The sequence below is a fragment of the Heptranchias perlo genome, unplaced genomic scaffold (genome assembly GCF_035084215.1).
Source record: "Heptranchias perlo isolate sHepPer1 unplaced genomic scaffold, sHepPer1.hap1 HAP1_SCAFFOLD_209, whole genome shotgun sequence".
NCBI lineage: Eukaryota > Metazoa > Chordata > Chondrichthyes > Hexanchiformes > Hexanchidae > Heptranchias > Heptranchias perlo.
In genome coordinates, this window is record NW_027139223.1 from 1,632 (window position 1) to 145,810 (window position 144,179).

At 51.0% G+C, this 144,179-nt stretch overlaps 2 protein-coding genes across 3 annotated transcripts; both read right to left on the reverse strand.

The window, feature by feature from the left end:
* Nucleotides 1–19,175: 19,175 nt before the first annotated feature.
* On the reverse strand, nt 19,176–45,794 carry LOC137310064 (E3 ubiquitin/ISG15 ligase TRIM25-like). 2 transcript variants are annotated; one of them, XM_067978029.1, is made up of 6 exons: nt 45,162–45,794; nt 43,566–43,661; nt 42,646–42,876; nt 34,091–34,113; nt 33,002–33,135; nt 19,176–22,540 (listed from the first exon to the last, which is right to left on the reverse strand). In XM_067978029.1, exons 1-6 carry the CDS (start codon nt 45,720–45,722, stop codon nt 22,011–22,013), a joined length of 1,575 nt encoding a protein of 524 aa, XP_067834130.1. In that variant the 5' UTR covers nt 45,723–45,794; the 3' UTR covers nt 19,176–22,010. The 2 variants fall into 2 exon arrangements, with proteins under 2 accessions (XP_067834130.1, XP_067834129.1); XM_067978028.1 differs by having other exon boundaries at nt 32,927–33,135.
* A 7,965-nt stretch (nt 45,795–53,759) lies between these two features.
* On the reverse strand, nt 53,760–82,855 carry LOC137310067 (netrin-G1-like). Its single transcript, XM_067978033.1, has 6 exons — nt 82,222–82,855; nt 78,937–79,109; nt 74,801–74,827; nt 66,459–66,626; nt 55,487–55,621; nt 53,760–54,126 (listed from the first exon to the last, which is right to left on the reverse strand). Exons 1-6 carry the CDS (start codon nt 82,851–82,853, stop codon nt 53,897–53,899), a joined length of 1,365 nt encoding a protein of 454 aa, XP_067834134.1. The 5' UTR covers nt 82,854–82,855; the 3' UTR covers nt 53,760–53,896.
* Nucleotides 82,856–144,179: the final 61,324 nt, after the last annotated feature.

Here is a 144,179-nt window from a genome sequence, read left to right on the forward strand (position 1 = left end):
TCCAGAAAGTCCTCTGCGTGTTGGGAGCGATGCGATTCCTCCCTCTTCTGCTCCAAACAGGAGAGAAATAACAATCCCATTAAACGCTGATATTCCCATCTCTCAGGGACAGAAACACCGGCAGAGATGTCGGTCCCCGATGGGCCTCAGTTTCTGCTCCAGGTTCTGTTCCGTTTGTCAGTCGGTGAGAACTCGTTCACCAACAGTGAGCCGCTTGATATCAATCAGCGCGTCTGATTGACCGGTTATTGGTCCCAATTGTGTCATTAGTATCCCGGCCGGCCCTGGGTTTAATCACATTGATTGATCACCAGAAATATCAGGCAGAAGGAGAGTGCCAGAAGGAGGCAGTAATAAGGGGTTAAATGTGTGTGGAGTTTCCTGTTGTCTCAGATGTTCCTGTTCACACACTGAGCTGTGTTTGAGGATCTGAGATATCAGCGGGGGTTGCACTAAATCCCATGGTTTGTGGGACCCGGGTTCACACAATTAGAAATTAATTACTCCGATCAACAGATCGCAATTAGACAAATGTGGCCGAGAGACAGAACTGAGCATCAAAGGGAGAGAGTGGAGCCCACGGATTATGGGATGTCCCGGAGTTCAGGTTTTAATTCGCTGCCAGAGGGAGAAATCTTTTTGAAGGAACAAACTTACAGAAAATGTGAACATGTTCCCTGTTGTTGAGTTTAACCAGAAACTTTAAACAGATTATTGAGGGTCAGCGGGGCACCAGATTATAATACAAGTCAGAATATGTTAAATGTCTCGGAGCTGTGGTATTTCAGCTGGTGAAAAGGTAGGGGTTTTGTTATTGGTTGGTAGGTTATTAGGGTGATTATGTGAGGGAGCAACAGTTTAGTGGTTAGTGGTGAAACGTGAGAGCGATGAAGTGATTAAGAGGAGGATAGGGAGGGTGGAGAATAGCATGATAGGGAATTGGTGATGGATAATGGATAAAATTTATAAAAGATAAAAGGATAATGTAAAACACTTAAATAGAAAGGATTACCATTAAAAAATTAAAGCAAAACCTTCCCACTTCAGAACCCCACACCACATCCCCCATACCCCCCTAACTAAGACCCCCAACCCTCCACTTCACCTGACCCCCATACCCGCCCCCCCTACACCAGGACCCCCAAACCCCCCCCCCTTCACCAGGACCCCCAAACCCCCTCCCCCCTTCACCAGGACCCCCAAACCCGCTCCCCCTTCACCAGGACCCCCCAAACCCGCTCCCCCTTCACCAGGACCCCCCAAACCCGCTCCCCCCTTCACCAGGACCCCCCAAACCCGCCCCCCTTCACCAGGACCCCACAAACCCACCCCCCCCCTTCACCAGGACCCCCCAAACCCGCTCCCCCCTTCACCAGGACTCCCCAAACCCCCTCCCCCTTCACCAGGACCCCCCAAACCCCCCAACACCCCCCTTCACCAGGACCCCCCAAACCCGCTCCCCTTCACCAGGACCCCCCAAACCCGCTCCCCCTTCAACAGGACCTCCCAAACCCGCTCCCCCCCCTTTCAACAGGACCTCCCAAATCCGCTTCCCCTCTTCACCAGGACCCCCCAAACCCGCTCCCCCTTCACCAGGACCCCCCAAACCCGCTCCCCCTTCACCAGGACCCCCCAAACCCCCTTCACCAGGACCCCCCAAACCCGCTCCCCCTTCACCAGGACCTCCCAAACCCCACCCCCTTCACCAGGACCCCCCAAGACCGCCCCCCCACACCTTCAACGGGACCTCCCAAACCCGCTCCCCCCTTAAACACCTGCTCCCCCACCTAAAACACACCGTCCCTCCATCCGCCCCTTAAACACCCCCACCCTCTCTCTCCCCCACCTTAAACACCCCCTCCCACCTTAAACACCCCTCCCTCCATCCCTCCCTCCCCCACCTTAAACACCCCCTCCCTCCGTCCCCTCCCTCCCCACGTTAAACACCCCCTCCCTCCGTCCCCACCTCCCCACCTTAAACACCCCCTCCCTCCGTCCCTCCCTCCCCCACCTTAAACACCCCCTCCCTCCGACCCCACCTCCCCACCTTAAACACCCCCTCCCTCCCCACCTGAAACACCCCCTCCCTCCGTCCCTCCCTCCCCACCTTAAACACCCCCTCCCTCCGTCCCTCCCTCCCCTCACCTTAAACACCCCCTCCCTCCCCTCACGTTAAACACCCCCGTCCCTCCCTCCCCTCACCTTAAACACCCCCCTCCCTCCCCCACCTTAAAGGTGGGAGATGAAGAGACCGAGTTTGCTGACGATACAAAGCTCGATGGAAAGGTAAGCTGTGAGGAGGACACAAAGATTCTGCAAAGGGATATAGACAGATTAAATGAGTGGGCAAGCAGGTGACAGATGGAATATAATGTGGGGAAATGTGAGGTTATTCACTTTGGTGGAAAGAATCGAAAAACAGAATATTTTTTAAATGGTGAGAAACTATTAAATGTTGGTGTCCAGAGAGACTTGGGTGTCCTGATACAAGAAACACAAAAAGTTAGCGTGCAGGTACAGCAAGCAATTAGGAAGGCAAATAGCATTTTGGCCTTTATTGCAAGGGAGTTGGAGTACAAGAGTAAGGAAGTCTTACTACAGTTGTACAGGGCTTTGGTGAGACCTCACCGGAATACTGCATACAGTTTTGGTCTCTTTATCTAAGGAAGGATATACTTGCCTTGGAGGTGGTGCAACGAAGGTTCACTAGATTGATTCCTGGGATGAGAGGATTGTCCTATGAGGAGAGGTTGAGTAGAGTGGGCCTATTCTCTCTGGAGTTTAGAAGAATGAGAGATGATCTCATTGAAATATATAAGATTATGAGGGTGCTTGTCAGGGTCGATGCTGAGAGATTGTTTCCCCTGGCTGGAGAGTCTAGAACGAGGGAGCATAGTCTCAGGATAAGGGATCGGCCATTTCAGACTGAGATGAGGAGGAATTTCTTCACACACAGGGTTGTGAATCTTTGGAATTCTCCACCCCAGAGGGCTGTGGATGCTGAGTCATTGAATATATTCAAGACTGAGATCGATAGATTTTTTGACTCTCGGGGAATCAAGGGATATGGGGATCGGGCGGGAAAGTGGAGTTGAGGTCGAAGATCAGCCATGATCTGATTGAATGGTGGAGCAGGCTCGAGGGGCCTCATGGCCCACTCCTGTTCCTATTTCTTATGTCCTTATGTTCTTACAGACTGTCACATTGCGGACTGTCACATTGCGGACTGTCACATTGCGGACTGTCACATTGCGGACTGTCATATTACAGACAAACAGCAGTGAGTCTGCAGATATTTCCCTTTATGGTCTTTAGGATCGTGGGGCAAAATTCAGTGTAATACAATTTCACTTTGATATCACATCAGATTCCCTTCCCATCTTTGTTCTCAGTGTAATCCACTGTAATCCCCACCCCCTCCCCTGAACTCTCCCACCCCCTCTGCCCAGACTCGACTGTAATCACCACCCCTCCCCCTGAACCCCTCCCCCCTGTGTCCAGACTCGGCTGTAATCCCCACCCCCTCCCCCTGAACCCCTCCCCCTGAACCCCTCCCCCGTGTCGACATTTGATTGTAATCGTTTTTTCATTTTCTAAATAAGATAATCTGTGTATTTATAATAATCCACAGATACATTGGGAGAGAGAATTGAGGCAAACTTCCATCTTCTTACAAACACAAATAATCTCATCGAAACGTTTGCTCCATTATTGCCCCTTATTATCCTGGACCATTATATTAATGTGTGTATTATATTAAAATGGGGGTTGAGATTGGGGTTGGGGTTATTGCCCCTTATTATCCTGGACCAGCCTTGTCCTGTATTATATTAATATTGGGGGTGAGATTGGGGTTGGAGTTATTGCCCCTTATTATCCTGGACCAGCCTTGTCCTGTATTATATTAATATTGGGGGTGAGATTGGGGTTGGGGTTATTGCCCCTTATTATCCTGGACCAGCCTTGTCCTGTATTATATTAATATTGGGGGTGAGATTGGGGTTGGGGTTATTGCCCCTTATTATCCTGGACCAGCCTTGTCCTGTATTATATTAATATTGGGGGTGAGATTGGGGTTGGGGTTATTGCTCCTTATTATCCTGGACCAGCCTTGTCCTGTATTATATTAATATTGGGGGTGAGATTGGGGTTGGGGTCATTGCCCCTTATTATCCTGGACCAGCCTTGTCCTGTATTATATTAATATTGGGGTTGAGATTGGGGTTGGGGTTATTGCCCCTTATTATCCTGGACCAGCCTTGTCCTGTATTATAACTTTACTCGCAGTGACCCTGGATACTGAACCCACGATTAGAATCTGATTTCTTTCCACATTTAACGAGAGGTGGAATCCTGAACTCTGCTCCCTGCAGTTCCACAAATCAATGTGGCCATTTTCCAATGACGGGGAGATTGGTCGGAAGGAGTTCCCGAGCTGTAAAACCCAAGGAGTAAAGTGAGAAAGTGTGGGAGCCGCTTTGATCTGAGGTTTCTATCGGGGAAAGGGGGCTGGTTTGGAATGCTGGAGCTCTCTGATCTCAGGCCCATCATTAGATTAGTGAGGGGGAGAAATCTTTCATTCAAAAACACCAGGAGAAATTAAACAGAAAACACATTCCGGCCTCTGAGACCAAACAGGGGACAGAAGGAGCAAAGATTGGGGCCATCGAGACCCAACTTATTACTGAGATTTAATATTTGGGGAAAGAGGATCAGGTTTTTATAATCCTGTGATATCGGAAAGGATTAGATATTGGAGGGGGATTAGATCAGTAATTTTGATAAGGAATAAAATTAATTGTGAAGAAGTGATGGATATTTATTGGGGGTGAAGAGGATTTAATTATTTTTCGAGGATTAATTTTCTGGGCCTGTGTCCCTTGTGTTGATGATCCACAGACAGTTTTAGATATCGTTTCCTGCCCAGCTCATTGCCCTTTTACACTGCAGTTATGCTGTGATGCTGATTAAATTTACCTTCTGTCGATGTAATGTAAAACTAGTGTGATTCTAATATTACAATCGAGCTGTACGATGTCTTTAACAGACAGGGGACGTTTGGAAACAATCTTTCACAGAATTTTCCCATAACATTCAGTGATTTTAAATCCAATCTTCTGACGTCATGAAGAAATATCAGATGAGAGATTAATATTTTGGAAAGCTTGTTTCTAAACATTGCCCGAGGATTAAACATATATCTGTGTAAAAGGGAAGGGCTTTTGATCGAGGTAACCTTGTCTCTTCACAAAGTGGAGTCAGTGCTGATTGTAAATCTTCCAAAACTCTCCTCTGATTTTGTGCTCAAGTCTCTGGAGTGGGACTTGAACCCATGACCTTCTGACCCAGAGGTGGAGAGAACGACCCACTGAACCACACTGACACCTCAGGGGATTTCCCCTCTGAATTGTCCTCTAATGTTGAGTGTGAATCTGTCACTGGCCATTCTCAGAGGGGTCAGGACCTTCACTGGTCAAAGGTTTCCCGTCCTCTTCTCTGAGGCTCTGACAGCGAGACTCCAGGATAAAAAGGTACTTTGTCTCTCAGGCCCCAAGTCCTGGGTTCATAGAATCATAGAGTGGGTCCAGGACTGGTGTGTGTAGTCTGAGCTCCCTCTTCATTAAACCTCCCCCAGTGTGTCCCCGGGGACAGAGATACTGAATCATAGAGCGGGTCCAGGACTGGTGTGTGTAGTCTGAGCTCCCTCTTCATTAAACCTCCCCCAGTGTGTCCCCGGGGACAGAGATACTGAATCATAGAGTGGGTCCAGGACTGGTGTGTGTCGTCTGAGCTCCCCCTTCATTAAACCTCCCCCAGTGTGTCCCCGGGGACAGAGATACTGAATCATAGAGTGGGTCCAGGACTGGTGTGTGTCGTCTGAGCTCCCCCTTCATTAAACCTCCCCCAGTGTGTCCCCGGGGACAGAGATACTGAATCATAGAGCGGGTCCAGGAATGGTGTGTGTAGTCTGAGCTCCCTCTTCATTAAACCTCCCCCAGTGTGTCCCCGGGGACAGAGATACTGAATCATAGAGTGGGTCCAGGACTGGTGTGTGTAGTCTGAGCTCCCCCTTCATTAAACCTCCCCCAGTGTGTCCCCGGGGACAGAGATACTGAATCATAGAGTGGGTCCAGGACTGGTGTGTGTAGTCTGAGCTCCCTCTTCATTAAACCTCCCCCAGTGTGTCCCCGGGGACAGAGATACTGAATCATAGAGTGGGTCCAGGACTGGGGCTGAGGACACAGAGTGAGGGACCCAGGACCCTGGCCTTTTATAACACTCGACATGGAACGATATAATGGCTGAATTTAAAGTAAGGAGATGGTCCACATTCGATACAAACAGTTCCCAAAGCTGGGCTGTGTCTCCCGAGAGTGACTGTGAGATTCCCACTTATCATCTCCTCGATTAAAAGGCACATTGTTTTCATTAAATGGATAGTTTCTAGAAAATGGATTTTGATCCTCGAGGGATTCCTGGATTTTAATTTGTTTTTGTCACTTGCAGGAGATCGAGAGAACAGGGAGTGACCCTGTTAGTGTCGGGGAGGGCAGATTCTGGTCTGACAGTGTGAGTGTGAACAGGGAGTGACCCTGTTAGTGTCGGGGAGGGCAGATTCTGGTCTGACAGTGTGAGTGTGAACAGGAACACCAGGAATAACTATTCTGAAATACACTTTCCTCATTGCTGCAACCTTTGAATCCGATCGTTACAGAAACCATTCTCCCCTCGACACACCAACCTCCCGACAGTTACTGTAATTCCTGGCCCAGAATTAGTGTCAATTCATTAATAAAGAATATTCGAGCTGGGTTTGTTACATTACAGTTATTGGATTAAAAGAAGGCAGGAATTCACAGAGTAACACTGGGAGTGGCAGTGGTTAGGGGAGGAGTGGCGGTGGTTCGGGGAGGAGTGGCGGTGGTCCGGGGAGGAGTGGCGGTGGTCGGGGGAGGAGTGGCGGTGGTCGGGGGAGGAGTGGCGGTGGTCGGGGGAGGAGTGGCGGTGGTCGGGGGAGGAGTGGCGGTGGTCGGGGGAGGAGTGGCGGTGGTCCGGGGAGGAGTGGCGGTGGTCGGGGGAGGAGTGGCGGTGGTTCGGGGGAGGAGTGGCGGTGGTCGGGGGAGGAGTGGCGGTGGTCGGGGGAGGAGTGGCGGTGGTCGGGGGAGGAGTGGCGGTGGTTCGGGGAGGAGTGGCGGTGGTTCGGGGAGGAGTGGCGGTGGTTGGGGGAGGAGTGGCGGTGGTTGGGGGAGGAGTGGCGGTGGTCGGGGGAGGAGTGGCGGTGGTCGGGGGAGGAGTGGCGGTGGTCGGGGGAGGAGTGGCAGTAGTAACAGCGGTTCTAATGTAATGAGTGCAGCTGAAATCAACTAATAAGGACAGGTTTTAATTGTGAATGAAGAGCTGTGAATATAATTTCCTCCATTAATAATTCACCAGCTGGATACGATCGATGCCAATCACTCGCGCTCATTACTGGAGATTATTTGATGAGATTTTAATTGATTGGAATTGAAGCCCTAATTCTCGTATTAATCAGATTATTTTATCCTGACTCCACCAGACAACTGATCCAATGAATCTCCCCTCTGCTCACTGCAAAAAGTGCGATTAACATTTGTACATTATTCGAACTCTGACAGAGGACATGGTTTAAGATTTCCAGCAGATCTCCCATGGCATCACTCGATACGTTGCTTTATAAATTCAGGAGTGTTGTACCAAGTGTTACAAATTTCACATCCACCTTAGACATTCCCCAGGGTTCTGGGTTCAAGGTTTATGGGTTCAGAGTTCAGGGCTTCACCAGGTCTGGTCACTCCCATTAGTGGTCCCTATTTCTTATGTTCAGGAGTGTGCCCATAGTATTATTGAGGACAGAATCATAGAATGATAGAATCATCCATCGGAGAAGGAGGCCATTCAGCCCATCGTGTCTGTGCCGGCTCTTTGAAAGAGCTATCCAATTAGTCCCACTCCCCCGCTCTTTCCCCATAACACTGCAAATTTCTCCTTTTCAAGTACTTATCCAATTCCCTTTTGAAAGTTACGATTGAATCTGCTTCCACCACTCTGTCAGGCAGCACATTCCAGATCATAACAACTCGCTGTGTCAAAAAAATTCTCCTCATTTCCCCCCAAACCTTTTGCCAATTACCTTAAATCTGTGACCTCTGGTTACCGACCCTCCTGCCACTGGAAACAGTTTCTCCCTCTCTGCTCTATCAAAGCCACTCATCATTTTGAACACCTCTATTAAATCTCCCCTTAACCTTCTCTGCTCTCAGGAGAACAATCCCAGCTTCTCCAGTCTCTCCCCATAACTGAAGTCCCTCATCCCTGGTCCCATTCTGGTAAATCTCCTCTGCATTGTGTTTGAATCACATTCTCCCCTCACCCTCAGTGAGAAGCGTAATAATCAGCCCGGGTTTAACATTGGTGGTTGTGGTCAGTGAGTCTGGAGATCTGGAACTGGTTCCTGGACTTTGACTGATTTTACCCCACAAGATTCTACTGGAATATGAAGAATAATGTTGGGAACAGGAGAAATTACAAAGTGATGAACCTGCGGCCGGTATTAACTCGAGTGTGTGATTTATATTCACATATTTCAGCAGGAAATCCGAAACTCCCTCAGGTCGGAGTTGATTCTCTTGGGCTTTGCCTCCTCCGCAGTTTTAACCCTTCGATGACAGCGGGATTTCCAGAAAATTCCAGAGATAAATCCAAGCTGCTGTCGGTGCCTGATTTTATTCTGAAGATTTTCTGAACATAGAAATATTACAAAACGGACGGACAGGAGAAGACCCTCTGGTCCATCCAGCCTGTCCCATATAGTCACGGTGCCCAATGCTTCACAATACAGACACTCCCCACCCACCCGGAATCCATGGGATCTCCTGGGAGAGGCGAGAAAACAGATAAAAACCCAGGACAATTAGGGGAAAAATCTGGGAAATTCCTCTCCGACCCCCCTAGGTGATTGAAACTATTTCAGGAGGTCACTCTGACCCTGATTAATGTCACCAGGTACCGACCTTTTGTACCAGGAGATCTCCGCCCCAGACAGAAACAGGTCCAGCTCTCGCTCGAAGGAATTCAGTGAATCGGTGTCCACCGCACGAGCCGGCAGCCTGTTCCAGAGGCCCACGATTCCCCGGGGAAAGAACCACCTCCTGACATCTAACCTCCACCTGGCCTCACATAACCTGTAGGCCTGACCCCTGGTCACCCCTGACCCATCACACTCAGCTAGAACCACAGTACGGGCAGCACATTTGGCCTCAGTGCCCTTGGGGAGGGGGAGGGACAGTGATTGTTTTATAGAAAGTGTTTTTCACGGTGCAGAGGATTTGATCCACAAATTAACTCCCAACCGTGACCTTATTGGACCCTGAACACGAGGCAGCTCCTGGGCTCATTGGGTCTTCCAGCACCGCACTGAATCTATAACTGAAGCGTCTGTTTATTCACAAACTCATCGCCTCCCCTCATTTCTCACTGATTGCTCCATTTTATTTGGAGCTGATTGGTTTTATTATTGACATCAATCAGGGAATGAGCTTGTGGTGAGAGGGCGAATCTCATCAGTTGTACTTTGAAGATCAGGAGATAAGAACATAAGAAATAGGAGCAGGAGTCGGCCATTCGGCCCCTCGAGCCTGCTCCGCCATTCAATCAGATCATGGCTGATCTTCCACATCAACTCCACTTTCCCGCCCGATCCCCATATCCCTTGATTTCCCGACAGTCCAAATATCCATCGATCTCAGTCTTGAATATACTCAATGACTCAGCATCCACAGCCCTCTGGGGTAGAGAATTCCAAAGATTCACAACCCTCTGAGTGAAGAAATTCCTCCTCATCTCAGTCTTAAATGGCTGACCCCTTTATCCTGAGACTGTGCCCCCTAGTTCTAGACTCTCCAACCAGGGGAAACAGCCTCTGAGCATCTACCCTGTCAAGCCCCCTCAGAATCTTATATGTTTCAATGAGATCACCTCTCATTCTCCTAAACCCCAGAGAGTTTGGGCCCATTCTACCCAATGGTGACAATTAGTGAAGTGGAGGCTGAGAACAGAGTCTGGTCTCAATGGACTGGTGTCTGAATGATGCTCGATAACAAGCTCAGTCTCCAATCAATGAATCCCCACTTCAAACCAACAAAGAGAGAAAAGAAACACTTTGGGACGTCCTGAGGTTGTGAAAAGAGCAATAAAAATGCAAGTTGTTCCTTTGTTGAAAGGGATGTCCTTGTTTGAGTCGAAGGCCCTTCCCCTGTCCCTGTCCCCTGATGTTCCAGCAGCTGTGACAGAGGTCTGGGAGTGAGTTACATGCCCACCCTCCCATCCAGTGAATGGTGGGCAGTGAGAGGGAGTGAAAGGGAAGATGAAATGGTTGTAACAATGAAGGAGGAAGAAGGGAGAAGTTTACAAATACATCGACAATGATAAACAGGTGACTGGAAACTTAATGCACAGAAACACAAATACTTTCCCACAGACCCTCCCTGACCCTTGGGCTCAGGGATAAGATTTATATTTTAACTGACTGCAGTCAGAATAAAGAAACACATCTTTGAATTATTGATCTTTACGACCTATTTATTTCAATATGATTTAACCCTCACTGGACATCTTGTCACCAGAGGCAGTAAATATTTCCCTTGTGACGTCTGTTGATGTGATTGTTTGCGCACAGCAAGATCCCACAATAGCAATGAGATAATGATCAGAAAATCTATTTTAGTGATGTTGGTTGAAGGATTAATATTGGCGAGAACTCTCCTGCTGATCTTTGAATAGTTTACATCCACCTGAGAGGGCTTCAGTTTAACATCTCACCCTTAAGACAGCACCTCCAACAGTGCAGCACTCCCTCGATACTGACCCTCCGACAGTGCAGCGCTCCCTCGATACTGACCCTCCGACAGTGCAGCACTCCCTCAGTACTGACCCTCCGACAGTGTCAACGCTCCCTCAGTACCGCCCCTTTGACAGTGCAGCGCTCCCTCAGTACTGACCCTCCGACAGTGCAGCGCTCCCTCAGTACTGACCCTCCGACAGTGCCGCGCTCCCTCAGTACTGACCCTCCGACAGTGCAGCGCTCCCTCAGTACTGACCCTCCGACAGTGCTGCACTGGGAGTGTCAGCCTGGATTTTATGCTCAAGTCTCTGGAGTGGGACTTGAACCCATGACCTTCTGACTCCGGGGCGAGAGAGCCACCCACTGAGCCACGACTGACTCCTGAATTCTCGAACTGTTGGAAATCGCACCGAGTGAGATCTCCAATTGTGAAATGATGAGTGAGGAAAGGCCAGAGAGACAGGCGGGAGATTTCAAATCTGGTCATGAAATGAGTGGAGACACTGAAACACTGGGGGCAGTTCCACAACTCGGCACCATTGATGTGAGAGATTGATCCTGAGATGGATTCCCATTCCCTCCGTGCCCAGGGCTGAGATGTGATCACATCACTCGGCACCTTCCCATTGATTTCTCCGGCCTGATTTGATATTCCGACTCTGCCATTCGGTGAATCCATTTCCCATTTAGTGCAGTGACATCCTGACAAAACAACACAAACCTCCGTCCTTTCCACAGCTTTTAGTTTTATCATCTTTCCTTTTAAAGTTACGCTGAATTTTTAGGGTTTTTTTACACAAAAGGGCAGATTGTTCACAATCAGCCGGGAAAATTCTCTCTTTTTTGCAGATTTTTCCCTCATTTCATGAAACTCCTGAGTTTAATCTGACGATTCAGTCTGTAACTCAACGCTGGTTAATTCTGTCACCACTTCCATCAGAATTCCCCAAGGGATTTGCCCCAAACACAAAGTGGAGGAGGAGGAGGAGGGGACAGAACGAGTGTGATACAGAAGGAGTGTGACACAGGAGTGTGAGATCGAGTAACTGCACATTTACTCCCCGATGTCGGGATCTCTCGGGGAGACTCTCTGATCCGGGAGATTCCCTTTAGGGAGCGACGCTCACTGGGAAACGGATCCCAGGATGTCACAGGGGCTTTTTGATCCCAGAATCACCCCTGGTCCTGACCAAGGGACGTGTAAAATTACTGAACATACAACGGCCGCCGGTCAATAAACTCCCGCAGCCCCTCAGAGTGAAGAGAAAGAAATCAAAGCCGAGAATACTGGAAACACTCAGCAGGTCAGGCAGCGTCTGTGGGGAGAGAGACAGATTGTTCTGATGAAAGGTCATCGACCTGAAACATTCACTCTGTTTCTCTCCCCACAGATGCTGCCTGACCTGCTGAGTGTTTCCAGCATTCTCGGGTTTGAGTTCTGATTTGCAGCGTCCGCAGTATTTTGCTTTAGTTTGAGTGAAGAGAAAGGTGGTGTCATCTTTTCCCTGATTGGAGATCTGTCCCCAGTAAGCTGCCATTTAAGGAGAAAGTGCTCAGTGAGTGAAATGACAGGAAGATATTGCCAACGGGCTCTGACCTCAGTGATAGGGAAAGGCTTCAGTTTGAAATATGAAAAGCTCACTTCACGAGAGGCCTTTAAACCAGTGAATGGAGATCGAGCTTTGAGTCCAAGTCGTCAACATCGAAACTGTTAAAGATCAACGGAGAAAGTTGGTGTTTGATGTCATGACGAGGGATTAATACCAAAAACAAGCTCTTAATTCTGTAGTTAATCTCCATAATATTCACTCCATCCTTCCCTTGTACAAAGGGTCCAGGTTATTAATTGTTATTGGCCCTAATATCACCGCCATCAATCAGCTGGGGTCAAAGTGTAAAGTTGTGTGAAGTGTTTCTGAATAATGTGAGCTGTGATGGGGAGATGGATTCCTCTCACATTCAGCACCAACACAATAATCACACCAAGTAACTCGCCAAGGCTTCTTCAACAACACCTCCCAAACCCACCACCTCCACCACCGAGAAGGACAAGGGCAGCAGGTGCATGGGAACACCGTCACCTCCAAGTTCCCCTCCGAGTCACACACCATCCCGACTTGGACATATATCGGCCGTTCCTTCATCGTCACTGGGTCCAAATCCTGGAACTCCCGACCGAACAGCACTGTGGGAGAACCTTCACCACACGGACTGCAGCGGTTCAAGAAGAAGGCCCATCACCACCTTCTCAAGGGGCAACTCGGGATGGGCAATAAATGCCGGCCTTGCCAACGACACCCACATCCCAAAGAATTGATGATAAAAATATTTTGTCAGAGTTTCCCCCGGTCACAGGAGAAACGAGCGATGGGTTTCGAGTGGGAGTGAGATTCCTCTGTGTGTTGTAGGATCCTGAAGCAATGTCCAGATTCCAATGGGCCCCAGGGTTACTGGACGGAGAGAGGCTGAAACCTGATCCTCAGAGGGAGCAGTGGGGGGAGACCCCAAACCTCCAATGGACGACCAGTCCCACTCCTCTCTGTGGGGCCCACAGAAACCTCCCCCCTCCCCCGCTCACTCAGTGCCTTAAATATTCAACCAGCCCCAGTTCAGGCAAAGGACATCACAAAACCTGCAGGGTCACCCTGGGTTCAGACTGTAACTCATCCCAGCTTTTATTAATATCACGTGTCAGAGGAATCCAATAATACAGAAATCATAAGAGAAACTTTACTCTTTGAATCACTTCCCAGCTGAAATATAATGTGCAGTAAAAATATATTCTGAGAGTGAAGGAAAGGCAACTCCCAGTGTAAGGCCAGTGATTCTCTCCCCATATTACACACCTTGTAACCCTGTCTGCAGATCGAGCACTTTCCCAGTAACAGGACTCACAGTTCAATGGCTCCATTAACCAGGGAAGGTTCCACATCCAGAAACAATCAGTAGAGTTCAGGTACCCGATGATATGAAGCTTATAGAGCAGAGTGGGAGAGAAGGGAGACAGCAGACACACTGTCCACCTCAGCCCCTTCACATCAACTCATTCCCACAGGTTCCTCACTCAGGCCCAGAGCTCAGCTCCATCCGAGGGGACAGAAATATTCAGAGTTACAAAACTTTCACCCAAACCGTGTCTGACTGACAGTTTCTGTCCCTGAGGGAGGAAACATTCCTCGGCCCACAGAACCTAACAGACAGTTGATCTTCACATGGCCTCGCCCCTCCCGATCTCTGTAATCTCCTAAATGTCTCTCAGACGCCCTGACTGACTGTTCAGGGAGCTGGTGAGAAGGTCCTTGTGAGGGTTTGATGGAAACACAAAGTGCTGTGAAAGAGCTGGACTGGAAATGACATTTCGACACTTCCTCACTCACAGCCAGAGCCTTGTTTACAAACTGCACTCAATGGCACATCAGTTCAGGCAAATCAGCTCCCCGCAGACTCCCATTCTGGTTTAACACACAAGGTACAGAGATTACCTGCCCAGAGTCTGAGGCTAAACACCATCTCCAAAGGTCACCCATTCTCTGACCTTCCGAAGGTCACTCTCTGGGACTTATCTCTAATGTTCCTGAGCTCACTCTCACAGCCGAGCTCTGACTCCCCCTTTGTGAATTCCATCAGCCCATTGAGAGAAACATTGATTCCCAAACTCGTCTGTGACCATCTTTGAGCCGCAGAGATTACAGGAAGAAACCTTTGATCTTCCCGGGAACGCTGGAGAATGGTGGAGAGGTTTGGGCCCTTCGTGTGATATGGAGTGTCAGCCTGGATTATGGGCTCGAGTCTCTGGAGTGGGACTTGAACCCACGACCTTCTGACTCCGAGGCGAGTCACGATTCTGGCCGTGACAGAGCACTGACCTGAGGTTTGGAAATGTCTGTATGGGGAGTTTTCTGACTGTTCTCCATCAGTCACTGGTCCAGGGACCCTTTACAATTCGACCAATCCCCAGCAGGACTCGGTGAATGTGATGGAGTTTGTTGCAGGTGCCAACCATGACAAGCCTCTCATCTCCATTCAGATAAAGCCCAACAGGAGATTATTTGTACAACATGATTCGGTTGAATTACAATGAAATCGAAGATGGAATTAAATCAGCCCTCGTCAGTTCCCCCGAGCTCAGGGGACGGGCTGTTGAATCTGTCTCAGGGAGAATTTGTGCTGGGAAATCCTGATTTAACTTTCAATCACTAGTGGACCTCCTGTGAGGGGTTTAATGGTCAGTTGGTTGAACCTTGGCTTTATAAACAGAGGCAGAGAGTACAAGAGCAAGGAAGTTATGCTAAACCTTTATAAATCACTGGTTAGGCCTCAGCTGGAGGATTGTGTCCAATTCTGGGCACCGCACTTTAGGAATGATCTCAAGGCCTTGGAGAGGGTGCAGAGGAGATTTACTAGAATGGTACCAGGGATGAGGGACTTCAGTTATGTGGAGAGACTGGAGAAGCTGGGATTGTTCTCCTCAGAACAGAGAAGGTTAAGGGGAGATTGAACAGAGGTGTTCAAATCATGAAGTGTTTTGATAGAGTAAATAAGGAGAAACTGTTTCCGTTTTGATAGAGTAAATAAGGAGAAACTGTTTCCAGTGGCAGGAGGGTCGATAACCAGAGGACACAGATTTAAGGTAATTGGCAAAAGAACCAGAGGGGAGATGAGGAGAATGTTTTTACGCAGCGAGTTGTTCTGATCTGGAATGTGCTGCCTGAAAGGGCGGGGGAAGCAGATTCAATAGAAAATCTCAAAAGGGAATTGAATAAATACTTGAAGGGGAAAAATTTACAGAGTTATGGGAAAGAGCAGGGGAGTGGGACTAATTGGATAGCTCTTTCAAAGAGCCGGCACAGGCACGATGGACCGAATGGCCTCTGAATCAGAAGGTCGTGGGATCAATCTCCACTCGAGAGACGTGAGCTCATAATCCAGACTGAAACTTCAATGCAGTACTGAGGGAGCGCGGCACTGTCGGAGGGTCAGTACTGAGGGAGTGCTGCACTGTCGGAGGGGCAGTACTGAGGGAGCGCTGCACTGTCGGAGGGTCAGTACTGAGGGAGCGCTGCACTGTCGGAGGGTCAGTACTGAAGGAGCGCCGCACTGTCGGAGGGGCAGTACTGAGGGAGCGCCGCACTGTCGGAGGGGCAGTACTGAGGGAGCGCCGCACTGTCGGAGGGGCAGTACTGAGGGAGTGTGGCACTGTTGGAGGGTCAGTGCTGAGGGAGTGCGGCACTGTCGGTGGGACAGTGCTGAGGGAGTGTTGCACTCTTGGAGGGGCAGTACTGAGGGAGTGCTGCACTATCGGAGGGGCAGTACTGAGGGAGTGCTGCACTATCGGAGGGGCAGTACTGAGGGAGTGCTGCACTATCGGAGGGGCAGTACTGAGGGAGTGCTGCACTATCGGAGGGGCAGTACTGAGGAAGTGTCGTTTTTCGAATGAGACTTGCCACTTATCAGCACAAGCCTGGATGTTGTCCAGGTCTTGCTGCATGCGGGCACAGACTGCTTCATTATCTGAGGGGTTGCAAATGGAACTGAGCACTGTGCAATCATCAGCGAACATCCCCATTTCTGACCTTATGGAGGGAAGGTCATTGATGAAGCAGCTGAAGATGGTTGGGCCTAGGACACTGCCCTGAGGAACTCATGCAGCAATGCCCTGGGGCTGAGATGATTGGCCTCCAACAACCACGACCATCTTCCTTTGTGCTCGGTATGACTCCAGCCACTGGAGAGTTTTCCCCCTGATTCCCATTGACTTCAATTTTACTAGGGCTCCTTGATGCCACACTCGGTCAAATGCTGCCTTGATGTCAAGGGCAGTCACTCTCACCTCACCTCTGGAATTGAGCTCTTTTATCCATGTTTGGACCAAGGCTGTAATGAGGTCTGGAGCCGAGTGGTCCTGGCGGAACCCAAACTGAGCATCGGTGAGCAGGTTATTGGTGAGTAAGTGCCGCTTGATAGCACTGTCGATGATACCTTCCATCACTTTGCTGATGATTGAGAGTAGACTGATGGGGCGGTAATTGGCCGGATTGGATTTGTCCTGCTTTTTGTGGACAGGACATACCTGGGCAATTTTCCACATTGTCGGGTAGATGCCAGTGTTGTAGCTGTACTGGAACAGCTTGGCTCGAGGCGCAGCTAGTTCTGGAGCACAAGTCTTCAGCACTACAGCTGGGATGTTGTCAGGGCCCATCGCCTTTGCTGTATCCAGTGCACTCAGCTGTTTCTTGATATCACGTGGAGTGAATCGAATTGGCTGAAGACTAGATTCTGTGATGGTGGGGATATCGGGAGGAGGCGGAGATGAATCATCCACTCGGCACTTCTGGCTGAAGATGGTTGCAAATGCTTCAGCCTGACTCATTAAACACTCCCAGGGCAGGTACAGCACGGGTTAGATACAGAGTAAATCTCCCGTACCGTTAACTCTGGAGTTCCCCATGGATCTGTGCTTGGTCTCCTCCTATTTCTCATTTACATGCTACCTCTCGGTGACATCATCCGAAAACACAGTGTCGGGTTCCACATGTACACTGACGACACCCAGCTCGACCTCACCCCCACCTCTCTCGACCCCTCCACTCTCTCTGATTTGTCACGCTGCTTGTCCGACATCCAGTACTGGAGGAGCAGAAATTCCCTCCAACTAAATATTGGGAAGACCGAAGCCATTGTCTTCAGTCCCCGCCACAAACTCCGTTCCCGAGCCACCGACTCCATCCCTCTCCCTGACCACTGTCTGATGCTGAACCAGACTGTTTGCAACCTTAGCGTCCTATTGGACCCTGAGCTGAGCTTCCGACCCCATATTCTCAACATCACCGGGACCGCCTACTTCCACCTCAACATTACCCGTCTCCACCCCTGCCTCAACTCATCTGCTGCTGAAACCCTCATCCATGCATTTGTGACCTCCAGACTTGACTATTCCAATGCTCTCCTGGCCGGCCTCCCATTTCCACCCTCCTTAAACTTCAGCCCATCCAAGACTCTGCTGCCCGTATCCTAACTTGTACCAAGTCCCATTCACCCATCACCCCTGTGCTCACTGACCTACATTGGTTCCCGGTCCAGCAACACCTTAAATTCAAAATTCTCATCGTTGTATTCAAATCCCTCCCTGGCCTCGCCCCTCCCTATCTCTGTAACCTCTTCCAGCCCTACAATCCTCCGGGATCTCTGCGCTCCTTCAATTCTGGCCTGTTGTGCATCCCCGATTTTCATCGCTCCACCATTGGCGGCCGTGCCTTCAGCTGCCTCGGCCCTAAGCTCTGGAATTCCCTCCCTGAACCTCTCCCCCTCTCTCTCCTCCTTTAAGACTCTCCTTAAAACCGACCTCTTTGACCAAGCTTTTGGTCACCTGACCTAATGTCTTTTTCTTTGCCTTGGTGTCAGTTTTGGTTTGATTGCTCCTGTGAAGCACATTGTGATGTTTTACTACGTTAAAGGTGCTTTATAAATACAAGTTTCTGTTGTTCTTGTAACACTGCAGCTAATGGGACAAGGCCCATCTCACGGGAATCTCATTGCAGCTGAAATTTCCTCCTCTGATTTATGTGTCAGTGACAAAGAATGAAAATATATTAAAACAACTCGTAAAAGGTGGAGGGAAGCAGGGCATTTATTGAGAGATGTATTGTGGTGAATTCTTTGATGAATCTTTGCTCACTTGGAATGTTTTCGATCGGTTAATTTGAACTTCACAATCTTCTCTTTTCAATTTGGACCTGGGTGTCGAGGGCACAATTTCAAAATTTGCAGATGATACAAAACTTGGCCGACGAGGAGTGTGGGAACCAGGCCTCACGTCCCCCTCCCCGCATCCCCCCCCTCCCCACTCCCCCTCTCTTCCTCCCTCCCCGACCCCCAATCTCCTCCCCTTCTTCCCTCTTCTCCCCCACTCCCTCCTCACTTCTCCCCACTCTTGCTGGCAAAACTCACTGTTGTTACTTTTCCCTCTCTCTCTTTCCCATGGTTTGAACAAGTTGATATTACAGCATCTGATGTTTACAACAGCTTCTCACAGACTTTCAAGGCCTTGTATCTGTCTTACCTTTAACCTTCGAGACAATCTGCTGAATGAAACTTTTCCAATTTGGCCAACCTTCCCAGCATGCTGCCTTGAACAGTCAGTTTAACCGTTCCTTTGTTGAAATAATATTTTTAACCAAACTCAGCTCCTTTAGCAGGTAATTAATAACTGGTGTTGAAAGTCCAAAATCCTTCAGTCGCCCCTCAATTGAGTGTGAGATCGAACAACTCACTTTAACCCATTCATTGAATCTGAATTGCACTCACCACAGATAAGTTTAAACATTGTTACAAGAAGTTTAATCAGCGTCACATTTACAAAAAAGTTCTTTCAAATACGACAAATGAGAAAGAAAAGTGTTACAATCATAACAAGCTGTATAATAACAAAAAGCAGAGACATGATTTTCACCCAAGGATGCTGTCCCACATTATAGACGACCTCCCTCCATTCATGATCCCCAGGGGTAGAGGTCCCCTTTTCAATGTCAGCATTACGTTGTTTTGAATGCACTGTCAGTCTATCAATATTAGGGGTTTTAAACTACAGAAGTAATCTAAGAAAGTGGTTTCCCTCATTACTTCTCAGTCTTAATCTTCTACAATCTCCCCCCACCCTCCTTTGTGGGATCCTGGGGCCTTATCTAAGGTCCTCATCCTGTGAGCATCACAGACCGATCTCCAGCCATTTGCTCTTCTAATCTAAGTTTCATTTGGTTAATATCACACATCATGATACAGACAAAGAAAATCATAATACATTGTACAGAAAACTACAGAAACTAGGCTCCCCCCAAATACTACCATATCATCAAGAAATCTTGGACTTCAAAGATCCTCCAGCTCTCCTTTTTACCATTATCCATCTTGTGGATAATTCTGGCTCAGTATTATTTCTCCCCGGCCCTCAGTTGTCCCAATTTCATCGTTAACTCGAAGGAATCCAAACCTGAATTTTGGAAATCCAAATTCTATGTCCGTCTTTACTTTAATTTCAATCCCTCTGATAGGTACCAGTGTGTTTAACACTATCCTGATTGTTTCATTAACTGGTCGGTTTCTCTATGGAGCATGTGTCAGTGCCTTGATTACCAAGTGTAAATCAGTAGTGATCCAGTATCTGTCCTCACTCTCCTGAGCACATTAACCATTTCATGTCGTGGTGTTGTCAACATGACTGAGCATGTCTGAGACCCGTCCTTCAGGGCATCTCCATCATGCGTTCCACAGACTGGTTGCCTCACGTGCAAAATATCACATTTACACACACAGCTGTTTCCCAAAATCACACCGAACGTGACATCAAATACAAGCCATTCCTGTGCTTTCAGGCTATCTGATCAACAGACCGGGGGGTGTCTGGAGGTATTTGCTTATCTCCCCCTGCGTGGTCCCGATCTCTCGGGTAGAGCCCAGGTTATAAAATATTCTTCTCACTGTTCAGTATAAGCAAGGACACAACCGTCTCCAAGAGAAAGCTATCAATTAACGATTGTTAACTCCCCTTTCCTGACTTTCACTGGATTGTGTATTGATTCCTGATTGATGCCCTTTGGGGGTTGTTCCCAGGTGATCTTTGTTTCTCACCGGTCACTCACACATCGTTTTCCTGACCCTTTGGTTTTTGGTTATCACAAAATGTCCCATTATCACCCATGACCACCTGGGACGCTGATTGTAGACTCCAATTGGTGGGGCAATTTTCCTGTTTGTGTCTCACACACTCAGTCACCTCAGTAACATCCCATAATACTCCCATTTCATGTTGGTTGTGAGCCCTGGAGGAACCTTACTGTCCAATAAACTAAAAATCACCACCCCATAAAACACAGATTAAAAGTTCCCAGTCTGGTCCAATGAATCAATACATTTGCTTAGTTGCAGACAGATGTGTTACCCCCCCTGGGCAGTCCCAGAAGCTCTCAGCGATGCCCAGGAGACCCCGGGGGTGAAATTAGTCTCTGGTGTTAGTGCAACACGGGCGATAGTGAATGGACAGCCCATTTTACACCCGCACCATTTTCTTTCCCACTGAAGTCAGTGTAACTCGGGCTGTCGATTCACCATCACTGTTTGGAGCGACCGTCAAAGAACAATTTCAAACCCCAGCCTCAGATTTTCACAGCAGCACTTTAAAGGGACCGTGCCCTGTCACTACCATTCACTACTGAGATTAATACAGTCGTGCCCTGTCACTACCATTCACTACTGAGATTCATACGATCGTGCCCTGTCACTACCATTCACAACTGTGATTCATACAGTCGTGCCCTGTCACTACCATTCACTACTGTGATTAATACAGTCATGCCCTGTCACTACCATTCACTACTGTGATTAATACAGTCGTGCCCTGTCACTACCATTCACTACTGAGATTAATACAGTCATGCCCTGTCACTACCATTCACTCCTGAGATTAATACAGTCATGCCCTGTCACTACCATTCACTACTGAGATTAATACAGTCATGCCCTGTCACTACCATTCACTCCTGAGATTAATACAGTCATGCCCTGTCACTACCATTCACTACTGAGATTAATACAGTCGTGCCTGCCACTATTCTGATTCACTACTGTGATTAATACCACGACAATTCTGCAACTAAAGTGGTAAAATTCTACAACTGAAGGAGACAATTAATTGGAACGCTACGAATTACAAGCAAACTCACCAAAAGCAGCTATTTTTAGCTTTAGTGACAGACCCGAACAAAGAAAATCACAAAGACCCCGGATCCTGACAAAGAGGGGCAGTGCTGGAAGTGACATAATTAGAGGTGCGGACCCGGAAATACCGTCAGCAGAGAGGTGCTCCCGGAAGTGACATCATCAGAGGGGGCGGAGCCAGGAGTGACATCATCAGAGGGACAGAGCGGGGAGTGACATCATCAGAGGGGCACTCCTGGAAGTGACATCATCAGAGACACGCTCCCGGAAGTGACATCATCAGAGGGGCAGACCTGGAAGTGACATCATCATATGGAGCAGACCTGGAACTGACATCATCAGAAGAGCAGTCCTGGAAGTGACATCATCAGAAGGGCAGACCTGGAAGTGACATCAGTCCCGAACAGGAAGTGATGTCACCGAGTCTCCGCTATCAGGATTAATTTAACAGTTTTAGGGATGTTTCTTCCCAACAACAAAATGCCGGAAACACGGGTTCAGTGAATGTGGTTTGAAATGTGTGTAAATGTGTCAGTGAGTCAGTGACCCGGTGAAATGACACAGTCCCGGCCTCGTAGTCCAACTGAACTCGGATCCGGCTCTTAGACGGGATCGGTGGGAGGTCAGTGAACCGGGAATTGTGACCGGCACTGAGAGAAACACCAAACAAACCATAACGTAAACACCAGGATTTACTGTTTTCCCCGAGACCAGACTCTCCCTCCTCTCTCTCTGCGCTCCCACACACAATCCCTATTCTCCAGTCTTCCCCATCAGTCTCCACATCCCAGGAATGGGATTCTGAGGAGAAACTCTGGGAGCAGAGGACTTGGGGCCAGACTGCGAACCTCTCTGGGTGAGGTGGGTAGGGTTGTTCATGTCCAGTCCCTGTTACTGATCTCAGATCATTGGACAGAACCAAGTTCCAGTTTGCTGTCTTTGGATCCAGGCTCATCGCTGACCTTTGCCCTAGAGGGGAGAGAAGAGATTGGTCAGACAGGGTTATTCCACTCCCATCAATGATTGACAGCTGCAGGGTGGGAGTGTCAGTATTTCCCAGACACTGTCAGCCCCATATTACCTCTTAGACTGTGTTCATCCCCTGTTGAATAAATGGCCTTTGATCAGAATCCCTGTTAAATAGCAGTGTGTGGGTCCCAGTGCTGTACACTCAGTGCAAACACTGCAGTGGAGACACACATTAGCAGTCAGTTTAATCACACAAGCCCCTGGCACTGTGCACACGTTCTCCCAGACACAATGGAGGGGATTCACCGGCACACAACACATCCCACAGACTCACAGTTACAGCCCCACAATCTCAGCACTGGCTGTACTGGGAACACACAGCTCACAGGAGTGTGTCCTGGGCTTTCTCCCTCCTGTTACTGTCCCATCCTGAATACAGGAGTGTGCCCTGGGCTCTCTCCCTCCTGTTACTGTCCCATCCTGAATACAGGAGTGTGCCCTGAGCTCTCTCCCTCCTGTTACTGTCCAATCCTGAATACAGGAGTGTGCCCTGAGCTCTCTCCCTCCTGTTACTGTCCCATCCTGAATACAGGAGTGTGCCCTGAGCTCTCTCCCTCCTGTTACTGTTCCATCCTGAATACAGGAGTGCGTCCTGGGCTCTCCCCCTCCTGTTACTGTTCCATCCTGAATACAGGAGTGTGCCCTGGGCCCTCTCCCTCCTGTTACTGTCCCATCCTGAATACAGGAGTGTGCCCTGGGCTCTCTCCCTCCTGTTACTGTTCCATCTTGAATACAGGAGTGTGACCTGGGCTCTCTCCCTCCTGTTAGTGTTCCATCCTGAATACAGGAGTGTGCCCTGGGCTCTCTCCCTCCTGTTACTGTTCCATCCTGAATACAGGAGTGTGCCCTGGGCTCACTCCCTCCTGTTACTGTTCCATCCTGAATACAGGAGTGTGCCCTGAGCTCTCTCCCTCCTGTTACTGTTCCATCCTGAATACAGGAGTGTGCCCTGGGCTCTCTCCCTCCTTTTACTGTCCCATCCTGAATACAGGAGTGTGCCCTGGGCTCTCTCCCTCCAGTTACTGTCCCATCCTGAATACAGGAGTGTGCCCTGGGCTCTCTCCCTCCTGTTACTGTTACATCCTGAATACAGGAGTGTGCCCTGGGCTCTCTCCCTCCTGTTACCGTTCCATCCTGAATACAGGAGTGTGCCCTGGGCTCTCTCCCTCCTGTTACTGTCCCATCCTGAATACAGGAGTGTGCCCTGGGCTCTCTCCCTCCTGTTACTATCCCATCCTGAATACAGGAGTGTGCCCTGGACTCTCTCCCTCCTGTTACTGACCCATCCTGAATACAGGAGTGTGCCCTGGGCTCTCTCCCTCCTGTCACTGTTCCATCCTGAATACAGGAGTGTGCCCTGGTCTCTCTCCCTCCTGTTGCTGTCCCATCGTGAATACAGGAGTGTGTCCTGGGCTCTCTCCCTCCTGTTACTGTTCCATCCTGAATACAGGAGTGTGCCCTGGGCCCTCTCCCTCCTGTTACTGTCCCATCCTGAATGCAGGAGTGTGCCCTGGGCTCTCTCCCTCCTGTGACTGTCCCATCCTGAATACAGGAGTGTGCCCTGGGCCCTCTCCCTCCTGTTACTGTTCCATCCTGAATACAGGAGTGTGCCCTGGGCTCTCTCCCTCCTGTTACTGTCCCATCCTGAATACAGGAGTGTGCCCTGGGCTCTCTCCCTCCTGTTACTGTTCCATCCTGAATACAGGAGTGTGCCCTGGGCTCCCTCCCTCCTGTTACTGTCCCATCCTGAATACAGGAGTGTGTCCTGGGCCCTCTCCCTCCTGTTACTGTTCCATCCTGAATACAGGAGTGTGCCCTGGGCTCTCTCCCTCCTGTTACTGTTCCATCCTGAATACAGGAGTGTGCCCTGAGCTCTCTCCCTCCTGTTACTGTCCCATCCTGAATACAGGAGTGTGCCCTGGGCTCTCTCCCTCCTGTTACTGTCCCATCCTGAATACAGTAGTGAGCCCTGGGCTCTCTCCCTCCTGTTACTGTCCCATCCTGAATACAGGAGTGTGCCCTGGACTCTCTCCCTCCTGTTACTGTCCCATCCTGAATACAGGAGTGTGCCCTGGGCTCTCTCCCTCCTGTTACTGTTCCATCCTGAATACAGGAGTGTGCCCTGGGCTCTCTCCCTCCTGTTACTGTTCCATCCTGAATACAGGAGTGTGCCCTGAGCTCTCTCCCTCCTGTTACTGTCCCATCCTGAATACAGGAGTGTGCCCTGGGCTCTCTCCCTCCTGTTACTGTCCCATCCTGAAGACAGTAGTGAGCCCTGGGCTCTCTCCCTCCTGTTACTGTCCCATCCTGAATACAGGAGTGTGCCCTGGGCTCTCCCCCTCCTGTTACTGTTCCATCCTGCTCACAGCTCTGATTAAAGTCTCCATTAATTTCCACACAGTAGTGAGGATTCTGTTGTCAATTGAGATGAATCTGATGTCCCTTCTGTACATTAAACTGTTGCTCCCTGTTCACTCTGAATTCACCAACACTCCCTCTCGCCCTGGGTCTGAGACTTGGACCAATTCCCAGCTGCGAGGAGGGAACAGGTGCAGGAACTCGACCCTCGAATCCCTCGCACTGAACCCTGACTGAAGAAACGTCACCGAGAAAGAAAGGGTTAACTAGGAACAGAAAGGGTTAAATAGAAACATAAAGGGTTAAATAGAAATTATGAACATTGTGATCCCCTGTGATATAAACACACCTTGGAATATTCCCGCTCTCCCCCCGATCCCTGTCGACTGCTCGATGACAATCCCTGGGACAGGGGCTCCCCCTGTTGAGCTGATTCTGCCCCCTCCCCGGAGCACAGATACTGACAGCCCTGTGAGGGACAGTGTCCCTTTAAGAGACACTCTGATTGACAGTGTGTAACCCCGCCCCTACCTGACCCATGGCGGGTGAAGCTTTGGCCCATTGCAGTGAGGAATGTTTAAAGCAGGTGTCACTGACGACTGAGGATTAATCTCAGGCTCCTGATCCACACACACAGGGACCTGAGATTAAAGTTCGGGGATATTCCCAGCTGTCTGAACACAACTAACCCGACCTGCTAACTGGCCATAACTTTCCAAACATCCGTAGATACGGGGGGCGGTGCCAGAGGACTGGAGAATCACAAATGTTACACCCTTGTTCAAAAGAGGGTGTAAGGATAAACCCAGCAACTATAGGCCAGTCAGTTTAACCTCAGTGGTGGGGAAACTTTTAGAACCGATAATCCGGGACAGAATTAACAGTCACTTGGTCAAGTGTGGATTGAATAGGGAAACCCAGCACGGATTTGTCAAAGGCAAATCGTGTTTAACTGACCTGATAGAGCTTTTTGATGAGGTAACAGAGAGGGTAGATGAGGGTAATGCAGTTGATGTGATGTACATGGACTTCCAAAAGGCATTTGATAAAGTGTCGCATGGTAGGTTTATCATCAAGATTGCGGCCCATGGAATAAAGGGGGCAGTGGAAACATGGATACAGAATTGGCTAAGTGACAGGAAACAGAGAGTAGTGGTGAACGGTTGTTTTTCGGACTGGAGGGAGGTGTGCAGTGGTGTTCCCCAGGGGTTGGTGCTGGGACCACTACTTTTCTTGATAAATCTTCTTCTTTGGCAGTCCCTCAGGGTCGAGGATGACTTGCTTCCACTCCGGGAGGGTGGGTTCTGCGGTGGCTGAATAGTCCAATCCTGGAGCCGCAGACTCTGCCACAGGTGGGGCAGGTAGTGTTTGATAAGGTGGGTGGGTGAGACGCTCTGGATTCTGTGCGCTCTTTTTGCTGCTTACGCTTGGCCTCCGCGTGCTCCACTCGGTGACGCTCGAGGTAATTGGCGCCTTCGTGGATGCTTCTTCTCCAGTTTGGGCGATTTAGGGCAAGCGATTCCCACGTGTCAGTGGGGATGTTGCATTTTTTTAGGGAGGCTTTGAGAGTGTCCGTCTCGCGTTTCCTCTGCCCTCCTAGTGATCGCCTGCCATTGCGGAGCTCGGAGTAGAGCACTTGTTTAGGGAATCTTGTGTCGGGCATGCAGACAATGTGGCCCCGCCCATCGCAGCTGGTTGAGCGTGACCAGTGCCTCGATACTGGGGATATTAGCCTGGGAGAGAATGCTCACGTTGGTACGTCTATCCCGCCAGTGGATTTGCAGGATTTTGCGGAGGCAACGTTGGTGATATCTCTCCAGTGATTTGAGGTGTCTGCTGTACATTGTCCATGTTTCTGATGTGTACAGGAGGGCGGGGACCACGGCTGCTCTGTAGACCATTGGTGCTGGATTTGAGGTCTCGGTCTTCGAACACTCTGTTCCTCAGGTGTCACTGGCGCTTTGGAGTCGATGTTGAATTTCATCGTCGATGTCTGCTCGCACCGAGAGGAGGCTCCCGAGGTATGGGAAATGATCCACACTGTCCAGAGGCTCACCGTGGATCTTGATGGTCGGGGGGCAGTGTTGTGTGGCAGGAGCGGGCTGGGAGAGGACCTTTGTTTTCGGGATGTTTAGCCTGAGGCCCATTCTCTCATACACCTCGGTGAATGTGTCGACGATGGTTTGTAGCTCGGCCTCTGAGTGTGTGCACACGCTGGCATCGTCTGCGTACTGCAGCTCGATGACCGAAGTTGGGGTGGTCTTGGTTCTGGCCTGGAGGCGTCAAAGGTTGAACAGTTTCCCACTTGTCCTGTAGGTTAGCTCCACTCCGGCGGGGAGCTTCATGGTGATGGGGTGGAGTGTTGCAACGAGGAAGATGGAGAAGAGCGTTGGTGTGATGACGCAGCCCTGGTTGATCCCCAGTTTGCACTCGTATTGGGTCTGTGGTGGATCCGTTGGTGAGGATCACGGCTCGCATGTCATCGTGGAGCAGGTGGAGAATGGTGACGAATTTCTGGGGGTAGCCGAATTTGAGGAGGATGCTCCACAATTCCTCACGGTTGACAGAGTCGAAGGCCTTTGCGAGATCGAAGAAGGCCATGTACAGAGGTTGATGCTGCTCCCTGCACTTTTCCTGGATTTGTCGCGCGCTAAAGATCATGTCCATTGTGCCTCTTGATGGGCGGAAGCCGCATTGAGACTCAGGGAGGAGCTCTTCGGCCACTGGAAGGAGGCGGTTGAGGAGGATTCTCGCGATGACCTTTCCCGTGGTGGACATTAGGGAAATCCCTCTGTAATTTCCGCAGTCGGACCTATCTCCTTTCTTGAAGATGGTCACAATTACGGCGTCTCTGAGATCTCCCAGCATGCTCTCTTCCTTCCAGACAAGGGTGATAAGGTCGTGTATTCGTGTCAAGAGTGCCTCTCCGCCATGTTTTCGTACTTCAGCGGGGATTCCATCAGCACCGGGGGCCTTGTTGTTTTTCAGTTGTCGAATGGCTTTTTTGACCTCACGGCGGGCTGGGGTTGAGCTGAGATGGTGACGGGCTGGGGTTGTGCTGAGATGGTGGCGGGCTGGGGTTGTGCTGAGATGGTGGCGGGCTGGGGTTGTGCTGAGATGGTGGCGGGCTGGGGTTGTGCTGAGATGGTGGCGGGCTGGGGTTGTGCTGAGATGGTGGCGGGCTGGGGTTGTGCTGAGATGGTGGCGGGCTGGGGTTGTGCTGAGATGGTGGCGGGCTGGGGTTGTGCTGAGATGGTGGCGGGCTGGGGTTGTGCTGAGATGGTGGCGGGCTGGGGTTGTGCTGAGATGGTGGCGGGCTGGGGTTGTGCTGAGATGGTGGCGGGCTGGGGTTGTGCTGAGATGGTGGCGGGCTGGGGTTGTGCTGAGATGGTGGTGGGCTGGGGTTGTGCTGAGATGGTGGCGGGCTGGGGTTGTGCTGAGATGGTGGCGGGCTGGGGTTGTGCTGAGATGGTGGCGGGCTGGGGTTGTGCTGAGATGGTGGCGGGCTGGGGTTGTGCTGAGATGGTGGCGGGCTGGGGTGGTGCTGAGATGGTGACGGGCTGGGGTTGTGCTGAGATGGTGGCGGGCTGGGGTTGTGCTGAGATGGTGGCGGGTCGCGTGTTGCGGGATAGTGTCGAGGGTACTTGTGTCGAGGACTGGGTCTTGGTTGAGGAGGTCCTCGAAGTGCTCTCTCCAGCGGGCGTTGACTGCCTCTCTGTCTTTGATGAGCGCCTCTCCATGTTTGGCTCTCAGTGGGGTAGGTCCCTGGGTACTCGGACCGTGGATGGCTTTAATTGCGCTGAAGAAGCCGCGCACGTTGTGGTTGTCGGCGAGTTGCTGAGTTTCCTGCGCTCTTTCCACCCACCATCTGTTCTTTAGGTCACGGGTTCTTTGTTGCACCTCGGCCTTCAGTTGCCTGGAGGCTTGTTTCCTCTCACTCGAGTTTTGGTGGAGCTGCCAATTCAGGAACGCCTTGCCTTTGCGGTCTAGGAGATCCTGGATCTCCTGATAGTTCTCGTCGAACCAGTCTTGGTGTTTCCTGGTCGAGAGACCGAGCGTCTCCTCGCAGGTGCTGACTATGGTGGCTTTTAGGGCGGACCAGACGCTGTGGGCACTCTGGGACTCTGGATCATTGGTCGTCACCAGATTGGTTGTAAGGCGACGGCTGAGTTGGTCTTTCTCCTCAGGGTCTTTGAGTCCAGCGACATTAAGTCTCCTGCGGCAGAGTTTTTTCTGCCGCTGCCGGTTTGGGGCTCGGTTGATGGAGATGGTCGAGTGGATTAGTCGGTGGTCAGTCCAGCAGTCGGCGGCTCCAGGTGATGCGGACATCTTTGCGGTCCCTCGCTCGGACCATGATGTGGTCTATTAGGTGCCAGTGCTTGGAGATACTTTCCTTGATATATATTCATGACTTGGGTGTAGAGGGGACAATTTCAAAATTTGCAGTTGACACAAAACTTGGAAGGGTAGTAAACAGTGAGGAGGATAGTGATAGACTTCAAGAGGTATAGACAGGCAGGTGGCATGGGCGGACACGTGGCATGAAATTTAACGCAGAAAAATGCAAAGTGATACATTTTAGTAGGAAGAATGAGGAGAGGCAATATAAACTAGAGGGCACAACTCTAAAAGGGGTACAGGAACAGAGAGATCCTGGGCTTTATACATAGAGGCATAGTGTACAAAGGCAAGGAAGTCATGATGAACCTTTATAAAACACTGGTTCGGCCACAACTGGAGTATTGTGTCCAGTTCTGGGAACCGCACTTAAAAAAGATGTGAAGGCCTTACAGAGGGTGCAGAAAAGATTTACTAGAATGATTCCAGGGATGAGGGACTTTAGTTACGTGGATAGACTGGAGAAGCTGGGGTTGTTCTCCTTGGAACAGAGATGGTTGCAAGGAGATTTGATAGAGGTATTCAAAATCATGAAGGGTCCAGACAGAGTAGATAGAGGGAAACTGTTCCCATTGGCAGAAGGGTCAAGAATGAGAGGACATAGATTTAAGGTGATTGGCAAAAGAACCAATGGTGACATGAGGAAAAACTTTTTTACACAGCGAGTGGTTAGGATCTGGAATGCACGGCCCGAGGTGGTGGTGGAGGCAGATTCAATCATGGCCTTCAAAGGGGAACTGGATAACTACTTGAAAGGAAAAAATCTGCAGTGATACAGGGAAAGGGCGGGGGAACGGGACTAGCAGGATTGCTTTTGCAAAGAGCAGGCGTGAACTCGATGGGCCGAATGGCCTCCTTCCGTGCTGTAACCTTTCTATGATTCTATACTGGCAGTCCCCTATAGAATCCTAGAATCTTACAGCACAGAAGGAGGCCATTCGGCCCATCGTGCCTGTGCCGGCTCTTTGAAAGAGCTATCCAATTAGTCCCACTTCCCCGCTCTTTCCCCATAGCCCTGCAAATTTTTCCTTTTCAAGTATTTATCCAATTCCCTTTTGAAAGTTATTATTGAATCTGCTTCCACCGCCCTTTCAGGCAGCGCATTCCAGATCAGAACAACTCACTGTAAAAAAAATTCTCCAAATCTCCCCTCTGGTTCTTTTGCTGATTACCTTAAATCTGTGTCCTCTGGTTACAGACCCTCCTGCCACTGGAAACAGTTTCTCCCTCTCTACTCTATAAAAATCACTCAAAATTTTGAACTCCTCTATTAAATCTGCCCTTAACCTTCTCTGCACTCAGGATAAATGAGCAGGTAATGGAGAGCAAGTTGGCTACAAAACAGAAAACAGAGAGTCGGGATTAAGGGTAGTTACTCAGACTGGCAAAAGGTGGGAAGTGGTGTTCCCCAGGGATCGGTGCTGGGACCACTGTTGTTCACAATTTACATTCATGATTTGTATTCGGGAATTGGAAGTACAATTTCAAAATTTGCAGACGACAGCACATTGGGGGGTGTGGTTAATACAAAGGAAGAATGTGTCAAAATACAAGGAGACATTAATAAACTTACAGAGTCGGCTGTAATTGGCAAATGAATTGTAATATAGATAAGTGTGAGGTGGTGCATTTTGGTAGGAAGAATAAAGAGGCCACAAACTGCTTGTTCAATAAGAGTCTAAATGGGGTAGAGGAGCAAAGGGATCTGGGGGTACAGACACACAAATCACTAAAAGTAGTGACACAGGTTAATAAGGCCATAAAAAGGCAAATCATCACTGGGGTTCATTTCTGGAGGGATAGAATTGAAAAGTGAAGAAGTTATGTTGAACTTGTATAGAATCTTGGTTAGACCACACTTGGAGTATTGTGAACAGTTCCGGTCTCCATATTATAAATAGTGTATAGAGGCATTGGAGAGGGTGCAAAAAAAGATTCACAAGGATGATATCAGAACTGAGAGGATAAACTTATCAGGAAAGGCTGAACAGGCTGGGACTCTTTACTCTAGAAAAGAGAAGGCTGAGGGGTGACCTGATCGAGGTTTTTAAGATAATGAAAGGGTTTGATAGGGTAGAAGTAGAGAAACATAGAAAATAGGAGCAGGAGTAGGCCATTCGGCCCTTCGAGCCTTCGAGAGAAAATGTTTCCACTTGTGGGGGAGTCCAAAACTCGAGGTCATCAATGGGAAATAGTCACTAATAAATCCAATAGGGAATTCAGGAGAAACTTCTTAACCCAGAGAGTGGTGAGAATGTGGAACTCACCACCACAAGGAGCAGTTCAGGCAAATAGCACAGATGTATTGAAGGGAAAGCTCGATACGCACATGATGGAGAAAGGAATAGAAGGGTATCCTGATAGGGTGAGATGAAGTAGGGAGAGGGGAGGCCCGTGTGGAGCATAAATGCCGGCATGGACCAGTTGGGCCGAATGGCCTGTTTCTGTGCTGTAGACTTGATGTGACTCGATGTAAAGAGAACAATCCCAGTTTCTCTAATCTCTCCACATAACTGAGGTCCCTCATCCCTGTACCATTCTAGTACATCTCCTCTGCACCCTCTCCAAGGCCTCGACATCAATAGAATTACATAGAATGAACAGCAGAGAAACAGGCCATTCGGCCCATCTGGTCCATGCTGGTGTTAATGCTCCACATGAGCCTCTTCCCTCCGACTTGATTTAACCCTTTCAGTGTATCATTCTATTCCTTTCCCCCTCATGTCTTTATCTTGCTTCCCCTTAAATGTATCTGTGTGTTCGCCTCAACTACTCCATGTGGGAGCGAGTTCCACATTCTCACCACTCTCTCAGTAAAGAAGATTCTCCTGAGTTCCCGATTGGATTTATTAGTGACTATCTTATATTTATGACCCTAGTTTTGGTCTCCCCACAAGTGTAAACATCTTCCTTACGTCTACCCCATCAAACCCCTTCATAATCTTAAAGACCTCTATCAGGTCACCCCTCAGCCTTCTCTTTTTGAGAGAAAAGAGCCCCAGTCTGTTCAACCTTTCCTGATATTTATAACCTCTCAGTTCTGTCATCATCGTTGTGAATCTTTTTTGCACGTTATCCAGTGCCTCTAGATTCTTTTTATAATATTGAGACCAGAACTGTGCATCGTACTCCAAGTGAGGTCTAACCAAGGTATACGGAGACCAGAACTGTGCACAGTGCTCCAAGTGTGGTCTAACCAAGGTATATGGAGACCAGAACTGTGCACAGTGCTCCAAGTGTGGTCTAACCAAGGTATATGGAGACCAGAACTGTGCACAGTGCTCCAAGTGTGGTCTAACCAAGGTATATGGAGACCAGAACTGTGCACAGTGCTCCAAGTGTGGTCTAACCAAGGTTTGATACAAGTTTAACATAACTTCCCCGCTTCTCCATTCAGATGTCCTCAGTACACACCGCCTTCCTCCTCTTTCAGTCCAATCAGTATATTGATCGTAATCGCCTTGGAAATCTTATTTTAATGATTTAATAACAGTTTCTTCATGTCTCAGACAAGCCCAGCTAACGGCAATCATCTCTAACCTGAGGGCTTTAATCTAAGTGCCTCCTCACCTCCTGAAATTCTTAACCTTGACATCTCTCCTAAAGTGTGGTGCCCAGAATTGGAGAAAAGCTGCACGTTCTCACTTATCATTCCCAATATGTCTGAGTGGTACTTTTCCGATCCATTCAGCCTCTTCTGGATAAGTTGAGATATTTTGGACAGGTTCAGGGTGAGCGCTGGAACATCTGGGTCTGTGACTCTCTGAGTCTCAGTCACTCTGTAATGAAAGAGGAGAGAATGTTTTTATCAGTGGGGACATTTCAGATCAGAAACCCAAAGGGGAACGAGTGATCAGTGCGACAACCTGCACCCCTTCTAATGCTCGTACTGACACCCCGCAGCAACCCATCCTGAGAATGGCAGAATCCCGGGATTTGCAGTCTCCCTGCATTCACACTGATCTCCACACGTGCAGTGGGATCCTGGTTTGCTGTCACTTCAGCTCAGTTTGTGATTTTCAAAGCCGTCTGTGTTCAGTCCAGTTTCTCTGTACTGGAGCCCTTATCTTTCCATTATTAATAATTATTATTATCCCGAGGGTCTCCAGTCTGTGCTCCCCCCTCTCTGCAGGAACACACTCACTACGATCATGTGAAGTGAGGAGAGGAGAAGGAACAGCCTCCCAGGGACCTGGGATCGGTGGGATTCCCTCACAGAGTGTCCAGTCACACTGACATTACTGGGAAATTTCAGCACACACTCATTTCTCTGTTAGTGGATAGAATGAGCCAATCACAAGACATTTTACTGTCACTCTGACACTGGGACCTGCCCCTCTCCTCATTTCTCCATGGGCTGGTTGATAGAACAAGCCAATCACACAGCACTTACTGACCCAATGGAATAAAGCTGTCACTGACACACATGGAGCCTTTAGGAAGCCTCGGTTAGATACAGGTCACTGCAGGTTTCTCTCACTCTCAATTCCTGTCCAACAGGTTCCTGAGAAGCTCGACACACCGATGGAACAGCCCATCTCACTCCCATTTCCCACAGGCTGCCTGAGCCAAGAACCCCTCAAACCACAGTTAAACATCACTCAATATTCGCCCCATTTGGAAGCCCCTGATCTGGGGAGGTTTCCAAGCGGTGATTCTACTTTCACTCTTCTCCCAGATACAGGTGAAGGTTCCCTATCAGCAGCAGGTACTGTATGACTGAGAGGAACTTACCTGGAAAGGAGCTGCTTCGAGTTCTGTGAATAAAGAGAGGAGATCAAATCAGTCAATAGAATCAAAGAATCATACTGCACAGGAGGAGGCCATTCGGCCCATCGTGCCTGTGCTGGCTCTTTGAAAGAGCTATCCAATTAGTCCACTCCCCCTGTTCTTTCCCCATAGTCCTGCAAATTTTTCCCCTTCAATTCCCTTTTGAAAGTTATTATTGAATCTGCTTCCACCGCCCTTTCAGGCAGCGCATTCCAGATCAGAACAACTCACTGCATAAAAAAATTCTCCTCATCTCCCCTCTGGTTCTTCTACCAATTACCTTAAATCTGTGTCCTCTGGTTACTGGCCTCCCTGCCAGTGGAAACAGTTTCTCCTTATTTACTCTATCAAAACCCTTCATGATTTGAACACCTCGATTAAATCTCCCCTTAACCTTCTCTGCCCTGAGGAGAACAATCCCAGCTTCTCCAGTCTCTCCACATAACTGAAGTCCCTCATCCCTGGTACCATTCTAGTAAATCTCCTCTACACCTTCTCTTAGGCCTTCATATCCTTCCTAAAGAGTGGTGCCCAGACCTGGACACAATACTCCAGCTGGGACCTAACCAGTGATTTATAAAGGTTTAGAATAACTTCCTTGCTTTTGTACTCCAAGCCTGTTTATAAAGCCCAGGATCCCGTATTCTTTTTTAACAGCTTGATCAAATTGTCCTAATCACCTTCAAAGATTTCTGTCGATGACCCTCCAGGTCTCTCTGTTCCTGCACCCCCTTTAAAATTGTACCATTTAGTTTATTTTGCCTCTCCTCATTTTTCCTTCCAAAATGCATCACTTAAATTGCATCTGCCATGTGTCCGCCCATTTCACCAGTCTGTCCATGTCCTCCTGAAGTCTGTTCCTATCCTCCTCACTGTTTACTACATTTCCAAGCTTTGTGTCAGCCGCAAACATTGAAATTATGTTCCATATACCCAAGTCCAGGTCATTAATATATATCAAAAAGAGCAGTGGTCCTAACACTGACCCCTGGGGAACACCACTGTAAACTTCCCTCCAATCTGAAAAACTACTCTCTGCTTTCTGTCCCTTAGCCAATTTTGTATCCACGCTGCCCCTGTCCCTTTATTCCCATGGGCATTAATTTTGCTAACAAGTCTATTGTGTGGGATGCAGAAAAATACTAAATGATATATTTCGGTAGGAAGAATGAGGAGAGGCAATATAAACTAAAGGGCACAACTCTAAAAGGGGTACAGGAACAGAGAGATCTGGGGGTTTATGTGCACAAATCGTTGAAGGTGGCAGGGCAGGTTGAGAAAGTGATTAAAAAAGCATACGGGATCCTGGGCTTTATAAATAGAGGCACAGAGTACAAAAGTAAGGAAGTCATGATGACCCTTTATGAAACACTAGATCGACCACAACTGGAGTATTGTGTCCAGTTCTGGGCACCGCACTTTAGGAAAGATGTGAAGGCCTTAGAGAGGGTGCAGAAGAGATTTACTAGAATGATTCCAGGGATGAAGGAGTTTAGTTACGTGGATAGACTGGAGAAGCTGGGGTTGTTCTCCTTGGAAGAGACGGTTGCGAGGAGATTTGATAGAGATATTCAAAATCATGAAGGGTTCAGGCAGAGTAGATAGAGAGAAACTGTTCCCATTGGCGGAAGGGTCAAGAACCAGAGGACACAGATTTAAGGTGTTTGGCAAAAGAACCAAAGGTGACATGAGGAAAAACTTTTTTACACAGCGAGTGGTTCTGATCTGGAATGCACTGCCCGAGGGGGTGGTGGAGGCAGATTCAATCATGGCCTTCAAAAGGGAACTGGATAAGTACTTGAAAGGAAAAATTTGCAGGGCTGCAGGGAAAGGGTGGGGGAGTGTTACTAGCTGGATTGCTCTTGCATAGAGCCGGCGTGGACTCGATGGGCTGAATGGCCTCCTTCCGTGCTGTAACCTTTCTATGAATCGATGATTCTATGATTTATCATATGTCTTCTGAAAGTCCATATACACAACATCAACTGCACAACCCTCATCAGATCTCTCAATTATTTTTAAATCATAAAATCATAGTATGATTCAGGACAGAAGGAGGCCATTCAGCCCATCGTGTCTGTGCCGGCTCTTGGGTAGAGCTATCAAATTAGCCTGATTCCCCCGCTCTTTCCCCATCGCCCTGTAAATTTTACCCCTCCAAGTATTTATCCAATTCTGTTTTGAAAGTTATTATTGAATCTGCTTCCACCGCCCTTTCAGGCAGCGCATTCCAGATCAGAACAACTCGCTGTGTAAAAAGAATTCTCCTCTTCTCACCTGATTCTTTTGCTGATCATCTTAAATCTGTGTCCAATGTTTACAGAACTTTATAAGCCCATAAGAGATAGGAGCAGGAGTCGGCCATTCGGCCCCTTGAACCTGCTCTGCCATTTAATGAGATCATGGCTGATCTGATTTTTACCTCAACTCCACTTTCCCGCCCTTTCCCCATATCCTTTGACTCCCTTGCTGATCAAAATTTGTCCAACTCAGCCTTGAATGTATTCAGTGACTCAGCCTCCACAGCTTTTTGGGGTAAAGAATTCCAAAGATTCACGACCCTCTGGGAGAAGAAATTCCTCCTCATTTCCATCTTAAACGGGTGACCCCTTATTCTGAGACCATACCCCCTCGTTTTAGATTCCCCCACGAGGGGTAACATCCCCTCAGCATCTACCCTATCGAGTCCCCTCAGAATCTTGTGTGTTCCAATAAGATCTCCTCTCATTCTTCTAAACTCCAATGAGTATAGACCCAACCTGTTCAATCTTTCCTCATAAGACAACCCTTCCATACCCGGAATCAACCGAGTGAACCTTCTCTGAACTGCCTCCAATGCAAGTATGTCCTTCCTTAAATAAGGGCACCAGAACTGTACGCAGTACTCCAGGTGTGGTCTCACCAGCACCCTGTACAGTTGTAGCATGATTCCCCTGCTTTTATACTCCATCCCCCTAGAAATAAAGGCCAACCTTCTGCCACTGGAAACAGTTTCTCCAGATTTACTCTATCAAAACCCTTCATGATTTTGAACACCTCAATTAAATCTCCCGTTAACCTTTTCTGCTCTAAGGAAAACAACCCCAGCTTCTCCAGTCTCTCCACATAACTGAAGTCCCTCATCCCTGGTCCCATTCCAGTAAATCTCCTCTGCACTCTCTCTAAGGCCTTCACATGCTTCCTAAAGTTCAGTGCCCAGAATTGGACACAATACTCCAGCTGGGGCCGAACCAGTCATTTATAAAGGTTTAGAATAACTTCCTTGCTTTTGTAATCTATGCCACTGTTTATAAAGCCAAGGATCCTGGGTACTTTTTAAACAGCCTTCTCACCTTGTCCTGTCACCTTCAAAGATTTGTGTACGTACACCCCCAGGTCTCTCTGTTCCTGCACCCTCTTTAAAATTGTACCATTTAGTTTATTTTGCCTCTCTTCATTCTTCCCACCAAAATACATCACTTCACACTTCTTTGCATTAAATTGCATCTGCCATGTTTCTGCCCATTTCACCAGTCTGTCTCTGTCCTCCTGAAGTCTGTTACTATCCTTCACATCGTTTACTACATTTCCGAGTTTTGTGACATCTGCAAACTTTGAAATTATGCCCTGTATACCCAAGTCGAGGTCATTAATATATATTAAAAAGAGCAATGGTCCGAATACTGACCCCTGGGGGAACACCACTATAAACTTCCCTCCAGTCTGAAAAACAACCGTTCACCACTACTCTCTGCTTTCTGTCTCTGAGCATATTTCGTGTCCATGCTGCCACTGTCCCTTTAATCCCATGGGCTTCAATTTTGCTGACAAGTTTTCATCGAAGAATTCAATCAAGTTAGTCCGACACGATTTGCCTTTAATAAATCTGTGTTGTCTGTCGTTTATTATCCCATTTTCTTCCAAGTGACAATTAATTTTGTCTCAGATTATTGTCTCTCGAAATTTCCCCACCATCGACGTTAGGCTGACTGGCCTGTAGTTGCCGGGTTTATCCCTCTCCCCTTTTTTGAACAGAGGTGTAACATTTGCAATCCTCCAGTCCTCTGGCAACATTCCCATATCCAAGGAGGATTGAAATATTGTGGACAGACTCTCCACTATTTCCACCCTTACTTCCCTCAGCAAACTAGGATGCATCCCACCCGGACCGGGTGACTTTTCTACTTTGAGCGCTGTCAACCCTTTTCGTACTTCCTCTTTATCTATTTTAATCCATTCGGCCCCTCGAGCCTGCTCCACCATTCAATCAGATCATGGCTGATCTTCAACCTCAACTTAACTTCCCGCACAATCCCCATAATCCCTTCATTCCATTAGTTTCCAAAAATCTGTCAATCTCAGTCTTGAATATACTCAATGACTGAGCATCCACAGCACTCAGGGGTAGAGAATTCCAAAGATTCACAATCCTCTAAGTGAAGACATTTCACCTCATCTTGGTCCTAAATGGGCTAATTATCTTGAGACTATGCCCCCTAGTTCTAGACTTCCAGCCAGAGGAAACAACCTCTCAGCACCTACCCTGTCGAGCCCTCTCAGAATCTTATATGTTTCAATGAGATCACCTCTCATTCTTTTGATGAGGGGGCGGACATATGAGGAGAGGTTGAGTAGATTGGGACTCCACTCATTGGAGTTCAGAAGAATGAGAGGCGATCTTATTGAAACATATAAGATTGTGAAGGGGCTTGATTGGGTGGATGCGGTGAGGATGTTCCCAAGGATGGGTGAAACTAGAACGAGGGGGCATAATCTTAGAATAAGGGGCTGCTCTTTCAAAACTGAGATGAGGAGAAACTTCTTCACTCAGAGGGTAGTAGGTCTGTGGAATTTGCTGCCCCAGGAAGCTGTGGAAGCTACATCATTAAATAAATTTAAAACAGAAATAGACAGTTTCCAAGAAGTAAAGGGAATTAGGGGTTACGGGGAGCGGGCAGGAAATTGGACATGAATTTAGATTTGAGGTTAGGATCAGATCAGCCATGATCTGATTGAATGGCGGAGCAGGCTCGAGGGGCTGATTGGCCTACTCCTGCTCCTATTTCTTATGTTCTTATGTTCTAGACTCCAGAGAATATAAACTCATTCCACTCAATCTCTCCTCATAAGACATCCCTCTCACCCCAGGAATCAATCTAATGAACCTTCGTTGCACCCCCTCCAAGGCAAGTATATCCTTCCTTTGGTAAGGAGACCAAAACTGTACATAATGCTCCAGGTATGGTCTCACCAGAGCCCTGTATAATTGCAGCAAGACGTCCTTACTCTTATACTCTTATACTCCAACCCCCTTGCAATAAAAGCTAACATACCATTTGCCTTCCTAATTGCTTGCTGTACCTGCATGTTAACTTTCTGTGATTCTTGTACAAGGACACCCAAATCCCTCTGACTACCAACATTTTTAGTCTCTCACCTTTTAAAAAATATTCTGCTTTTCTATTCTTCCTGCCAAAGTGGATAATTTCACATTTCCCCACATTATACTCCACCTGCCACCGTCTCGCCCATTCACTTAACCTGTCTATATCCATTTGCAGCCTCTTTGCATCCTCCTCACAGCTTACTTTCCCACCTATCTTTATATTGTCAGCAAACTTGTATACATTACACTCGGTCCACTAATCTAATCATTGATATAGATTGTAAACAGCTGAGGCCCAAGCACTGATCCTAGTGGCACCCCACTAGTAATAACCTGTCAACCCGAAAATGACCCGTTTATTCCTACTCTCTGTTTTCTGTCCATTAAGCAATCTTCAATCCATGCTAATATATTACCCCCAATCACATGAGCCCTAATCTTCTGTGGCACCTTATCGAATGCATTTTGAAAATCCAAATATACTACATCCACCAGTTCCCCCTCATCTACCCTGCTAGTTACACCCATAAAAAGCTCTAATAGATTTGTCAAACACAATTTCCCTTTCATAAAACCGTGCTGACTCTGCCTGATCATATTACGATTTTCTAAGTGCCTGTTACTACGTCCTTAATAATAGATTCTAGGATTTTCTCTCCCACTGATGTCAGGCTAACTGGCCTATAGGTCCCTGTTTTCTCTCTCTCTTCTATCTTGAATACGGGTTTACATTTGCTACCTTCCAATCAACAGGTACTGTTCTAGAATCGAGGGAATTCTGGAAGATCAAAACCAATGCATCCACTATCTCTGCAGCCACCTCTTTTAAAACCCCACGATGTAGACCATCAGGTCCAGGGGATTTGTCAGCTTTTAGTCCCATTAATTTCTCCAGTACTTTTTCTTTACTAATCGTCATTACTTTATGTTCCTCACTCTCATTTGCCCCTTGGTTCCCCACTATTTCCGGTATGTTTTTGTCTTTTCAACGGTGAGGACAGATACAAAATATTTGTTTAACATCTCTGCCATTTCCTTAATCCCCATTATAATTTCTCCTGTCTCTGCTTCTAAGTGACCCACGTTTACTTTAACTAATCTCTTCCTTGTTACATTCCTGTAGAAACTCTTACAATCTGTTTTTATATTTCTTGCTAGTTTACTCTCATTCAATTTTGTCTCTCTTTATCAATTTCGTGGTCATCCCTTGCTGATTTCTAAAACCCTCCAAATCCTCAGGCTGACTGCTCTTTTTGGTAACATTGTAAGCCTCTTCTTCTAATCTAATACCATCCTTAACTTCTCTAGATAGCCGCGGTTGGATCACTTTTCCTGTGGAGTTTTATGGTCCTTCATTGGCCCCACCTTTCCTTTAACTACCCTTTTACACTTTGTAAGTTTCTAAAAGACTTTATGTTACCCGCTAATCTTTTCTCATACATTATCTTTGCCCCTTTCATTTCCTTTTTTTCAGTTCTCCTCTGCACTCTCTGTATTCTGTTTGATTCTCTACTGTGATTACTGTCTATTATGAACCTGATGTGGAGATGCCGGTGATGGACTGGGGTTGACAATTGTAAACAATTTTACAACACCAAGTTATAGTCCAGCAATTTTATTTTAAATTCACAAGCTTTCGGAGGCTTCCTCCTTCGTCAGGTGAACGATGTGATCCATTTTCACATCGTTCACCTGACAAAGGAGGAAGCCTCCGAAAGCTTGTGAATTTAAAATAAAATTGCTGGACTATAACTTGGTGTTGTAAAATTGTTTACTATTATGAACCTGACATTTATCATAAGCCTCCTTTTTCTGTTTCATTTTAATCTCTATTTCTTTAATCATCCAGGGAGCTCTAGCTCTGGATGCCCTTCCTTTCCCCCTCACAGGAATGTCTCTAGTCTGTACCCGAACTATCTCCTCTTTGAAGGCCTCCCATTGCTCATTTACTGTTTTACCTTCCAATCTTTGTTTCCAACCCACCTGGGCCAGATCCCTTTTCAACTCACAGAAATTAACCCTCCTCCAGTTGAGTATTTTCACATTTGATTGTTTCTTGTCCTCTTCCATTACTTTCTAAACCTAATTATATTGTGATCACTGTTTCCCAAATGCTCCCCCACTGAAACATGCTCCACTTGCCCCACTTCATTCCCCAGAACTAGATCCAGCACTGCTTCCTTCCTCGTTGGGCTGGAAACATATTGAAGAAAGTTCTCCTGAACACATTTGAGGAATTCCTCCCCCTCTTTGCCCTTTACTCTGTTTTTTCCCCAGTCTATATTCGGATAATTGAACTCCCCCATGATCACTATTCGATTGTTTATACAACAAACAAATCAACACCCAATGAAACCAAACCGTGAATTTGGGATTGAGAGTAAAGAGTTCAATGTATAACAGTAGGTGGGGCCAGTCACAGGAATGGGGAATAATCCAACATTTTACTGCACTCCATCCTGGGGCAGCACCAACACTCCTGGGGCAGGGCTGAGGGGGCAGCACCAACACTCCTGGGGCAGGGCTGAGGGGGCAGCACCAACACTCCTGGGGCAGGGCTGAGGGGGCAGCACCAACACTCCTGGGGCAGGGCTGAGGGGGCAGCACCAACACTCCTGGGGCAGGGCTGAGGGGGCAGCACCAACACTCCTGGGGCAGGGCTGAGGGGGCAACACCAACACTCCTGGGGCAGGGCTGAGGGGGCAGCACCAACACTCCTGGGGCAGGGCTGAGGGGGCAGCACCAACACTCCTGGGGCAGGGCTGAGGGGGCAGCACCAACACTCCTGGGGCAGGGCTGAGGGGGCAGCACCAACACCCCAGGGGCAGGGCTGAGGGGGCAGCACCAACACTCCTGGGGCAGGGCTGAGGGGGCAGCACCAACACTCCTGGGGCAGGGCTGAGGGGGCAACACCAACACTCCTGGGGCAGGGCTGAGGGGGCAGCGCCAACACTCCTGGGGCAGGGCTGAGGGGGCAGCACCAACACTCCTGGGGCAGGGCTGAGGGGGCAGCACCAACACTCCTGGGGCAGGGCTGAGGGGGCAGCACCATTGCTGGGCCCCACCAACAATCTTCAAACAATTCAGCCCTCTCACCAGCCTCACAGAAACGCCCCATTCCCCAGACATGGCCCTGTTTATATTGAAGATGTACCTGAATAAAGGAGAGAGGGTCCCTCTGTAGCAGACCATGGTATTCTCCATCTATTAATGTCATCTGTTCCATCCTCTTGTTTAATGCTTCAGAACAGCTTCTAATCTGTGAGAGAGCTCGGAGCCCCTCCTCATCGATCAGTTTCAGTGCGTATTCTTCATCTTCTTCCAGCTGTCTCCTCCAGTCAGAGTAGCTCTTCGATAGCTTTCCTTTCAGCTCATTGATTCGTGTCTGAAACCCAAACCAACTCTCATTACAAACGGCCCTTCCACACAGCTCTTACCCTGAGCACACGGCACTTTCCAGGGACGGGACAGTTTGTTTCGATCACTACTCGATCACCCGTTAAAGATAGACGAGCAGTGGGGGGTGTCTACTGGGAGAGAAAACAGAGTTTAACGAGTGTTGCCTTGAGCCTTGAGTTTAAAAGAAAGAGCACTGTATTTAGACTGTGTATGGCACTGCCACCTGGTCCATCCACACCTGGAGTGATGGGTCCAGTTTTGGTGCCCACACCTGGTGAAGGAGATCGAGACTCTGGAGAGGACGGTGGCCAGAATGACACGTAGTCTGATGGATTTAATTCTGAGGATCGGCTCCAAGAGGGAGGGCGATTTAGAGAAAGGCCGAGAGGGACATGATTGAGGTTTTTAAAATGATCGAGGGATTATTGGACTCACTGGTTGGGTGAGGTATTGAGATGGATCGGGATGGTAGGACCAGAGGGTCTGTGTATAAAATCCATAGGCACAGAGTTAGGTTGGACACCAGAGTCCTCGATCTCTGGAACAGACTCCCTGAACATGTGGGGGGTTTGGAGTCACTCCCACCCTTTAAAAGGGAGCTGGGGAGGAATTTCCCAGAGTTTGTCCTGAATTGGCTGCAGATTCCAGAGTAAATCCAGTCCCACTTTTCCCTACCTTTATTTCAGCTTCTGATCTCTCCAAGTCTCGCTGTTTGGTGGAACAATTCTGCTGGACTCCCCGAAGCCTCTCGATTTCTCTCTCCAATTCTTCCTGTAAAGGCAATTGGAAAGTTTTCAAAAGGGATTCAAACTGGGATTTAAAGGGGAAATGATTCCGTTCCAGGAGTGACCCCACTGGGTGTGGATAGAAAGTGGTTTGGGGGATTCTCAGTGTCTGGGCCTTGAGCAGAAATATTCCCTTCTGTGGCTCTCAGTAAAGAGGCGCTCCCTGCCCTGTATAAACTGAGTGACCACACACACACCGGCTTCTTTTCACACTGACACACCGTGTGCTGCATTTTCACACGGACTCAGCTCCTCCATTTCCAGGAATCAGCCGAGGGGAAAGGGAGACAGACTCAGTCACACCAGCATTTCTCAAACACCAATTCCCTCTTGTTGTGAGAAACAGTTTCCCCCCCCAGCCCCTGAGTCACCCCCCGTGGGTGTCCCTCACTCCCCCCACCGGTGATGGTCCTCTCCCTGCTGGTCAGATGGCAGAATACCCCAGCGTTACACAGGGCTCCAACATGCTCTGCTCTACAGCCCTATGTCATGGAGTGCCAGTTCTCACAGGTGCCCATGAGAATCCATACGCAGTGCCCCTTTAATGAAAATGCTTACATAGTCAGTAATACTAGAAGCTAGGATTGCTTATGTGGCAAAGTAGAAACAGGAGTTACTTCGAAGCCAGCATACTGTGGGTCAGGACAAGGGGCCCCATCAAGGCTGATAGTTATATGCTGAGTTTGTTAGATATAGAGGTCTGTTGATGCTCATCATGGAAGAGACCTGACAGGACTCGGGAGTCTCTGGTGTGAGTGTCTTGGTACAGCCGGTTAATCAATAAAAGCAATAAGCTGATCAAGGCTGGAAACATTCCAAGCTAGTAGATAAGAGTGGAGAAGGACCACGAAGGCATTCCAAACTGGGAGATAAGAATACATTCATCTGTGTCTGTCAATGTTGCATGTTCAGGCCCCTGTACTACCTGTAATTGGCCGGTAATTATGTAACCTTACATGGCCTACCGATGCCCCGCTGATGATTGGTGTGGACCCTGGCTGTACAGGTGCCCACCTCCTCTGATAAATGTATAAAAGTGTGAACTCCTGTATGTAACTTGTCTTGTTCTGTTAGGATCGACACGGCTCTGTCCGGAGTCAAAATCGATGCTAGAGACCAAGCCCCGCGGTAAATAAAATTGTGTTGAATTTAAAGACGTATTCGATTTCAGTTTTTGCTGAACCAGACTGAGGGGAAAGAATCGAGTTCATCACCCACACAGTGAATTACTGAGCTCCACAATGCCCTCACCCTGGCTCACTCTCACACCCCTCCCAGTGCCCACCCTGTTCTCTCAGACAGACTGTAAGAGAAAGGGGAGGGAGCATCTGACTGACAAAAAATTAACAGCCGTAAACCCAGACCCGGGGCAGAAAGAAAACTCTGGGCTAAATCAGCACTGTCTGCAATCAGTTCGAATTAATGTTCGTCATCAACAGGAAAACTCTCCCTCACTGTATTTAATATCAGGAATTGTGTCGCTCACCTTAATTGCAGCTTGTGCCTGATCGAGGCTCAGCAGTGTGTGGGATTTATGTTTCCCTATTATTGTACAGGAAGCACACACACTCTCTGCATCATCTTTACAGTAGTATTCAAGGACCTTCTTATGGTCAAGGCACTGTCTCTCTGTAAGGTCAGCCGTAGGCTCGATTAGGGTGTGATCCTTGAAGGCCTCTTTCCGTAAATGTGGTTTTAAATGAAGGGAGCAAAAGGAAGCTTCACATTTCAGACACGTCTTCACAGCCGGGGTTGGATTTTCTTCACAGCAATCACACATGACACGGCCTGAATCAGCAGGAGGCTGTGAGCGATTGTATTTCTCCACGATATTACACAGCGTGAAGTTTCTCTCCAGACTGGGCCTGGGGTTGAATTTCCGGCGACACTGAGGGCACTCAAACCCTCCTGGGCCTGCTGTCTGGGCCCAAACTCCCTCAATACATTTCAAACAGAAACTGTGCAGACAGGGTAATATCACCGGGTCCTGGTACACCTGGAGACACACAGCACAGGTTAATTCATCCTCGAAAGCTCCGGGCTCCATTCCTGCAGCACCTGAAAGAGTTTTCACACAGAACAGAGAGAGAGAGAGAGAGAGAGGAACCAGAGCAGGAAGTGAAATTCTAATAAACACTCGGTGCAAGGAGTGACAAAGTTAGTTTCAGTTTCGTGACTCACTTTGTTTGAAGATTAACCCTTTCAGGCCTGCAGTAGCAGCTCAGAAAAACAAGATTGCAATTTTACAATCTGGAGCCAGAATACAGCAAGCTGGACTCAGTAAACACAAACCGAAAACTAATCAGCTCAGACCAGACCCTAAACGGTTTAACAAATGATTTAAAACTGATATAAAGAGGAACAATAACCTTCACAAATCCCCCAGAGAGGAAAGGGAAGGAGCTCTCTGGGAGGAATAGAAAAATATACAGAAAAAGTTAAAAGGTTCATCGTGGGAAAGTGAGCTGTGAGGAGGACACAGAAAATCTGCAAAGGGATATGGACAGGTTAAGTGAGTGGGCAAGAAGGTGGCAGATGGAGTATAATGTGGGGAAATGTGAGGTTATTCACTTTTGTGGGAAGAACAGAAAAACAGAATATTGTTGAAATGGTGAGAAACTATTAAATGTTGGTGTTCAGAGAGATCTGGGTGTCCTCATTCAAGAAACACAAAAGTTAGCACACAGGTACAGCAGGCAATTAGGAAGGCAAATGGAATGTTGGCCTTTATTGCAAGAGGTTGGAGTACAAGAGTAAGGAAGTCTTACTACAATTATACAGGGCTTTGGTGAGACTTCACCGGGAGTACTGCGCACAGTTTTGGTCTCCTTATCTCAGGAAGGATATACTTGCCTTAGAGGCGGTGCAACGAAGATTCACTGGATTGATTCCTGGGATGAGAAGGTTGTCCTTTGAGGAGAGATTGAGTAGAATGGGCCTATACACTCTGGAGTTTAGAAGAATGAGAGGTGATCTCATTGAAACATATAAGATTCTGAGGGGGCTTGAGAGGGTAGATGCTCAGAGGCTGTTTCCCCTGGCTGGAGAGTCTAGAACTCGGGGGCATAGTCTCAGGATAAGGGGTCGGCCATTTAAAACTGAGATGAGGAGGAATTTCTTCACTCAGAGGGTTGTGAATCTATGGAATTCCCTACCCCAGAGGACTGTGGATGCTGAGTCGTTGAGTATATTCAGGGCTGAGATGGACAGATTTTTGGGTTCTAGGGAAATCAACAGATCTGGGGATTGGGCAGGAAAGTGGAGTTGAGGTTGAAGATTAGCCATGATCTTATTGAATTGCGGAGCAGGCTCGAGGGGCCCTGTGGCCTACTCCTGCTCCTATTTCTTATATTCTTATCAGTGGGGCAAAGACCGATGAAGAAAAGCAAAGCAGCAGAGGCTACAAGTCTGAGTAAACTCGACACGAAACATGTCCGACCAACATTGCTGCAGGAGTTCCTCAGGGCAGTGTCCTAGGCCCAACCATCTTCAGCTGCTTCATCAATGACCTTCCCTCCATCATAAGGTCAGAAATGGGGATGTTCGCTGATGACTGCACAGTGTTCAGTTCCATTCGCAACCCCTCACATAATGAAGCAGTCCGAGCCTGCATGCAGCAAGACCTGGACAACATCCAGGCTTGGGCTCATAAGTGGCAAGTAACATTCGCGCCAGATAAGTGCCAGGCAATGACCATCTCCAACAAGAGAGAGTCTAACCACCTCCCCTTGACATTCAACGGCATTACCATCGCCGAATCCCCCACCATCAACATCCTGGGGGTCACCATTGACCAGAAACTTAACTGGACCAGCCATATAAATACTGTGGCTACGAGAGCAGGTCAGAGGCTGGGTATTCTGCGGCGAGTGACTCACCTCCTGACTCCCCAAAGCCTTTCCACCATCTACAAGGCACAAGTCAGGAGTGTGATGGAATACTCTCCACTTGCCTGGATGAGTGCAGCTCCAACAACACTCAAGAAGCTCGACACCATCCAAGATAAAGCAGCCCGCTTGATTGGCACCCCATCCACCACCCTAAACATTCACTCCCTTCACCACCGGCGCACTGTGGCTGCAGTGTGCACCATCCACAGGATGCACTGCAGCAACTCGCCAAGGCTTCTTCGACAGCACCTCCCAAACCCACGACCTCTACCACCTAGAAGGACAAGGGCAGCAGGCACATGGGAACAACACCACCTGCACGTTCCCCTCTAAGTCACACACCATCCCGACTTGGAAATATATCGCCGTTCCTTCATTGTCGCTGGGTCAAAATCCTGGAACTCCCTTCCTAACAGCACTGTGGGAGAACCGTCACCACACGGACTGCAGCGGTTCAAGAAGGCGGCTCACCACCACCTTCTCGAGGGCAATTAGGGATGGGCAATAAATGCCGGCCTTGCCAGCAACGCCCACATCCCGTGAACGAATAAAAAAAAACACAGAGCTGCAAACCAACAAAGACAAAAGAATGTTGGACAACAAATCCAAAACAGGAGAATACAGTCAGAGGAAGTCATGGTCAAACTGTACAGGGCTCTGGTCAGACCCACTCGAGTACTGTGTCCAGTTCTGGTCAGACCCACCCCGAGCACTGTGTCCAGTTCTGGTCAGACCCACCCCGAGCACTGTGTCCAGTTCTGGTCAGACCCACCCCGAGCACTGTGTCCAGTTCTGGTCAGACCCACCCCGAGCACTGTGTCCAGTTCTGGTCAGACCCACCTCGAGTACTGTGTCCAGTTCTGGTCAGACCCACCCCGAGCACTGTGTCCAGTTCTGGTCAGACCCACCTCGAGTACTGTGTCCAGTTCTGGTCAGACCCACCCCGAGCACTGTGTCCAGTTCTGGTCAGACCCACCCCGAGCACTGTGTCCAGTTCTGGTCAGACCCACCTCGAGTACTGTGTCCAGTTCTGGTCAGACCCACCCCGAGTACTGTGTCCAGTTCTGGTCAGACCCACCCCGAGTACTGTGTCCAGTTCTGGTCAGACCCACCCCGAGTACTGTGTCCAGTTCTGGTCAGACCCACCCCGAGTACTGTGTCCAGTTCTGGTCAGACCCACCCCGAGCACTGTGTCCAGTTCTGGTCAGACCCACCTCGAGCACTGTGTCCAGTTCTGGTCAGACCCACTCGAGTACTGTGTCCAGTTCTGGTCAGACCCACCCCGAGTACTGTGTCCAGTTCTGGTTATGGGAACATAGGAGCAGGAGGAGGCCATTCATCCCCTCCAGCCTGTTCCGCCATTCAATTAGATCATGGCAGATCTGTATCTTAACTCCATTTACCCGCCAATGTTCTGTAACCCTTCATCCCCTCACCCAACAGAAATCTATCAATCTCAATTTTCAAATTTTCAATTGACCCCCAGCCTCAACTGCTTTTTGGGGGAGAGAGTTCCAGATTTCCACTCCCCTTTGTGTGAAGAAATGCTTCCTGACATCACCCCTGAATGGCCGAGCTCTAATTTTAAGATTATTCCCCCTTGTTCTGGACTCTCCCACCAGATGAAATAGTTTCTCTCTATCTACCCTATCAAATCCTTTAATCATTTTAAATATTCAATTAGATCACCCCTTAATCTTCGAGACTCAGGGCATATGAGCCTAGTGTGTGCAGCCTGGCCTCGTAATTTAACCATTCCAGCCCCGATATAAGAACATAAGAACTAGGAGCTGGAGTCGGCCATACGGCCCCTCGAGCCTGCTCCGCCATTCAATCAGATCATGGCTGATCTTTTACCTCAACTCCACTTTCCCGCCCTAATAAGAACATTCTGGTGAATCTGCACTGCACCCCCTCCAGGGCCAATATATCCTTCCTGAGGTGCGGTGCCCAGAACTGAACCCAGTCTCCAGATGTGGTCTGACCAGAGCTCTGTACAGCTGGAACATCACTTCCTCCCCTTTGTATTCCAGCCCCCGAGATAAAGGTGAACATTCCATTTGTCTTTTTAATTATTTTTTTGTACCTGTCCACTGGCGTTTAGTGATTTCTGTACTTGGGCCCCTAAATCTCTTGGCTCCTCCACAGTTCCCGGCTTCTCACCATTTAGAAAATACTCTGATCGATCTTTCTTCGGTCCAAAGTGAATGACCTCACACTTCCCCACATTGAACTCCATCTGCCCCAGTTTTGCCCACTCACTGAATCGACCAATGTCCCTTTGCAACTTTCTCCTCCCATCTACACTATTTACTGTGTCACCTAACTTAGTGTCGTCAGCAAACTGAGATACACGGCTCTCTATTCCTTCATCCAAGTCACTGATAAATATAAATTTAACCCTGACTGATTCTTTGTCCTGCCCCAGTTTAATGAGACCGAGACCATGTGGAGCCCACGGTCAACACATCAGACCAGTTACACTTTACCCACTAAACCATGGGCAGGGGGGCTTCAATAACTGATTGCTCGGTCTCTGAAAGGAACCAGGAATGCTCACTAATATTTCACCTTCAATTCCTTTAGTGTGAGCGTGTGTACACTGTTTCTCCGTTTTTAGATTAAAGACATTTCGACAAAATGGCATCTGTACTTTGAATAAAACAAATTGCTGGCAATAAACAGCAGAACTGACTCAGGATCCCACCCAAAACGTTGCCCCTCAGATGCTGCCTGACCGGTGCAGAGCTCAGTTGGTTTCCAAAAAGTTAGTATGCAGGTGCAGCAGGTGATCAAGAAGGCCAACGGAATGTTGGCTTTTATTGCTCATGGGATAGAATATAAAAACAGGGAGGTATTGCTGCAGTTATATAAGGTATTGGTGAGACTGCATCTGGAATACTGCATACAGTTTTGGTGTCCATACTTAAGAAAAGACATACTTGCTCTCGAGGCAGTACAAAGAAGCTTCACTTGGTTAATCCCGGGGATGAGGGGGCGGACATATGAGGAGAGGTTGAGTAAATTGGGACTCTACTCATTGGAGTTCAGAAGAATGAGAGGCGATCTTATTGAAACATATAAGATTGTGAAGGGGCTTGATCGGGTGGATGCAGTAAGGATGTTCCCAAGGATGGGTGAAACTAGAACTAGGGGGCATTATCTTAGAATAAGGGGCTGCTCTTTCAAAACTGAGATGAGGAGAAACTTCTTCACTCAGAGGGTCGTAGGTCTGTGGAATTTGCTGCCCCAGGAAGCTGTGGAAGCTACATCATTAAATAAATTTAAAACAGAAATCGACAGTTTCCTGGAAGTAAAGGGAATTAGGGGTTACGGGGAGCGGGCAGGAAATTGGACATGAATTTAGATTTGAGGTTAGGATCAGATCAGCCATGATCTTATTGAATGGCGGAGCAGGCTCGAGGGGCCGATTGGCCTCCTCCTGCTCCTATTTCTTATGTTCTTATGTTCTATTCTGGGACTAGAGAGTTGTGCGACTTGCTGGGGCTCGGGAGTTTGAGCTCATGATCCAAGCTGCCACTCCAGGGCAGTGCGGAGGGAGTGCTGCTTTGTCTGGATTCCCGGGCCTTCTCCTTCACGCCTCGTGAGAGGAGGTGAGAAGGCCCCAAACAGCAGGTGAGTGCCTTTATTGCACGGCTTGTGGGCCCGGAGGAGCAGGAGTGCTTCCCCCAGGCCCAACAAGCTTCCCTGGGGCAACCCCACCGCCCTACGATCTCCGACCCTCCTACACACAATCTCCAACCTGCCCCTACAATCTCCGACCCCCCCCCACGATCTCCGACGCCCCCCCACGATCTCCGACGCCCCCCCACGATCTCCGACCCCACCACGATCTCCGACGCCCCCCCACGATCTCCGACGCCCCCCCACGATCTCCGACCCCACCACGATCTCCGACCCCACCACGATCTCCGACCCCCACCATGATCTCCGACCGCCCCCACGATCTCCGACCCCACCATGATCTCCGACCCCCCATGAACCCCCCCCCCAACGATGACACCCGAACACCCAGATGACTCCGGAACCCCGATGACAGCCAACCCTCCCCCCACCCCGATGACCCCACATCGCTCCCCTGCCCCAACCCCCGCGCTCCCTGTCTAACACTTACCTGCTCACATCATCTTCCTTGCTCTTCTCCCGTCCGACTGAGACCAGCCTGTCAATCCGGACGGCCTCTCGGGCGCAAAACTGTCAAAAAAAACCTAAAAGACGTCCTGGCATCAAAATCCTAAGGACGTCCAGGAAACCCGGACTCAGGGAATTCGGCCCCGCCGACTTCCGGGCTCGGAGTTAAAATTTCGGCCATCGTCTTCGATCCCCGCCACAAACTCTGTTCCCTCGCTGCTGATTCCACCCCCTCCCCCCCTCCCTGGCCACTGTCTCCGGCCGAAACAGACGCAGCCCTCCCCCTCCCCCTCTGCTGCCTGCCCGGGGTCACGGGGTCAGGTCACTCAATCTCCCAGAGTGCAATGCGGCCCGAGCTGTCGATGGCTCTCGTTCAACCGGCTCCTGGAATCGGGGAACCCAGGACCGGAACTGGCCCGGGACACTCCCCCCGAACCCCCTTCATAACCCCCTCAACCCCTTCCCCTCCCCATCAACACCTTCCGCTCCTGCTCAACCCCTTCCCCTCAACACCTTCCGCTCCTGCTCAACCCCTTCCCCTCAACACCTTCCGCTCCTGCTCAACCCCTTCCCCTCAACCCACTCCCCCTCCCCTGAACCTCTCACCCTCTGAACCCCTCCCTCTCCCCCTCAACCCACTCCCCCTCCCCTGAACCTCTCACCCTCTGAACCCCTCCCTCTCCCCCTGAACCCCTCCCCCTCTCCCTCCCCCCTCCCCCTCCCCCTGAACCCCTTCCCCCAGACACACAGTCAGGACCCAGATCAGGAGACCAGGACACTTTCTGCAGCAGCTTTTATTGTTGTCCAGAGTAAAGCATCAAATCCTTTCCTGGATCTTGTGACACTTTCCAGAGCTGTAAACTCAGATTCTTTGATGTCAGCACGTTGCAGTTACAGAGAAATCTGTGCACAGGAAAATCATACAAATAAAATAAAACCGTCTCATTCCCCCCGTCGCTGGGAATTACACAGTGAGAGATATATTCATCAACACAAACCGCGATTCATACAAAAACTACATGGAACATTGTGGGATTGCAAGAAAATAACTTCATCTTAATACAAAAGAATCGATAAACGCACTAACACTCTCCACTCACTGCTCAGGATTATTCCCCCATCGCTCTGATGTGCTCCAGGATTACACACAACGGGCACTAAAGCCCAGGTTGTAGGCCGCTCGAAGCCGGCCCACAGATTTCCTCAGGTCACGATGTACCGACAGCAATCCCTCGCAGTGAGTGAGTGAGGGAGTGAGGAGTGAGTGAGGGAGGGAGTGAGGGAGTGGAATGAGTGAGGGAGTGAGGGAAGGAAGGAGTGAGGGAGTGGAGTGAAGGGAGGGAGTGAGGGAGGAGTGAGTCACTAAGTGAGTGAGGGAGGGAGTGAGGGATGGAAGGAGTGAGGGAGGGAACGAGGGAAGGAGTGAGTGAAGGAGTGAGTGTGACAGTGAGTGTGACGAAGTGAGTGTGGAGTGAGTGAGGAGTGAGTGTGACAGTGAGTGTTGGGAGTGAGGATTGAGTGAATGAGTGAGGAGTGAGTGAGGGATGGAGGGAGTGAGTGAGGGGCAAGTGATTGATGAGTGAGCGTGAGTGGAGTGACTGAGAGAGTGACGGAGTGAATGAATGTAGTGAGGGGCGAGCGAGCGAGGGAGAGTGAGGAAGGGAGGGAGGGCGTGAGTGAGTGAGCATCGAGCGAGCGAGGGCTGCACCAGAGCGGGGAACGGCCTCCTCTGAGCTCCACAAATTTTCTGCCGTGTTTCCTACATTCCAACAGTGACGACACTTCAAAAGTACTTCATTGTCTGTAAAGCTCTTTGGGACGTCCTGAGGTGGTGAAAGGCGCTATATAAATGCAAGTCTTTCTTTCTTTCTTCTTTCCCAAAGCTGGCCATCCGAGGCCAGGCTGGCGATTGGAGAATGAATATTAGCAGCTCCCTCCCTCCCTCCCTCCCTCCGGCGGGGGGTCTGAAAGTACAGTCCCCACTGACTGCCCATTCCTTCAGGGCTCGGAGATACAGTCGGGCTCGGTGGGTGGGTGGGTGGGTGGGCTCAGGCCTGGGTTACAGTTTGCCTTTCCCGGGCCGGAGGGCGGGGACCGTGTTTAACGGGGACGCAGTAAACGCTGGATTCTCCTCCGCTCTTTGCACCTTCCCGTGAGCGTCCGTGGCGCTGGAAGCGGGTCAGAGCGCCGGGCGTCCGTTAGCGGTGGTTAGCAGCGCAGTGAGTGACAGCAGCACCCGGTGTAAGGTGGGGTCCCGGGGGGATTGGGAGACACACCCTCCTGCTTCCTTCCCACACTGGCCTTTCTCACACAGGAGCCCGGTGTAGGGAGCGGGACAGCGACACCTCCCATTGTCCTCGCACACTCCTCCGTTCTGACACCGCGTCAGCAAGTTATCGCACACGCCGGCTGCAAGAGGTCAGAGAAAAGAAACGTCAGGTCACTGAAAATCTCCTGACCTCAGAGATTGTTTGAACTGTCGCCGCTCCCAGTGTTTCACTGTTACACCAACAACTACTTGCATTTATATAGCGCCTTTAACGTAGTAAAACGGCCCAAGGTGCTTCACAGGAGCGTAAATCAGACCAAAATTAACACTGAACCACATAAGCAGACATTAGGACAGGAGACCAAAAGCTTGGTCAAAGAGGTAGATTTTAAGGAGGGTCTTAAAGGAGGAGAGAGAGGGGGAGAGGTTTGGGGGGGAATTCCAGAGTTTAGGGTCCAGACAGCTGAAGGCACGGCCGCCAATGGTGGGGTGAAGGAAATGGGGGAAGTGCAAGAGGCCAGAATTGGGGGAGTGCAGAGATCTCGGAGGGGTGCAGGGCTGAAGGAGGTTACAGAGATTGGGAGGGGCGAGGCAACGGAGGGATTTGAATGTGAGGATGTGAATCTTAAAATTGAGACGTTGCTGGACCGGGAGCCAATGTAGGTCAGAGATCACAGGGGTGATGGGTGAACGGGACTAAATCGATGGTTAAATACTGAAGGAGAGACTGAGGGTTAAATTCTGTGTCAAATAATTGTGTCCAATTCTGGGCACCGCACTTTAGGAAGGATGTCAAGGCCTTGGAGAGGGTGCAGAGGAGATTTACCAGAATGGTACCAGAGATGAGGGACTTGAGTTATGTGGAGAGACTGGAGAAGCTGGGATTGTTCTCCTCAGAGCAGAGAAGGTTAAGGGGAGATTTAATGGAGGGGTTAAAAATTATGAAGGGTTTTGAAAGAGTAAATAAGGAGAAACTGTTTCCAGTGGCAGGAGGGTCGGTAACCAGAGGACACAGATTTAAGGGAATTGGCAAAATAACCAGAGGGGAGATGTGGAGAAAACTTTCACACAGCAAGTTGTTCTGATCTGGAATGCGCTGCCTGAAAGGGCGGTGGAAGCAGATTCAATAATAACTTTCAAAAGGTAATTGAATAAATACTTGAAGGGCAAAAATTTGCAGGGCCATGGGGAAAGAGCAGGGGGAGTGAGACTAATTGGATCGCTCTTTCAAAGAGCCAGCACTGCCTCGATGGGCTGAACGGCCTCCTTGTGTGCTGTCTGATTCTATGAAATGCTCCTCACTGAACTCCAGTCCCTCCCTTTGCGAGGAGCTGTGCCACTAATTGTTTCTCAGGGTGATGGGGGAACCCAGGAGGGCTCCTTGTCTAAAAGCCTTTGTGTTTCCCCCCCTGGTATCTCTGCTATCGGATCCACTGCTGACCCTGACACACAGGAGCCAGGCGGAGTGAGGGAGGGTCTGGTGCTGGAACGGTTACTTACCTCGGCAGCCCCTGTGCCAGTAATATCCGGGCAGGCACTTGTCACACTTGGGCCCTGCTGTCCCCTCCTTACAGTCACAATATCCCGTCTCATTACAGCGATCATGGAGTGAGCCATAGGGGTGACACTGACAGTCTGCAGAAACAAGACAACACACACACTGCACATGGCTGTTCCCAATAAAACCCATCGACACAACCTCAGGGACACAAATGACTCGGGCCCAGGACAGGGGACGAGCCGACTCTGGGGGGAAACAAGTCTCCAACAGTTTACAAACAGCGTCAATCGTCCACACACTGATTGGACACGGCCCGTGTTCCACTCCTTGGGGCGACTGCACACAATTAACGCAGGTTAACAAGACCATAAAAAGCAAACCAACCTCCGGGGTTCATTATCAGAGAGAGAGAATTCACAATCAGAGAGGTTATGTTAAACTTGTACAGAACCTTGGTTAGACCACACTTGGAGAACTGTGCACAGTTCTGGTCTCCATATTATAAAAGGATAGAGAGACACTGGAGAGGGTGCAAAAAATCATAAGGATGATACCAGAACTGAGAGGTTATAAATATCAGGAAAGATTGAACAGGCTGGGGCTCTTTTCTCAAGAAAAGAGAAGACTGAGGGGTGACCTGATAGAGGTCTTCAAAATTATGACAGGGTTTGATAAGATAGACGGAGAGAAGATGTTTCCACTTGTGGGGGAGACCGAAACTAGGGGCCATAAATATAAGATAGTCACTAATAAATCCAATAGGGAATTCAGGAGAAACTTCTTGACCCAGAGAGTGGTGAGAATGTGGAACTCGCTCCCACAAGGAGTAGTTGAGGCGAATAGCATCAAGGGGAAGCTCGATAAACACATGAGGGAGAAAGGAATAGAAGGATCTGCTGATAGGATGAGATGAAGTAAGGTGGGAGGAGGCTCGTGTGGAGCATAAACACCGGTACAGTCCAGTTGGGCCGAATGGCCTGTTTCTGTGCTGTCCATTCTCTGTAATTCTGTGTGTGGAGAATGGGAAGGAGATGAGGAAATGGAGAGAGAACAGTGATGGCAGACAATGGGGGGAGGGTAACATTGAGCAGAGGCGAGTGATGCTGCTACGATGAAGGATGTTCGTTTGCCGAGAGTACAAACAACATACAAATTCCAGAAAAACAATGGAGACAGGGAAGCAATGATTATATCGTCACAACACAGGGCTTTCAATTTACCTCAGGGCCAGGCCGCATCGCTAGGGAAAGGTCGGACCGGGTCTGATCTCTGGGGAAAGGTCGGACCGGGTCTGATCTCCGGGGAAAGGTCGGACCGGGTCTGATCCCCGGGGAAAGGTCGGACCGGGTCTGATCTCCGGGGATAGGTCGGACCGGGTCTGATCTCCGGGGAAAGGTCGGACCGGGTCTGATCTCCGGGGAAAGGTCGGACCGGGTCTGATCTCCGGGGAAAGGTCGGACCGGGTCTGATCTCCGGGGAAAGGTCGGACCGGGTCTGATCTCCGGGGAAAGGTCGGACCGGGTCTGATCTCCGGGGAAAGGTCGGACCGGGTCTGATCTCCGGGGAAAGGTCGGACCGGGTCTGATCTCCGGGGAAAGGTCGGACCGGGTCTGATCTCCGGGGAAAGGTCGGACCGGGTCTGATCTCCGGGGAAAGGTCGGACCGGGTCTGATCTCCGGGGAAAGGTCGGACCGGGTCTGATCTCCGGGGAAAGGTCGGACCGGGTCTGATCTCCGGGGAAAGGTCGGACCGGGTCTGATCTCCGGGGAAAGGTCGGACCGGGTCTGATCTCCGGGGAAAGGTCGGACCGGGTCTGATCTCCGGGGAAAGGTCGGACCGGGTCTGATCTCCGGGGAAAGGTCGGACCGGGTCTGATCTCCGGGGAAAGGTCGGACCGGGTCTGATCTCCGGGGAAAGGTCGGACCGGGTCTGATCTCCGGGGAAAGGTCGGACCGGGTCTGATCTCCGGGGAAAGGTCGGACCGGGTCTGATCTCCGGGGAAAGGTCGGACCGGGTCTGATCTCCGGGGAAAGGTCGGACCGGGTCTGATCTCCGGGGAAAGGTCGGACCCGGTCTGATCTCCGGGGAAAGGTCGGACCGGGTCTGATCTCCGGGGAAAGGTCGGACCGGGTCTGATCCCCGGGGAAAGGTCGGACCGGGTCTGATCTCTGGGGAAAGGTCGGACCGGGTCTGATCTCCGGGGAAAGGTCGGACCGGGTCTGATCTCCGGGGAAAGGTCGGACCGGGTCTGATCTCTGGGGAAAGGTCGGACCGGGTCTGATCTCCGGGGAAAGGTGGGACCGGGTCTGATCTCCGGGGAAAGGTCGGACCGGGTCTGATCGCTAGGGAAAGGTCGGACCGGGTCTGATCTCCGGGGAAAGGTCGGACCGGGTCTGATCTCCGGGGAAAGGTCGGACCGGGTCTGATCTCCGGGGAAAGGTCGGACCGGGTCTGATCTCCGGGGAAAGGTCGGACCGGGTCTGATCTCCGGGGAAAGGTCGGACCGGGTCTGATCTCCGGGGAAAGGTCGGACCGGGTCTGATCTCCGGGGAAAGGTCGGACCGGGTCTGATCTCCGGGGAAAGGTCGGACCGGGTCTGATCTCCGGGGAAAGGTCGGACCGGGTCTGATCTCCGGGGAAAGGTCGGACCGGGTCTGATCTCCGGGGAAAGGTCGGACCGGGTCTGATCTCCGGGGAAAGGTCGGACCGGGTCTGATCTCTGGGGAAAGGTCGGACCGGGTCTGATCTCCGGGGAAAGGTCGGACCGGGTCTGATCTCTGGGGAAAGGTCGGACCGGGTCTGATCGCCGGGGAAAGGTCGGACCGGGTCTGATCTCCGGGGAAAGGTCGGACCGGGTCTGATCTCTGGGGAAAGGTCGGACCGGGTCTGATCTCTGGGGAAAGGTCGGACCGGGTCTGATCTCCGGGGAAAGGTCGGACCGGGTCTGATCTCCGGGGAAAGGTCGGACCGGGTCTGATCTCCGGGGAAAGGTCGGACCGGGTCTGATCTCCGGGGAAAGGTCGGACCGGGTCTGATCTCCGGGGAAAGGTCGGACCGGGTCTGATCTCCGGGGAAAGGTCGGACCGGGTCTGATCTCTGGGGAAAGGTCGGACCGGGTCTGATCTCCGGGGAAAGGTCGGACCGGGTCTGATCTCTGGGGAAAGGTGGGACCGGGTCTGATCTCCGGGGAAAGGTCGGACCGGGTCTGATCTCAGGGGAAAGGTCGGACCGGGTCTGATCCCCGGGGAAAGGTCGGACCGGGTCTGATCTCCGGGGAAAGGTCGGACCGGGTCTGATCGCCAGGGAAAGGTCGGACCGGGTCTGATCCCCGGGGAAAGGTCGGACCGGGTCTGATCTCCGGGGAAAGGTCGGACCGGGTCTGATCTCCGGGGAAAGGTCGGACCGGGTCTGATCACCGGGGAAAGATCGGACCGGGTCTGATCTCCGGGGAAAGGTCGGACCGGGTCTGATCTCCGGGGAAAGGTCGGACCGGGTCTGATCTCCGGGGAAAGGTCGGACCGGGTCTGATCTCCGGGGAAAGGTCGGACCGGGTCTGAACTCCGGGGAAAGGTCGGACCGGGTCTGATCTCCGGGGAAAGGTCGGACCGGGTCTGATCTCCGGGGAAAGGTCGGACCGGGTCTGATCCCCGGGGAAAGGTCGGACCGGGTCTGATCTCCGGGGAAAGGTCGGACCCGGTCTGATCTCCGGGGAAAGGTCGGACCGGGTCTGATCTCCGGGGAAAGGTCGGACCGGGTCTGATCCCCGGGGAAAGGTCGGACCGGGTCTGATCTCTGGGGAAAGGTCGGACCGGGTCTGATCTCCGGGGAAAGGTCGGACCGGGTCTGAACTCTGGGGAAAGGTCGGACCGGGTCTGATCTCTGGGGAAAGGTCGGACCGGGTCTGATCTCTGGGGAAAGGTCGGACCGGGTCTGATCTCCGGGGAAAGGTCGGACCGGGTCTGATCTCCGGGGAAAGGTCGGACCGGGTCTGATCTCTGGGGAAAGGTCGGACCGGGTCTGATCTCCGGGGAAAGGTCGGACCGGGTCTGATCTCTGGGGAAAGGTCGGACCGGGTCTGATCCCCGGGGAAAGGTCGGACCGGGTCTGATCTCCGGGGAAAGGTCGGACCGGGTCTGATCTCTGGGGAAAGGTCGGACCGGGTCTGATCCCCGGGGAAAGGTCGGACCGGGTCTGATCTCCGGGGAAAGGTCGGACCGGGTCTGATCTCCGGGGAAAGGTCGGACCGGGTCTGATCTCTGGGGAAAGGTCGGACCGGGTCTGATCTCCGGGGAAAGGTCGGACCGGGTCTGATCTCTGGGGAAAGGTGGGACCGGGTCTGATCTCCGGGGAAAGGTCGGACCGGGTCTGATCTCAGGGGAAAGGTCGGACCGGGTCTGATCCCCGGGGAAAGGTCGGACCGGGTCTGATCTCCGGGGAAAGGTCGGACCGGGTCTGATCGCTAGGGAAAGGTCGGACCGGGTCTGATCTCCGGGGAAAGGTCGGACCGGGTCTGATCTCCGGGGAAAGGTCGGACCGGGTCTGATCCCCGGGGAAAGGTCGGACCGGGTCTGATCTCCGGGGAAAGGTCGGACCGGGTCTGATCACCGGGGAAAGATCGGACCGGGTCTGATCTCCGGGGAAAGGTCGGACCGGGTCTGATCTCCGGGGAAAGGTCGGACCGGGTCTGATCTCCGGGGAAAGGTCGGACCGGGTCTGATCTCCGGGGAAAGGTCGGACCGGGTCTGAACTCCGGGGAAAGGTCGGACCGGGTCTGATCTCCGGGGAAAGGTCGGACCGGGTCTGATCTCCGGGGAAAGGTCGGACCGGGTCTGATCCCCGGGGAAAGGTCGGACCGGGTCTGATCTCCGGGGAAAGGTCGGACCCGGTCTGATCTCCGGGGAAAGGTCGGACCGGGTCTGATCTCCGGGGAAAGGTCGGACCGGGTCTGATCCCCGGGGAAAGGTCGGACCGGGTCTGATCTCTGGGGAAAGGTCGGACCGGGTCTGATCTCCGGGGAAAGGTCGGACCGGGTCTGATCTCTGGGGAAAGGTCGGACCGGGTCTGATCTCTGGGGAAAGGTCGGACCGGGTCTGATCTCTGGGGAAAGGTCGGACCGGGTCTGATCTCCGGGGAAAGGTCGGACCGGGTCTGATCTCCGGGGAAAGGTCGGACCGGGTCTGATCTCTGGGGAAAGGTCGGACCGGGTCTGATCTCCGGGGAAAGGTCGGACCGGGTCTGATCTCTGGGGAAAGGTCGGACCGGGTCTGATCCCCGGGGAAAGGTCGGACCGGGTCTGATCTCCGGGGAAAGGTCGGACCGGGTCTGATCTCTGGGGAAAGGTCGGACCGGGTCTGATCCCCGGGGAAAGGTCGGACCGGGTCTGATCTCTGGGGAAAGGTGGGACCGGGTCTGATCCCCGGGGAAAGGTCGGACCGGGTCTGATCTCTGGGGAAAGGTGGGACCGGGTCTGATCCCCGGGGAAAGGTCGGACCGGGTCTGATCTCCGGGGAAAGGTCGGACCGGGTCTGATCTCTGGGGAAAGGTGGGACCGGGTCTGATCCCCGGGGAAAGGTCGGACCGGGTCTGATCTCCGGGGAAAGGTCGGACCGGGTCTGATCCCCGGGGAAAGGTCGGACCGGGTTTGATCTCTGGGGAAAGGTCGGACCGGGTCTGATCCCCGGGGAAAGGTCGGACCGGGTCTGATCTCTGGGGAAAGGTCGGACCGGGTCTGATCTCTGGGGAAAGGTCGGACCGGGACTGATCTCTGGGGAAAGGTCGGACCGGGTCTGATCCCCGGGGAAAGGTCGGACCGGGTCTGATCTCCGGTGAAAGGTCGGACCGGGTCTGATCCCCGGGGAAAGGTCGGACCGGGTCTGATCTCCGGGGAAAGGTCGGACCGGGTCTGATCTCCGGGGAAAGATCGGACCGGGTCTGATCTCCGGGGAAAGGTCGGACCGGGTCTGATCTCCGGGGAAAGGTCGGACCGGGTCTGATCTCCGGGGAAAGGTCGGACCGGGTCTGATCTCCGGGGAAAGGTCGGACCGGGTCTGAACTCCGGGGAAAGGTCGGACCGGGTCTGATCCCCGGGGAAAGGTCGGACCGGGTCTGATCCCCGGGGAAAGGTCGGACCGGGTCTGATCTCTGGGGAAAGGTCGGACCGGGTCTGATCTCCGGGGAAAGGTCGGACCGGGTCTGATCTCCGGGGAAAGGTCGGACCGGGTCTGATCTCTGGGGAAAGGTCGGACCGGGTCTGATCCCCGGGGAAAGGTCGGACCGGGTCTGATCTCCGGGGAAAGGTCGGACCGGGTCTGATCTCCGGGGAAAGGTCGGACCGGGTCTGATCTCTGGGGAAAGGTCGGACCGGGTCTGATCTCTGGGGAAAGGTCGGACCGGGTCTGATCTCTGGGGAAAGGTCGGACCGGGTCTGATCTCCGGGGAAAGGTCGGACCGGGTCTGATCTCTGGGGAAAGGTCGGACCGGGTCTGATCTCTGGGGAAAGGTCGGACCGGGTCTGATCTCTGGGGAAAGGTCGGACCGGGTCTGATCTCCGGGGAAAGGTCGGACCGGGTCTGATCTCCGGGGAAAGGTCGGACCGGGTCTGATCTCCGGGGAAAGGTCGGACCGGGTCTGATCTCCGGGGAAAGGTCGGACCGGGTCTGATCTCCGGGGAAAGGTCGGACCGGGTCTGATCTCCGGGGAAAGGTCGGACCGGGTCTGATCTCCGGGGAAAGGTCGGACCGGGTCTGATCTCTGGGGAAAGGTCGGACCGGGTCTGATCTCCGGGGAAAGGTCGGACCGGGTCTGATCTCCGGGGAAAGGTCGGACCGGGTCTGATCTCTGGGGAAAGGTCGGACCGGGTCTGATCTCTGGGGAAAGGTCGGACCGGGTCTGATCTCTGGGGAAAGGTCGGACCGGGTCTGATCTCTGGGGAAAGGTCGGACCGGGTCTGATCCCCGGGGAAAGGTCGGACCGGGTCTGATCTCTGGGGAAAGGTCGGACCGGGTCTGATCCCCGGGGAAAGGTCGGACCGGGTCTGATCTCTGGGGAAAGGTCGGACCGGGTCTGATCTCCGGGGAAAGGTCGGACCGGGTCTGATCTCTGGGGAAAGGTCGGACCGGGTCTGATCTCCGGGGAAAGGTCGGACCGGGTCTGATCTCCGGGGAAAGGTCGGACCGGGTCTGATCTCTGGGGAAAGGTCGGACCGGGTCTGATCTCCGGGGAAAGGTCGGACCGGGTCTGATCTCTGGGGAAAGGTCGGACCGGGTCTGATCCCCGGGGAAAGGTCGGACCGGGTCTGATCTCCGGGGAAAGGTCGGACCGGGTCTGATCTCTGGGGAAAGGTCGGACCGGGTCTGATCCCCGGGGAAAGGTCGGACCGGGTCTGATCTCCGGGGAAAGGTCGGACCGGGTCTGATCTCCGGGGAAAGGTCGGACCGGGTCTGATCTCTGGGGAAAGGTCGGACCGGGTCTGATCTCCGGGGAAAGGTCGGACCGGGTCTGATCTCTGGGGAAAGGTGGGACCGGGTCTGATCTCCGGGGAAAGGTCGGACCCGGTCTGATCTCCGGGGAAAGGTCGGACCGGGTCTGATCTCCGGGGAAAGGTCGGACCGGGTCTGATCCCCGGGGAAAGGTCGGACCGGGTCTGATCTCTGGGGAAAGGTCGGACCGGGTCTGATCTCCGGGGAAAGGTCGGACCGGGTCTGATCTCTGGGGAAAGGTCGGACCGGGTCTGATCTCTGGGGAAAGGTCGGACCGGGTCTGATCTCCGGGGAAAGGTCGGACCGGGTCTGATCTCCGGGGAAAGGTCGGACCGGGTCTGATCTCCGGGGAAAGGTCGGACCGGGTCTGATCTCTGGGGAAAGGTCGGACCGGGTCTGATCTCCGGGGAAAGGTCGGACCGGGTCTGATCTCTGGGGAAAGGTCGGACCGGGTCTGATCCCCGGGGAAAGGTCGGACCGGGTCTGATCTCCGGGGAAAGGTCGGACCGGGTCTGATCTCTGGGGAAAGGTCGGACCGGGTCTGATCCCCGGGGAAAGGTCGGACCGGGTCTGATCTCTGGGGAAAGGTGGGACCGGGTCTGATCCCCGGGGAAAGGTCGGACCGGGTCTGATCTCTGGGGAAAGGTGGGACCGGGTCTGATCCCCGGGGAAAGGTCGGACCGGGTCTGATCTCCGGGGAAAGGTCGGACCGGGTCTGATCTCTGGGGAAAGGTGGGACCGGGTCTGATCCCCGGGGAAAGGTCGGACCGGGTCTGATCTCCGGGGAAAGGTCGGACCGGGTCTGATCCCCGGGGAAAGGTCGGACCGGGTTTGATCTCTGGGGAAAGGTCGGACCGGGTCTGATCCCCGGGGAAAGGTCGGACCGGGTCTGATCTCTGGGGAAAGGTCGGACCGGGTCTGATCTCTGGGGAAAGGTCGGACCGGGACTGATCTCTGGGGAAAGGTCGGACCGGGTCTGATCCCCGGGGAAAGGTCGGACCGGGTCTGATCTCCGGGGAAAGGTCGGACCGGGTCTGATCCCCGGGGAAAGGTCGGACCGGGTCTGATCTCCGGGGAAAGGTCGGACCGGGTCTGATCTCCGGGGAAAGATCGGACCGGGTCTGATCTCCGGGGAAAGGTCGGACCGGGTCTGATCTCCGGGGAAAGGTCGGACCGGGTCTGATCTCCGGGGAAAGGTCGGACCGGGTCTGATCTCCGGGGAAAGGTCGGACCGGGTCTGATCTCCGGGGAAAGGTCGGACCGGGTCTGATCTCTGGGGAAAGGTCGGACCGGGTCTGATCTCTGGGGAAAGGTCGGACCGGGTCTGATCTCTGGGGAAAGGTCGGACCGGGTCTGATCTCTGGGGAAAGGTCGGACCGGGTCTGATCCCCGGGGAAAGGTCGGACCGGGTCTGATCTCTGGGGAAAGGTCGGACCGGGTCTGATCCCCGGGGAAAGGTCGGACCGGGTCTGATCTCTGGGGAAAGGTCGGACCGGGTCTGATCTCTGGGGAAAGGTCGGACCGGGTCTGATCTCCGGGGAAAGGTCGGACCGGGTCTGATCTCTGGGGAAAGGTCGGACCGGGTCTGATCTCCGGGGAAAGGTCGGACCGGGTCTGATCTCCGGGGAAAGGTCGGACCGGGTCTGATCCCCGGGGAAAGGTCGGACCGGGTCTGATCTCTGGGGAAAGGTCGGACCGGGTCTGATCTCCGGGGAAAGGTCGGACCGGGTCTGATCTCCGGGGAAAGGTCGGACCGGGTCTGATCTCCGGGGAAAGGTCGGACCGGGTCTGATCTCTGGGGAAAGGTCGGACCGGGTCTGATCTCCGGGGAAAGGTCGGACCGGGTCTGATCTCCGGGGAAAGGTCGGACCGGGTCTGATCCCCGGGGAAAGGTCGGACCGGGTCTGATCTCTGGGGAAAGGTCGGACCGGGTCTGATCTCCGGGGAAAGGTCGGACCGGGTCTGATCTCCGGGGAAAGGTCGGACCGGGTCTGATCTCTGGGGAAAGGTCGGACCGGGTCTGATCTCCGGGGAAAGGTCGGACCGGGTCTGATCTCCGGGGAAAGGTCGGACCGGGTCTGATCTCTGGGGAAAGGTCGGACCGGGTCTGATCTCTGGGGAAAGGTCGGACCGGGTCTGATCTCTGGGGAAAGGTCGGACCGGGTCTGATCTCCGGGGAAAGGTCGGACCGGGTCTGATCTCTGGGGAAAGGTCGGACCGGGTCTGATCTCTGGGGAAAGGTCGGACCGGGTCTGATCCCCGGGGAAAGGTCGGACCGGGTCTGATCTCTGGGGAAAGGTCGGACCGGGTCTGATCCCCGGGGAAAGGTCGGACCGGGTCTGATCTCTGGGGAAAGGTCGGACCGGGTCTGATCTCTGGGGAAAGGTCGGACCGGGTCTGATCTCTGGGGAAAGGTCGGACCGGGTCTGATCTCCGGGGAAAGGTCGGACCGGGTCTGATCTCTGGGGAAAGGTCGGACCGGGTCTGATCTCCGGGGAAAGGTCGGACCGGGTCTGATCTCCGGGGAAAGGTCGGACCGGGTCTGATCCCCGGGGAAAGGTCGGACCGGGTCTGATCTCTGGGGAAAGGTCGGACCGGGTCTGATCTCCGGGGAAAGGTCGGACCGGGTCTGATCTCCGGGGAAAGGTCGGACCGGGTCTGATCTCCGGGGAAAGGTCGGACCGGGTCTGATCTCTGGGGAAAGGTCGGACCGGGTCTGATCTCTGGGGAAAGGTCGGACCGGGTCTGATCTCGGGGGAAAGGTCGGACCGGGTCTGATCCCCGGGGAAAGGTCGGACCGGGTCTGATCTCTGGGGAAAGGTCGGACCGGGTCTGATCTCCGGGGAAAGGTCGGACCGGGTCTGATCTCTGGGGAAAGGTCGGACCGGGTCTGATCTCCGGGGAAAGGTCGGACCGGGTCTGATCTCTGGGGAAAGGTCGGACCGGGTCTGATCTCTGGGGAAAGGTCGGACCGGGTCTGATCCCCGGGGAAAGGTCGGACCGGGTCTGATCTCTGGGGAAAGGTCGGACCGGGTCTGATCCCCGGGGAAAGGTCGGACCGGGTCTGATCTCTGGGGAAAGGTCGGACCGGGTCTGATCTCTGGGGAAAGGTCGGACCGGGTCTGATCTCTGGGGAAAGGTCGGACCGGGTCTGATCTCTGGGGAAAGGTCGGACCGGGTCTGATCTCTGGGGAAAGGTCGGACCGGGTCTGATCTCTGGGGAAAGGTCGGACCGGGTCTGATCTCTGGGGAAAGGTCGGACCGGGTCTGATCTCTGGGGAAAGGTCGGACCGGGTCTGATCTCCGGGGAAAGGTCGGACCGGGTCTGATCTCTGGGGAAAGGTCGGACCGGGTCTGATCTCTGGGGAAAGGGGAGCTGATTCCTTTTGCTCAGCCCTATCGCAGGTTCCTTTTTGTTTCTTTATCTTGTTTTGGGCTGAAATCTGAAGGGTGAAGGAAGGAGGCGAGAGCGGAGATTGTAACAGGAACTGACCGAGGCAAACGTTGTGATGGTCCAGCTCTGCTGACGGGTTTCGGTGATAGCCCAGTCGGCACAACTGGCAGTGTCGGCCTCTCGTGTTGTGCTTACAGCTCACGCAAATGGTGGTGGTGAGCAGCTCGATGTAACTGCACCGGTTCGAGTGGCCGAAACATTCGCAGTCTTGCAAGGAAAAGACAGAAAGTGTAGACGGGACGTAGACAGGACGTAGTCGGGTCGTAAACTGCGAGTGGGTCACATGCTGCAGGAATGAGAGGCGGAGAGGAAATGTCTGCAATGGGAGGGAGGGGAAACTCTGAGACTTTTAGCAGTGAGGGGAGAACATCAGACTCCTGGCTCGATACGGTCACATTGAATCAGGCAGATGGCGATGGATGGGAACGTTCCAGGGTTTATAGAGTCGGGTGGTGTGGCTCAGTGGGCAGCACTCTCACCGCGGAGTCAGAAGGTCATTGGTTCAAGCCCCACTCCAGAGACTTGAGCCCAAAATCCAGGCCAACACTCGGAGTGCTGTACTGAGGGAGTGCTATCCTGTCGGAGGGGCAGTATGAGGGAGTGCTGCACTGTCGGAGGGTCAGTACAGAGGGAGTGCTGCATTGTCGGAAGTCCTGTCTTTCGAATGAAACATTAAACTGAGGCCCTGTCTACCCTCTCAGGTGGATGTAAAAGATCTCATGGACGTATTTCGAAGAGCAAGGTGGTTCTCCCCGTTGTCCTGGCCAATATTTATCCCTCAACTCAACGTCATTTAAAATAAATTATCTGCTCTTTATTCATTGCTGTTTGTGGGATCTTGCTGTGCGCAAATTTTCTGCCGCGTTTCCTACATTACAACAGTGACCACACTTCAAAAGTACTTCTTTGGCTGTAAAGGACATTGGGATGTCTTGAGATTGTGAAAGGCGCTATATAAATGCAAGTCTTTCTTTCTTCATCTTTCTGCTGTAAGCCAGTAGCATTGTTTGAGAGCTCCTCCCTTACTTTGTGTTGGTAACCTCGAGTGATGAGATACTTGGCCGTGTCTGACCTTGCTTTGTGTTAGTGACCTCTGGTGATGAGATACTTGGCCGTGTCTGACCTTGCTTTGTGTTAGTGACCTCTGGTGATGAGATACTTGGCCGTGTCTGACCTTGCTTTGTGTTCGTGACCCCTAGTGATGAGATACTTGGCCGTGTCTGACCTTGCTTTGTGTTAGTGACCCCTAGTGATGAGATACTTGGCCGTGTCTGACCTTGCTTTGTGTTAGTAACCTCTCGTGATGAGATACTTGGCCGTGTCTGACCTTGCTTTGTGTTAGTGACCCCTAGTGATGAGATACTTGGCCATGTCTGACCTTGCTTTGTGTTAGTGACCTCGAGTGATGAGATACTTGGCCGTGTCTGACCTTGCTTTGTGTTAGTGACCCCTAGTGATGAGATACTTGGCCGTGTCTGACCTTGCTTTGTGTTACTGATCTCAAGTGATGAGATACTTGGCCGTGTCTGACCTTGCTTTGTGTTAGTGACCTCTAGTGATGAGATACTTGGCCGTGTCTGACCTTGCTTTGTGTTAGTGACCTCTAGTGATGAGATACTTGGCCGTGTCTGACCTTGCTTTGTGTTAGTGACCCCTAGTGATGAGATACTTGGCCGTGTCTGACCTTGCTTTGTGTTAGTGACCCCTAGTGATGAGATACTTGGCCGTGTCTGACCTTGCTTTGGATGAGCTGCGTCAGGAGAAATCAGCAACGAATAATCCCAGATGGAGAACAACGCGCGGTCTGAACAGAACATCTGTACTGTGCGCACAAACACATCGACTCGAGACTGCACGGGACAGTAAGTGGGTCCGAGAGACAAGCAACCAGACACTTCCATCAAAACCCAACAAATATTTCTGAAAATTGTCACAGATTTCAATCTGCTGGGGTCAGACAGATGTAATGATTTCAATCTGCTGGGGTCAGACAGATGTTGTAATGATTTCAATCTGCTGGGGTCAGACAGATGATTGTAATTATTTCAGTCTGCTGTGTTCAACAGATGTTTGCAATGATTTCAATCTGCTGGGTTCAGCAGATGTTTGTAATGATTTCAATCTGCTGGGATCAGACAGATGTTTGTAATGATTTCAATCTGCTGGGGTCAGACAGATGTTTGTAATGATTTCAATCTGCTGGGGTCAGACAGATGTTTGTCATGATTTCAATCTGCTGGGTTCAGATAGATGTTTCTAATGATTTCAATCTGCTGGGTTCAGACAGATGTTTCTAATGATTTCAATCTGCTGGGTTCAGACAGATGTTTGTAATGATTTCAATCTGCTGGGGTCAGACAGATATTTGTAATGATTTCAATCTGCTGGGGTCAGACAGATGTTTGTAATGATTTCCTGCCAGAAGTAACTTTTCAGCTGATAGATTTTTTTAAAGATGATGTCAGCAGTGAAACCTCACTATCCACAGGATATTGGGACAGGAGGAGGCCATTCAGCCCCTCGAGCCTGTTACACAGGAACAGGAGGAGGCCATTCAGCCCCTCGAGCCTGTTACACAGGAACAGGAGGAGGCCATTCAGCCCCTCGAGCCTGTTACACAGGAACAGGAGGAGGCCATTCAGCCCCTCGAGCCTGTTACACAGGAACAGGAGGAGGCCATTCAGCCCCTCGAGCCTGTTACATAGGGACAGGAGGAGGCCATTCAGCCCCTCGAGCCTGTTACATAGGGACAGGAGGAGGCCTTTTAACCCCTCGAGCCTGTTCTGCTGTTCATATAAGATCACGTCTGATCTGTACCTCAACCCCATTTACCCTGCTTTGCTCCGTATCCCTCGATACCCTCACCCAACAAAAATCTATCGATCTCAGTCTTGAAAGCTCCAATTGACCCCCAGCATCCACAGCCTTTTGGGGGAGAGAGTTCCAGATTTCCACTCCCCTTTGTGTGAAGAAATGTTTCCTGACATCACCCCTGAACGGCCGAGCTCTAATTTTAAGATTATTCCCCCTTGTTCTGGACTCTCCCACCAGAGGAATTAGTTTCTCTCTATCGACCCTATCAAATCGTTCAATCATTTTAAACACCTTGATCAGATCAACCCTCAATTCACACTCTCTCCCGGTCAGTACGGGGAGTTATGGACACTCTGTCCCGGTCAGTACGGGGAGTTATGGACACTCTCTCCCGGTCAGTACGAGGAGTTATGGACACTCTCTCCCGGTCAGTACGGGGAGTTATGGACACTCTGCTCCCGGTCAGTACGGGGAGTTATGGACACTCTGCTCCCGGTCAGTACGGGGAGTTATGGACACTCTGTCCCGGTCAGTACGGGGAGTTATGGACACTCTCTCCCGGTCAGTACGGGGAGTTATGGACACTCTGCTCCCGGTCAGTACGGGGAGTTATGGACACTCTCTCCCGGTCAGTACGGGGAGTTATGGACACTCTGTCCCGGTCAGTACGGGGAGTTATGGACACTCTGCTCCGGTCAGTACGGGGAGTTATGGACACTCTGCTCCCGGTCAGTACGGGGAGTTATGGACACTCTGCTCCCGGTCAGTACGGGGAGTTATGGACACTCTGTCCCCGGTCAGCACAGAGAGTTATGGACACTCTGTCCCGGTCAGTACGGGGAGTTATGGACACTCTCTCCCGGTCAGTACGGGGAGTTATGGACACTCTGCTCCCGGTCAGTACGGGGAGTTATGGACATCCTGCTCCCGGTCAGTACGGGGAGTTATGGACACTGCTCCCGGTCAGTACGGGGAGTTATGGACACTCTGCTCCCGGTCAGTACGGGGAGTTATGGACACTCTGCTCCCGGTCAGTACGGGGAGTTATGGACACTCTGCTCCCGGTCAGTACGGGGATTTATGGACACTCTGTCCCGGTCAGTACGGGGAGTTATGGACACTCTGTCCCGGTCAGTACGGGGAGTTCTGGACACTCTGCTCCCAGTCAGTACGGGGAGTTATGGACACTCTGCTCCCGGTCAGTACGGGGAGTTATGGACACTCTGTCCCCGGTCAGCACAGAGAGTTATGGACACTCTGTCCCCGGTCAGCACAGAGAGTTATGGACACTCTGTCCCGGTCAGTACGGGGAGTTATGGACACTCTGCTCCCGGTCAGTACGGGGAGTTATGGACATCCTGCTCCCGGTCAGTACGGGGAGTTATGGACACTGCTCCCGGTCAGTACGGGGAGTTATGGACACTCTGCTCCCGGTCAGTACGGGGAGTTATGGACACTCTGCTCCCGGTCAGTACGGGGAGTTATGGACACTCTGCTCCCGGTCAGTACGGGGATTTATGGACACTCTGTCCCGGTCAGTACGGGGAGTTATGGACACTCTGCTCCGGTCAGTACGGGGAGTTATGGACACTCTGTCCCGGTCAGTACGGGGAGTTATGGACACTCTGCTCCCGGTCAGTACGGGGAGTTATGGACACTCTGCTCCCGGTCAGTACGGGGAGTTATGGACACTCTGTCCCGGTCAGTACGGGGAGTTATGGACACTCTGCTCCCGGTCAGTACGGGGAGTTATGGACATCCTGCTCCCGGTCAGTACGGGGAGTTATGGACACTGCTCCCGGTCAGTACGGGGAGTTATGGACACTCTGCTCCCGGTCAGTACGGGGAGTTATGGACACTCTGCTCCCGGTCAGTACGGGGAGTTATGGACACTCTGCTCCCGGTCAGTACGGGGAGTTATGGACACTCTGCTCCGGTCAGTATGGGGAGTTATGGACACTCTGTCCCGGTCAGTACGGGGAGTTATGGACACTCTGCTCCGGTCAGTACGGGGAGTTATGGACACTCTGCTCCCGGTCAGTACGGGGAGTTATGGACACTCTGCTCCCGGTCAGTACGGGGAGTTATGGACACTCTGTCCCCGGTCAGCACAGAGAGTTATGGACACTCTGTCCCGGTCAGTACGGGGAGTTATGGACACTCTCTCCCGGTCAGTACGGGGAGTTATGGACACTCTGCTCCCGGTTAGTACGGGGAGTTATGGACATCCTGCTCCCGGTCAGTACGGGGAGTTATGGACACTGCTCCCGGTCAGTACGGGGAGTTATGGACACTCTGCTCCCGGTCAGTACGGGGAGTTATGGACACTCTGCTCCCGGTCAGTACGGGGAGTTATGGACACTCTGCTCCCGGTCAGTACGGGGATTTATGGACACTCTGTCCCGGTCAGTACGGGGAGTTATGGACACTCTGTCCCGGTCAGTACGGGGAGTTCTGGACACTCTGCTCCCGGTCAGTACGGGGAGTTATGGACACTCTGTCCCGGTCAGTACGGGGAGTTATGGACACTCTGTCCCGGTCAGTACGGGGAGTTATGGACACTCTGCTCCCGGTCAGTACGGGGAGTTATGGACACTCTGTCCCGGTCAGTACGGCGAGTTATGGACACTCTGTCCCGGTCAGTACGGGGAGTTATGGACACTCTGTCCCGGTCAGTACGGGGAGTTCTGGACACTCTGCTCCCGGTCAGTACGGGGAGTTATGGACACTCTGTCCCGGTCAGTACGGGGAGTTATGGACACTCTGTCCCGGTCAGTACGGGGAGTTATGGACACTCTGCTCCCGGTCAGTACGGGGAGTTATGGACACTCTGCTCCGGTCAGTACGGGGAGTTATGGACACTCTGTCCCCGGTCAGTACGGGGAGTTATGGACACTCTGCTCCCGGTCAGTACGGGGAGTTATGGACACTCTGCTCCCGGTCAGTACGGGGAGTTATGGACACTCTCTCCCGGTCAGTACGGGGAGTTATGGACACTCTGTCCCGGTCAGTACGGGGAGTTATGGACACTCTCTCCCGGTCAGTACGGGGAGTTATGGACACTCTGCTCCCGGTCAGTACGGGGAGTTATGGACATTCTGCTCCCGGTCAGTACGGGGAGTTATGGACACTCTGCTCCCGGTCAGTACGGGGAGTTATGGACACTCTGCTCCCGGTCAGTACGGGGAGTTATGGACACTCTGCTCCGGTCAGTATGGGGAGTTATGGACACTCTGTCCCGGTCAGTACGGGGAGTTATGGACACTCTGCTCCGGTCAGTACGGGGAGTTATGGACACTCTGCTCCCGGTCAGTACGGGGAGTTATGGACACTCTGCTCCCGGTCAGTACGGGGAGTTATGGACACTCTGTCCCCGGTCAGCACAGAGAGTTATGGACACTCTGTCCCGGTCAGTACGGGGAGTTATGGACACTCTCTCCCGGTCAGTACGGGGAGTTATGGACACTCTGCTCCCGGTCAGTACGGGGAGTTATGGACATCCTGCTCCCGGTCAGTACGGGGAGTTATGGACACTGCTCCCGGTCAGTACGGGGAGTTATGGACACTCTGCTCCCGGTCAGTACGGGGAGTTATGGACACTCTGCTCCCGGTCAGTACGGGGAGTTATGGACACTCTGCTCCCGGTCAGTACGGGGAGTTATGGACACTCTGTCCCGGTCAGTACGGGGAGTTATGGACACTCTGTCCCGGTCAGTACGGGGAGTTCTGGACACTCTGCTCCCGGTCAGTACGGGGAGTTATGGACACTCTGTCCCGGTCAGTACGGGGAGTTATGGACACTCTGTCCCGGTCAGTACGGGGAGTTATGGACACTCTGCTCCCGGTCAGTACGGGGAGTTATGGACACTCTGTCACGGTCAGTACGGCGAGTTATGGACACTCTGTCCCGGTCAGTACGGGGAGTTATGGACACTCTCTCCCGGTCAGTACGGGGAGTTCTGGACACTCTGCTCCCGGTCAGTACGGGGAGTTATGGACACTCTGTCCCGGTCAGTACGGGGAGTTATGGACACTCTGTCCCGGTCAGTACGGGGAGTTATGGACACTCTGCTCCCGGTCAGTACGGGGAGTTATGGACACTCTGCTCCGGTCAGTACGGGGAGTTATGGACACTCTGTCCCCGGTCAGTACGGGGAGTTATGGACACTCTGCTCCCGGTCAGTACGGGGAGTTATGGACACTCTGCTCCCGGTCAGTACGGGGAGTTATGGACACTCTGTCCCGGTCAGTACGGGGAGTTATGGACACTCTGTCCCGGTCAGTACGGGGAGTTATGGACACTCTGTCCCCGGTCAGTACGGGGAGTTATGGACACTCTGCTCCCGGTCAGTACGGGGAGTTATGGACACTCTGCTCCTGGTCAGTACGGGGAGTTATGGACACTCTGTCCCGGTCAGTACGGGGAGTTATGGACACTCTGCTCCCGGTCAGTACGGGGAGTTATGGACACTCTGCTCCCGGTCAGTACGGGGAGTTATGGACACTCTGTCCCGGTCAGTACGGGGAGTTATGGACACTCTGTCCCGGTCAGTACGGGGAGTTATGGACACTCTGTCCCGGTCAGTACGGGGAGTTATGGACACTCTGCTCCCGGTCAGTACAGGGAGTTATGGACACTCTGCTCCTGGTCAATACGGGGAGTTATGGACACTCTGTCCCGGTCAGTACGGGGAGTTATGGACACTCTGCTCCCGGTCAGTACGGGGAGTTATGGACAATCTGCTCCCGGTCAGTACGGGGAGTTATGGACACTCTGTCCCGGTCAGTACGGGGAGTTATGGACACTCTGTCCCGGTCAGTACGGGGAGTTATGGACACTCTGCTCCCGGTCAGTATGGGGAGTTATGGACACTCTGTCCCGGTCAGTACGGGGAGTTATGGACACTCTGTCCCGGTCAGTACGGGGAGTTATGGACACTCTGCTCCCGGTCAGTACGGGGAGTTATGGACACTCTGCTCCCGGTCAGTACGGGGAGTTATGGACACTCTGCTCCCCGTCAGTATGGGTGTTGATTTAGGTGCTCAATGTAGCCGATGGTTTGGAATGACATGGACAGCATGCGAAGGGTTAAATAAACGAGACCGAGTTCATGCAAAATACGGGAAACGAAGGTGAAGAGATTGAGGCCGAGAGACACTCGTCCAGTTCCCATTTCTGTATCTGGGAGATCGGGATTACAACAGGTCCCGATTGATCTCGGTATCAGGAACCAGACAGCTTTCCACAAATACACTCAGTCCCTGTTCACACCTACACCTGTTCCACACTCACTCCCTGTTCACACCTACACCTGTTCCACACTCAGTCCCTGTTCCCACCGACACCTGTTCCACACTCAGTCCCTGTTCCACACTCAGTCCCTGTTCCACACTCAGTCCCTGTTCACACCTACACCTGTTCCACACTCAGTCCCTGTTCACACCTACACCTGTTCCACGGTCAGTGAGACACGAGGGGGGGTCGAGGGGAAGGTTCGTTTGCTCCAGATACAGAAATGGGCTCAGGGTCAGCAGGTCGCAGGTCAGAGAGCGTAGGTCCTACTTACGGTCACTGGTGACGGTGTTCGGGAGGCCTGGAGAGGGAAACGGAAACAAAAATCAGGGCCTGAGTTCAGGTGTTTGTGTCGAACACGGATTATGAAGTATTTTAGTGGAACAATGTGTCAGAACGCAACGTAAACACATTACAGTGAAAGGAGATTTCTTCAGAGTGAAGGGAGGGGGAGGGGGAGGGGGAGGGGAGAGGAGGGAGTGGAGGGGGAGAGGGGAGAGGATGGGGCGAGATGGGGGAGAGGGGAGAGGATGGGGCGAAATGGTGGGGAGTGGAGTGGGGGGGAGAGCAGGGAGGAGGGGGAGAGGAGGTGGATTGGACGGGGGAGGGAGATGGGGAAAGGGGAGGGGGGATGTGGTAGGTTGGGGAGGTGGGGGGAGGGGGAGCATTTGGGGAGGGGGAGCGGAATGGTGGGAGAGTGAAGGAGGAGGGCAAGGAGAGGGGGAGTGAGAGGGGTTGGGGGTGGGGGGGAGGAGGGTTGGGGAGGGGGAGAGGGAGGGGTTGGGGAGGGGAAGGGGTTGAGGGTTGGGGATAATACAGGAGGTGGTAATTCCAGAGTGAGCCCCACCTTGAGGGAATGGAGGCTTCGCCTGAGGAGGGTCAGACAGCTCCGCCCCTCCCCATCCGGACAGTGACAACCAGTGGCCAACATCCGGCCCCCGGGGTCACGGGGTCAGGGGACTCAATCTCCCAGAGTGCAGCGGGGCCCGGGCTCTCGATGGGGCCTTTTCTCCGCCGCGCTGCATTGTGGGAAGGCAGGGCCGCCATCGCCGCCTCCGTTCAACCGGCTCCTGGAATCAGGGAATCGACAGAAAAAGGGGCCACGGGGGGAAATTCACACCCCGGGGATCGACCATCACCCCCCTCCGGAACCCCTTCTCCCCACTCCGGAACCCCTTCTCCCCCCTCCGGAACCCCTTCTCCCCCCTCCGGAACCCCTTCTCCCCACTCCGGAACCCCTTCTCCCCACTCCGCAACCCCTTCTCCCCACTCCGCAACCCCTTCTCCCCACTCCGCAACCCCTTCTCCCCACTCCTGAACCCCTTCTCCTCCCTCCTGAACCCCTTCTCCCCTCTCCTGAACCCCTTCTCCCCACTCCTGAACCCCTTCACCTCCCTCCTGAACCCCTTCTCCCCTCTCCTGAACCCCTTCTCCTCCCTCCGGAACCCCTTCTCCCCACTCCTGAACCCCTTCTCCCCTCTCCTGAACCCCTTCTCCCCACTCTTGAACCCCTTCTCCTCCCTCCTGAACCCCTTCTCCCCTCTCCTGAACCCCTTCTCCCCTCTCCTGAACCCCTTCTCCCCTATCCTGAACCCCTTCTCCCCACTCCTGAACCCCTTCTCCCCACTCCTGAACCCCTTCTCCCCACTCCTGAACCCCTTCTCTTCCCCTCCTGAGCCCATTCTCCTCCCTCCTGAACCCCTTCTCCCCCCTCCTGAACCCCTTCTCCCCCCTCCTGAACCCCTTCTCCCCTCTCCTGAACCCCTTCTCCCCACTCCTGAACCCCTTCTCCCCACTCCTGAACCCCTTCTCCTCCCCTCCTGAGCCCATTCTCCTCCCTCCTGAACCCCTTCTCCTCCCTCCTGAACCCCTTCTCCTCCCCTCCTGAGCCCATTCTCCTCCCTCCTGAACCCCCTTCTCCCCCCTCCTGAACCCCTTCTCCCCACTCCTGAACCCCTTCTCCCCCCTCCTGAACCCCTTCTCCCCCCTCCGGAACCCCTTCTCCCCCCTCCGGAAACCCTTCTCCCCACTCCTGAACCCCTTCTCCTCCCTCCTGAACCCCTTCTCCCCTCTCCTGAACCCCTTCTCCCCACTCCTGAACCCCTTCTCCCCTCTCCTGAACCCCTTCTCCCCACTCCTGAACCCCTTCTCCCCACTCCTGAACCCCTTCTCCCCTCTCCTGAACCCCTTCTCCTCCCCTCCTGAGCCCATTCTCCTCCCTCCTGAACCCCTTCTCCCCCCTCCTGAACCCCTTCTCCCCTCTCCTGAACCCCTTCTCCCCACTCCTGAACCCCTTCTCCCCTCTCCTGAACCCCTTCTCCCCCCTCCTGAACCCCTTCTCCCGCCTCCTGAACCCCTTCTCCCCTCTCCTGAACCCCTTCTCCCCACTCCTGAACCCCCTTCTCCCCCCTCCTGAACCCCTTCTCCCCCCTCCTGAACCCCTTCTCCCCTCTCCTGAACCCCTTCTCCCCCCTCCTGAACCCCTTCTCCCCACTCCTGAACCCCTTCTCCCCTCTCCTGAACCCCTTCTCCTCCCCTCCTGAACCCCTTCTCCCCTCTCCTGAACCCCTTCTCCCCCCTCCTGAACCCCTTCTCCTGCCTCCTGAACCCCTTCTCCCCTCTCCTGAACCCCTTCTCCCCACTCCTGAACCCCCTTCTCCCCCCTCCTGAACCCCTTCTCCCCCCTCCTGAACCCCTTCTCCCCTCTCCTGAACCCCTTGTCCCCACTCCTGAACCCCTTCTCCCCACTCCTGAACCCCTTCTCCCCTCTCCTGAACACCTTCTCCTCCCCTCCTGAGCCCATTCTCCTCCCTCCTGAACCCCTTCTCCCCCTCCTGAACCCCTTCTCCCCCCCTCCTGAACCCCTTCTCCCCTCTCCTGAACCCCTTCTCCCCACTCCTGAACCCCTTCTCCCCTCTCCTGAACCCCTTCTCCCCCTCCTGAACCCCTTCTCCCCACTCCTGAACCCCCTTCTCCCCTCTCCTGAACCCCTTCTCCCCACTCCTGAACCCCTTCTCCCCCCTCCTGAACCCCTTCTCCCCCCTCCTGAACCCCTTCTCCCCACTCCTGAACCCCTTCTCCCCCCTCCTGAACCCCTTCTCCCCCCTCCTGAACCCCTTCTCCCCCCTCCTGAACCCCTTCTCCACCCTCCTGAACCCCTTCTCCCCACTCCTGAACCCATTCTCCCCCCTCCTGAACCCCTTCTCCCCCTCCTGAACCCCTTCTCCCCACTCCTGAACCCATTCTCGCCCCTCCTGAACCCCTTCTCGCCCCTCCTGAACCCCTTCTCCACCCTCCTGAACCACTTCTCCACCCTCCTGAACCCCTTCTCCCCCCTCCTGAACCCCTTCTCCCCCCTCCTGAACCCCTTCTCCCCCCTCCTGAACCCCTTCTCCCCCCTCCTGAACCCCTTCTCCCCCCTCCTGAACCCCTTCTCCTCCCCTCCTGAGCCCATTCTCCTCCCTCCTGAACCCCTTCTCCCCCTCCTGAACCCCTTCTCCCCTCTCCTGAACCTCTTCTCCCCTCTCCTGAACCCCTTCTCCCCACTCCTGAACCCCCTTCTCCCCTCTCCTGAACCCCTTCTCCCCACTCCTGAACCCCTTCTCCCCTCTCCTGAACCCCTTCTCCTCCCCTCCTGAGCCCATTCTCCTCACTCCTGAACCCCTTCTCCCCCCTCCTGAACCCCTTCTCCCCTCTCCTGAACCCCTTCTCCCCCCTCCTGAACCCCTTCTCCCCTCTCCTGAACCCCTTCTCCCCCCTCCTGAACCCCTTCTCCCCCCTCCTGAACCCCTTCTCCCCTCTCCTGAACCCCTTCTCCCCTCTCCTGAACCCCTTCTCCCCACTCCTGAACCCCCTTCTCCTGAACCCCCTTCTCCTGAACCCCTTCTCCCCCTCCTGAACCCCTTCTCCCCACTCCTGAACCCATTCTCCCCCCTCCTGAACCCCTTCTCCCCCCTCCTGAACCCCTTCTCCCCCCTCCTGAACCCCTTCTCCCCCCTCCTGAACCCCTTCTCCCCCCTCCTGAACCCCTTCTCCCCACTCCTGAACCCATTCTCCCCCCTCCTGAACCCCTTCTCCCCCCTCCTGAACCCCTTCTCCCCCCTCCTGAACTCCTTCTCCCCCCTCCTGAACTCCTTCTCCCCCCTCCTGAACCCCTTCGCCCCCCTCCTGACCCCCTTCCCCTCCCCCTCGTGGTTCCCTCCCCCTGGAGTCAGTCCTTATTCCTGTTCTCTGTCTCTGTCCAATCTCCCGCTCTGAGTCTCTGTTTACACATTAATTCATTCACAAACATCCATTTGCTTCTATTTTGGAATCGGTGCATTGCCGGGAGTTGGAATTAGAATGAAATCTGAACCGAAACCCAAGGTGCCGCCGGTATCAGGCGGGGCCGGAGAAGCCCTCGTTACTCACAGATATTGGCCGTCCCTTTGGGGATCGGGAGGTACGAGCCGGCTCTCCACGGCCGGCCTTGAAAGCCTTTCTTGCATCTCCCGCAGTCCGGCCCCGTCGTGTTGTGCTCACACTCGCAACTCAGCTTCCCCTTCTCCAGGACACAGTTGTTGGCGTGAAGATTGCACTTACACCTGGCAAAAAAACAAGGGGACAAGCTGGTTTAAAATGACCCCGAGCAGCTCCGTTACACACCGGACTCTCTGCTCCGGGGCTCAGCTCTCCCTTTACCAGCTTAGGTTCCTGGTGTCTCCATCACAGGAAGGTCCTGGATCCCAGTTCAAGGTCATTGCAGAATTTTAAACTGATGCAAACCCCTTCCTGCAGAACATGGGCAGCCTGTGATCCCCTCACACAGTCTCCCCTTTCCCCAAACTGGACCCAGTGACAAGATCTCAGGCCCGAACTGCACAGGACGACAAACCCAGTACACAGCGATTCCCAGCACGGGGCGATTCCCAGCACAGGACAATTCCCAGCATATCAATTCCCAGCACGGGGCAATTCCCACTCATGGGCAATTCCCACTCATGGGCAATTCCCACTGACTGGAGCAGCAGAGACCAGGAACATGGGTCAACCCTAAAAAGAGAAAGAACTCCCATTTCCACAGCGCCTTTCACCACCTCAGGACGTCCCAAAGTGCTTTACAGCCAATGAAGTAAATTTGAAATGTAGTCACTGTTGTAATGTGGGGAACACAGCAGCCAATTTACGCACAGCAAGATCCCACAAACAGCAATGAGATATTGAGATCTCGCCTCTGAGACAGAAGGTCATAAGTTCAAGCCCCGCTCCAGAGACTTGAGCAAATAATCCAGGCCGGCACTCCCCGGTGTCAGTACTGAGGGAGTGCTGCACTGTCGGAGGGTCAGTACTGAGGGAGTGCTGCACTGTCGGAGGGTCAGTACTGAGGGAGTGCTGCACTGTCGGAGGGTCAGTACTGAGGGAGTGCTGCACTGTCGGAGGGTCAGTACTGAGGGAGTGCTGCACTGTCAGAGGGTCAGTACTGAGGGAGTGCTGCACTGTCGGAGGGTCAGTACTGAGGGAGTGCTGCACTGTCGGAGGGTCAGTACTGAGGGAGAGCTGCACTGTCGGAGGGGCAGTACTGAGGATGTGCTGCACTGTCGGAGGGTCAGTACTGAGGGAGTGCCGCACTGTCGGAGGGTCAGTATTGAGGGAGTGCGGCACTGTCGGAGGGTCAGTACTGAGGGAGTGCTGCACTGTCGGATGGTCAGTACTGAGGGAGTGCTGCACTGTCGGAGGGTCAGTACTGAGGGAGTGCTACACTGTCAGAGGGTCAGTACTGAGGGAGTGCTGCACTGTCGGAGGGTCAGTACTGAGGGAGTGCTGCACTGTCGGAGGGTCAGTACTGAGGGAGTGCTGCACTGTCGGAGGGTCAGTACTGAGGGAGTGCTGCACTGTCGGAGGGTCAGTACTGAGGGAGTGCTGCACTGTCGGAGGGTCAGTACTGAGGGAGTGCTGCACTGTCGGAGGGTCAGTACTGAGGGAGTGCTGCACTGTCGGAGGGTCAGTACTGAGGGAGTGCTGCACTATTGGTGTTGGTGTCTTTTGAATGAGACTTTAAACCGAGGCCCTGTCTGCCCTCTCAGGTGGCCGTAAAAGATCCCACAGCCATTATTTCAAAGAAGAGCGGGGGAGTTCTCCCCGGTGTCCTGACCAATGTTTATCCACCAACCAACATCATAAAACAGATTCTTTGGTCATTATCACATTGAAGAGGGTTTAGTTGCTGTGATGGGAGTTTACAGTTTCTGGGGAAGGTCGGTCTGGGATCACCTCCTTGTGAAATATATTTTTTAATGTTCTAAAGGACACAATCGCATCGCTGACATTAACAGTGACTGTGATGAAGATTTCCCTTTAGTAAATACGATGTGGAAAGGCCCAGTGTGTTGTGAGGGTTTCTGTGTTGTAAAGTGTGAGATCGCTGGTCTCGGGGATTCTGTGCTAACAGCATCGGGCCGCTGTTTAACTCACTGGGAAGGTGAAGCTTCAAAATCTGCAGATTGGTCCTCACACATTCAGCACATTTGCTGTTCTCGGCACTTTTTGCTGAACTAAGCAGAAACCCAGACAGTTCCTTGGAGGCAAATTAACCTCAGCGTAAACATTTTCCTGTTCCTGTTCTCGAATTAGTGTCTGAAGATTCTCCTGGACTAAAAGCTCGAGTGAGTCTCCCAGATGCTGAGTGTAGAATTTCTCATCTACAGGCTGCCCCCCGGTGACATCATCTGAAAACACAACGTCAGGTTCCACATGTACACTGACGACACCCAGCTCTACCTCACCCCCACCTCTCTCCACCCCTCCACTCTCTCTGATTTGTCACGCTGCTTTTCCAACAGCCAGTACTGGAGGAGCAGAAATTTCCTCCAACTAAATATTGGGAAGACCGAAGCCATTGTCTTCAGTCCCCGCCTCAAACTCCGTTCCCCAGACACCGACTCCATCCCTCTCCCCGGCCACAGTCTGAGGCTAACTCTGCTGCCCGTATCCTAACTCGCACCAAGTCCCGTTCTCCCATCACCCCCGTGCTCACTGACCAACATCGGCAACGCCTCGATTTTAAAATTCTCATCCTTGTTTTCAAATCCCTCCATGGCCTCGCCCCTCCCTATCTCTGTAACCTCCTCCAGCCCGACAACCCTCCGAGATCTCTTCAATTCTGGCCTCTTGCGCTTCCCCAATTTTAATCACTCCACCATTGGCAGCCGTGCCTTCAGCTGCCTGGGAGCTAAGCTCTGGAATTCCCTCCCTAAACCTCTCCCCCTCTCCACCTCTCTCTCCTCCTTTGAGACGCTCCTTAAAACCTACCTCTTCGAACAAGCTTTTAGTCTCCTGTCCGAATATCTCATGTGGCTCGGTATCAAATTTTTGTTTGATAGTCGCTCCTGTGAAGCACCTTGGGACGTTTTACTCTGTTAAAGGGGCTATATAATTGCAAGTTGTTATTGTTGATGGAGTTCCCTCCAGATGTTGGCCCTGATAGACCGTCCCCCAGATGTTTGCCCTGGGAGATTATCCCCCAGATGTTTGCCCTGGTAGACCTTTCCCCCAGATGTTGGCCCTGATAGACCGTCCCCCAGATGTTTGCCCTGATGGACTGTCCCCCAGATGTTTGCCCTAATGGACCGTACCCCAGATGTTTGCCCTGATACAGCGCCCCCTGGATGTGAAGTGTGGGATCAGTGACCCTGAGCAGAGGTGACGAGGAGCTCTCACCGTCCGTGAATCTCCACGTTGGAGATGGCGTAGAAGTATTTGGAGAGGTTGAGCTGGTCGACGCTGGTGGCCCCGGTGGCCGGCCGGAGCAGCCTGACCCGCAGGTCGGTCAGGGTGAAGAAGTCCCTCAGGTCCTTGGTGGTGTCCAGCTGGCCGTAGAGCGAGGCCATGTTGCGGAGAAGGGGCCCCCCGAACAGGGCGAACCGCTCCCTGATCTCGAAGCGGACCGTCTTGTCCACCTTCCACACGTAGCCCCTGGAGTACTCCTCCGTGCAGATGATGTCCAGCACCGAGGCTGGGCTCAGATCCCGGACCGTTCTCCGCTCCATCCCGAAGGAGTTGAGGCAGTCGGCAGCGTAGAACTGGTAGGGCTGCCACGTCCGGCCGTGGTCCAGAGATTTCTCCAGGACCATCTGCTCCGGCCGGCCCGACTCGAAGGTGATGACGATATCCTCGGTCAGCTCGATGGTCTTGCCCCAGGACAGGGTGATATTGACCAGGAGGGGCTCGGGGAAACTCCTCCAGGAGACGCTTTGCCAAAAGGTGTTTGGGATCCGGCCCTCGTGATCCAGCATCAGCTCGGGGGGGTGTGCGAGCTCGGGCGTGCGAGCGTCACACTCGTTGTTGCACATGTAGGGGTTCTCCTGGAATTGGGCACAGAGCAACACGGGTTAGATACAGAGTTAGGCCCCATCTACACTGTCCCATCAAACACTCCCAGGGCAGGTACAGCACGGGTTAGATACAGAGTAAAGCTCCCTCTACACTGTCCCATCAAACACTCCCAGGGCAGGTACAGCACGGGTTAGATACAGAGTAAAGCTCCCTCTACACTGTCCCATCAAACACTCCCAGGGCAGGTACAGCACGGGTTAGATACAGAGTAAAGCTCCCTCTGCACTGTCTTGGAATCCAGGAATATCCATCCACTCTAATTTTCTCAGGGATAAGTTTTGATTAAACTGTACGCGCTCCATCTCACTGCACTCTGTGCTGGACAGTGAGACAGCTGGTTAATTATATCGCTGTAGTGTCGAGGAATGATTCTCGCTCTGTCTAACTAAAAATAGCTTCACACCTCTAAAATATTTAGAGACCTGAATTGTAAAACTACACAGGAATTGGAAACACAACTGTAAGATCCCACCTTATCCTCACTGGGAGTGATTCCCCGTCACTGGGGGTGATTCCCCGTCACTGGGGGTGATTCCCCGTCACTGGGGGTGATTCCCCGTCACTGGGGGTGATTCCCCGTCACTGGGGGTGATTCCCTGTCACTGGGGGTGATTCCCTGTCCACTGGGGGTGATTCCCTGTCCACTGGGAGTGATTCCCCGTCACTGGGGGTGATTCCCCGTCACTGGGGGTGATTCCCCGTCACTGGGGGTGATTCCCCGTCACTGGGGGTGATTCCCCGTCACTCGGAGTGATTCCCCGTCACTGGGGGTGATTCCCCGTCACTGGGGGTGATTCCCCGTCACTGGGGGTGATTCCCCGTCACTGGGGGTGATTCCCTGTCACCGGGAGTGATTCCCCGTCACCGGGGGTGATTCCCCGTCTCTGGGAGTGATTCCCCGTCACCGGGAGTGATCCCCCGTCACCGGGAGTGATCCCCCGTCACCGGGAGTGATTCCCCGTCACCGGGAGTGATTCCCTGTCACTGTGCAGTTTGTTGTATCAGAATTCGGAATATCTGGATCACAGAATTTATCATCAGCCAATTTCTCAGGAATGTTGTTCTGAAAGAATCATTTGTGTTTATTAATTCTCGGGATGTGGGCGTCGCTGGTGAGGCCGGCATTTATTGCCCAAAAGGAGAGAGAGAGAGAAAGGAGGAGAGTTTTCCGGGCGGAATGATCGAGGGGCAGTTGTCTTTTTACAGTCCGTTGTTAAAACAATCCCTTATTTCCGACCAGGCCATAATCCTGGGCTCTGGGTGTCAGACCACAGCCCAGCCTGTGGTCCTAATGATGCTTTATCTGCGGCTGGTTTGCGAGGAAGCAGTAGGAGATGGCAGGGCTCCCTCGGGCTCACTTCAGGTCAGGGTCCTTCCGCAGTGAAGCAGCGACAGAGACAGCGGCAGCTCCACATATTTCACACAAGGTGCGTTTCGGGAATGAGTCGACGGCCCGCAGACAATCAGAGGTCACACATCAGCTTTTATGTGGGTCGTATTCTCCCATCACAATGTTCCCAGATTCTCTGATGATTCCGACAGTCGGGTGAAGGACAGACGAGGCCTCGGAGAGGGTGCAGAGGAGATTTACCAGAATGGGACCAGGGATGAGGGACTTCAGTTATGTGGAGAGACTGGAGAAGCTGGGGTTGTTCTCCTCAGAGTAGAGAAGGTTGAGGGGAGATTTAATAGAGGTGTTCAAAATTATGAAGGGTTTTTGACAGAGTAAATAATGAGAAACTGTTTCCAGTGGCAGGAGGGTCGGTAACCAGAGGGGAGATGTGGAGAATTTTTTTACGCAGCGAGTTGTTCTGATCTGGAATGCGCTGCCTGAAAGGGCGGTGGAAGCAGATTCAATAATAACTTTCAAAAGGGAATTGGATAAATACTTGAAAAGGAAAAATTTGCAGGACGATGGGGAAAGAGCAGGGGAGTGGGATTAATTGGATAGATCTTTCAAAGAGCCGGCACAGGCACGATGGGCTGAATGGCCTCCTTCAGTGCTGTATGATTCTACGATTCTCTGATTATAAGTCGGGATGGTGTGTGACTCGGAGGGGAACTTGGAGGTGACGGTGTTCCCATGCACCTGCTGCCCTTGTCCTTCTCGGTGGGGGAGGTGGTGGGTTTGGGAGGTGCTGTCGAAGAAGCCTTGGCGAGTTGCTGCAGTGCATCCTGTGGATGGGACACACTGATACTCTCCCCAACATCGGCAACATGGAATCAGACCAACATCCTTTTCCAAATGATCACACAGCTCGCCTGTTAGACCGCAATCTTCAGAAAGTGGCTGTTGCAGCAATCAATAAAACTAATGTGTGAGAAAGATGGAGAGGGGGCCGTATACAGAGAGAATCGAGATTAATGAATCTACAATTCTCACAGCATCTTTCTAAAGGCACTGACTAAAGCTGGATATTGGAATCGATTATTTTGATGTCTGTATTTAGAATGAAACGAGTGTCCATTAGTAACAGAATCCTAAAGCTGTCAAAAGTATGAATGAATAATCACACTGTCCAGATGTTCAGTGCTCCTGAATTGCCGTGTCCTCGGTACATAATTAACAGCCCCTTGTCCCAGTGCTACAACTCACCATTCTATGGAATGACAGTGTGTAAACGGTGAGGAAACTCGAGGGGCAATCAGTGGTGGGAGTTCAGTGTGAAACCACAGCGGGAGTGAAGAGAGAGACTGAGCGACTGTCTCTCTCCACCACTCGCTCGAGCTCTCTCTGATTCTCACATTTCTGGACCAGGTTTCTTGTTTACTGTTCCACTGCACCATCCATGCCTTTCTCACCCCCAGGCTCGACTATTCCAATACTCTCCTGCCCGGCCTCCCACCGTCCACCCTCCGTAAACTTCAGCTCATCCAAAACTCTGCCTCCCGTATCCTAACTCGCACCAAGTCCCATTCTCCCATCATCAGGGAGCGCTGCACTGTCGGAGAGTCAGTACTGAGGGAGCGCTGCACTGTCGGAGGGTCAGTACTGAGGGAGTGCTGCACTGTCGGAGGGTCAGTACTGAGGGAGTGCTGCACTGTCAGAGGATCAGTACTGAGGGAGCGCTGCACTGTCGGAGGGGCAGTACTGAGGGTGTGCGGCACTGTCGGAGGGTCAGTACTGAGGGAGTGCTGCACTGTCGGAGGGTCAGTACTGAGGGAGTGCTGCACTGTCGGAGGGTCAGTACTGAGGGAGTGCTGCACTGTCGGAGGGTCAGTACTGAGGGAGTGCTGCACTGTCGGAGGGTCAGTACTGAGGGAGTGCTGCACTGTCGGAGGGTCAGTACTGAGGGAGTGCTGCACTGTCGGAGGGTCAGTACTGAGGGAGCGCTGCACTGTCGGAGGGTCAGTACTGAGGGAGTGCTGCACTGTCGGAGGGTCAGTACTGAGGGAGTGCTGCACTGTCAGAGGATCAGTACTGAGGGAGCGCTGCACTGTCGGAGGGGCAGTACTGAGGGTGTGCGGCACTGTCGGAGGGTCAGTACTGAGGGAGTGCTGCACTGTCGGAGGGTCAGTACTGAGGGAGTGCTGCACTGTCGGAGGGTCAGTACTGAGGGAGTGCTGCACTGTCGGAGGGTCAGTACTGAGGGAGTGCTGCACTGTCGGAGGGTCAGTACTGAGGGAGTGCTGCACTGTCGGAGGGTCAGTACTGAGGGAGTGCTGCACTGTCGGAGGGTCAGTACTGAGGGAGTGCTGCACTGTCGGAGGTGCCGTCTTTCAGATGAGACGTTAAACCGAGGCCCCGTCTGTCCTCTCAGGTAGATGTAAATGATCCCATGGCACTATTCGAAGCAGACCAGGGGAGTTCTCCCTGGTGTCCTGGTCAATATTTATCCCTCAACCACCATCAGGAAAACGGATTATCTGGTCATTATCAGATTGCTCTTTGTGGGATCTTTCTGTGTGCACATTGGCCGCCATTTTTCCCCCATTGGCTGTGAAGCGCTTTGGGATGTCCTGAGGTTGTGCAAGGCGCTATATAAATGCAAATTCTTTCTCTCTAACCCTGTGTGACGTTTAAGGAGGTTTTTTACCAACACTCGTCCATTGTAGTAAAGGAGCAGCCTCGTCACGAGAGACTTCCTACTTCTGAAAGCTGCACTGTGTTGGGTTCATGTCAGTGTGAACCAGTCGGATACAGCAGAATAAGATACGGTCGTGTAGCGGGTGTGTTACTGGACAAATAATCCAGAGAACGGGAGTAAAAATCCCACCAGGGCAGTTTGAGAATTGGAACTCAGTTTAAACCAGGAAATAAAAATCTGGTCTCAGTAAAAGTGACCATGAAACTGTCGGATTGTCGTAAAAACCCAACTGGTTCATTAATGTCCTTGAGGGAAGGAAACCTGCCGTCCTTACCCGGTCTGGGCCTATATGTGACTCCAGTCCCACACCAACGTGATTGACCCTTAACCTCCCTCTGAAGTGGCCGAGCAAAACACTCAGTTTGTATCAAACCCGCTCCCAGTGGTTCAAGAAGAAGGCCCAGCACCACCTTCTCAGGGCAACTGGGGATGGGCAATAAATCATAGAATCATAGAATCATAGAAGTTTACAACATGGAAACAGGCCCTTCGGCCCAACATGTCCATGTCGCCCAGTTTATACCACTAAGCTAGTCCCAATTGCCTGCACTTGGCCCATATCCCTCTATACCCATCTTACCCATGTAACTGTCCAAATGCCTGTTACATAGGAACAGGAGGAGGCCATTCAGCCCCTCGAACCTGTTACACAGGAACAGGAGGAGGCCATTCAGCACCTCGAGCCTGCTCCGCAATTCAATTCGATCATGTCTGATCTGTACCTCAACTCCATTTACCCTCCTTTGCTCCGTATCCCTCGATACCCTCACCCAACAAAAATCTATCGATCTCAGTCTTGAAAGCTCCAATTGACCCCCAGCATCCACAGCCTTTTGGGGGAGAGAGTTCCAGATTTCCACTCCCCTTTGTGTGAAGAAATGTTTCCTGACATCACCCCTGAACGGCCGAGCTCTAATTTTAAGATTATTCCCCCTTGTTCTGGACTCTCCCACCAGAGGAAATAGTTTCTCTCCATCTACCCTATCAAATCCTTTTATCACTTTAAACACCTCAATTAGATCACCCCTTAATCTTCGAAAATAAAAGCCATATTTATGCAATCTGTCCTCATAATTTAACCCTTTAATCCCCAGTATCATTCTGGTGAATCTGCACCGCACCCTCTCCAGGGCCAATATATCCTTCCTGAGGTGCGGTGCCCAGAACTGAACCCAGTCTCCAGATGTGGTCTGACCAGAGCTCTGAACAGCTGGAACATAACTTCCACCCCTTTGTATTCCAGCCCCCGAGATAAAGGCCAACATCCCATTAACCTTCTACTTTCGATGGTTTTCAGTCTCCCAGGTAACAGGCTGATCCTTTGATCTGAAGTTCTCTCTGATTTGACTCCCAGTGATGGGCATGTGGTGTAATCCCACATTACTGACAGGGCCCTGTGTCGATCGCTCCTTATAGAAACACAATCAGGTTTCATTCAACACCGAGCTTCCAACCTTAAAACCACCTTGTCCAAAAGACCACCTCCTTCTAATTAAAGGCCTCCAATAAAGGGCCTTCTCCCCAAACTAACGTCCCCCAGTGTGGGCCTCAGTCAGACTCAGGGCTGTGAGCAGGTGATCAGGTCACCTGGGGCCTGTCTGGGAAACCAGTTTTAAACAACGACCTGAGAGGGCAGGCGGAGCCTCGGTTTAACATCTCATCCAAAAGACGGCACCTCTGACAGTGCAGCACTCCCTCAGTACTGACCCTCCGATTATGCAGCACTGCCCCTCCGACAATGCAATGATCCTTCAGTACTGACCCTCCGACAGTGCAGCTCTCCCACAGTACTGATCCTCCAACAGTGCAGCACTCCCTCAGTACTGACCCTCCGACAGTGCAGCACTCCCTCAGTACTGACCCTCCGACAGTGCAGCACTCCCTCAGTACTGACCTTCCGACAGTGCAGCACTCCCTCAGTACTGACCTTCCGACAGTGCAGCACTCCCTCAGTACTGACCTTCCGATAGTGCAGCACTCCCTCAGTACTGACCCTCCGACAGTGCAGCACTCCCTCAGTACTGCACTGTGAGTGTCGGCCTGGATTATGAGCTCGAGTCTCTGGAGTGGGCCTTGTACCCATGACCTTGCCTGTCTGTCTCTATCTGTGTTTATAATTAAATATGAATGTGGGCAATACAGAGAACGGGAAACAGAGAATAACAGGAGACGGCCCCGAGACTCCTCATCATTCAAACTGGTCGATAGAAAAATCCATCCCCTGATGACAGGGTCACAAGGTCAGTCAGTCATTACCTCAACATCTGGAAACAGCCTCTTAAAACACCGTCCGGTTAGAATTCAGCCCTTTGAACCATTCAATATGATCATGGCTGATCCTCCATCTCAATACCATATTCCCGCTCTCTCCCCAAACCCCTTGATGCCTTTTATGTCAAGAAATCTGAAGGGAATTGGAGAAATACTTGAAAAGTATAAAATTTGCAGGGCAATGGGGAAAGAGCAGGGGGAGTGGGACTAATTGGATAGCTCTTTCAAAGAGCCAGCACAGGCACAATGGGCTGAATGGCCTCCTTCTGTGCTGCAAGATTCTACGATTCTATGAATTCAAATTCTCAAACTGCCCATGGTGGGATTTGAACTCACGATCTCTGGATTATTCGGCCAATAACAGGCTTGATGGACCAGCTGGTCCTTTCCTGCCCGTCATTTCCATGTTTGTAACAAAATCACCACATCACCGGACCCCTTTTCTGGGAGAAATTTCTGGAGAACATGGAACCGAATCACTTGACTCGGCTCAAAGAAGAGAAGCCGACACTTCCCGTTAACATTCACCAGCTGTCGAGACTCGCTGGGATTTTCATAATTGGTGCTCGGATTTAGAAATAATTGGCTGTCAGACTTTTAGCCGAGTGAGTCACACAGACTGTGTTTCTCCAGAAGTAGTGATGTTCCTCCCTTTAAGTCGACAGTTCGAGCAAACCTCACAACACAGGTAGAGAATTCGCTGAGACAAGGATTCCTGGTTAACCACATCCTCCTTCAAACTCATGGACAGTGAGTGAATTTAAAGGGAGCAAAATAGTGAGGTAATCCCATCACTTTATAAATCATTGGTGTGACCTCACGGAGAATAAAGTGTACAATTCACAGAATAAAGTGTACAGCTCATAGAATACAGTGTACAGATGTTAGAACACCGTGTACAGATGTTAGAACACCGTGTACAGATGTTAGAACACCGTGTACAGATGTTAGAACACCGTGTACAGATGTTAGAACACCGTGTACAGATGTTAGAACACCGTGTACAGTTCTGGTCACCATAGTACAAAAAGGATATTGCAGCTATTGAAAGGATACAGAATGATTGAGGGGATGGAGGGATTGGATTATGAGGAGCGATGATGTAAATTGGGAATATTCTCACTGGGAAAGAGAATGTTTAGAGGTGATCTGATTCCAGTTTTTTAGGATTCTAAAGAGACTGGATAATGTCGACCATGACCAGCTTTTTCACCTTAGAATCATAGAAAGGTTACAGCATGGAAGGAGGCCATTCAGCCCATCGAGTCCACGCCGGCCCCATGCAAGAGCAATTCAGCTAGTCCCACTCCCCCGCCCTGTCCCCGTAGACCTTGTCCAGAACAGTAGAACCCGAGGACACGGCCTGCGCTCGAAGGGGGTCAATTCAAAACTCATCTGTGGGAACAATATTTCAGTGAGCGAGTGGTCAATCTATGGAACAGGTTCCCCAGGGAGACGGTGGGAACAGTTAGTATTGATTCACTCAAATACAAATTACATCGATTTCAGTCAGAAATAATATTTTGTGATCCAGTATCTGAGTAATTTGAGACATGACGTGTGGTGAGTGTAACAGGCTCGGGAGGAACAGGGGACTTTGGACCTATGGTTCCCAAAGCTCTCCCCCACTGGGGGTTTTCCTCACCTCATCTCTGGGTCTGTTGGAGACTCATTGATAGAGATTGATTGCTGTGATTGGTCAATAACTCCATTCCCATTGGATCATGTGATTACCAGGATGGTAGAAGGTGAACGAGATCGACCTCGGTCTTTTCCCCTCCAGTAATTCCTATGGACGGCCATCAAACCAATCCCAGACAAACAGAAATACCACATTCTTCTCCCATCTGGCGTGACTCCGTCACACAGCAGACTCCGCACGGTTACAGACACAAAACAATCCAATCACAATAAAGTCAGTCATTGACCGGGAGCCTGAAATTTACACACAGTCACAAACTGTGACGATGGGGAGGTCACGTCCGGAAATAGAGAAATTGCTGAAGCTTCTAACCGTTCGTTTTTTAACAATGTTTACAAAAGAAATGGGAGGAGAAAGGTCAGAATTGGGGTCCAGTTTAAAGGTGAATGTAGATGGGGAAATGTGGAGAGGACATGTTGGGGAGGTTGTTGAAGCTCAAGGGAGATGAGGCTCCTGGATCTGATACGTTTCATCCCAGGGGTCTGAAGGAATCGACACAAACGATTGAGAGTCTTGTGGATATTTTTCAGAGTTGACGAGACTCGGACCAAATCCCAGAGGATCAGAAAATCCCAAATGTGAGTCCCAGAAAGGGACGAGGGATGAACCATCGAATCACAGACCCACAAGCTTTACTTCCAGTGTTGGGAAAGTGTTTGAAAGTATTGGGAGGGATAATATAAGGGTCATCTTGTGAGACAAGAGCTAATTCGAGACAATGGGAGGTGATGCTTGACTTATTGATTGGATTTCTTTGAGGAGATGACAGACCGAGTAGATCGGGGGAGACGGTGGATGTTGTCTACCCAGGATTCAGGAAGACATTTAACAATGTCCCAAATAATAGGCAACAACATAAGGTCCAAGCCCACGGGACAGATGGGAATGGATTAAACTGGATTGGGATATGATTGGTAGATAATGAGTAGTGGGGGACGGGCAGGTCTCTGATTGGCCGACAGTTACCAGGGGAGTGTCACAAGGTTCAGTGTCGGGGCCGCTGTTTATAATTTTTATAAATGATTTCGAGGAAGGGATTGTGTCCAAATTTTCAGACGATACCAACTTGGGAGCAGTGGAAAATGATGAATATCAATGGGAACAAATTCAAAAGGATCTTGACAAGTTCGATCAATGGGCGGAGAAATGGCAAATCCAGTTTAATACAGAGAAATGTAAGGTCATGAGATTGGGCAGAGGGAAGGTTGATGTGGATTATGTGCTAAATGGGAATGTACTTGAGGTGTTGGAGCAGGAGAGAGATCTCGGGGTCTGAGTGGACAGGTCACTGAAACCATCAGCACAATGTTCCCAGGCTGTTAAACAAACAATCAGAATATTGGGGGTCACAGCACGGGGTTATACTGGCGCAGTGGGCAGCACTCTCACCTCTGAGACAGAAGGTCGTGGGTTCAAGACCTACTCCAGAGACTTGAGCTCCATAATCTAGGCCGACATTCCCAGGGCAGTACTGAGGGAATGCTGCACTGTCGGAGGTGCCGTCTTTTGGATGAGACATTAAACCGAGGTCCTGTCTGCCCTCTCAGGTGGACGTAAATAGTCCCATTTCACTATTCGAAGACAAGCAGAGGCGTTCTCCCCGGTCAATATTTATCCTTCAACCAACACCTAAAACAGATTATCTGGTCATTTATCTCATTGCTGTTTGTGGGATCTTGCTGTGCGCAAATTGGCTGCTGCTTTTCCCACATTACAACAGTGACCACACTTCAAAAAAGTATTTAATTGGCTGTGAAGCTTTGGGACATCCTGAGGTCCTGAAAGGTGTGATAGAAACACAAGTCTCTCTGTCTTCCTTTCTTTCACAGCCCTGCAATTGTTTCCTTTTCAAGTATTTCTCCAATTCCCTTTTGAAAGTTATTATTGAATCTGCTTCCACCGCCCTTTCAGGCAGCACATTCCAGATCAGAACAACTCGCTGTGTAAAAAAATTCTCATCTCCCCCTGGCTTTTTTGCCAATTCCCTTAAATCTGTGTCCTCTGGTTACCGACCCTCCCACCACTGGAAACAGTTTCTCCCTCTCTACTCTGTGAAAATCCCTCATTATATTGAACACCTCTGTTAAATCTCCCCTTATCCTTCTCTGCTCTGAGGAGAACAATCCCAGCTTCTCCAGTCTCTCCACACCTGAATTCCCTCATCCCCGGTCCCATTCTATTGGAGACGGAGATTTTAACTCAGGAGGCGAGTGTTTGGCCCGTTTTGCCGGGGTTGAATTTTGGCCCCAATTGGGGCTGGTTTTCGATGGTCCTGTTTTCCTGCTCTCGGACACTTTTTAATTCCTCTCTCAGTATTTACCCAGTGACCTTTTCAATACTATAAATGATTCAGTATCGATCAGCACTTGTGGCAAAGCTTCCCACATTCGGATTTCAATCATCAGTGATTTTAATTCTGATTTTAAAATTCTCTTGCTCTTCTTCAAATCCATGGCCTGACCCCTCCCTATCTCTGTAACCTCCTCCAAACCTACACCCCTCCCTATCTCTGTAACCTCCTCCAAACCGACACCCCTCCCTATCTCTGGAACCTCCTCCAGCCCTACACCCCTCCCTAACTCTGGAACCTCCTCCAGCCCTACACCCCTCCCTATCTCTGTAACCTCCTCCAGCCCTACACCCCTCCCTATCTCTGTAACCCCCTCCAGCCCTACACCCCTCCCTATCTCTGTAACCTCCTCCAGCCCAACACCCCTCCCTATCTCTGTAACCCACTCGAGCACTACACCCCTCCCTATCTCTGTAACCCCCTCCAGCCCTACACCCCTCCCTATCTCTGTAACCTCCTCCAGCCCTACACCCCTCCCTATCTCTGTAACCCCCTCCAGCACTACACACCTCCCTATCTCTGTAACCTCCTCCAGCCCTACACCCCTCCCTATCTCTGTAACCTCCTCCAGCCCTTTGACCCTCCAAGATCTCTGCGCTCCTCCAATTCTGGCCTCTTGTTCATCCCCGATTTCCTTCCTCTGTGACCTTTTGCTTTGAAGCACAAGAAACACTGAAATCAATCAGCAAATTAGCACTAAAGTGGAATTGGAGACGATGACATTGATCTGGTGCCAGAGATTAATCAAATTGGGGATTACAGAGCCTGGGGAATATTCTATTTTCAACACCAAGATCGGTGGGAATTAACTGATGCCTTTTGGTCGGGAAGAACTAAATAAACAATCTTATCGGCTCCATCACCGAGACCGCCGACTTCCACCTCCGTAACATTGCCCATCTCGTGAACTTCAGCTCATCCAAAACTCTGCTGCCCGAATCCTAACTCGCACCGAGTCCCGTTCACCCATCACCCCTGGGCTCGCTGACCTCCATCGACTGCCGGTCCAGGAACATCTCAATTTAAAAATTCTCATCCTCTTGTTTAAATCCCTCCATGGCCTCGTCCCTCCCTATCTCTGTAACCCCCTCCAGCCCTACACCCCTCCCTATCTCTGTAACCTCCTCCAGCCCTACACCCCTCCCTATCTCTGTAACCTCCTCCAGCCCTACACCCCTCCCTATCTCTGTAACCCCCTCCAGCCCTACACCCCTCCCTATCTCTGTAACCTCCACCAGCCCCACACCCCTCCCTATCTCTGTAACCTCCTCCAGCCCTACGCCCCTCCCTATCTCTGTAACCTCCTCCAGCCCTACACCCCTCCCTATCTCTGTAACCCCCTCCAGCCCTACACCCCTCCCTATCTCTGTAACCTCCTCCAGCCCTACACCCCTCCCTATCTCTGTAACCCCCTCCAGCCCTACACCCCTCCCTATCTCTGTAACCTCCACCAGCCCCACACCCATCCCTATCTCTGTAACCTCCTCCAGCCCTACGCCCCTCCCTATCTCTGTAACCTCCTCCAGCCCTACACCCCTCCCTATCTCTGTAACCCCCTCCAGCCCTACACCCCTCCCTATCTCTGTAACCTCCTCCAGCCCCACACCCCTCCCTATCTCTGTAACCTCCTCCAGCCCTACGCCCCTCCCTATCTCTGTAACCTCCTCCAGCCCTACACCCCTCCCGATCTCTGTAACCCCCTCCAGCCCGACACCCCTCCCCATCTCTGTAACCCTCTCCAGCACTACACCCCTCCCTATCTCTGAAACCTCCTCCAGCCCTACACCCCTCCCTATCTCTGTAACCTCCTCCAGCCCCACACCCCTCCCTATCTCTGTAACCTCCTCCAGCCCTACGCCCCTCCCTATCTCTGTAACCTCCTCCAGCCCTACACCCCTCCCGATCTCTGTAACCCCCTCCAGCCCGACACCCCTCCCCATCTCTGTAACCCTCTCCAGCACTACACCCCTCCCTATCTCTGAAACCTCCTCCAGCCCTACACCCCTCCCTATCTCTGTAACCCCCTCCAGCCCTACACCCCTCCCTATCTCTGTAACCTCCTCCAGCCCGACACCCCTTCCTATCTCTGTAACCCCCTCCAGCCCCACACCCCTCCCTATCTCTGTAACCCCCTCCAGCCCTACACCCCTCCCTATCTCTGTAACCTCATCCAGCCCTACAACCCTCCGAGATCTCTGCACTCCTCCAATTCTGGCCTCTTGTCCATCCTCAGCTTCCTTCACCCCTCCATTGGCGGCCGTGCCTTCAGCTGTCTTGACCCTAAGCTCTGGAATTCCCTCCATAAACCTCTCCCCCTCTCTCTCCTCCTTTAAGACCTCCTTAAAACCTACCTCTTTGACCAAGCTTTTGGTCTCCTGTGCTAATATCTCCATCTTTGGCTCGGTGTCAATTTTTGTCTGATTTACGCTCCTGTGAAGCACCTTGGGATGTTTTACTACGTTAAAGGCGCTATATAAATGCAGGTAGTTGTTGTTGTGAGTGGAAAGAAACCCTGAAAATGCAGGAGGGAAAGGGTGAGCCCAGACATTATCCCGTCTCCTTTTCACACACGTTTATCGACCCGCGAACCAAATCGAACTGAAGGTGGACTCTGGGCACGAGGTCAGCGGGAGGTCGAAGGGTGAACGAGCAGAGAACGGGCCGTGTATTAACAAGCAAACGGCAGTCAGTCCTGCTTCTGTCCACAGCCCCACTCCTCAATGCTGACCCACAGGGGAATAAACCCAGCAACAAAGGATCATCACTCCTTTAAAGTGGAAACCTGGCCCGGTTTAAAGAGGAAGCTCATCTCATTTACATTTTAAACACAATCCACTGAAATGGAAAGTGGATTTAATTCATCCCATTTCATTTTGACTCAAACATTGAGTTTGTGAATTAATGGGATTGAGTTTCTGCTTTTTGTTGGGAAGTGTTGTGAGATTGAATCAGTCCCTCCTCCGATCTCCCATCTCCTTTGTTAAACAGTGTTAGTGACCGACTGCTTCTCATCTCCTTTCTGTGTGAGTGAGTGAGCTGGACGTGTATTGAAGGGGAGGAGAGACAGGGACAGGGTGACAGGGAGATAACTCGACCTTCCAACTCCTGCCTGGACTGAGCCTTCGACACAACAGTCAGGGTTTCTGTTGGGAAAAGCTGTCTGTTTAGAGAAGGTTGTGAGAGGGAGGGAAAAATATAACTGGGGGAGTGAGTCTAACAACAGGCCCCACAGTGTGTCCCTCAGTCCAGGGGGAGTGAACAATATAACTGGGGGAGTGAGTCTAACAACAGGCCCCACAGTGTGTCCCTCAGTCCAGGGGGAGTGAACAATATAACTGGGGGAGTGAGTCTAACAACAGGGCCCACAGTGTGTCCCTCAGTCCAGGGGGAGTGAACAATATAACTGGGGGAGTGAGTCTAACAACAGGGCCCACAGTGTGTCCCTCAGTCCAGGGGGAGGGAACAATATAACTGGGGGAGTGAGTCTAACAACAGGGCCCACAGTGTGTCCCTCAGTCCAGGGGGAGTGAACAATATAACTGGGGGAGTGAGTCTAACAACAGGCCCCACAGTGTGTCCCTCAGTCCAGGGGGAGTGAACAATATAACTGGGGGAGTGAGTCTAACAACAGGCCCCACAGTGTGTCCCTCAGTCCAGGGGGAGTGAACAATATAACTGGGGGAGTGAGTCTAACAACAGGCCCCACAGTGTGTCCCTCAGTCCAGGGGGAGTGAACAATATAACTGGGGGAGTGAGTCTAACAACAGGCCCCACAGTGTGTCCCTCAGTCCAGGGGGAGTGAACAATATAACTGGGGGAGTGAGTCTAACAACAGGCCCCACAGTGTGTCCCTCAGTCCATAGAATCATAGAATATTACAGCACAGAAGGAGGCCATTCGGTCCATCGAGCCTGTGCTGGCTCTTTGAAAGAACTATCCAATTCGTCCACTCCCCTTGCTCTTTCCCCACAGCCCTGCAAATTTCTCCTTTTCAAGTATTTATCCAATTCCCTTTTGAAAGTTATTATTGAATCTGCTTCCACCACTCTGTCAGGCAGCGCATTCCAGATCAGAACAACTCACTACATTAAAAAAATTCTCCTTATCTCCGCTCTGGATTTTTCACGAATTACCTTAAATCTGTGTCCTCTGGTTCCCGACCCTCCTGCCACTGGAAACAGTTTCTCCTTATTTACTCTATTAAAACCCTTTCTGAGGGCAGGGGGTTCAGGGGAAGGTCGAAGTGCTGCAGTGGTCTGGGGGAGGGGGTCGGGGGTGAGTCAGGGTGGGTCTCGTGGGGTTGGGGGGGGGGTTGTTGGGGGTCTGGTGGGCGGATGGGGGGTTTGGGGTGGGTCTGGTGGGGTTCGGTGTGAGGTTCTGGTGGGGGGTGTTGGGAGTCTGGTGGGAGATCGGGGGGGTTTGGAGTGGGTCTGGTGGGGTTCGGGGGGAGGTTCTGGTGGGGGGTGTTGGGAGTCTGGTGGGAGATCGGGGGGGGTGGGTTTGGAGTGGGTCTGGTGGGGTTCAGTTGGGGGGGGGCTCTGATGCGGGGTCCGGGAGGGTCAGATATCAATGGTTCAGGGAAGGTCTCCAAATAATATACTCAAGCTGATCTTTTATTTTATTCGTTCATGGGATGTGGGCATCGCTGGCGAGGCCGGCATTTATTGCCCATCCCTAATTGCCCTCGAGAAGGTGGTGATGAGCCGCCTTCTTGAACCGCTGCAGTCCGTGTGGTGACGATTCTCCCACAGTGCTGTTAGGAAGGGAGTTCCAGGATTTTGACCCAGCGACGATGAAGGAACGGCGATATATTTCCAAGTCGGGATGGTGTGTGACTTGGAGGGGAACGTGCAGGTGGTGTTGTTCCCATGTGCCTGCTGCTCTTGTCCTTCTAGGTGGTAGAGGTTGCGGGTTTGGGAGGTGCTGTCGAAGAAGCCTTGGCGAGTTGCTGCAGTGCATCCTGTGGATGGTACACACTGCAGCCACAGTGCGCCGGTGGTGAAGGGAGTGAATGTTTAGGGTGGTGGATGGGGTGCCAATCAAGCGGGCTGCTTTGTCCTGGATGGTGTCGAGCTTCCTGAGTGTTGTTGGAGCTGCACTCATCCAGGCAAGTGGAGAGTATTCCATCACACTCCTGACTTGTGCTTTGTAGATGGTGGAAAGGCTTTGGGGAGTCAGGAGGTGAGTCACTCACCGCAGAATACCCAGCCTCTGACCTGCTCTTGTAGCCACAGTATTTATACGGCTGGTCCAGTTAAGTTTCTGGTCAATGGTGACCCCCAGGATGTTGATGGTGGGGGATTCGGCGATGGTAATGCCGTTGAATGTCAAGGGGAGGTGGTTAGACTCTCTCTTGTTGGAGATGGTCATTGCCTGGCACTTGTCCGGTGCGAATGTTACTTGCCACTTATGAGCCCAAGCCTGGATGTTGTCCAGGTCTTGCTGCATGCGGGCTCGGACTGCTCGGACTGAAACACGGGCACACTGACAGCGCACACTCGGGGCTTAATGGGTCAAATTATGAGGACAGGTTGCATAAACCAGGATTGTATTCCCTCGAGTTTAGAAGATTGAGGGGAGATCTGATCGAGGTGTTTAAAATGATAAAGGGAATCGATAGGGTAGATGGAGAGAAACTATTTCCTCTGGTGGGAGAGTCCAGAACAAGGGGGAATAATCTTAAAATTAGAGCTCGGCCGTTCAGGGGTGATGTCAGGAAACATTTCTTCACACAAAGGGGAGTGGAAATCTGGAACTCTCTCCCCCAAAAGGCTGTGGATGCTGGGGGTCAATTGGAGCTTTCAAGACTGAGATCGATAGATTTATGTTGGGTGAGGGTATCGAGGGATACGGAGCAAAGGCGGGTAAATGGGGTTAAGGTACAGATCAGCCATGATCTAATTGAATGGGGGAACAGGCTCGAGGGGCTGAATGGCCTCCTGCTGTTCCTATGTTCCCGTCAGTGTTTGCTTCACTCACCAATACTCACCTCCCGTATCCTCACACTGTCCCCTCAGTATTTCAATCAAACCTCAACCATGTTTTGTTCTCTGGAGAAGCAACTTTACATCAATTATTAACAGACTTTCCGGGGAGAGAAGGTGAGCGATATAATCAGTAACAAGGCCATGGATTCAGTTGGTCAGCTGACATTGAACATCATGTCCTGGAGATGCTGAAATATTGATCGTAACCCCTTCATTCTGCTGTCGAGAGACTTTGGTAAAATTAGTGATATTGCGGGAAGTGGAGCCCAGAATGTGAGTCAGACTGGGTGAAACCGCGGCCTTTGATATAAATATAGCCCATTCTCTGAACTCGAACCTGAGCTCCCACACTTTAGAGAAACACGTCCATCATTGGCTCTTTGTTCAGTCTGATTTTACAGCTCACAGGAAAAGATTTTAAAAATGCAGAGATTTAAAAACCTGGGCCCCGATATTAAAGGGCCTCTCGGCCCTCAGACTGGAGTCACAAATAGGCCCAGACCGGGTAAGGACGGCAGGTTTCCTTCCCTCAAGGACATTAATGAACCAGTTGGGTTTTTACGACAATCCGACAGTTTCATGGTCACTTTTACTGAGACCAGATTTTTATTTCCAGATTTTTTGAACTGAACTCAAATTCTCAAACTGTCCTGGTGGGATTTGAAGTTACATTCTCTGATTCCTCGTCCTGTAACAGAACCTCGACACCACTGGATCCAAACATTATATCACCACAACAACAACCTGCATTTATATAGCGCCTTTAATGGAGTAAAACTTCCCAAAGCCCTTCACAGGAGCGATTATCAAACAAAAATTGACACCCATGTCATGGAAAGAGATATTCGGACAGGTGACCAAAAGCTTGGTCAAAGAGGTAAGTTTTGAGGAGTGTCTTAAAGGAGGAGAGAGAGGTGGAGAGACGGAGAGGTCGAGGGAGGGAATTCCAGAGCTCAGGGCCCAGGCAGCTGAAGGCACGGCCGCCAATGGGGGAGTGAAGAAGATTGGGGATGGGCAAAAGGCCAGAATTGGAGGAGCGCAGAGATCTCGGAGGGTTGTAGGGTTGACGAGGTTACAGAGATCTCGGAGGGTTGTAGGGTTGACGAGGTTACAGAGATCTCGGAGGGTTGTAGGGTGGGGGAGGTTACAGAGATCTCGGAGGGTTGTAGGGTTGGGGGAGGTTACAGAGATCTCGGAGGGTTGTAGGGTTGATGAGGTTACAGAGATCTCGGAGGGTTGTAGGGTTGGGGGAGGTTACAGAGATCTCGGAGGGTTGTAGGGTTGACGAGGTTACAGAGATCTCGGAGGGTTGTAGGGTTGACGAGGTTACAGAGATCTCGGAGGGTTGTAGGGTTGACGAGGTTACAGAGATCTCGGAGGGTTGTAGGGTTGGGGGAGGTTACAGAGATCTCGGAGGGTTGTAGGGTTGGGGGAGGTTACAGAGATCTCGGAGGGTTGTAGGGTTGACGAGGTTACAGAGATCTCGGAGGGTTGTAGGGTTGATGAGGTTACAGAGATCTCGGAGGGTTGTGGGGTTGGGGGGGGTTACAGAGATCTCGGAGGTTTGTAGGGTTGATGAGGTTACAGAGATCTCGGAGGGTTGTAGGGTTGATGAGGTTACAGAGATCTCGGAGGGTTGTAGGGTTGATGAGGTTACAGAGATCTCGGAGGGTTGTAGGGTTGATGAGGTTACAGAGATCTCGGAGGGTTGTAGGGTTGACGAGGTTACAGAGATCTCGGAGGGTTGTAGGGTTGATGAGGTTACAGAGATCTCGGAGGGTTGTAGGGTTGACGAGGTTACAGAGATCTCGGAGGGTTGTAGGGTTGACGAGGTTACAGAGATCTCGGAGGGTTGTAGGGTTGACGAGGTTACAGAGATCTCGGAGGGTTGTAGGGTTGATGAGGTTACAGAGATAGGATGGGGAGAGGCCATGGAGTGATTTGAACACGAGGATGAGAATTTTAAAATCTGCAGCATCTGTGCAGGAATTGCTGTCTTTGCACCAACACTACAGCCAGAGTCTGAATCCATTCTCACCCTGCAGTCTTTCCGTCTCACTCACCCACTCACATTGAATACTGAATCAGAGAACAGAATCAGAGAACAGAAGTTCAGGAGAGGGAACAGATTGGGAGAGAAGGAGAGAGGACACGAGTAAAAAACACAGTTACAGAATAAAAAATATACAAACTACGAGATACCGGCCGAACAACAAGGCTCCGTTTCTCAGGCGTAAACCGGCCAACTAAGGTCCCAATATGGCGGCAGGAAGTTAATATTTATCCTCAACCAATCATTAAAACAGATTATCGGGTCATTTCTCACATTGCTGTTTGGGGGATCTTGCTGTGCACAAATTGGCTGCTGCATTTCCAACATGACAACAGTGACTAAACTTCAAAATGTACTTCATTGGCTGTAAAGCGATTTGGGACGTCCTGAGGATGTGAAAGGCGCTATCGAAATGGAAGATCTTTGTTTCTTTCTTCACAGCCAATGAAGGACTTTTTTTGACCGGATCATCTGTTTTTGATGTTGGTTGAGGGATAAATATTGGCCAGGACACCGGGGAGACTCCCCTACTCTTCCTCGAAATAGTAACCTTGGGATCGTTCACGTCCACCCGAGAGGGCAGATGGGATCTGGGTTTAACGTCTCATCCAAAAGACGGCACCTCCAACAGTGCAGCACTCCCTCAGTACTGACCCTCCGACAGTGCAGCACTCCCTCAGTACCGACCCTCCGACAGTGCAGCACTCCCTCAGTACTGACCCTCCGACAGTGCAGCACTCCCTCAGTACTGACTCACCGACAGTGCAATACTCCCTCAGTACTGACCCTCCGACAGTGCAGCGCTCCCTCAGTACTGACCCTCCGACAGTGCAATACTCCGGGTGGGAGGAGGCTCGTGTGGAGCATAAACACCAGTATAGACCAGTTGGGCCGAATGGCCTGTTTCTGTGCTGTACATTCTCTGTAATTCTAAGTAATGACTCACTTTGATAAAGGCCATTCAGTGACCGTCCATTCCCAGCGTGACACACAACAGAGACTGGGTGTGAAAGGCTTCTACTCACCAGCGTGCAGTACATCTCCGGGGTCTCTCCACACGTACTGTTGGGGGGATCCAACCTCACCCTCAGGAACCTGCTGACCAGCTCCGCCTCGGGCTGGCAGGCCATGTAATCCCAACTCCTCCCCTGGTCCCAGTGAATCTGAGTCTTACACAGGTCGTAGTGACCCCAGGACGGGAAGTGCTGTGTGGAGACAGACAGGGCTGTCCAAAGGGCCTGAAGGGGCAACAAACCGGACAGACGCATCGTTCCGACTGGACCCTCGCTCAGAGAGGGGGTGATCTCGGTCTGTCTGGGGGTGATTCAGGGGGTCTCCACTCCGAGGTCTGGTGTGAACGTTCTGTGACGATCCGACTTTGACTGGACACTGATTCCAGATGTTTTTCCCCAGCGGTGTTTGCAGATATTCCAGGTGTTGGGGTTCCAGCTGTTTTTCCCAGCTGTGTTTGCGAACGTGTCAGGTGTTAGGATTCCAGCTGTTTTTCCACAGCGGTGTTTGCAGATGTTCCAGGTGTTGGGGTTCCAGCTGTTTTTCCCAGCTGTGTTTGCGAACGTGTCAGGTGTTAGGATTCCAGCTGTTTTTCCACAGCGGTGTTTGCAGATGTTCCAGGTGTCAGGATTCCAGCTGTTTTTCCACAGCGGTGTTTGCAGATGTTCCCGGTGTTTGAATTCCAGCTGTTTTCCCCCCAGCTGTTCTCTGTGTCAGACAGTTGTCCTTATTCACTGATCAGTCAGTACTGGGACCCAATGAGATGACTGTGTCCTGACAAGACTCTCTCTCCCATTGATCATCTCCTCCTTCTGACATCAGCTCCCTGTTGGGAGAGAAATAAAATCAATGGATTTTGGACCAGGTTCTGCTCCTGACCTTCGAGCCCAATCCTCAGACTCACACTGCCCATTAACAGCCAATCCCCGCACTCTGACTAATCCAATCCGAGTGCCTGGATTTGAGACTTTATCTCGATTTCGATGAGATGAAGATTTCAACTCAACTCCCAGGATTCTGATCGAGATAAAAATAAATCTTGTGATGGGATTTTCCCGTTAAATCTCGGCCACTATTGAAAAGCTCACTGATTAAACAGAACACACTGGAGTTTGAGGGATTAAGGATATTATTCATTATCTGATTATAAACGCACTGATTTACTGCAACATTCAGAAATTACAGACAATCAAAAGATCCTTTCAGACAACACCAGATCTAGACTCTGGATCCCTGATCATCAGGACCACACTGCCCAGAATCAATCGTTACCGCCTTTTATTAGTTTTAATATAAACCAATAACTGCAGACACTGAGAACCAGTGAGTGTGACGGAGCCGGGTCACCTGTTGGCTGGAGTGAGGATTAAAGTGAAACAGCTTTGTTTAATTTTAAAATGTGAGAGTCTCCAGCCCTTCAATTCAATGACAAGGAATCGAGGTTCCCACTCAAACACTTTCTATTGGCTCTCTCTGTGGAGGACTTTGTTTGAGCAGCTTTGGGACTTTCACATCCTCAGGACGTCCCAAATTGTTTACAGCCAATGAAATACTTTATTGAAGTGTAGTCACTGTTGTAATGTAGGCAGCCAATTTGTGCACAGCAAGATCCCACAAACAGTAATGAGATAAATGACCAGATAATCTGTTTTTTCACAATGTTGGTTGAGGGATAAATATTGGCCAGGACACCAGGGAGAACTCCCCTGCTCGTCTTTGAAATAGTGCCATGGAATCATCGATATCAACCTGAGAGAGCAGACGGGGTCTCGGTTTAACATCTCAGCCGAAAAACGGCACCTCCGACAGTGCAGCACTCCCTCAGTACTGGCCCTCCGACAGTGCAGCACTCCCTCAGTACTGACCCTCCGACAATGCACCACTCCCTCAGGACTGACCCTCCGACAGTGCAGCACTCCCTCAGGACTGACCCTCCGACAGTGCAGCACTCCCTCAGTACTGCACCGGGAGTGTCGGTCTGGATTAAGTGCTCGAGTCTCTGGAGTGGGACTTGAGTCAGCACCTTCAGGAGAGGTGAGCAGAGCTGCAAAAGCAAAAATATTCCCCTCCCTCCATCATCTCACCTCAATCTCAGCAGCTCCTCACACGGGAAAAGTGAAATTATTCTCATTCTCTTTTTAAAAGTGGCCCCAATAAAAACTCACAAACTCTGGGTTTGATGTCCCTCCCGTGGACTATTTTACGACACAATGTGCTACTCTGGACTCTGACTGATATACAGACTTGTAACTGGGATATTTATAACCCATTTTCTATAATAAATACTACGGCCTTTTATAAGCTGCTCCACTGTGAGCAGAAATAGTCTCCGAACGTCACCCTTCCTCCCCCGGAATGCTGTTCCCCTTCAGCTCGATCCTCACAATCCACACTCATCTTCTGGCTCCTACGTCACACCACCTGCTCGTAGGGTTTGTGAATCTTTAGAATTCTCCACCCCAGAGGGCTGTGGATGCTCAGTCGTTGAGAATATTCAAGACTGAGATCGATAGATTTTTGGACACTGAGGGAATCAAGGGATATGGGGATCGGGCGGGAAAGTGGAGTTGAGGTCGAAGATCTGATTGAATGGCGGAGCAGGCTCGAGGGGCCGAATGGCCTATTCCTGCTCCTATTTCTTGTGTTATGTTCTTATGTGACCCCAACAACAACTTGCATTTATATAGCGCCTTTAACGTAGTAAAACATCCCAAGGAACTTCACAGGAGCGATTATCAGATAAAATTTGACACTGAATCACATAAGGAGATATTAGGACAGGTGACCAAAAGCTTGGTCAAAGAGGTGGGTTTTAAGGAGGGTCTTAAAGGAGGAGAGAGAGAGGGAGAGGGGGAGAGGTTTAGGGAGGGAATTCCAGAGCTTCGGGTCTGGGCAGCTGAAGGCACGGCCGCCAATGGAGGGGCGAAGGGAGTGGGGGATGGACAAGAGGCCAGAGTTGGAGAAACGCGGAGATCTCGGAGGGTGGGAGGGCTGGAGGGTCTCACAGTCGGACATCACTAGAGTTTGATGAGGTTTTGATATATTGGGCCTAGTTTAGGAGAGATTTGTTTCAGTGATCACATTATCTTCACAAGCTGCAGATCAATAGGAATAATTACACCTCGATAACAGGCGAGTTGGGGTTGAATTTATTGGCAGCTCAGAGCTGAGGGGAGTGTGAATCTTGCCCAGTGGCTGGTTCGGGGATGTGGGCTGGTTTGATGCCCTCGCTCTGGAAACTCTGCTGTGATTTAGAAATGAAATGAAATGTTGTGAGAAGTGAATCTGATCCCAGACAGGAGCATTAAACACACGGCGGGGGGAAACAGGACAAGTTCAGCACCGGCCGCTCATCAAAAACTCATTTCATCAACGCTGATTTAAGGCTCATCCAATCCCATTGTTTGTGTGTTCAGGATTATTTCTTTATCAACCATTAAATAAAGAAAGCTCCTTCTGCATCTCGAATCGTTTATAAAGTCAGACAATGTGGGAAGGAGTGAGTTGGGGGAGACGCTCAGTGAAAGGAAATTGTCCCCAAAACTGGGGGTGGTCCAGGGTGTGAGACTGGGCCGGACCGGCAGGGGGCCCTGTTCCAGCCCGGGGGAAATGGGAATCAGAGTTTGTGGGTGTTGGAGATTGTCAGATTGCAGGAAGCAGCATATCCCACCCTGGACCGTGCACAGAGCCCGTACACCGCGCGCAGAGCCCGTACACCGCGCGCAGAGCCCGTACACCGCGCGCAGAGCCCCGTACACCGCGCGCAGAGCCCCGTACACCGCGCGCAGAGCCCCGTACACCGCGCGCAGAGCCCCGTACACCCGCGCGCAGAGCCCCGTACACCGCGCACAGAGCCCCGTACACCGCGCACAGAGCCCCGTACACCGCGCACAGAGCCCCGTACACCGCGCACAGAGCCCGTACACCGCGCACAGAGCCCGTACACCGCGCACAGAGCCCGTACACCGCGCACAGAGCCCGTACACCGCGCACAGAGCCCGTACACCGCGCACAGAGCCCGTACACCGCGCACAGAGCCCTGTACACCGCGCACAGAGCCCTGTACACCGCGCACAGAGCCCTGTACACCGCGCACAGAGCCCTGTACACCGCGCACAGAGCCCTGTACACCGCGCACAGAGCCCTGTACACCGCGCACAGAGCCCTGTACACCGCGCACAGAGCCCTGTACACCGCGCACAGAGCCCTGTACACCGCGCACAGAGCCCTGTACACCGCGCACAGAGCCCTGTACACCGCGCACAGAGCCCGTACACCGCGCACAGAGCCCGTACAGTGTACACAGAGCCCGTACACTGTACACAGAGCCCGTACACCGTACACAGAGCCCGTACACTGTACACAGAGCCCGTACACCGCACACAGAGCCCTGTACACCGTACACAGTGCCCTGTACACCGCACACAGAGCCCGTACAGTGTACACAGAGCCCGTACACCGTACACAGAGCCCTGTACACCGCACACAGAGCCCTGTACACCGCACACAGAGCCCTGTACACCGCACACAGAGCCCTGTACACCGCACACAGAGCCCTGTACACAGAACACAGAGCCCTATACACTGTACACAGACCCTCCTATACAATGCACACAGACCCTCCTATACAATGTACACAGACCCCCCTGTACACTGGACACAGACCCTCCTATACAATGTACACAGACCCCCCCTATACACACAGACCCTCCTATACAATGTACACAGACCCTCCTATACAATGTACACAGACCCTCCTATACAATGTACACAGACCCTCCTATACAATGTACACAGACCCTCCTATACAATGTACACAGACCCTCCTATACAATGTACACAGACCCTCCTATACAATGTACACAGACCCCCTATACAATGCACACAGACCCTCCTATACAATGTACACAGACCCTCCTGTACAATGTACACAGACCCTCCTATACAATGTACACAGACCCCCCTATACAATGTACACAGACCCCCCCTATACAATGTACACAGACCCCCCTATACAATGTACACAGACCCTCCTATACAATGTACACAGACCCCCTATACAATGCACACAGACCCCCCTATACAATGTACACAGACCCCCCTATACAATGTACACAGACCCCCCTATCCAATTAAGACCCCACTATACAATGTACACAGACCCTCCTATACACTGTACACAGACCCTCCTATACAATGTACACAGACCCTCCTATACAATGTACACAGACCCCCCTATACAATGTACACAGACCCCCCTATACAATGTACACAGACCCCCTATACAATGTACACAGACCCTCCTATACAATGTACACAGACCCCCCTATACAATGTACACAGACCCCCCTATACAATGTACACAGACCCTCCTATACAATGTACACAGACCCCCCTATACAATGTACACAGACCCCCCTATACAATGTACACAGACCCCCCTATACAATGTACACAGACCCCCCTATACAATGTACACAGACCCCCTATACAATGTACACAGACCCCCCTATACACTGTACACAGACCCTCCTATACACTGTACACAGACCCTCCTATACAATGTACACAGACCCCCCTATACAATGTACACAGACCCCCCTATACAATGTACACAGACCCCCCTATACAATGTACACAGACCCTCCTATACAATGTACACAGACCCCCCTATACAATGTACACAGACCCTCCTACCGGGGGGACATGTCCAGAGTCTCACTTACACTGGCCGAGATCAGCGCCCTCCGATCAGGGACCGAGCTCCGCATTCCTCAGGACGGAGCCTCTTCAATCGGGTCCGATGACTTTAGCAGAGAAACCGGATTAAAGTTGATTTTGCGGCCGCGGGTTTTTTTGACAGGAAATAAATCCCGAAATAAAATGACCGGGAGAGAGAGAGAGGGGGAATAGATGGGGGAGAGGGGGGAATAGATGGGGAGAGAGGGGGGAATAGATGGGGAGAGGGGGGAATAGATGGGGAGAGAGGGGGGAATAGATGGGGAGAGAGGGGGGAATAGATGGGAGAGAGGGGGGAATAGATGGGGAGAGAGGGGGGAATAGATGGGGAGAGGGGGAATAGATGGGGGAGAGGGGGGAATAGATGGGGAGAGAGGGGGGATAGATGGGGAGAGGGGGGAATAGATGGGGAGAGAGGGGGGAATAGATGGGGAGAGAGGGGGGAATAGATGGGGAGAGGGGGAATAGATGGGGAGAGAGGGGGAATAGATGGGGAGAGGGGGGAATAGATGGGAGAGAGGGGGGAATAGATGGGGGAGGGGGGAATAGATGGGGAGAGAGGGGAATAGATGGGGGGAGGGGGAATAGATGGGGAGAGGGGGGAATAGATGGGGAGAGGGGGAATAGATGGGGAGAGGGGGAATAGATGGGGGGAGGGGGGAATAGATGGGGAGAGAGGGGAATAGATGGGGAGAGGGGGGAATAGATGGGGAGAGAGGGGAATAGATGGGGGGAGGGGGGAATAGATGGGGGGAGGGGGAATAGATGGGGAGAGAGGGGAATAGATGGGGGGAGGGGGGAATAGATGGGGAGAGGGGGGAATAGATGGGGAGAGAGGGGGAATAGATGGGGAGAGAGAGGGGAATAGATGGGGGGAGAGGGGGGAATAGATGGGGAGAGAGGGGGGAATAGATGGGGAGAGAGGGGGGAATAGATGGGGGAGAGGGGGGAATAGATGGGGAGAGAGAGGGGAATAGATGGGGGGAGAGGGGGGAATAGATGGGGAGAGAGGGGGGAATAGATGGGGAGAGAGAGACCGGCCGGGGCCTGGTCCCGGTCCCGGTCCCGGAGAAATTCACAGAGAGAGAAATAAAATCTCAATCCAGGAGCAGATACAGACTGGAAACATCAACCCACCTGAGGCTTCCCCGCGGTCCTAAAGCCCGCCGAGTTACTCTGACCAATGGTCCCACCTGAGGCTTCCGCGTGGTCCTAAAGCCCGCTGCGTTAAACTATCGGATTTCATTAACACTCAAATTTGTCCGAATCAAAATGAATCCGATATTCAGCCCGGATTTGGGCTTGTGTGTTCTACAGTTACTGATAAATATGAATAAAGATACTACAAGAAATATGAAGTAATTACAGTTTTAATAATATGGGGGAGGGGATATGAAAGTCCAGAGCTGGGGTTTGATGTCTGTTTCACTTCAGGGATCCGTCCTGTTTCTGTTTCCAACATTCCCAGGTCGGGTTGCCAACCCTCCAGGATTGCTCTGGAGTCTCCAGGAATAAAAGATTAATCTCCAGGACACCGCTGCGAGCAAACCGGGGGAGAAACATCACGGGGCCATTAAAAAATGGTACGTAGTTTACATTTTCTTTGAGTACTTTCATTTATTAATTGTAAAAATATTGTCGATGGCGGAAATTGGTTGTTTGACTGAGAGTCAAGAATCATCCAATCGGGTAACAAAGAGTCTGTTCACTTTACGCTCGGTGTGGGATGGATGTGTTGGGTGACCAATGGTGGGTGTGTGGGTGTGGGTCGTCATGAGGATGGACGTGTTGGGTGACCAATGGTGGGTGTGTGGGTGTGGGTCGTCATGAGGATGGATGTGTTGGGTGACCAATGGCGGGTGTGTGGGTGTGGGTCGTCATGAGGATGGATGTGTTGGGTGACCAATGGCGGGTGTGTGGGTGTGGGTCGTCATGAGGATGGACGTGTTGGGTGACCAATGGTGGGTGTGTGGGTGTGGGTCGTCATGAGGACGTGTTGGGTGACCAATGGTGGGAGTGCGGGGGTGGGTCGTCATGAGGATGGACGTGTTGGGTGACCAATGGTGGGTGTGTGGGTGTGGGTCGTCATGAGGATGGACGTGTTGGGTGACCAATGGCGGGTGTGTGGGTGTGGGTCGTCATGAGGATGGACGTGTTGGGTGACCAATGGCGGGGGTGCGGGGGGAGGTTCCCATGTATGGACGTATCAGGCGACCAAAGGAGGGAGTGTGGGGCGGGGCGTCATTAAGATGGACGTGTTGAGCGACCAATGGTGGGGGTGAGGGGGTGGGGAGTCACACAGATGGATGTGTCGGGCGACCAATGGCGGGAGAGTGGGGAGGGGTGTTTGGAGGTGAGAGGTCATGTGATGAAACCTCCAGGAACATGTCCAACCAGAGTTGCCGACCCTATTCCCGGGAGAGCTGATTGATGCTCCATCGATACAGGGCAATGGGGAAAGAGCGGGGGAGTGGGATTAATTGGATAGCTCTTTCAAAGAGCTGGCACAGGCACGATGGGCCAAAAGGCCTCCTCCTGTACTGTACGATTCTCTGGAAGGATTAAACACATAAACCTTGGGGTGATGGGGTTCTTGGACCCTTCGTACCTCCTGCTCCCCCTCACACCACGACATTTAACTTGAGAAATGAAGGCAAGTCCGGCAGCTTTAAGAGAGATGCAGAGAGAGGCCATTCGGCCCATCCAGCCCCACCTTTCCAAGAAATCCTACAAATCTCCCAGCCCCGCCCGTCACAGCCTCCAACTGACCCTTGTGAATGGCCCCAGAGGTTTCAGTCCCACTCCCCTGCTCCGGGACTAATTTCAGATATTGGTCACTCTCTGTGTGAAGTGCTTCCTGACACCAGTCCTGAACCTGCCTTTTCCCAGTCTGTACCTGTGTCTCCTGCAGTCACGGTTTAATTTAAAATAGTGACTGGGGATTAACCTTTTCCATTCCACTTAGTATCATACACGATTCTGTAAGATCCCGTCTCATTCACTCCCCGAGAGAGAGAGGGAGAGAAACAGAGAGAAAGAGAGAGAAAGACAGACATGTACAGACAGACAGAGGTGCAGGGAGAGAGAAATAGACAGAGACAGATACAGAGACACAGAGAAACAGACACAGACAGATTTTTCCAAGAAATCTCACAAATCAGAGAAACAGACACAGACTGACAGAGACAGAGGGACAGACAGAGAGATAGAGAGAGACAGACAAAGAGAGAAAAACAGACAGATACAGAGCGAGACAGAGAGAGAGAGAGAGAGAGAAACATTCAGAGACAGAGAGACAAAGAGAGAGAGAAAAACAGAGACCCCATTTTCTGGTCTTTCTTGGTATTTATTTGCCTCACTCCAGGCAGCGTCCCAGTGAATCTGTATTTTACTCTCTCTAAACCCCAATATCATTCCTACAGTGTGGAGCCCAATACTGTACACAGTCCTCGAACTGAGGTCTTATTAAGATTTTATTTAGGTTCATCATTACCTCTTGGTTTTTATATTCGACACCTTTTGAGGTGAAACATACAATTCCATGAGCTTTTTACAGCCTTCTCCCCCTGAGGTGGTGCCTTTAATGACCTGTGACCCTGTCCTCCCCCAAATCCCTCTGCTCCCCCACAGTCCTGAACCCACCCCCATTCACAGTATAATTACTGCAGTTGTTTATTTAACCAAAATGCATCACCTCGCACTGACTGACATTGAATCTCATCGGGCCCTGTCCAGCCCATTCCCCATCTCATCAATATCCCTCTGCCCCTGTCCAGCCCATTCCCCATCTCATCAATATCCCTCTGCCCCTGTCCAGCCCATTCCCACATCTCATCAATATCCCTCTGCCCCTGTCCAGCCCATTCCCCATCCCATCAATATCCCTCTGTCCCTGTCCAGCCCATTCCCCATCTCATCAATATCCCTCTGCCCCTGTCCAGCCCATTCCCCATCTCATCAATATCCCTCTGCCCCTGTCCAGCCCATTCCCACATCTCATCAATATCCCTCTGCCCCTGTCCAGCCCATTCCCCATCCCATCAATATCCCTCTGCCCCTGTCCAGCCCATTCCCCATCTCATCAATATCCCTCTGCCCCTGTCCAGCCCATTCCCCATCTCATCAATATCCCTCTGCCCCTGTCCAGCCCATTCCCCATCTCATCAATATCCCTCGGCCCCTGTCCAGCCCATTCCCCTTCTCATCAATATCCCTCTGCCCCTGTCCAGCCCATTCCCCTTCTCATCAATATCCCTCTGCCCCTGTCCAGCCCATTCCCCTTCTCATCAATATCCCTCTGTCCCTGTCCAGCCCATTCCCCATCTCATCAATATCCCTCTGTCCCTGTCCAGCCCATTCCCCATCTCATCAATATCCCTCGGCCCCTGTCCAGCCCATTCCCCATCTCATCAATATCCCTCGGCCCCTGTCCAGCCCATTCCCCATCTCATCAATATCCCTCTGCCCCTGTCCAGCCCATTCCCCATCTCATCAATATCCCTCTGCCCCTGTCCAGCCCATTCCCCATCTCATCAATATCCCTCGGCAGCTTCCTTTAACCTTCTGAAGAATTAACCACACCTCCTAATCTGGAATTGTCCGCAAATTTCCCCGTCCGAAGCCCTCAGTCACCAACTTGCCCAGTGCCCCGATCGGAGAGACTCACCCAATAAACTTCTGTCCTTCAGGCATCGAAATTGTTGCATCAGCAAATCCTCAGCCCGTTAATCCGGATCAGTGAGTCTCGACACACCCAGATCGACCTGCTTCAGATCACTGTCTGGACCATCGACTCGATCAAACCCTCGGCCGTGTGTTTGGGCACCGGACAGTAACAGACCCTGAGACCGGGGGTCGGGACCTCGGCTGCTGCCTCCCAGTGACAGGGATTTACATTCAGAAACACACGGCAAGAGAAAGGGAATCCGGGACTGGGGTTAATCAGGGACTGGGGTTAATCCGGGACTGGGGTTAATCAGGGACTGGGGTTAATCAGGGACTGGGGTTAATCCGGGACTGGGGTTAATCAGAGACTGGGGTTAATCAGGGACTGGGGTTAATCAGAGACTGGGGTTAATCAGAGACTGGGGTTAATCAGAGACTGGGGTTAATCAGGGACTGGGGTTAATCAGGGACTGGGGTTAATCAGAGACTGGGGTTAATCCGGGACTGGGGTTAATCCGGGACTGGGGTTAATCAGAGACTGGGGTTAATCCGGGACTGGCGTTAATCCGGGACTGGGGTTAATCAGAGACTGGGGTTAATCCGGGACTGGGGTTAATCAGGGACTGGGGTTAATCCGGGACTGGGGTTAATCAGGGACTGGGGTTAATCAGAGACTGGGGTTAATCAGAGACTGGGGTTAATCCGGGACTGGGGTTAATCAGGGACTTGGGTTAATCAGGGACTGGGGTTAATCCGGGACTGGGGTTAATCAGAGACTGGGGTTAATCAGGGACTGGCGTTAATCCGGGACTGGGGTTAATCAGAGACTGGGGTTAATCAGAGACTGGCGTTAATCAGGGACTGAGGTTAATCAGAGACTGGGGTTAATCAGGGACTGGGGTTGATCCTGGACTGGGGTTAATCAGGGACTGGGGTTAATCCGGGACTGGGGTTAATCAGAGACTGGGGTTAATCCTGGACTGGGGTTAATCAGAGACTGGGGTTAATCAGAGACTGGGATTAATCCTGGACTGGGGTTAATGAGGGACTGGGGTTAATCCGGGACTGGGGTTAATCAGAGACTGGGTTTAATCCGGGACTGGGGTTAGTCCGGGACTGGGGTTAATCAGAGACTGGGGTTTATCAGAGACTGGGGTTAATCAGAGACTGGGGTTAATCAGGGACTGGGGTTAATCAGGGACTGGGGTTAATCAGAGACTGGGGTTAATCAGATAATCAGAGACTGGGGTTAATCAGAGACTGGGGTTAATCAGAGACTGGGGTTAATCCGGGACTGGGATTAATCCGGGACTGGGGTTAATCAGAGACTGGGGTTAATCAGGGACTGGGGTTAATCAGAGACTGGGGTTAATCCGGGACTGGGATTAATCCGGGACTGGGGTTAATCAGAGACTGGGGTTAATCAGAGACTGGGGTTAATCAGGGACTGGCGTTAATCAGGGACTGGCGTTAATCCGGGACTGGGGTTAATCCGGGACTTGGATTAATCCGGGACTGGGGTTAATCAGAGACTGGGGTTAATCAGGGACTGGGGTTAATCAGAGACTGGCGTTTATCAGAGACTGGCGTTAATACGGGACTGGGGTTAATCAGGGACTGGGGTTAATCAGGGACTGGGGTTAATCCGGGACTGGGGTTAATCAGAGACTGGCGTTAATCAGGGACTGGGGTTAATCAGAGACTGGGGTTAATCAGAGACTGGGGTTAATCAGAGACTGGGGTTATTCCGGGACTGGGGTTAATCAGGGACTGGGATTAATCCGGGACTGGGGTTAATCAGGGACTGGGGTTAATCAGAGACTGGGGTTAATCAGAGACTGGCGTTAATCAGAGACTGGGGTTAATCCGGGACTGGGGTTAATCAGAGACTGGGGTTAATCAGAGACTGGGGTTAATCAGAGACTGGGGTTAATCCTGGACTGGCGTCAATCAGGGACTGGTGTTAATCAGAGACTGGGGTTAATCAGAGACTGGCGTTAATCAGAGACTGGGGTTAATCCGGGACTGGGGTTAATCAGAGACTGGGGTTAATCAGAGACTGGCGTTAATCAGAGACTGGGGTTAATCCGGGACTGGGGTTAATCAGAGACTGGGGTTAATCAGAGACTGGGGTTAATCAGGGACTGGGGTTAATCCTGGACTGGGGTTAATCAGAGACTGGGGTTAATCAGAGACTGGCGTTAATCAGAGACTGGGGTTAATCCGGGACTGGGGTTAATCAGAGACTGGGGTTAATCAGAGACTGGGGTTAATCAGAGACTGGGGTTAATCAGAGACTGGCGTTAATCAGAGACTGGGGTTAATCCGGGACTGGGGTTAATCAGAGACTGGGGTTAATCAGAGACTGGCGTTAATCAGAGACTGGGGTTAATCCGGGACTGGGGTTAATCAGAGACTGGGGTTAATCAGAGACTGGGGTTAATCAGGGACTGGGGTTAATCCTGGACTGGGGTTAATCAGAGACTGGGGTTAATCAGAGACTGGCGTTAATCAGAGACTGGGGTTAATCCGGGACTGGGGTTAATCAGAGACTGGGGTTAATCAGAGACTGGCGTTAATCAGAGACTGGGGTTAATCCGGGACTGGGGTTAATCAGAGACTGGGGTTAATCAGAGACTGGCGTTAATCAGAGACTGGGGTTAATCCTGGACTGGCGTTAATCAGGGACTGGGGTTAATCCGGGACTGGGGTTAATCAGGGACTGGGGTTAATCAGAGACTGGGGTTAATCAGAGACTGGGGTTAATCAGAGACTGGGGTTAATCAGAGACTGGGGTTAATCCGGGACTGGGGTTAATCAGAGACTGGGGTTAATCCGGGACTGGGGTTAATCCTGGACTGGCGTTAATCAGGGACTGGGGTTAATCCGGGACTGGGGTTAATCAGAGACTGGCGTTAATCAGGGACTGGGGTTAATCAGAGACTGGGGTTAATCAGAGACTGGGGTTAATCCGGGACTGGGGTTAATCCGGGACTGGGGTTAATCCTGGACTGGCGTTAATCAGGGACTGGTGTTAATCCGGGACTGGGGTTAATCAGAGACTGGGGTTAATCCGGGACTGGGGTTAATCCTGGACTGGGGTTAATCCTGGACTGGCGTTAATCAGAGACTGGGGTTAATCCGGGACTGGCGTTAATCAGAGACTGGGGTTAATCCGGGACTGGGGTTAATCAGAGACTGGGGTTAATCCGGGACTGGGGTTAATCAGGGACTGGGGTTAATCCGGGACTGGCGTTAATCAGGGACTGGCGTTAATCAGGGACTGGGGTTAATCAGGGACTGGGGTTAATCCGGGACTGGGGTTAATCAGAGACTGGGGTTAATCCGGGACTGGGGTTAATCAGGGACTGGGGTTAATCAGGGACTGGCGTTAATCAGGGACTGGGGTTAATCAGGGACTGGCGTTAATCCGGGACTGGCGTTAATCAGGGACTGGGGTTAATCCGGGACTGGGGTTAATCAGAGACTGGGGTTAATCAGGGACTGGGGTTAATCAGAGACTGGGGTTAATCAGAGACTGGGGTTAATCAGAGACTGGGGTTAATCAGAGACTATTGTTAATAAGGGGAGTTGCAGTGATTGTAAAATCTGTAATGAGCTTTATATGAGGTGTGACTGGGGCTCAGACAGGCGGGAGACGGACGGACAGAGATGGATTTCCTGCAACAGACTGGAGTCAAACTGTCTGAGTGCTTAGAAAATAAAATAATACACAGACTGGGCTCAGTGGGCAGCACTCTCACCTCTGAGTCAGAAGGTCGTGCGTTCAAGTCCCACTCCAGAGATTGGAGCACATAATCCAGGCCAACACTCCCAGTGCAGCACTGAGGGAGTGCAACACTGTCACAGGGTCAGTACTGAGGGAGTGCTGCACTGTCGGAGGGTCAGTACTGAGGGAGTGCTGCACTGTCAGAGGGGCAATACTGAGGGAGTGCTGCACTGTCGGAGGGTCAGTACTGAGGGAGTGCTGCACTGTCCGAGGGGCAGTACTGAGGGGGTGCAGCACTGTCAGAGAGTCAGTACTGAGGGAGTGCTGCACTTTCCGAGAGGCAGTACTGAGGGAGTGCTGCACTGTCCGAGGGGCAGTACTGAGGGAGTGCTGCTCTGTCCGAGGGTCAGTACTGAGGGAGTGCCACACTGTCCGAGGGACAGTACTGAGGGAGTGCTGCACTGTCAGAGGGTCAGTACTGAGGGAGTGCTGCACTGTCCGAGGGGCAGTACTGAGGGAGTGCTGCACTGTCGGAGGGTCAGTACTGAGGGAGTGCGGCACTGTCGGAGGGTCAGTACCGAGGGAGTGCTGCACTGTCAGAGGGGCAATACTGAGGGAGTGCTGCTCTGTCCGAGGGTAAGTACTGAGGGAGTGCCGCACTGTCGGAGGGTCAGTACTGAGGGAGTGCCTCACTGTTGGAGGGTCAGTACTGAGGGAGTGCTGCACTGTCAGAGGGGCAATACTGAGGGAGTGCTGCACTGTCAGAGGGGCAATACTGAGGGAGTGCTGCTCTGTCCGAGGGTCAGTACTGAGGGAGTGCCTCACTGTTGGAGGGTCAGTACTGAGGGAATGCTGCACTGTTGGAGGTGCCATCTTTGGGATGAGACATTAAACCAAAGCCCCGTCTGTCCTCTCAGGTGGATGTAAACGATCCTGTGACACTATTTTGAGGAAGAGCAGGAGAGTTCTCCCCAGTGTCCCGGCCAATATTTATCCCTCAACCAACATCACTAAAACAGATGATGTTGTCATTATTATTATTATTCATCATTAATATTCCAGATGTTTAAGTCCTGACTGGAACCCAGAGTAAATTTGGAATCGAGTTTAATAAATGATATAAAGGGTGAGAGGAATTCTCTCCCCAAACACAGCTCCACACTGTTCTCCCAAGAAACAATATCCAACAATTAACGGGGCAGTTTCAGAAACCCCAGAACAACACGAGCATTAACCAGGGATTGATTGGGATTTAGAGAGAGTTCTGGAAACAGATCCTGAGATTAGATTTAAAAGATATCTGAAGACAAAGAAATCGATCAAAATAAAAACAGAGCTTCGAAATTGAACACTCTGCTGTCACTGAAATAAAACCAGGAAGTGTTACTGAACCGTGTATAAACTGGAATAAAACAATGATCTTTATCCTCCCTAAAGCTCATCCAAAACTCTGCTGCCCGTATCCTAACTCGCACCGAGTCCCGTTCACCCATCACCCCCTGTGCTCACTGACCTACACTGGATCCCAGTCCGGGAACGCCTCGATTTTAAAATTCTCATCCTTGTGTTCAAATCCCTCCCTGGCCTCGCCCCTCCCTATCTCTGTAACCTCCTCCAGCCCGACAACCCTCCGAGATCTCTGCACTCCTCCAATTCTGGCCTCTTGTCCATCCCCGATTTTAATCGCTCCACCATTGGCGGCCGTGCCTTCAGCTGCCGAGTCCCTGAGCTCTGGAATTCCCTCCCTAAACCTCTCCCCCTCTCCACCTCTCTCTCTCCTCATTTAAGACGCTCCTTAAAACCCACCTCTTTGACCAAGTTTTTGGTCTCCTGTCCTAATATCTCCTGATGTGACTCGGTGTAAATTCTGTCTGATAATCCCCTCCTGTGAAGGGCCTTGGGAGGTTTCCCTCCCTTAAAGGTGCTATATAAATGCAGGTAGTTGTTGTTGTTGCTGTGGGCTGTACACTGTCCACACACTGTAATAAATGGATGGTGTTGGGCTGCAATAATCTCGATCCACCTGCCCGGAGCCCCCGATTTCTCTCTCTCTCACTCACCGCCTATTTCTGAAGGTTATTTCCTGCACGGATTATTCCCAGGACTGATTGGACCGACCCAGCTCCACTTTAAAGCTTCCAGTTTTAGCCCGGTTGGTTTGTGAGAGTCGTGTGTTCACTGGAGACGGGCGAATGTTCCCCTCTCTCGATAGCTCGACACGTCCAGCCCCCGATCCACGGCAGCATCCGCACTGAATGAACCAAGACGGGAAACTAATCACTCGGCACATTGGGGCCGTCCAGCCCTTTAATTCAGTGTTAATGCTGGTCTGTGAAAGCTTTGCACACACTGCCTGTGGGCTGATGGCTGGGATACAGACAGCGATCGAAAACTGGAGCCTGGAATAAATGAGCAGCCTCCCCCTCACCGCGGCCAGTCTCACTCTCCCTGTAAATCCCCTTCCTCAGGCTGGGTCCCCTCAGTGTTCGAGGGGAATGAGTGAGGGGCAGAGTCCTGTGTGTGGGACAAGGGCGGGGGCAATGGGTTTATATCAATATACACGTGTGTGTGTTTGTGTACAGAAGGACATGCAGGTATATGTAAGTGTACACACTTATTTATATATTTAAATACATTAACCCCATATATACACATATTTATATCTATATCAATGTGTATATATTATATATAATATTGGACTTTCAAAACACATAATAAACTTGTCAGCAAATGTGAAGCCCATGAGATTAAAGGGACAGTGGGAGTGTGGGGATGAAATTGTCTGAGGGACAGAAAGCAGAGAGTAGTGGTGAGCGGTTGTTTTTCAGACTGGAGGGAAGTTTACAGTGGTGTCCCCCAGGGCTCGGTGTTGGGACCACTGCTCTTTTTGATTTATATTGAGAGAAGTGTGAAGAGATTCACTTTGGTCGGAAGAATGAAAACTAAATTGTACAATTTTAAAGGGGGTGCAGGAACAGAGAGACCTGGGGGTGGATGGACACAAATCATTGAAGGTGACAGGACAAGTTAATAAGGCTGTTAAAAAAGTGTACAGGGTTCTGGGCTTTATAAATAGGGGCATAGAGTACAAAAGCAAGGAAGTTATGCTAAACCTTTATAAATCACTGGTCAGGACCCAGCTGGAGAATTGTGTCCAATTCTGGGCACCGCACTTTAGGAAGGATGTCAAGGCCTTGGAGAGGGTGCAGAGGAGATTTACTAGAATGGGACCAGGGATGAGGGACTTCAGTTGTGTGGAGAGACTGGAGAAGCTGGGATTGTTCTCCTCAGAGCAGAGAAGGTTAAGGGGAGATTTAATAGAGGTGTTCAAATCATGAAGGGTTTTGATAGAGTAAATAAGGAGAAACTGTTTTCATTCGCAGGAGGGTCGGTAACCAGAGGACACAGATTTAAGGTGATTGGCAAAAGAATATAGAACCATGGAACCAGAGAAAAGATACAGCACAGAAGGGGCCATTCGGCCCATCGTGTCTGCACCGGCTCGAAGAACAACCAGGTGCCCATTCTAATCCCACCTTCCAGCACCCGGTCCGTAGCCCTGCAGCTTACAGCACTTTAGGTGCAGGTCCAGGTACTTTTTAAAAGAGTTGAGGGTCCCTGCCTCTACCATCAATTCGGGCAGCGAATTCCATACACCCACCACCCTCTGGGTAAAAAAGTTTTTCCTCATGTCCCCCTAATCCTTCCGCCAATCAGCTTAAATCTATGTCCTCTAGTTCTTGAACTCTCCGCTAGGGGAAACAGGTACTTCCTGTCTACTCTCTCTGGGCCCCTCATAATTTTGTACACCTCAATCAAGTCTCTCCTCAGCCTCCTCTGCTCCAAGGAAAACAACCCCAGCCTATCCAATCTCTCCTCGTAGCTGCAATTTTCAAGCCCTGGCAACCTTCTTGTAAATCTTCTCTGCACTCTCTCCAGAGCAATTACGTCCTTCCTGTAATGTGGTGACCAGAACTGCGCACAATACTCCAGCTGTGGCCTTACCAGCGTTTTATACAGTTCCATCATTTCATCCCTGCTTTTGTATTCTCTACCTCGGCTAATAACGGAGAGCATTCCGTATGCCTTCTTCACAACCTTATCTACCTGTACTGCCACCTTCAGGGACCTGTGCACATGCACTCCAAGGTCTCTCACTTCCTCTACCCCTCTCAATATATTCCCGTTTACTGCGTATTCCCTTTTACTGTTTGCCCTCCCTAAGTGCATTACCTCACACTTCTCCGGGTTGAACTCCATTTGCCACTTTTCCGCCCACTCCACCAACCCATTGATATCTTCTTGGAGTCTACAGCTATCCTCTTCACTATCAACTACACGGACAATTTTTGTGTCGTCTGCAAGTTTGCCAATCAAGTCCAAATCATTAATATATACGACAAACAGCAAGGGACCCAACACTGAGCCCTGTGGGACACCACTGGAAACGGATTTCCATTCACTAAGACATCCATCGACTTTTACCCTTTGTTTCCTGTTACTGAGCCAATTTTGGATCCAATTCATCACATTTCCCTGTATCCCATGGGCTTTTACCTTTCTGACCAGTCTGCCATGTGGGACCTTGTCAAATGCCTTACTAAAATCCATGTAACAACATCCACTGCACTCCCCTCATCAATCCTCCTTGTCACTTCCTCAAAGAATTCAATCAGATTTGTAAGGCATGACCTTCCCTGAACAAATCCATGCTGACTATCCCTAATTAAACCATGCCTTTCCAAGTGACAGTTTATCCTATCTCTCAGTATTGATTCTAATAGTTTACCCACCACCGAGGTAAGACTGACCGGCCTATAACTGTTCGGCCTGAGGGGAGATGAGGAGTGAGAGAGTACTAAACGCTCCCAGTGACAGTTCCATCCTTGTGGGAAGTGTAGGATTAATTCACAATATATATAATCCCTGATCGGGACTTCCCAAAGGTCGGAATGTCAGCTATTACTGGGCATGAAGGGAGGAAACAAGGATCAAAAGGACAGCCTCACAATCTGAAGGAGAGTGAGAGGCAAATCACACAGTCGTTGATTGAATTCCCCAGTACTCTGGTTTGAACATCAGCCGATTAATGTCCTGGCCAATATTTATCCCTTAAGATTCTGAGGGGGTTTGACAGGGTAGATGCTGAGAGATTGTTTCCCCTGGCAGGAGAGTCTAGAACAAGGGGGCATAGTCGCAGGATAAGGGGTTGGCCATTTAAGACTGAGATGAGGAGAAATCTCTTCATTCAGAGGGTTGTGAATCTTTGGAATTCTCTACCACAGAGGGCTGTGGATGCTCAGTCATTGAATATATTCAAGGCTGAGACCGATAGATTTCTGGACTCTCGGGGAATCAAGGGATATGGAGAAATGGAGATCGGGCAGGAAAGTGGAGTTTTTTTTATTCGTTCATGGGATGTGGGCATCGCTGGCAGGGCCGGCATTTATTGCCCATCCCTAATTGCTCTTGAGAAGGTGGTGGTGAGCCGCCAACTTGAACAATTGAGTGGCTTGCTCGGCCCTTTCAGAGGGCGATTAAGAATCAACCATATTGCTGTGGGTCTGGAGTCACGTATAGGCCAGACCGGGTAAGGACGGCAGGTTTCCTTCCCTAAAGGACATTAGTGAATCAGATGGGTTTTTACAGCAATCCGTAGTTTCATGGCCACCATTACTGATACTAGTTTTTTTTAATTCCAGATTTTTATTTAATTGAATTTAAATTCTCCAGCTGCCGTAGTGGGATTTGAACTCATGACTCGGGAATATTAGTCCTCTGGATTACTAGTCCAGTAACATAACCACGATCCTACTGCACCCAGTTGAGGTCAAAGGTGAGCCATGATTTGATTGAATGGCGGAGCAGTGTTGAGGGGCCGAATGGCCGACTCCTGCTCCCATTTCTTAACCAACATCATAAAACAGATTATCCGGTCATTATCACATCTCTGTTTATGGAACATCTTCAACCACTGGTTGGAGACAGGATCAGTTTTGTCTGTGATTCCCCCCAAAGTCGAATATCGAGCTGACATTCACCATCACATGAACAATGGCCCCTTTGGGGGTGAGGTACTGGGGGCGGTGACCAGAGCTGTGGAACCTCAGACCAACAAGGAGCAGCTGGGAGGGAGAGGGAAGGGGATTAAAACAAATAGAAACAGCAAAAAGAAAATGTTTTAACGCAGAGTGAATGATGATAACTGGAGTGAGATTAATACCCGGGATATCGAAGGACTGGGGCTGGAATCACACCGTCTGAATTCATCCCAATCCCGCAACTCCCAGCTCTGCTAATTTAACAGGATTTACAGCGTTAAAATCTGTAAACAGGGTGAGGATAAATGAGCAGAGCTCGAGGTGATTAGATCCTGGACGGCCCGATCTATCAAAATAAAAACTGGGAGAATTGAGAAACGCAGCGGGAAACATGAGCTGAGGCCGAGACTCGGGGGCAGAGCGGAATCTGAAATCTGACGGCATTTTTTGTCCTTCACCAGGGAAACAAACACAATCATTTAACTCTGAGTGAGAATCAGATCTGAAACCCCCCCCAGCTCTGGGCCCAGTCATTAAAACAATTTTCACTGCTCCCCCCCTGCCCACAATGGGTTAAAATTTAGGCCAAAATCATTCCTTCTCCACCCTCGATTAAAGTGAACATTGAGGTTTGGGTGTTAAATATTTATGACTTGCTGAACTATTGAAGTTTCTCACAAAGCGCATTAATTCTGAGAACAGTGGAATGAAGAGGCAGTTTATACGGTGACATTAGCACCAGGTTTATATATTCTCCATCCACTGGGAATCAGAATGAATTATTTACCATCAGCATTCGGGATGGGATTATTTTCACATAGTTTAAGGTGCTGGTGTGTTATTTTTTATTCATTCTGGGGATGTGGGCGTCGCTGGCAAGGCCGGCATTTATTGCCCATCCCTAGTTGCCCTGAGAAGGTGGTGCTGGGCCTTCTTCTTGAACCACTGGGAGCGGGTTTGATACAAACTGAGTGTCTCGCTCGGACACTTCAGAGGGAGGTTAAGGGTCAACCACGTTGGTGTGGGACTGGAGTCACATATAGGCCCAGACCGGGTAAGGACGGCTGGTGTGTGTATCAGTGGGTCAGTTGGGTTTTTACGACAATCCAACAGTTTTATGGTCACTTTTACTGAGACCAGATTTTTATAACTGAGTTTAAATTCTCAAACTGCCCGGGTGGGATTTGAACTCTTGTTCTCTGGATTATTGGTCCGAGCCTTTGGATTACTGGACAAACAGTAACATCACCACTAGACCAGAAAATCTTCATATCTTTGATTATCTATAATAACAATACTATGTTGAAATTTACTGAGGGTCATTTATGAGGCTGCATTTATATAATTGCGATATATATCTGGTCCATTAATGCCTCAAACTTAAAATTCCCATCCTCATGTTCAAATCCCTCCATGGCCTCGCCCCTCCCCATCTCTGAAACCTCCTCCAGCCCTACAACCCTCCGAGATCTCTGTGTCTCTTGCCCATCCCCCACTCCCTTCACCCCACCATTGGCGGCCGTGCCTTCAGCTGCCTGGACCCTAAGCTCTGGAATTCCCTCCCTAAACCTCTCCCCCTCTCTCTCCTCATTTAAGACCTCCTTAAAACCTCCCTCTTTGACCAAGCTTTTGGTCTCCTGTCCTAAGATCTCCTTCTTTGGCTTGGTGTCAATTTTTGTCTGATTTACGCTCCTGTGAAGCACCTTGGGACGTTTTACTACGTTAAAGGCGCTATATAAATACAAGTTGTTGTTCTTGTTGTTGCCGTCTCAATAAATTCACCAATCAGGAAATTCTCACTCCATATTTCTGCAATATTTCCGCACTGACTATAAATCGAGGCTCATTCTCAATACTTTCCCGACCAGTCAGTTCAGGAGTTCCACACATGGACACTTTCCAAATATCGGCCGTCTGTTTTGCTGCATCAGTAATAACTGACAATCTCAATAAAACATCTCCCATTTCACCATAATAATCACCGTGTAAAATACAGTCATCACACAGCTCGACAATCAGTAATTGGACAGTTTCAAACTCTCTCTCTCCACAACAGGCTGATGACATCCCATAATCACTGGGACTCATTTCCCCCCGAGACCTTCACCAACAGAATGTTTGGCAAATACCGTTTTATAGAGAATATCTGTAATTATGTGTGACTATCTGTAAAGTCTTGTGTGGAGCATGGACCTGTCACATCACAGCTCTCAGAGGGTCACAGCTGACAGTTTGGACTAGAGGTGTCACACCTTAAGATGTCACAGTTCAGGGCATCACATCTCAAGGATTCACACCTCAGAATATCACACCTGAAAAGTGTCACACCTCAGAGTGTCACACCTCAGAGTGTCACACCTCAGGGGTCCCGTCACAGAGTGTCACACCTCAGAGTGTCACATCTCAGGGGTCGCATCACAGAGTGTCACACCTTGGGGTGTCATGCCTCAGGCTGTCACATTTTCAAAGTGTCGAGGGCAGAGAGTCATGATTGGCTCAAAGACGATCACTCTGATAAATCACCAATCACGTATCTGAATGACTAAATGTGAACAACTTAATCGTATAAAAAAGTACCAATGAGAAATGAGAAACCAGCAGAAAACGGACCAATCAAATCCTACATTGTTTTCAAAACCATTCACAAACCAACTAGTACCAGTTCATCAAATGAGTGAAATAAACTTTTCAAACTGTGTGACCATTATTTTCAATCTCACTTAGCTAAAAGTGACATAGAATCTTACCGCACAGAAAGAGGCCATTCAGCCCATCGTGCCTGTGCCGGCTCTTTGAAAGATCTGTCCAATTAGTCCCACTCCCCCGCTCTTTCCCCATAGACCTGCAAATTTATCCTTTTCAAGTATTTAACCAATTCCCTTTTGAAAGTTATTATTGAATCTGCTTCCACCGCCCTTTCAGGCAGCGCATTCCAGATCAGAACAACTCACTGCATAAAAAAATTCTCCTCATCTCCCCTCTGGCTCTTTTACCAATTACCTTAAATCTGTGTCCTCTGGTTACCGACCCTCCTGCCAGTAGAAGCAGTTTCTCCCGATCTACTCTCTCTACATTACAATTATATCCCATTACAATTATATCCCATTACAATTATATCCCATTACAATTATATCCCATTACTTTTTACCAATTTGTAAATATAACGACCACAAAGGAGATAAAAGTCGATGCTGATCGTACGGAGAATCTTAAATAAAAGTCTCTCCTTTCCTGTGAGTGGGTGAACCGACCATTAGAGGGAATCGGAGATCTTACCAGCCTGTATAAAATGACTGGGGCCGTGTGATTTAATATTCCTCAATATCGTGGCCATATTAGTGAATTAAATATTAGTGGAGCCGCCTTTATCTGTGAGTCTGGTCTCCAGCTCGGACCAACCAGGTTCTATTGAGTGGGAATTGTTTTTTTGCACAGGCCCAAAGCCTGTGATTGAGGCCCATCGATTTAACACAAAGATTCTGTGCAGAAAACGGTGCAGGAAATGATGGGCCTCCCCCACCCTTTGGGCCTGGGCTACGGGTGAACTGAGATCAGGGACACGACCCTCCTGTTGGCCCAGTCACTGCAGTTCTCAGTCCCCTTACTGAGCGAGTCAGGAGCGCAGGTTAAAATCCTGTTTTGATCCATTAAATGAACCGTGTAATAAAGCAATAAACACTGACAGGATAATATTACATCACTGAGCACTAATTATGGGCTGTTGAGCGTGTCTGGAGTTTGTAATGAACACACTTGGTGCAATCTCTGTTTTCCCAGCTGACGTATTATTCCATATTCCCCTTTGAATAGATTTCCATGTTCAGCCTCTGTTTGTTTGAACTGATCACATTCTCGGAGTCTGATTTGTGAATAAATCCACTTCCAATCCTCACTCCGCAGCTGATCTGAGGCACTTTAGGGAACGAGTCGTGTGTTGGAATCATTCAAATTTAACACAAACATCTTTTTAACTTCTTGCTCCGGTAACGATGGGAACAGACGAATCCTCGATCTTACAGAGAGTAAAATGGTAAACGACCAACGCTGGGAACACACGACAGGTCTGTCAGCGTCTGAAACAAAGGGAACCGATCGGCTCATGTTTTGGGCGAAGATTCTTCGTTAAAACTCTGCTCAGATGCTGTGGAACTGGGCGTAGAATCACCAGGCCCGATTTTAACCCACTCCTCCCCAGCGAGAAATGGGTGTAGAATCACCAGGCCCGATTTTAACCCACTCCCCCCCAGCGGGAAATGGGTGTAGAATCACCAGGCCCGATTTTAACCCATTCCCCCCTGGTGGGAACCAGGCGGGAGGGCGAGAGGTTAAAATGCCACAGTGACTTACCCCCACCTGAACCCACTGCCTTTTCCATGAGTTGCTGCTTTGAATGAGAGGAGAAGGAAAGATTTGCATTTATATAGTGCCTTTCACAAACTCAGGACATCCCAAAGTGCTTTACAGCAAATGAAGTACTTTTGAAATGTACTCACTGTTGTAATGTAGGAAACACAGCAGACAATTTTCACACATAAACAGTGAAATAAATGACCAGATCATCTATCTGTTCAGGTGCTGTTTGAGGGATAAATATTGCCCAGGACACCGGGGGGAACTCCCCTGCTCTTCTTCGAAATCGTGCCGTGGGATCTTTTACGTCCACCTGAGGGGGCAGACGGGGCCTCGGTTTAACGTCTCATCCCAAAGACAGACTCACGGGCTCCACATTTACTGAGATGAATGTTGCTCGAGTTCCACATCCCTTTGAGTCTGTAGGTGCCCTGTGTGATTTTATATAATGGTTCTCGGGCTCCCAATGGAGCAGCAAAGGGCAATGTTTGTTCTGACAATGTCTGATCTACGGGCCATTACTGCTCATTTCCCATCCACCTGTGTGTTGTGTGATTGCCCTGCTCTAGTTAGGGTTAATATCCACTGCCTTTCTGTTACACGCCATTAATCACTGGTTAGACCCCAGCTGGAGAATTGTGTCCAATTCTGGGCACCGCACTTTAGGAAGGATGTCAAGGCCTTGGAGAGGGTGCAGAGGAGATTTACTAGAATGGGACCAGGGATGAGGGAGTTCAATAATGTGGAGAGACTGGAGAAGCTGGGATTGTTCACCTCAGAGCAGAGATTGTTAAGATTAAGGGGAGATTTAATAGAGGTGTTCAAAATTATGAGGGACTTTGAACGAGTAAATAAGGAGAAACTGTTTCCATTGGCAGAAGGGTCGGTGACCAGAGGACACAGATTTAAGATAATTGGCAAAAGAACCAGAGGGGAGATGAGGAGAATTTTTTGCAAGTTGTTCTGATCTGGAATGCGCTGCCTGAAAGGGCGGTGGAAGCAGATTCAATAATAACTTTCAAAAGGGAATTGGATAAATACTTGAAAAGGAAAAATTTGCAGGGGAAAGAGCGGGGGAGTGGGACTAATTGGATCGCTCTTTCAAAGAGCCGGCACAGGCACGATGGGCCGAATGGCCTCCTCCTGTGCTGTAAGATTCTAAGATTCTAAGATTCTATGATTTGATGATTTGAAGATTCGGTGATTCAGTGATTCTCTGGGCATGATTTTTCCTTGGAGCGGGGAATTCAGCGGGGGGTAGATTTTCCTGTGGGGAACCCGGAAGTGAAGTGAGTGTGTCCGAATCTGACATCGGGACTCAATTGAAGGTCATTATTTTTTCTTCCGTGTTTCCCGCGGGACAGTCGGATTAACAGGAGGGGGAGGAGCCGGGAATCGGAGAGGAGGGAGGGAGGGAGAGATCGTCGGCCATGGAGGACATGGGGGGGGGGGGGCCTTGGAGAAGGTCACGGTGGAGGGGGAGGTGATCGGGGGGAGGTCGAACATCGGATGAAGATTTGGAGCGATGAGGGGTCCCGGCCATCGGAGGTGGGGGGTCTCCCATCCCGGGGGGTTCTCGGCCAACAGGGGGTCAGACGATCATGGGGGTCCTGTCGGCCAGGTGAGCTTGTTGGGCCTGAATGGAACAGTCCTCCTCCTCTGGGCCCACCAGCAGTGCAATAAAGGCCCTCACTCACCTCATGGATCGGCCATTCTCACCTCCTCTCACCTGACGAGATTCAGAAGCCCCGGGAAACCCCTGCAGGTGAGGCTTAAATTCATTTCAGACTCAGAATCAACAAAAAATTAATGACCTCAACTATCTCAATGAGGTAAATTGCCCCTTTAACAATCCGCCCGCCGGCATTAAGTGGGGGCGGGACTTCCGGGATTGGGCTGAGCCGCGTCCAAACGCCCCGGGGTTAAACCCGGAAGTGGGCGGGTTGGAGCCGGGTTGTGGCCGAGCTTCAAAAAGCTGTAATTTTAACCTCCCACAAACCCCCAACTCACCCGCTCTTTGGGGTTAAAATTCCCCTCGATTATTCGGTGATTCGATGATTCGATGATTTGATGATTCGATGATTCGGTGATTTGATGATTCGGTGATTTGATGATTCGATGATTTGATGATTTGATGATTCGATGATTCGGTGATTTGATGATTCGGTGATTTGATGATTCGATTATTTGATGATTTGATGATTCGATGATTCGGTGATTTGATGATTCGGTGATTCGATGATTCGGTGATTCGATGATTCGGTGATTTTATGATTCGCTGATTCGGTGATTTGATGATTTGATGATTCGGTGATTTGATGATTCGGTGATTTGATGATTCGATGATTCGGTGATTTGGTGATTTGATGATTTGATGATTCAGTGATTTGATGATTCGATGATTCGGTGATTTGATGATTCGGTGATTTGGTGATTCGATGATTTGATGATTCAATGATTCGGTGATTTGGTGATTCGGTGATTTGATGATTCGGTGATTTGATGATTCGGTGAAAACCACGACACAGAATAGAAACATTCCCCACTTCCTGCTCCCTCTGTGTTTCCCGATTATCTTCCTGTATTATTGGGGCTTTCGGACCAGCTGAGGGACAGGGGAACATCTAAAGGGGGCGATCTTTACCCAGGGAAATCTCAAACTCACCACAACCCAACATCAGCAAAATCAAACCAGCCGTAATATTGACACAAAGAGACTTGATCCGAGTGACATTTAAATCAGCACATCGCAGAAGGAAACTTGTTTAAAGAGGATATTGGAAGCAGAATCACTCCTGCCTGATGTGGACTTTCTGGAGCCCACACCTGATCCTCAGGAATATTTCCTGGGATTCATGAGCTGCTCCGAAGTTTACAGAAGGATTCAGAGATCGAGCCAATCATCTTCATTCATTAAATAATAAGCCTGTTTCTCTGATAGTTTATTGTCTCTGTGAATGTCTGTGTCTGTCTCTCTGTGTTTGTGTCTGTCTCTGTGTCTGTGTGTGTCTGTCTCTCTGTGTCTCTGTGTGTGTGTCTGTGTTTGTGTCTATCCCTGTGTGTCTGTGAGTGTGTGTATCTGTCTGTGTATGTCTGTCTGTCTCTGTGTCTGTCGCTCTGTGTGTCTCTGTGTGTCTGTCTGTCTCTCTGTGTGTCTGTCTGTGTGTGTGTGTGTGTCTGTCTCTCTGTGTCTCTCTGTGTCTGTGTCTGTGTGTTTGGGGTAGATTGTGACTCTGGTGAGAGTGTAAAACGGGGGAGAGTGAATCGATGGCCTGTTTTACGTCTCTCCCCATTTTTATTTCCAGTCACTTCACAACATTATTGTCAATAATGTCGAGGTCACCAGGAGGTCAGGAGGAGCTGGTGCGAGATTATTGCTGCAGGAATCAGATAGAAAACCCCCAGCTTCTGTTTCCTGGAACAGGATGGACCCAGTGTCGGAGTCACTCCTTTCTCAGGGGCACTGGGCTCATTATTTACTATTTTATTATATTTTATATTATCGAGAAACCAAGGCTCAGGCCCAAAGTGCCGGATATTAACCGGGAGTAAATAAAGGGGACAAGAGAAGTGGGAGGTAAATCGGGAAGTAGAGATCGGGGAATTTCCCAGTGTCGCTGGCAAGGCCGGCATTTATTGCCCATCCCTAGTTGCCCCTTGAGAAGGTGGTGATGGGCCTTCTTCTTGAACCACTGCAGTCCGTGTGGTGACGGTGCTCCCACAGTGCTGTTAGTTAGAGAGTTATTATTCCATGTAGTAATTTACCAGCAAATCTGGGAATGTTGACCTTTATCTCGGGGGCTGGAATACAAAGGGGAGGAAGTGATGTTCCAGCTGTACAGAGCTCTGGTCAGACCACATCTGGAGACTGGGTTCAGTTCTGGGCACCGCCCCTCAGGAAGGATATATTGGCCCTGGAGAGGGTGCAGTGCAGATTCACCAGAACGATACCGGGGCTAAAAGGGTTAAATTATGAGGACAGGTTCCATAAATCAGGCTTGTATTCCCTCGAGTTTAGAAGATTGAGGGGTGATCTAATTGAGGTGTTTAAAATGATTAAAGGATTTGATAGAGTGGATAGAGAGAAACTATTTCCTCTGGAGGGAGAGTCCAGAACAAGGGGGAATTATCTTAAAATTAGAGCTCGGCCGTTCAGGGGTGATGTCAGGAAACATTTCTTCACACAAAGGGGAGTGGAAATCTGGAACTCTCTCTCCAAAAGGCTGTGGATGCTGGGGGTCAATTGTAGATTTCAAGACTGAGATCGATAGATTTTTGTTGGGTGAGGGTATCGAGGGATACGGAGCAAAGGAGGGTAAATGGAGTGAAGATACAGATCAGACATGATCTAATTGAATGGGCTGAATGGCCTCCTCCTGCTCCTATCTTCCTATTTATACGATGATTGTAGAATTTGATTGCTGTGATCGTCTCCCAGCCGAGATATGATCAGGGGCAGTTGGAAAGATTATCTGTAATCACCACGCATTGTTCTCTGACTATATATGCTGTGCGTTTTTAGAACCCTTCACTCACCTGACGAAGGAGGTAAGCTCCGAAAGCTTGTGATTTAAAATAAAACTGTTGGACTATAACCTGGTGTTGTGCAAGTCCTTACATTTGTCCACCCCAGTCCATCACCGGCATCTCCACATCAGAATTAAACATGACCCTGGAATTTTATAGGTCTTTAGTCTGATTTGTAAACAGGGAGAACAGTTTAAAACCTCCCCTGTCAGGGAGCATTAACCCATCTTGAGCATCTTGTCAAAACCCCACTGACAGGACATAAAGTTACAGTCTCGACACCCACACATATTCTAATCATTTCTCACATCAGGAGATTAAATTTCCAGCTCCCTGACTTTGTGACTGAGTGTAAATAACATCATCGAGCGACAGAACAGGTCTGATTCAGCTCGTCTCAGACTGGCTTCCAGATATTACAGAGAATTACATCGAATGTACAGCACAGAAACAGGCCATTCGGCCCCACTGGTCTATGCCAGCGTTTATGCTCCACACGAGCCTCCTCCCACCTTACTTCATCTTACCCGATCAACATATCCTTCTATTCCTTTCTCCCTCATGTATTTATCCAGATATTTTGGAATTCTCTATCCCAGAGGGCTGTGGATGCTCAGTCATTGAGTATATTCTAGACTGAGATCAGTAGATTTTTGGACTCTGAGGGAATCAAAGGATATGGGGATCGGGCGGGAAAGTGGAGTTGAGGTTGAAGATCAGCCATGATCTTATTGAATGACGGAGCAGGCTCGAGGGGCCGAATGGCCTACTCCTGCTCCTATTTCTTATGTTGTTATGTTCTTATTCCTCTTAAATGCATCTATACTTTTCACCTCAACTACTCCTTGTGGTAACGAGTTCCACATTCTCACCACTCTCTGGGTAACAAAGTTTCTCCTGAATTCCCGATTGGATTTATTAGGGACTATCTTATATTTATGACCCCTGGTTCTGGCCTTCCCCACAAGTGGAAACATCTTCTCTACATCTACCCTATCAAACCCCTTCATAATTTTAAAGCCCTCTATCAGGTCACCCCTCAGCCTTCTCTTTTCCAGTGAAACGAGCCCCAGCCTGTTCAGCCTTTCCCAGTTCAGGCACCAGGTGATGACCAGAGACAGGAGCATTCGAGGAATAAACCCATCGGATCCGCTGTGTGTGGATCATTAACTGAGACAGTCGTGGGGAACCGATCGGAGCACAAATTGGTCCCAGTCCACAGTGTTTGAACAAATTATGGAAACGGGAGATCAGTGAATGAGTAAAATGCATCGAGTGGTCCAAAAACACTCAGAGTGCAAACAGAGCCCAGACCGGGAGCAGAATCGAAAATCATCAACGTGTTTTAGTGACTGGTTTCCTGACGTCTCTCCTCATCTCCCCTCTGGCTCTTTAACCAATTATCTTAAATCTGTGTCCTCTGGTTACCGACCCTCCCACCAATGGAAACAGTTTCTCCTTATTTACTCAATCAAAACCCCTCCCATCACTGGTTTATTAAATAGGGTCACAGAGTACGAGAAGTGATGGTGAATTGATCCAGAACATCGGTTAGACCCCAGTTAGAGACTGGGGACAGTTTTAGTGCCCCATTATAGAAAGGACATTAAATCCACAGAGAGTGAACAGTGGAGATTCACCAGGATGAGGCCAGGATGGGAAACTAGAGTTATGAGGAGAGATTTGAGAAACTGGGACTGTTTCCAGTGGAGCAGAGAAGGTGAAGAGGAGATTTAATCGAGGTTTTAAAATGATGAAGTGTTTTGATACAATGAAGAGGGAAAGACTATTTTACTCTGGTGTCGAGGGGAATCAATTTAAATGATTTAATGAAAGACTTGCATTAATATAGTTCCTTTCATGACCTCATGACATCCCAAAGCGTGTTACAGCCAATGAAGTACTTTTGACATAAGAAATAGGAGCAGGAGTAGGCCATTCGGCCCCTCGAGACTGCTCCGCCATTCAATAAGATCATGGCTGATTTTCAACCTCAACTCCACTTTCCCACCTGATCCCCATATTCCTTGATTCCCCGAGAGTCCAAAAATCTATCGATCTCAGCCTTGAATATACTCAACGACTGAGCATCCACAGTCCTCTGGGGTAGAGAATTCCAAAGAGTCACAACCCTCTGTGTGAAGAAATTTCTCCTCTACTCAGTCTTAGATGGCTGACCCCTTATCCTGAGACTATGCCCCCTGGTTCTAGACTCTCGAGCCAGGGGAGAAAGCCTCTCAGCATCTACCCTGTCAAACCCCCTCAGAATCTTATATGGTTTAATATGATTACCTCTCATTCTTTGAAACTCAAGAGGGGCCCATTCTACTCAATCTCTCCTCATAGGACAACCCTCTCATCCCAGGAATCAATCTAATGAACCTTTGTTGCACCGCCTCTAAGGCAAGTATATCCTTCCTTAGATAAAGAGACCAAAACTGTACACAGCACTCCAGGTATGGTCTCACCAAAGCCCTGTACAATTTCAGGAAGACTACCTTACTCTTATACTCCAACCCCCTTGCAGTAAAGGCCAACATACCATTTGCATTTCCTATTGCTTTGAGGTGTAGTCACTGTTGCAATATAGGAAATGTGGCAGCCAATTAGTGCACAGCAAGATCCCACAAACAGAAATGAGATAAATGACCAAATAATCTGTTTTAGTGATTTTGGTTGAGGGATAACGATTGGCCAGGACACCAAGGAGAACTCCCCTGCTCTTCTTCGAATAGTGGCTGTGGGATCTTTTACATCCACCTGAGAGAGCAGACGGAGCCTCGGTTTAATGTCTCATCCGAAAGACTGACCCTCCGACAGTGCAGCTCTCCCTCAGTACTGACCCACTGACAGTGCAGCACTCCCTCAGTACTGCACCTCCGACAGTGCAGCAATCCCTCAGTACTGACCCTCCGACAGTGCAGCACTCCCTCACTACTGACCCTCCGACAGTGCAGCACTCCCTCAACACTGACCCTCCAGCAGTGTCACACTCCCTCAGTACTGACCCTCTGACAGTGCAGCTCTCCCTCAGTACCGACCCACTGACAGTGCAGCACTCCCTCAACACTGACCCTCCAGCAGTGTCACACTCCCTCAGTACTGACCCTCTGACAGTGCAGCACTCTCTCAGTACCGACCCTCCGACAGTGCAGCACTCCCTCTGTACTGACCTTCCAGCAGTGTGACACTCACTCAGTACTGACCCTCTGACAGTGCAGCACTCCCTCAGTATTGCCCTCCGACAGTGCTGCACTCCCTCAGTACTGACCCTCTGACAGTGCAGCACTCCGTCTGTACTGACCCTCCGACAGTGCAGCACTCCCTCAGTACTGCCCCTCCGACAGTGCAGCACTCCCTCAGTACTGCCCCTCCAACAGTGCAGCACTCTCTCAGTACTGACCCTCCGACAGTGCAGCACTCCCTCAGTCCTGACCCTCCGACAGTGCAGCACTCCCTCAGTACTGCCCCTCCGACAGTGCAGCTCTCCCTCAGTACTGACCCTCCGACAGTGCAGCACTCCCTCAGTCCTGACCCTCCGACAGTGCAGCACTCCCTCAGTCCTGACCCTCCGACAGTGCAGCACTCCCTCAGTCCTGACCCTCCGACAGTGCAGCACTCCCTCAGTCCTGACCCTCCGACAGTGCAGCACTCCCTCAGTCCTGACCCTCCGACAGTGCAGCACTCCCTCAGTACTGCACCGGGAGTGTCGGCCTGGATTATGGGCTCAATCGGCCAAGATGTGACGGGGCTGTGAATTTCAGAATGAAACATCAAAACTGATAAAGACAATAAAAGGGAACAAGCAGAGGCTCCATTTGAAAATCAGTGATGAGAAATTAGAGGTGGAAAGAGACATTTCAAATCCTCAGCAAGAGGAAATAATGAGCGTGGATCAGACATCTCATCAATAAACTGATCGCAGTGATCACAAATCACCAGGCATCTTCCCATCAGCCTCCCAGTCACCCGCTCAAAACTGATCCTCCAGATTTGTTTCATACACATTAAACTGCCGTCACTTTCAATCCAGTCCCAGAGATTGGGAGCATCAGACTCATATAATATATCTCCATCCATCACTGGGATTACTGGCTCATCTCACCTGTCAAACCTATGGCAAAGGATTTGTCTGTTTAAACTGCTGTGAGAGTATCTCAATAATCACAATCTGTTCTAACAGTGCAATCTCACTGAAAGGAACATAGGAACAGGAGGAGGCCATTCAGCCCCTCGAGCCTGTTCCACCATTCAATTCAATGGCTGCATCTTATCTCCATCTACTCGCCCTGGTTCCGTAACCCTTAATCCCCTCGCCCAACAAAAATCTATCGATCTCAGTTTTAAAATTTTCAATTGACCCCCAGCCTCAACAGCTTTTTGGGGGAGAGAGTTCCAGATTTCCACTCCCCTTTGTGTGAAGAAATGCTTCCTGACATCACCCCTGAACGGCCAAGCTTTAATTTTAAGATTATTCCCCCTTGTTCTGGTCTCTCCCACCAGAGGAAATAGTTTCTCTCTATCTGTCCGGTTGAATCCTTTAATCTTAAACACCTCAATTAGATCACCCCTTAATCTTTCAAACTCGAGGGAATACAAGCCCAGTCCATGTAACCTGTCCTCATAATTTAACCCTTTTAGACCCGGGATCATTCTGGTGAATCTGTGCTGCACCCACTCCAGGGCCAATATATCCTTCCTGAGGTGCGGTGCCCAGAACTGAACCCAGTCTCCAGATGTGGTCTGACCAGAGCTCTGTACAGCTGGAACATCACTTCTTCCCCTTTGTATTCCAGCCCCCGAGATAAAGGCCAACATTCCATTGGCCTTTTTAATTATTTTTTTGTAATTGTCCACTGGCGTTTAGTGATTTCTGTACTTGGACCCCTAAATCTCTCGGCTCCTCCACAGTTCCCGGCTTCTCACCATTTAGAAAATACTCTGATCGATCTTTCTTAGGTCCAAAGTGAATGACCTCACACTTCCCCACATTGAACTCCATCTGCCCCAGTTTTCCCACTCACTGAATCTCTCAATGTCTCTGTGTAATGAGCACATACCCATTACCCAGACCCACCCTCTGTCTCCTGCCTCCGAATCAATTCCCCACCCATATCAAAATGTTTCCTCCAATTCCACACTCTCATTTTTGTTAACAGTCTCTTATGTGGAACCTTATCGAATGCCTTCTGGAAGTCCATATAAATAACATCCACAGACACTCCCTTATCTATCACGTTAGATACCGCCTCAAAAAATTCAACTCGGTTCATTAGAGATGACTCACCCTTTACAAATCCACACTGGCTCTCTCTGATCAGCTCATATTTATCCAAATGCTCAGTCACTCTGTCCCTAATAACAGATTCAAGTAACTTCCCCACAACTGACATTAGATTAATAGGCCGATAATTTCTTAGTTTATCTCTCTTACTCTTCTTAAATAATGGAGTGACATCGGCAATTTTCCAACCCAAGGGGACAATTCCTGAATGGAGAGAGTTTTGGACGATCATGACTAAAGTATCAACGATTTCCTCACCGACTTCTTTTAATATTCTGGGGTGGGAACCATCGGGTCCTGGAGATTTGTTTATCTTCAGTCTCATTATTTTCTCCATTACCATTTTACTGATATTAAATCGAGTAAGTTCCTCCCCTTGATTTATTTTTAGTTTACTTTGAATCGCTGGTATTTTATCCCCATCCCCCACTGTGAAGACCGATAGAAAGTAAATATTGAGCAAGTCTGCCATTTCCTGATTTCCAATCACAATATCACCTGGGTCTGTCATTAAGGGGCCCACATTACTCTCAGCCTCCCTCTTTCTCTCAATAAACTTGTAAAAACCTTCAGTGTTGTCCTCGATATCCCTCGAAAGCTTTTTCTCCAATTCCCTTTCTGCAGCTCTTACCACTTTCTTTGTTTCACTTTGCTGATCTTTATATCTCCCCCGGTCCGTGGGATCTACTGATCTTTATATCACCCCCAGTCCGTGGGATCTCCACTGATCTTTATATCACCCCCAGTCCGTGGGATCTACTGATCTTTATATCTCCCCCAGTCCGTGAGATCTCTACTGATCTTTATATCACCCCCAGTCCGTGAGATCTCTACTGATCTTTATATCTCCCCCAGTCCGTGAGATCTCTACTGATCTTTACATCTCCCCCAGTCCGTGGGATCTCTACTGATCTTTATATCTCCCCCAGTCCGTGAGATCTCTACTGATCTTTATATCTCCCCCAGTCCGTGGGATCTCTACTGATCTTTATATCACCCCCAGTCCGTGAGATCTCTACTGATCTTTATATCACCCCCAGTCCGTGGGATCTACTGATCTTTATATCTCCCCCAGTCCATGGGATCTACTGATCTTTATATCTCCCCCGGTCCGTGGGATCTACTGATCTTTATATCACCCCCAGTCCATGGGATCTACTGATCTTTATATCTCCCCCAGTCCGTGAGATCTCTACTGATCTTTATATCACCCCCAGTCCATGGGATCTACTGATCTTTATATCACCCCCAGTCCGTGAGATCTCTACTGATCTTTATATCACCCCCAGTCCGTGGGATCTACTGATCTTTATATCACCCCCAGTCCGTGGGATCTCTACTGATCTTTATATCACCCCCAGTCCGTGGGATCTACTGATCTTTATATCACCCCCAGTCCATGGGATCTCTACTGATCTTTATATCTCCCCCAGTCCATGGGATCTCTACTGATCTTTATATCACCCCCAGTCCGTGGGATCTACTGATCTTTATATCACCCCCAGTCCGTGGGATCTCCACTGATCTTTATATCACCCCCAGTCCATGGGATCTCTACTGATCTTTATATCACCCCCAGTCCGTGGGATCTACTGATCTTTATATCTCCCCCAGTCCATGGGATCTCTACTGATCTTTATATCACCCCCAGTCTATGGGATCTACTGATCTTTATATCACCCCCAGTCCGTGGGATCTCTACTGATCTTTATATCTCCCCCAGTCCGTGGGATCTCTACTGATCTTTATATCTCCCCCAGTCCGTGGATCTACTGATCTTTATATCACCCCCAGTCCGTGGGATCTACTGATCTTTATATCTCCCCCAGTCCATGGGATCTACTGATCTTTATATCACCCCCAGTCCGTGGGATCTACTGATCTTTATATCTCCCCCGGTCCGTGGGATCTACTGATCTTTATATCTCCCTCAGTCCGTGGGATCTACTGATCTTTATATCACCCCCAGTCCGTGGGATCTCTACTGATCTTTATATCACCCCCAGTCCGTGGGATCTACTGATCTTTATATCACCCCCGGTCCGTGGGATCAACTGATCTTTATATCTCCCTCAGTCCGTGGGATCTACTGATCTTTATATCTCCCCCGGTCCGTGGGTTCTACTGATCTTTATATCACCCCCAGTCCGTGGGATCTACTGATCTTTATATCTCCCCCGGTGTGTGGGATCTACTGATCTTTATATCTCCCTCAGTCCGTGGGATCTCTACTGATCTTTATATCACCCCCAGTCCGTGGGATCTCTACTGATCTTTATATCTCCCCCAGTCCATGGGATCTCTACTGATCTTTATATCACCCCCAGTCCATGGGATCTCTACTGATCTTTATATCACCCCCAGTCCGTGGGATCTCTACTGATCTTTATATCTCCCCCAGTCCATGGGATCTCCACTGATCTTTATATCACCCCCAGTCCATGGGATCTCTACTGATCTTTATATCACCCCCAGTCCATGGGATCTCTACTGATCTTAATATCTCCCCCAGTCCGTGGGATCTCTACTGATCTTTATATCTCCCCCAGTCCATGGGATCTACTGATCTTTATATCTCCCCCAGTCCGTGGGATCTCTACTGATCTTTATATCTCCCCCAGTCCGTGGATCTACTGATCTTTATATCTCCCCCAGTCCGTGGGATCTACTGATCTTTATATCACCCCCAGTCCGTGGGATCTACTGATCTTTATATCTCCCCCAGTCCGTGGGATCTACTGATCTTTATATCTCCCCCAGTCCGTGGGATCTACTGATCTTTATATCTCCCCCAGTCCATGGGATCTCGACTGATCTTTATATCTCCCCCAGTCCGTGGGATCTCTACTGATCTTTGCCTCGATATAAGGCCTTTCTTTTAGTTTTATTCTATCTCTCACTTCCTTTTTTGACCAACTCCACAAACCCACACTGACCGTCCCCGATTGGCTCACAACTTTCTAAAGTTCACTCGTTTCACCGCATATTATGGGCTGTCCTGGTTTTGAATTGATTTCACGATGAATAAACCTGTTTAGCGACAGTGAAGTTCCCACTTGCGACCCAGTCACAATAAACGGGCTCATTGGTCACCTGGGGGTTGCTATGCCAGGTTACGTCACACGTAAGGTCACGTTATGACTCAGAGGGAATGAGGACTTGTCTATAGAAGCAATTATGTGTTTGGGGACCAGGAGTGGAAACCAACAGGTCCTGGAGATTTGTCTGTCTTCAGTCTCATTATTTTCTCCATTACCATTTTTTTTTACTTATATTGAATCCAGTCTTTGTTTTGTTGATGTGACACGTTACTTTAACCCGGCATCATTCCAGAACAGATTCCATGGGTCTGGGCGGGGGTCTCATGTTCAAGGAGCAGAACTGAGTGTTAACCGGGGCTCAGTGAGCAGCACTCTCGCCTCTGAGGCAGAAGGTCACGGGTTCAAATTCCACTCCAGAGACTCGAGCACAAAATCCAGACCTGACACTCCCAGTGCAGTACTGAGGGAGTGCTGCACTGTCAGAGGGTCAGTACTGAGGGAGTGCTGCACTGTCGGAGGGTCAGTACTGAGGGAGTGCCGCACTGTCAGAGGGTCAGTACTGAGGGAGTGCCGCACTATCCGAGGGTCAGTACTGAGGGAGTGCCGTACTGTCGGAGGGTCAGTACTGAGGGAGTGCTGCACTGTCGGAGGGTCAGTACTGAGGGAGTGCTGCACTGTCAGAGGGTCAGTACTGAGGGAGTGCTGCACTGTCGGAGGGTCAGTACTGAGGGAGTGCAGCACTGTCGGAGGGTCAGTACTGAGGGAGTGCTGCACTGTCGGAGGGTCAGTACTGAGGGAGTGCTGCACTGTCGGAGGGTCAGTACTGAGGGAGTGCTGCACTGTCGGAGGGTCAGTACTGAGGGAGTGCTGCACTGTCGGAGGGTCAGTACTGAGGGAGTGCTGCACTGTCGGAGGGTCAGTACTGAGGGAGTGCTGCACTGTCGGAGGGTCAGTACTGAGGGAGCGCTGCACTGTCGGAGGTGCCATTTTTTGGATGAGATGTTAAACTTAGGCCCCATCTGCCCTCCCAGGTGGACGTAAAAGATCCAATGGTAGTATTTCGAAGAAGAGCAGGGGAGTTCACCCAGTGTCCTGGCGAATATTTAACACTCAACCAACATCACTAAAACAGATTATCTGGTGATTTATCTCATTGCTGTTTGTGGGATCTTGCTGTGCCCAAATTGGATACTGTGTTCCTACATTACAACAGTGACTACGCTTCAAAATACTTAATTGCCTGTAAAGCGCTTTGGGACGTCCTGAGGTGGTGAAAGGCGCTATATAAATGCAAGTTCTTTCTTTTCTGAGTGGGTTGTTTCTATGGTAACCGGAGAGTTCTGTCCAGGGACGTGGAATCCCTGAGATCACAGAACGATGGAATGCCCTGGGCCGGGGAGATGATTGTGGAAATAATCTTATTTTCTAACAGGGTTAACTTTCTGTCAGAAAGATTTTAAACAGAATAAGCTCAGAGTGTTCAGAACCACCTTCTCAATCCCATGAGCCTCTGGGAATGGGCCTCCATTGGCTGTAATTGATTCTCAGCGGTTTGGTTCCAGTGAGGAGAATTATAGCAGGAAATGCGAGGTTATGAAGGAACATTAAGGGCTCAGAGGCTTTCAGTAAAATCCTGCACCAAGAAAGGTATTTCTGGTCAACAAATATCTCCTCAGAGCAGAGAAGGTTAAGGGGAAATTTAATAGAGGTCTTCAAAATCAGGAGGGGTTTTGATGGAGTAAATAAGGAGAAACCGTCTCCACTGGCAGGAGGGTCGGTAACCAGAGGACACAGATTTAAGGTAATTGGCAAAAGTACCAGAGAGGAGATGAGGAGAATGTTTTTTACGCAGTGAGTTGTTCTGATCTGGAATGCGCTGCCTGAAAGCGGATTGAAAAACAACTTTCGAAAGGAGATTGGATAAATACTTGAAAGGGAAAAATTTGTCGGGCGATGGAGAAAGAGCGGGGGAGTGGGACTAATTGGATAGCTATTTAAAAGAGCCGGCACAGGCTTGAGGGGCTGAATGGCCTCTTCCTGTTCCTATGTTCCTATGAACAGTGGAACATGCTCGAGAGGCTGAATGGCCTCTTCCTGTTCCTATGTTCCTATGAATGGTGGAACATGCTCGAGGGGCTGAATGGCCTCCTCCTGTTCCTATGTTCCTATGAACGGTGGAACAGGCTTGAGGGGCTGAATGGCCTCTTCCTGTTCCTATGTTCCTATGAATGGTGGAACATGCTCGAGGGGCTGAATGGCCTCCTCCTGTTCCTATGTTCCTATGAACGGTGGAACAGGCTTGAGGGGCTGAATGGCTTCTTCCTGTTCCTATGTTCCTATGAATGGTGGAACAGGCTCAAGGGGCTGAATGGCCTCCTCCTGTTCCTATGTTCCTATGAATGGTGGAACAGGCTCGAGGGGCTGAATGGCCTCCTCCTGTTCCTATGTTCCTATGAATGGGGGAACAGGCTCAAGGGGCTGAATGGCCTCCTCCTGTTCCTATGTTCCTATGAACGGTGGAACAGGCTTGAGGGGCTGAATGGCCTCTTCCTGTTCCTATGTTCCTATGAATGGTGGAACAGGCTCAAGGGGCTGAATGGCCTCCTCCTGTTCCTATGTTCCTATGAATGGTGGAACAGGCTCGAGGGGCTGAATGGCCTCCTCCTGTTCCTGTGTTCCTATGCTGTGTGTGGGATCTTGCTGTGCGTAAATTTGTTGCCGAGTTTGCCAACATAACAGTGACTACACCTCAAAAGTACTGAATTGTCTGTGAAGTGTTTTGGGACATCCTGAGGTTGTGGGAGGCGCTGTAGAAATCCCAGTCTTTCTTTCTTGATGTCCTTGATATGGAAACGGTGTCACACATTAATCACCGTCTAATTATTGTGGGTTTTAGGGCCAGTCTGAGCTGATTGTTTACCTGGTTTATAAATATTCTGTCTGACTGATACAGAGTTACATCGAATTTACAGCACAGAAACAGGCCATTCGGCCCAACTGGTCCATGTCGGTGTTTATTCTCCACACGAGCCTCCTCCCTCCCCTCTCCATCTCACCCTATCAGCATATCCTTCGATTCCTTTCTCCCTCCTGTGTTTATCCAGTTTAATTGCTCTGTAGAAATTTCCCTTTTCTCTCGGTGTTAATTGGATGTGAAAGATTCTCCAGCGAGTGGCTCCTCCCCTGAGCTCACCATCTGTGAACACATTTTACCCTCACTCTCCCACCTCCATATGGAGGGTCCGTGTCCCACAGGACTGAAGGGAGGGGAGAGGATGGCAGGAGATCTGTCATCGGCCTGGCACCAATACACTGGCACTGCCCCTCTGCCCTCCTCATCTGTGTCTGAGGGTCGCTGGTCAAAGGAGGGCAACTCACAGCTCAGACCGAGACTGAGAAACAGGATAGTGAGGGACAGGCGAGACTCTCACTGCTCCAGATACTGAAACAAGCTGCTGTCACCCGTCACATCGTCACTTTAGTAACACGCACAGAGACAGAGAGACACAGAGAGAGAGACACACACACAGACACAGAGAGAGAGAGACACACACACACACACACAGACACAGAGAGAGAGACACACACACAGACACAGAGAGAGACACACACAGAGACACAGAGAGAGAGAGAGACACACACACACAGACACAGAGAGAGAGACACACAGAGACACAGAGAGAGACACACACACACAGACACAGAGAGAGAGACGCACAGCGACACAGAGAGAGAGAGAGACACACACACACAGACCCAGAGAGAGAGACACACAGAGACACAGAGAGAGACACACACACACACAGACACAGAGAGAGAGACGCACAGCGACACAGAGATTAAATTTCCAGCTCCCTAACTTTGTGACTGAGTGTAAATAACATCATCGAGTGACAGAACAGGTCTGATTCAGCTCGTCCCAGACTGGCTTCCAGATATTACAGAGAATTACAGAGAATGTACAGCACAGAAACAGGCCATTCGGCCCAACTGGTCTATGCCGGTGTTTATGCTCCACACGAGCCTCCTCCCTCCCTACTTCATCTCACCCTATCAGCATATCCTTCTATTCCTTTCTCCCTCATGTGTTTATCGAGCTTCCCCTTAAATGCATCCACACTATTCACCTTAACTACTCCTTGTGGGAACGAGTTCCACATTCTCACCACTCTCTGGGTGAAGAAGTTTCTCCTGAATTCCCTATTGGATTTATTAGGGACTATCTTATATTTATGACCCCGAGTTCTGGCCTTCCCCACAAGTGGAAACATCTTCTCTACATCTACCCTATCAAACCCCTTCTTAATTTTAAAGCCCTCTATCAGGTCACCCCTCAGCCTTCTCTTTTCTAGTGAAACGAGCCCCAGCCTGTTCAGCCTTTCCCAGTTCAGGCACCAGGTGATGACCAGAGACAGGAGCATTCGAGGAATAAACCCATCGGATC

Excerpts from the sequence above, each read along its gene's own strand:
- LOC137310064 (XM_067978028.1), bottom strand. The coding sequence starts at position 45,722 with ATGGAGCCCGGAGCTTTCGAGGATGAATTAACCTGTGCTGTGTGTCTC. Across the intron at positions 43,662-45,161 it reads AGGCACAAGCTGCAATTAAG|GAAGAATTGGAGAGAGAAAT; the intron begins GTGAGCGACACA and ends TTGCCTTTACAG. Across the intron at positions 42,877-43,565 it reads GATCAGAAGCTGAAATAAAG|ACACGAATCAATGAGCTGAA; the intron begins GTAGGGAAAAGT and ends TTTGGGTTTCAG.
- LOC137310067 (XM_067978033.1), bottom strand. The coding sequence starts at position 82,853 with ATGTGCAACAACGAGTGTGACGCTCGCACGCCCGAGCTCGCACACCCC. Across the intron at positions 66,627-74,800 it reads GAACACCGTCACCAGTGACC|ACTGCGAATGTTTCGGCCAC; the intron begins GTAAGTAGGACC and ends TTTCCTTGCAAG. Across the intron at positions 55,622-66,458 it reads CCATCACAACGTTTGCCTCG|ACTGTCAGTGTCACCCCTAT; the intron begins GTCAGTTCCTGT and ends TTGTTTCTGCAG.